The following is a 111519-nucleotide window of genomic DNA, read 5'->3' on the forward strand; positions in this document are numbered from 1 at the left end:
AGGGTCCCCATCTGCAACGTGGTCATAATGACAGTGCCTGCTGCAGTGTGGGTTATTACCAGGGTAGAGTCTTCACAGGAGAGTGCTTTGAACAGCGCCCAGCACAGGGTCAGCCCTGGATCAGTGTCGGCTATTAGAATAACAATAACGTTAGGGAACAAAACAAAACGGTTTTTTTTTAAAGTGTGGAAACTTGCACTCTGCGCCAAAGAGTCCTCACAAATGCTCTTACCTTTTGACCCACTGATTGCGCTCTTGGGAACTTGCCTGAAGGAAACGGCCGGAAATTGGAGAAAAAAGCATAAAGCAGAGGCAGGCCCGTCAGAGCCCCGTGTAGAATGGAAGGAAGCGTGGTAATGGCTGTGGGGGGAGGTGGGGTGGCCACTAACCCCAGGGTCGGAAGCATGTGTAATAACCGGGATGTGTTTATGTTCTGCTATTTTGTGGAATAAAGCAAACAGGATCTGCCCCCATCCACGCAGGAGTTCGTTGAACTAACTCCATGCCCAGAGTCTCCTGGGTGGGGGATTCCAGAGGATTCTTTTCTTTTGTGTTGCTTTGTCCAGCTTTTCCAAACTTTTTAAAAGAGAGGACTTCAAGGATGGGGGCGGGTAAAGCTCAGTGGTAGAGCACATGCTTGATGTGCATGAGGTCCTGGGTTCAAGTCCCAGTACCTCCGTTAAAAAATTTTTTTTTTTAATTAAAAAAAGGAATTCAAACTGTGGACAAAGATTCCTTGATGTACGTAGAGATGTCTGCCATTGTGCTGTTGAGAAGGGTAAACGCAGAAACAGTCCAAGTGTAGAACAATAGGAAGCGAGTTTTTTTACAAGTGGGATATTTCACCACCATTTAAGGAAAAAACAGCTTTTGGAAGAACTTTCAATGATCAGGGAAAATATAGTCTCTCTCAGAGAACTGTTACACGGGGAAAGGACACAGCAGGATCTGAACTATTTTTAAAATGTATATAAACATGGGCAGAGAAAGGCACGTGGGAGGATGGTCACCAGGGTTTCCAGGGACTACACGTGGACAGTGAATGATGGTGGACTTTGACCTTCCTCCTTAAATCTGTTTCTCCGCCTCTTCTCCACTTACTCCCGTGATCTTCACTGTGACGGACCCACCACGGTGGATTTGAGATTCCACCCAGGTCACTGTGGGCTCTGCTGACCTCCACCCTCCTCATAGCAGAGGCTGCAGGCAGAAACTGCGATTCCCAGACACCCTTGCAGCTGGATTCTGGGTGTAGAACCGGTTCCAGCAATTAGAGTCCCTCCAGAGTCGTAGATGGCAGAAGTGACCGCAGGGTCATGGCCAGGACTCTGCGTTCTTGAATCCAGTGGTTCCCTGGTGGTGGGTGGGTTCTGTGCTGTCGTCCTGGGCATCATCCCTAAAAGCCTGGCTTAGAGCCCGCTGCACTAGCCTCCCTCAGTTTTGTAAGCACCCAGTTACCCATATTAAATCCCTTCCTGTTTAAAACACCTGGAGTGGTTTCTAGTTAGGTTCTGATCCCTAGCCAAGATGGTCAGGCGTCGCTTTTAAACACAGGAAAATAATTTTTTAAAAAATTCAGAGAGTTTTCCAAGGTCTGCAAGAAATTAAACCACTGTAAAAAACTGTCATTTTTGCTGTGTTCATTTGCCAGTAAAAGAGATGGTGGCCCAGACAGGACAAGGGGCTTAGCCAAAGCCACACAATTGCTGAGAGTCAGGGGCCAGGCAGGACTTTCTCCATTTCACTTAGAGAGCCCAGCCTTCCGTGAACAAGGCAGGAGCACAGACAGACAGACGGTGGAGGACACCTCCACCCCTTCGTGCCCACCTTCCCAGCGTGCTCATAGTGGGGAGGAGGCGGGAATTGACCTCTGGTCTAAAATCCTCCTGTGACCCTAACTCTGAAGTGACATGTAAGTCTCCCCGGCCAGAAACCTGGCAATGTCAAGGATCCCTCCTTTTCCTTTAATGATGTCATTTAAGCAATTAATAGAAAGCTGTCCCTGTCCCAGTTCCTTGTTCCGGTCCCAGTGTGACAGGTGCTATTGTGACCCCCCCCCTTTTTTTTAACCACTGAAGAATTTAAAGCATAGACGAGGGAAGTGATACCCTAGATTTGAGATTCCACCCGGGTCATGTCCACTCTCCCTTTGAAATAGCCCTTCCATTTGTCCCCACCCCCACTCACCTACCCAGGTATTAACTCCAATACCAAATCCTCTCCTTGTAATTGACATTTGAGCAGAGATTGGAATAAAATGAAGGAGGCAGCCATGTGGATATCACAGATATCACAGGAAAAAGCTTTCCAGGTAGAGAATAGTCAGTGCCAAGGCTCGGGTTGAAAACCTCAGGAAGGGCTGTGTGTGCCTGCAGCCAGTGTGAACCAAAGAGAGAATGTGGGAGGTGCGACTCATGATGCAACCTGGGGCCACATCATACAGGGCCATTCAGACCACGTGAGGAGAGGGAGTCCCTCTGGCTGTGGCTGGGGGACAGACTGTCAGGGGCAAGAGATGTAGTGAGAAAGCTGCAATCGTCCAGGTGGGAGATAATGGTGCTGGACCAGGGTGGAGTCTGGAGGGAGGAAGTGGTCAGATGCTGGATCAATTTTGAAGGTGGAATGTGCAGACTGGCTAAGAAGTTGCATGTGGGTGTGAGAGGGCGAGAGAGAGACCAAGAAGGACAGTGAGAATATTCTAGGTGGAACATTTGGAGGGAGGGAAATGCTCTATGCAGAGATGGGGACATAGATGGTTTGGGGAACACCAGTTCCAGGAAGTAAAGCTCTAACGCTTTCCTGGCTTGGGGGTGGTGGGGGGTTTGGGGGGAGATGCAGCGGAAAGCAGAGAATTAATGAAAAATTGTATGGATGGATGGATGGAAGGGGAATGAGTTCAAAACAGGTTAACTGGGATGGGGACAACTCAAATAAAAGTGGGTTTGGGGCAGAGAAATTCAGGTTGGGTTCTGGTCAGATTAAGCCTGAGTTGCCCATTAGGCTTATAAAAGGTGCAGTGGCAGAAGTGACTGGACACAGGAGTTGGTGCTCAGAGGACTGGTCAGGGAGAGGCTGAGGCGGTCAGCATGGGGATATGGTGGCATTGGACGCAGTGGGAGCTGAGTGGGGAGGAGAGGAGAGAGGGAGGTGGGAGAAGGAAGATTTAGGGAAGATGTGAGGAGAGGAAGGGGGCGGGAACCAGAAAAAGGGACATAGCAGAAGCGGCCAGAGAGGTGGGAGGGAATCAGGACCGCAGCTGGACCACTCGGCAAGGCTGGAAGTACCCCTAGCAGGGAGGAGGGGTGATGGGGGGGGGGGAGTCGGGGGAGGTCGGGTCAAGGATGGATTGCTAAGAACTGCCGCGGGGGATCCAGGAGCGGGGACGCCCTTGCTGGCCACGCCTGGAACGGTCTCGTGGCGCCGCCTGCGCTCCTGCGTGAACATCAACGTCCCGGTCTCTCTGAGTGTCCGGTGTGGACCGTCAAATGCAGGATTTCCCAAGTTCAAGGGGAAGCGAGTAGAGATGCTGGAGAGACAGTGGCCGCCAGGGGGCGCCGAGAGCCCACACCCGGAACCAGTCGGCTTGGGAGGTTTTCGCACGACCGTAACTCCCCCGTCACCCTTACTCAGGACCCCTCAAAAGGCCACATTGCAGCAGGCGGGACAAAAGCTAGACTACTCCCCTCCCCGGGAGTGGGGTGGGGGCAACGCGGTAGCTGCTGCTTTCTAAATAGGTGGGAGCATATCCGAGATATCTTTCTACCCAGAGGGGCTTTTGGGGCCTGGGGGCTGTGGTTTGGGTCTTGAAAGTCCTGGTCAGTCGATGACCCTTGATTAATATATCTACACTGGTTACACACCCCGTCCACTCGGGCCTGGACTTGTGCCAGAGGGGTAGACAGAGGTCCGGGACATGGGGGTGGGGTTTGAGGGTAGAGGGCCAGAGGGAGGATAGGACAGACAGGGATCCCTGCCCACGAAGGACATGTGTAGATCCCGGTGGGGGTGAGGGCAGAAGGTGTGGAGACAATTGCTGTACAGGTCCTTGTCACTTTGCTCTGGACAAAGATGTCAGGCCTCACCGGAGAACTTACCAAGAACCCCTAGGGACTGCCAGGCATCATTCCATGTCATCCGTGTCATCCATCCATCCATCCATCCATCCATCCATCCTCAATCCGTCCATCTCCATCCACTTATCTACCCACTGATCCTTCCATCATCCATCCATTTATCCATGCATCCCAACATAAAGAGTGCATGCTGTATGATTTTGTTTATATGAAGTCCTAGAGTAAGCCAAACTCATGTATATGATATAGGATAGTGGTGACCCTGTGGGGGAATTGACAAGGAAGATGCGTGAGAAAACTTCCTGGGGAACCGGAAATGATCTCTATCTTGATACGGGAGGTGGTTAAATGGTGTTATGCACTTGAAAATGTCACTAAGCTGCATGTTTAATATTTGTGTGTTAAAAAAGGATAATTAAAAAAAAAAGGTGATGGTCAGGGAAGGCTCACTGAGGAAGTGACATTTGAGTAAATGTCCATGTTACCAGCACCAATGAATCTTCCCAAGATCCTGCAGGTACTGTATTCCTCAGTGTATCCCACACCAGATTACTTTAGCTCCTTCGGGTATCATATTCATCAGAATAGGTTACTTGAAATTCCTGCCGCCTACCGTTTGCAATTGTGTCGGTGGCTCAGTATGCGTATGCCCGTGTAAATGAAAGCAGCCTGATGGGAACTTACTGAGACCTTAGACAAAGCGGCCTCCAGTAGAAGAGCCTATAAGCCCTACTTGAAAACATTTAAAATCGGAAATATGCCCTTTCCTTTTAAGGATGCAAAGTGGCCTCTTATCAGCCAAGGGCCAGTCTGCAAGGAAATGAACCACTTTCCGCCCTCACCACTCCCCCCACTCACCCCCTTCCAACTTGCCTGAATTCCTAGCGCCTGCTCCTTCCCTAGAAAGAGACAAGAATTATCACAGGGAGAGGCAGTTAAGAATTTTCCTGGTGTTAACAAATGACTTAGTTTGCTTTCCTGTTTCACATACATTTTTTTTTTTTACACGATTCAATTGTCTCCAATGTTTGAGCATGGATATTCCAATAAACATGTTGTTTTAAAGATGGTTTTTGTGAAAAGTAAAGATGTTCACAATTGTAGCTGTTGATATAAGCGACTCACTAATAAACTTACTAAATATTTTCTTAAAGGTGCATTTATCTAACAAGAATTTACTGAGTGCTTGCCATGTACCACTCACCACTTACGATGCTAGGCACATACCATGAAGGAGGAAGAAACAGAAAAACACGGAGTGCACATTCTAGTGAGGGGAGATGGCTAACAGCATACAAAATATAAAGTAAGATATGTTGAATGTTAAAGGTGTAAGCACCATGAGAAAAGGGGGATACAGAGAGCTGGAGGACGGGGTTGCAATTTTAAACAGGTGTCAGGGGAGAAGTGACATTTGAGTAAAGGTCTGAAGGAAGTAGGGAGAAAGCCCTGCGATTGTCTGAAGGAAAAGTGTTCCAGGTGGAAGGAACAGTAAATGCAAAATCTCTGAGGTGGATACATGCTACAAAGTGGATGAACCCTGAAAACGTTATGCTAAGTCAGACACACAAAAAATGACTTATTGCATCTCTCTATTTACTCCAAATGTCCCAAACAGGCAAATTCATAGGGACAGAAGGTAAATTGGGGCTGGAGGGTGTCTGAAGGAGGGAAGGGCGGTGACTGCTTACTGGGTAAGGCCTCCTTTTTGGGTGATGAAAATGCCTTGGAACTAGGTAGAGGTGCAAGCTGCACAACATTGTGACTGTACCAAATGCCTCTCATGGTAAATGTTCACTTATGCGACCGATTAACACAAACTCCTTCCCCATCGCCATTGTTTCCTGTAAGAAATGATGACGTAGGACTATTCCTCAGAAATAGGTAGAATGTACTTTGTGAATGTGCTAAATACCACGGAATTGTACACTCTGAGAGGGTGTTAGGTGATGTTAATTTAACCTCAATTTTTAAAAACGGCCAAAAAAAAAATGCTGAAGAGGTAGGGTGTCAGCTATATTCCGGGAAGAGCGAGGAGGCGGGTGTAGCTGGGGCACAGTGAGGAGGGCGTAAGATCAGAGGGCTAAGGGAGGGACCCGAATATGCCGGCCCTGGGGTCCATGGTGATGACTTTGGGACGCGGAGTGACCGGGAGCCCGGAGTGAGCGGCCGCAGGTGGGGACGGGCGCCCCCTGGCGGCCGTGTGGGGACCAGACTGTGGGGGAAGCAGGGCAGGGCAGGAGCCCAGGGAGTCCTGGCGGGAGGTGGCCGCGGTCCACCAGCGCTAGTAGGTGGAGGTACATCCAGGATACATCCAGGATTTACATAAAAGTAAATCCACCATAAGTGGCTGATGTTCAAGGAAAAAGAAAAAGCCAATGGTCTCCCAATTTTTTTTTTTTTTTTTGGTCTCGTCTGGAGTTGCCATTTCGAGATCAGAAACCGAGGTTGCGGTGCCCCTGTTGGACGCCTGCCTGGTTGTAGGTGTCAAGTAGGCGGTTGGATGTAAAAATCTGGCATTCAGGGGCTGAAAATCTGCTTTGGAATTTGCATTCATTAGATCCCAAACCCGTGAAAAATGCCCATTCTCTTCCCAGCTGGTGCAGGAGAATTTTTATTTCGTAAAAGCGATTCCCCTCCCCTCAAGCCCACACACAATGGAACAGTGAACAGCGTGGCGTGATTTGTGTTTTAGACTTTTTCTCCCACGTCCTCCCCTCTGACCAGGGCTACCAGTTGTGTCAGGGTCTCCAAACCATCCATGTGATCGGAGATTTACTAGAAGGTCCCACGGGAGTCAGTATATAGCTGAAACCACCCAGGTGGTGTAGACAGTGAAAGTGTGATGGGATCGTCTTGGTCACTTCTCCACCCGAGATTGGACATTGAGCCTAGGGCAGCATCTTCCCTGGGGCCAGGATGAGGCAGAGGCCAGACTTCCTGTCTTCTCGGACGTCCAGGCTTCTTTCACCCCCTTGGAGCTTTCAGGGTCCCTGACAACTCCCCTACCGCACCCTACGTGCTCCGACTCTTCTGCATCTTGCCCACTGACAGGTGGTTCAGACTGCAGGCTCTGCAGCCAGACAGTGGGGTCAAATCCAACCTCTGTGCTTGGTGAGATCTCAGATGAATGCCTCTGTAGAATGGGATAATCTCAGCTTCTAGGGCCTGAAGTAGGCTCTTCTTGCATCATTGTGTATTTAAGTGCCAGCTGCTCTTATTGTTAACAGAGCTGCCTTCCCTGATCTATTTACAAAACTCCCTGCCATCCTTCCTGGCTTTATTTTTCTTCCCAGCACTCACTGTGCCCTCGAGGAATCCCTGTTTATTTATGTTTTCCTGTGTCGGTCTCCCCAACCATAACGTGAGCCCCAGGAGGCGGGGACCATGTCCGTTTACTGCCTGTATGTGTTTCCGGCTGGGTGTGTCCCTGTGGTGGGTGTGTCTGTGCGGGTGCGGCTGTGCCCTGGTGTTCACCTCCAGGGTGTATCCAAGTGAGAGTCCATCGGGCAATGTGGCTGGGTTATTGTGTTAGTTAACCTTGTGGCATGTGTGTGTGTGTGTTGTGTAGCTGGGCAGTTGTGTGCCAGTGTCTGCCTCCAAGTATAGCAATGCGGTTGTATAGTCTCACTGTGTGTCTTGTCCCCGGCATGACGGTGTGGGCTACTGCGTTACTGAATTGTTGTGTGGCTTTGTCTCTTGGGGGGCGGGTGGAGTTGTGTGTTGCTGTGTGTGTCAGTGGGCATTAATGATCAGGTCTGTGTGTGCAGCTGTGCTGTTGTGTATCACCATGTGTGACTGAGTTGAGTTCAGCAGTGTGTGCTTTGTATGTAATTTTGGGACCCAGTGAACAGGATCTTGGGGTGAGCTGCCGTGTCTCTGGCCGGATACATGTGTGTTGTGTTATTGTGTGTCTTGGGGGCAGTTGCATGTTCCACTGTGTGGCCAGGCAGAGGTGGCTGCCATTGTGCGTTGTGAGGTTGGAGGAGTGTTGTGACCCTGGCTGGGTGTGGGCAGGGGTGTTGTATCTCAAGAGCCCAGTGTGCGTTGGTGTCATTGTGTGGCAGAACAGAGGTGTGTGCTGTTGCATTGTTGTGTCTCCGGCTGGGTTGTGGTTTGTCTGGATGTGCAGTAGTGTAGCCGGGTAAGGGTGAGTGCTGTGTGTTACCAATGGTGTGTGTGTGTGTGTGTGAGAGCAAGGGGTGAATTCCCAGCCCCAGAACCATCACTAATGTCTCCAGCCTCCCCCACCTCTGGGCAACAGAGACCTCTTTGTTCTCAGTGGCAGGAGCCAGTGTCTCTCCCTCCTGAAGCCCCCGGCAAATTCTCAGCCCTAAGCCTGGTCAACAAAACAGCCTCTGAGCATCTGCCTTGTGCCCGGCCACTTGCTGGGTGTACTGGGAACATCAGTGGGGGCACCAGACGTGGGGACAACAGAGCGGTTGGGGATGTGATGGGGGCGGCAATGGGACCCTGACCATCTGGAGGGGCTTGGGTGGCCTTCCTTGAGGATAGAACTGTTAGAAGATAATTTTGGGGAAAAAAGGGGAAATCATGACTCATATAGGTCTTAAAGTGATCATGTGTTAAAAGATTCAACTTATCACTGGGAGGTGTTACAACCAGTTCGAAGGAGAATCAAAGAACAGACATTTTATAGATCAGGAATATTGAAACAAAATAAAAAAAAAAAGGCAAAACATTTGGGGAGTCTTATGGTCTGAATTTTTGTGTTCCCTCCAAACTCATATGTTGAAATCCTGACACCCCCCCCCCCCCCGCCAAAGACAATGGTATTAGGAGGTGGGGCCTTTGGGAGGTGCTTAGGTCATGAGGGTGGAGCCCTGGTGAATGGGATTAGTGCCCTTACAAAAGGGGCTCCAGAGACATCCCCAGCCCCTTCCACCAAGGTGAGGACGCAGCAAGAAGTTGCCAGCTATGAACCAGGAAGAGGACCCTCACCTGATCATGCTGGCACCTTGATCTTCCCAGCTGCCAATACATTTCTGTTGTTTATAAGCTATGGTGGGGGGTATAGCTCAAGGCGTAGTGTGCATGCTTAGCATGCACAAGGTCCTGGGTTTAATGCGCAGTACCTCCCCTAAAAAAATAATAAATAAATAAATAAACCTAATTACCACTCCCCCCCTCCAGCTACTCAGTCTGTGGTATTGTTATAGGAACCCAAAGGTCAGGGTCACAGCGGATGAGAACCATGGAGGCAAAGACAGAAGCTGAGGCATGAGGACTTCGGCAGAGCTAATCTCTATCGACCTGTCCCCATGTACCAGACGCTGTTCTAGTTCTTTCCACATATATGAACTCGTTGAACGCTCCCATCAACCCCTGGAGAGAAGTTCTTTATCTTGCTTCACATCTCTTATCTCCACATCTCATCACTCCCATGAGGGCAGGGGCTTTATTTTTTTCACTGCTGTGTCTTCGGAATCCATGACTGCAGGTTAGGTACCCAGTATGGATTTGTAAATGGGTAAGCATTCCTTGAATGCGATTATGCCCATCTTCCAGACGAGAAAACCGAGGCTCTCAGATACCCATCCACGCCATAAACCCGTAATTCAGCTGCCAGCTTCCCTTCTGGCACTCTTCATGAACCACTCGCTTGGAAGGGCTGTAAGGCCCAAAAGAGGGGGCTGCAATGCTGATCAGGCGGCCCCTGGTCCGGCTGCCGGGCCTTAATAAGGAAACCTCAGCTTCAAGGGGCCGCCCCTGCGAACCCTGAATCGTTTCGGACTCGGCCCCCTCTCCCTCTCCCGCCGCCGCCTGCATGCCCTGTAGGGAAACGACCTCCGTCTCTTGCAATTCCCTCTCCAGCCAGTAGCGGTTGGCCCTGAAGCCCCGCCCCGCGGGGCCATACCATTCCGGCTCGGAGAGGGGGGAGCCGGGGCGCGGCGCGCAGAGGCTTCTCCCGGGAACTCCCTCTGTCGGGACGCTTCCTGGCCCCGCAGGAGGAGAGGGGGGAGACTTGTGTGTGGGGCTCAGGGAGGCAAGCCGCAGGGACCCCCGTGTCCTCCCTGTGGGGCCTTTCTGCCCGTTCCCCCCTCGCCTGCGTTGGTCCGCGCCGTGGAACGCCGAGTACCTGGCCGCAGTGCGCACGCTCGGGCGCGGGGCGCAGACCTCTCGCGGCCGCGCTGGGATCCGGTCCTGTGTCCGCGCTGTCGCGGATGCTGCGGTCCGGAGTCATGGCTCTCTCCGTCCGAGTCGTTTACTGGTGAGCACGAGGGCCAGAGGTCCCCTCCCCGCCCCCTGCCCGGGCTCCGTCCTCCGTCCCGGCGGAGTGAGGCGCTGGGGGCCTCGGGGGGCAGGACCCACGGGGATCCTTCCACGAGAAAAGGGATTCCCGTGTGGGTGGGAAATAGAGGACGTTGGCCCCCTTCGTCCCCAGTTGGTGACATTCTAGGCATCGTAGGTCGTAAAAGGTAGAACTAAGACACATGTGTGCCCGTGTTAGCCCCCACTCCCCTCCGGGGTCAGCTTGGGAGCAGGTGGGTGTCAGTTTGTAAAGGGAGAGGAGCCTCTGTCAGCGTCTAGGTTTCCCCTCCCCAGTACCAGGAACAGTCATGGGGTGGGGCCGGCCAGAGTCCAGAAGGTTCGAGAATGTTCCGGCTTGTGTTTGGAAAGGACAACGGATGCCTTTCGCTACTAACCCTACTCTTTTTCTGCTCTCAGTTTCCCCATCTGGAGAGGGGGAGAGAGCGAGCAAGATCTTAAAGTTACCGCAGAGGACGCAGCGCTCGACTGTGGTGCTAAACACGTTTGATTTAATTCCTCCGTTAGAGTGAAAAGGCCCCGGGTTGGCAGGGAATGTTGTCTCCTGTAGACCAATTTATCGCCTTGGCACCGAGGGCTGCGCTGGCTTGCACAGGCATGCTGGCGTGTAGGCGCTTAATACATGCACCGTCAGTGAATTTCCTCTCCCAGAAACGCCGTGAGGGGGGAATTTTAGCTCCATTTTACAGGTGAGGAAACGGGCTGGGAGTGGGGCGGGGCCAGGTCGGGAGCTCGAGGTTTGGACTGCAGATCACAGGGATAACTCCAATCTGAGTTGGCTGGGAGGCAGAGGGTGGTGTGACATTTTGAGGCCCCCAGGAGGCCTGTGCACTAGACTCCTGTCCCGAAATAGCCGTGGGGGTTGGGCAGGCGTTTGGATTTCATCCTCAGGCCTGGAAGGGCCTTGGGACTCCAGGAATAGAGTTTCCCTTAGACTGTTCCACGCGCTGCGGGTGGGGATGCGCTGCGGGTGGGGCGTGCTCTCAGCAGTTCTAACCCACGTCTCTCCATTGCTTCCCTTCTCCTCCCTCTCATGCTTGTGGTCTCGCCTTATCATCCGCCGCTCTGTGCTTGTCTCCCTTGCTCTGTGTCCGGTTTCCTGGTCTGGGTGGCCCCTCCTTCCGGTGCCCCTGCCTCCCTATCTCGGTGCGGCTCCCCTTTGTGTCTTTCCTCTCCTTGAGGCTGTCTGTCCCCTCCTTGGTCTTGTCATCTGTGTCTCTCTCTATCTCTTCCTGGTCCCCTCCTGTCTCCCTCCGTCTCTGCTGCCTGCCTGCCTGCCTCTCCCGTCCTCTCCCTGGATCCTGCTGTCTCCCTCTCTCTCCACCAGTGGTGCTTGAGGCTACAAGTCCAAGGTAAGCAGAGTGGCCCCAAGGGGCATCCCTGGAAGATAGGGGAGAGGGGCTGGCTGGTGTGGCCCCTGTGGACCCCTGTTGTGACCTCCGCCCCCTTTTCCAGTATCTTCAGCTGAAGAAGAAGTTAGAAGATGAGTTCCCTGGGCGCCTGGACATTGTGAGTCTCAGGGGTGGGGGAGGAGTCCCACATGGGCCGTGTTTGTCCCTCAGCACTGGATGGCAGCCCCACCCTTCACCCCTGTTCTTCATTCCCTGGGAAGGGGTGGGTGTCCCCAAGGGGGCATCTGAGCCCCAACATCTCTCCCTCTCCCCAGTGCGGCGAGGGGACTCCCCAAGTCACCGGGTTCTTTGAAGTGCTGGTAGCAGGGAAGTTGGTTCACTCCAAGAAGGTATGTCTGTCTGTCCATCCCGCCTCATTTTGGGGCTAGTGAGAGGCTGGGATTGGGGTTGTTGTCTTCGTTCCGGCTCACCCTTTCCTTCCTCCTCTCTTCCCCAGGGAGGTGATGGCTATGTGGACACGGAGAGCAAGTTTCTGAAGCTGGTGGCCGCCATCAAAGCCGCTTTGGCTCAGGGCTGATGTGTCCTGAAGGCAGAGGTGAGGGGGCCCAGCTCCTAGACAGCAGAATTGACTCCTGGCTCCTAGTGCGCTCTCAGCCTCAGTGCTAGCTTCCAGCCCAGGGCGGTCCAGAACGAGTAGTGATTTCTGTACTATTCTCTGGATTACAGAACTGTTTTTCAGTACTTTCTGAGTCTGATTTTCATTTTTCAAGCCAGTGTGTCATAAATGAGCCCCAAACCCACCCTGTTCTAGAACTGGACCCTGTTTGCTAGCCTAGTCCATGACCGAGCTCCGGCTCCTGGCGTTCCAGAGCCTACAGGCACTTTCCCTCCCCTCTCAGCTTGAATGTTGGTGCCCACCACACAGCGCGCTGGAACTCAGCGTCCTGTCCCAGTGTACCGTGGACCCCCAAGTACCTGCTCCCAGCTGGCTTCACACGAGAACCTGGTTCTCAAATGGTGTAAACTCAAGTTCCATCTCTTACCATTCCTGCTAGAGCAGAGTGAGGTTGCTTTCCATGTGAATTTGGACCCGCAAATTTGAATTACTGCAGTTCAGAAATGCAAATGTCTTGCCTCATGTGCAGGTCTGAGCTGACGTGAGTTTCCCCAAATCAAAAAAAGAAAATTAAGAATTGTGTAATTCCAAAGCTGCATGAGCTGGCTTCTTGGGGATTGTTGCTGTAAGGATTTGGAATCTTCCAGACTAAAGTGGAGCACGTCCCTTGCGTAAACCCACCATTTGCCACTTGCAGACTGTCGGCAACTCACAGGCTTTTACTTAAAACAGCACGAGGTTTGTTTGGATTACAGAGAGGTCCATCAGTGGATAATCTCACTCAAAATAATCAAAAGTGGGATTTGTGTAAGAGGAAAGAGAGGGGAAGAGTGATTCTTTGCATGTTTTTTGAGTGTGATTTCTGGAGTCCCGAGACCACCCTTAGGCTCAGCGATTTGCTTGAAGGACTCACCCGACTCAGCAAAGCTTTTATACTCACAGTTTATTACAGCGAAGGCTTAGAGATGAAAGTCAGTGAAGGGACAGACTTTAATCTGGCCTCTTTCCCTGCAATCTGACCCCTGCTTCTCTCTGCACAGTCCAGCGACCTTGGCCCAGCCCCTCTCGGCAGACGCTTCATGACAGGAAGGACTGAAATGTCTCATGGACGCCTGGTCCTTCCCTGATGTTCCCACGGCTGCCGGGTGGGGCATGTGGACACCCCTGGTCTTTGCCTGTGTGTGTGTGTGTGTGTGTGTGTGTGTGTCTGTGTCCCAGGAGTCTGACTTTGCACACTGGCCCTGCTCCTTCCTTCCTCCCTCTCCCCCCGCTCCCGCCCCCCCCCCCCCCCCCCCCCCGTTTCCCCTCATTCCCCATGTCTCCCTTCTACCATCTGGTGTTTGGGCTGGTCCTGCCCCAGGCTTCCTTCTCCCGGGAGCCAGGTGGGGATCAGGGTGAATGAGTGTCAGATTTCGGCAGTGTTTGCAACGGTTCACAGTTCTCTCAATAAACGCTGATGAGGAGAACAAAACGTGCCTGTGTCTCCGTGTGTCCGTTTTACCTTGGGACCCTCCTCCCCCTGCTCTGCAATCCAGGAAATGAGTGACTCGGTGTGGAGTCTCCGGAGCCAGGCTCCTGGCTAATAAAGAAGCGCTTTCTAGAAGCAGTGCTGAGTTTATGCAGATGAGGAAACTGGCTGCCACCAGCGGTGTTAATTGCAGCAAAACCCAGACTCCCAGATCTTTTGTTGAAAGAAATCTTTCCGTGGCTCCAGTTCACTGGCCCTTGTGTCAGTTGTCTGCGAGGGCTGCCGGAACGCCAGGCTGGGTGCCTCAGACAATAGTAAGTGTTTTCTTTGGAGGCTGGACGTCTGGGATCCAGGATCTCAGCAGGTTTGGTTTCTCCTGAGGCCTCTGCTTGGCTGGCAGATGGCCGCCTCCTCACCGGGTATCCCCCAGGTCTGCACGTGCACCCCTGGTGACCTGTGTGAGTCCCAGTTTTATAAGACGCCAGTCAGACTGGATTAGGGCCCCCTTTAAATGCCTCGTTTTAACTTAACATCCTCTTTGAAGGCCTAGTCTCCAAATCCAGTTACATTCTGAGTTCCTGGCAGTGAGGGCCCCCTTTAAATGCCTCGTTTTAACTTAACATCCTCTTTGAAGGCCTAGTCTCCAAATCCAGTTACATTCTGAGTTCCTGGCAGTGAGGGCTTTGATGTGAACTTGAGGCGGGCACTTAACTTGGTCTGTAATGACACTTTTTCCCTGGAGAGCTGGGTCTTAGGCCCTTGCCTGTGCATCCAGGTGGGCCAGGGCTTCCACCAGCAATGCGGCAGAGCGGCGCCCTGAGACGCGCAAGGCTGGAGGCAGGACAGGCCCGCAGTGCCTGTTCCCGGGACCACCGGGCCCGGCGGAGACCCATGCAGTTATGGTGACGAAAGCACAATAGGGCGCCTCTCGGGCCTTTCTGTGCATCACTCCTAATATCCCATCAGCTATTAAAGCTGGTCTCTGGCTGAACCCAAAACCAAGGGGTGGTGAGATGGATCGACGTGCCCCCTGTCATGGGTGGGAGGTATCGCAAACCCATGGCAAAGGGTGTGGCGACAGGGAGGGGTGCCAATCAGCTCTTGGCAGTCTGCCCCAGTTTAGAGAGGTCCTGGCCAGATCTCCGTGTTGGGGGCAAATCGTGACCCCATTAGGGGCAAACAGGTGACATCAGAGGAAGAACTTCTCATGGACAAACAGGCAGATCAAGTCCAGCCCTGGTGAAGATCTTGAATTTCTCTGGTTACTTCATTTGTAAGAGATCTGGAAGGTTATTTTGGAAGGTCATTCCGCTGGCTCTATGCTATATTATTAACAATATTGACGTCTAGTGGTCAGCCAAGCCGAGGTCAAGGGGATCCCTGGACAGCACCTGGAGTTTCCTGTAGCCAACACTGGCCTGGTCCTCCCAAGTGAAGTGGGTCCCTGGTTCCTGTGTTTAGGAGAAAAACAAGCTAATTGGAAAAAGGTGCTGGGTGGGTGTGTGGTAGATTGCATTTTCAGCCCCCATGTATCACAGCCCTCCTTTCTATGCCTCCTTGTGATGCTGGGTTTGAGCATGTGACCTGTTCTGGCCAACAGGATGAGACAGAAAGTGGCTGTGTCAGGGCTGAGCTCAGCCCTCAAGAAGCCTTGTGTTCCTGCCAGCGTGAGGTTACTGGGGTGTGATTAGAAGCCTCACTGGCCCACTTCTTAATATTTCATGTGGCTAGACTGGAAACACTATGGGAGTCTGGCCCCTTTGGTCCTTCTCTACAAACCTCAGTCAATTTATTTTTTAAGACCTTCATTTTAACACAGAACCCCAGCTGATTCCGGATGCTGTAGGCCAGGAAGATGTAGGTGCAGCACTGAGGTTTTAGAAACTACCTTTATGATCCATTTTGTAAAGGGTAAGTCCTGATGGGTATTAGTAAATAAAGGTATTTTGAAACTGCAAAATTTGGAATAATTTCTTTCAGAAGTTCTTTCACTGAGGGTCATTATATCTTATATGCATCTACCTGTCCTGAAAAAGTTGATTCCAATCACTAAGGCGTATGAATAAAATTTCATCCGTATAAAACCTACTAGAATATTCCTAAAAAACCCCTGGCCCCCAACAGGAAAATGTTACTGTTTTTGTCTTGACAGCTCTCACCTTCATCCTGGGCTGATGCCTTGGGGGCCCTAAGAATCCTACTAGAAGGACTCTGGAAAAAGTTGTAGCAAATGAATCATGCCTAATTAGGCCTCAATTTACTGTCTGTTCATTTGAGCCAGGCCATTGGGTGACCTGGGCAAGGTGAGGAAATACACTAGATGTCACCAAGAAGCAAAAGTCCCAGTCCTGAGGGCTTCTAAGTGGGAGACAGCTAAGAAACAGCTGGAAGAGACCAGTCAAGAGGCAGAGATAAGAGGATTAAGTGCCTGAGAATTCGAAAAAGTCACAGCCTCAGAAATGATACTTTTTTTCTTTTCAAAATAGCTTTATTGAGATATTACATTCCATACAATTCACCCACTTAAAGTGTACAACTCAATTTTTTTTTTTACTATATTCACAAATATATGTAACCATCACTACTGTCAATTTTAGAACATTTTTGAGGGGAGGTGGTAATTAGATTTATTTATTCTTTGATAGAGCTACTGGGGATTGAACGCAGGACCGCGTGCCTGGTAGACATGTACTCTACCGCTGAGTTACCCCCTCCCCCTCTGCGGCTCAGCTCTGAATCAGGTAGATGGAGACGGATCCCAGAGAGAGACCAGCGGGCAACTAAGACTCGAGGAACTTGATCTTAACCCCGTTTGCCAGCTCAGCTCATACTGGGGTCTGCAGGCTGTTATCTTCAGCTCCCCATTTGGTTTGGCCAAGCCACCTTGTGCCAACAGCTGATAATTCAAATGACATGGGACTCTCAAGTCCTTTGTTTAGGCAAGAAATCGGGTGGGTCAGTCTAGGTTGCGTTATGCTTTAGTGGAAACAAAGAAAACCAAGCCCAGCCTCAGTGGATTAGCACAACACATGCAAACCTCCCTCCAGGGCAACTGTCCTCTCTGCATCCATTCAGTGATCTGGAGCAGCACGGTCCAACAGAATTTTCTGTGTTGATGAACTTTCTTTCTTTTTAAGTTATTTATAGTAGTATAACCAGCTTACAGTGGGTCAATTTCTGGTGTACAGCATAATGTTTCAGTCATACACATATCATACACATACATATATTCCTTTTCATATTCTTTTTCTTTATAGGTTACTACAGGGTATTGAATCTAGTTCTCTCTGCTGTACAGTAAGACCTTGTTATTTATCTATTCTGTACATAATAGTTTGTATCAGCCAATCCCAGACTTCCAATTTATCCCTCCTTCCCCACTTCCCTCCTGATAACCGTAAGTTTGTTGTCTATGTCTGTTTTGTAAATAAGTTCACTTATGTCTTTTTTTTTTTTTTTTTTAAGATTCCACATATGAGTGATATTGTATGGTATTTGTCTGTCTCTTTCTGGCTTACTTCACTTAGAATGATAATCTCCAGATCCATTCATGTGGCTGCAAATAGCATTATTTTATTCTTTTTTTATGGCTGAGTAGTCGTCCACTGTATAAATATTCCACAACTTTATCCAGTCATCTGTCGATGGGCATTTAGTTTCCTTCCATGTCTTGGCTATTGTAAATAGTGCTGCTATGAACACTGGGGTGCATGTGTCTTTGAATCAGAGTTCTCTCCAGATATATGCCCAGGAGTGGGATTGCTGGATCATACGGTGAGTTTATTTTTAGTTTTTGAGTATGTTGATGGACTTTCTATATCTGCTCTGGCCAATACCATAGCCACTGGCCACACGGTGCTACTGAGCCCTTGAAATGTGGTGGGTGGGACTGAATGTTTCATTTTACTTTATGTACGTTTACATTCCTTGCCCGTATCATGCGGCTCGGGGCTATCTTACTGGACAGTGCAGATCTAGACTGATGGAGACGCTGTTCTTCTACGGCGGAACCTGGACTCCCAGCATCTGCAGTCCGCACGTCTGGGAAAGAAAATGCACTAGCTCTGAAAGACTTCAGCCAGGAAGTGACACATATCACCTCTAGCTGCAGCCCATTGGCCAGAACCGTCACATGGCCCCACCCACCTGTAGAATCTGCCTGGGAACGGTGGTCAGGACGGGGAGGAGAGCCGGGAAAATGTTGACCACTAGGAATACCTACCATGGTCCTTTTATTTTAATTTTACCTCATGCATGGAGGATAAAGAGAAAGTGACAGGATCATATTTTGGCTTAACCAAGACAATTCACATCTTCAAGAAAAAAAAAAAAGATTTCAGCAAGACAGGAAACGGGAGACACGAGTTCTTTCCCGACAGCGACACCATGTGGTCAATTTTGAGAACTGCACCTTCCCAGATCACCTCGGACCGCCAGGAATCAATGTGAGACCATGGAATCAGTTCTGGTCATTGAGATTCGGTATAGTCAAGGAAGTCACCATTTTAGGCTTGTTAACATGACACTTTTCAAAGAGGTAAGAAAGAGGGAAAAAGACACCTCTCTTTTCAAATTCTTTCTGTGTCTGGATCCCGTCCATTTATCTATAACCCATCCCAGCTTCATTACTTGCTGACTGTGGGACCTCGGACAAGTGACCTCACCTCTCTGGGTGAAGACTTGATGGAGGGAGGAAGTAAGGGAAATGGGGCTAGGGAATCAAGGCAACAGGAGGCTGGGATTGAGCATGACTACAGTCATGTGCAAAATGAGAGATTTTGCCCTCAGTGCCTCTAGCATCCAGACATCTTCCTTTCTTGACTCAGAATTGCTTTTTATGCCTCCCCACTTCTCTCCTCCAGAGAAAAGACTGCTTCTTCCTCTCCCCTTAACCCAAACCCTCAGAATGACTCCATTTTTCAGGATAGGCAGCTCCTCCCTGCCACCCCCCAACCTTTCTTTTAAACTTCAAGACTATTTATTACGAAGATGTTGTGAGGTTGGTAGTCAGCCCAACAATGTAATCAAGGTTTCAGATTTTTTCTATCTTTTTATTGTCTCCTTCATCTTGTTGGGTTTTCATCTGCTTGGTTTTTGCCTCAGGGTGGCAAGATGGCCACTGCAGCTCCAGGCATCACATCTGTGCTCCAAGCAGGAAGAAGGAAGGCACCCTTCCAGCACACTTTCCTTTTGTGCCAGTCCTCTTTCCATTTAAAAAAAAATTGAAGTAAAATACATATAAGATAAATTTTACCATTTGAGCCATCTCAAAGTATATGTATGATTGATTCAATGACATTTAGTACATTCCCAGTGCTACGAAACTACCACCACTTTCTAGTTCTAGGACATTTCATCACTTTAAAAAGGAATTCTGAACCCAGTAAGCAATCACTTCCCATTGTCTTGTTTCCCCAGCCTCTTGCAACCACGAATCCACTATCTTTGTCTCTATACATTTGCCTACTCTGTTTCATAGCAATGGAATCATGCAATATGTGGTCTTTTGTGTCTAGCTTCTTTCACTCACCACAATGTTTCCAAGGTTCACCCATGTTGTAGCCTGTGTCAGTGCTCCATTTTTTTTTAATGGTGGAATATTCCCTTGTACAAACGTACCACATTTTGTTTATCCACTCATCAGTTGATGGGCACCTGGGATGTTTCCATCTTTTGGCTATTGTGACTAATGCTGCCATGAACATTAAGTTTTTGTTTGAACACCTATTTTCCATTCTTTTGGCTTAACTTTTATTTTTACGTGACTACAAGGTTATCATTGCATCTAACAAAATTAGCAATAACTCCTGAATATCATATAGTCCCTGGTCCATTTTTGAATTTACCCAGTTATCACAAAGATGCCTTTTTATAGTTGGTTTGATTGAATATGATCCCCAAATAAGATCAACATATTGCATTTGCTCTAAATGTTTCTTGAATGTTTTTTTCACTTCAAATCTGTCCTCTGTTTCTTGTTTTATTCTATTATTAAAATACCTGTCTTAGAAGATTGTTTCCCTCCCTCAGTTTTGAAGCTCTCCATTAGCCCGTTACCTAAGTGCGCTGGTTCCTACCCTTGGCTGCTCACTGGAATCACCTGGGGAAAGATTTGAACACTCAAGTCTCAGGCTGCACCCATGTTAATTAATTCAGAACCATCAGGTATGGGGTCAGCACCCCTATTTTTTACTTTAAACAGGATTTTTTTTTAAAGAGCATTTTTAGATTAATAGTAAACTTGAGCTGAAGGTCCAGAGATTTCTCGTACACCCCCTGCCCCAACACACACACAGCCTCCCCCACTATAGACATCCCTACCAGATTTGTTACAACTGATGGAGTTACATTGACACCTCATTACCACCCAAAGTCCATAATTTACGTTAGAGCTCACGCTTGGTACTGACATCCTAGGGGTTTTGACAAGTATATAGTGATGGGTATTCACCACTAGAGTACCACAGAGTAGTTTCCCTGCCCTAAAAGTCCCCTGGGCTCTACCTAGCTGTTCCCCCCTCCCCTCTAGCCCTTGGCATCTAGGGATCTTTGTACCGTCTCTGGTTTTGCCATTTCCAGAATGTCATGTTGTTAGACTCACACGGTGTGAAGCCTTTTCTGATTGGCTCTTTTCGCTTAGTAATATGCATTTGTTTCCTCCATGTCATTTCATGGCTTGGGAGCTCATTTCTTTATAATACTGAATAAAAATTCCATTGTCTGGGTGGACCACAGTTTATTTATCCATTCCCTTACCAAAGGACATCTTTTTTTAAGAAAATTAACCATTTGATTACTTAATTAGTTTATTTTTAGTGGAGGTACTGGGGATTGAACCTAGAACCTCCCGTGTGCTAACCATGAGCTCTGTCACTGAGCTATACCCTCCCCCCCACCTCAAAAACATCTTGGTTGCTTCCAAGTTTCCAAGTCCCTCCCCTCACCCTTGGCCTTTATTCCAATGTGTATCAATCACACTCCAGGTGCCCAATAGCCAGTTGTGGCCAGTGGCTACTGGATTGGACAGCACAGATATAGAATATTTCCATCATTCCAGAAAGTTCTACTAGGCAGCACTGGCCTAAAACCCCTTATTTCACAGGCAATGCAAAAAGAGATTTCCTAATTCCATCATCTCTTCTTTACTTACTGACTGTAAATCTCCCCAAAGGAAAAAAACCTCTCTTTAGTTATTTGTTTACACCGAATTACACTGTCCACAGGAAAGACAGGAGAAACACGATTTTTCTTAATTTAGCAATGTTTAGAAAAGTAAATCAGATCTTCAACAACTTTCCTCATTTTTTTTTTTTTGATTCTTTCTTTTTTGAGGACCATTGTGAACCCGCGGGTTTTTACGTATTTGACGCCTTTCTTTCTTTCTTTCTTTCTTTCTTTCTTTCTTTCTTTCTTTCTTTCTTTCTTTCTTTCTTTCTTTCTTTCTTTCTTTCTTTCTTTCTTTCTTTCTTTCTTTCTTTCTTTCTTTCTTTCTTTCTTTCTTTCTTTCTTTCTTTCTTTCTTTCTTTCTTTCTTTCTTTCTTTCTTTCTTTCTTCACATTTATTGCAGCATTTGACGTCTTTCAATCCGCTGCTGAGAGTCTTCCTTTGAAGTTCACATGATTCCACCTTTGGTTTCTTCAAGTTGGCCCCCGAGTCTTTGGACGGAACCCCAGTAATCTCTGAGCTCTTCCTATTTTTGGTGTGACAAGATGTTCCAGGCTGGCCCTGATGGATTTTTTTCCTGCCTTAGACCTGGAGCCAGCCTTTACGCCAAAAAACTTCAGTTACCCCCAGAAGGAGATGATGTTTAGAGACAATCATCTGGGCTTCTAGAAGTCTAGATGAGCGGTAACAAAATCTCCAGGCTCTCAGGGCTCAAGGCGCTCAACACTGCCCACCCATCTATGAGCAGTGGGAGAGGCACGTTCTAATTGCTTCAGTGCCTCTGCGTCCCTGCCCCTCGCCCCCCACCCTCCCCGCAGGCCCGCTCCTGTTTCCTCAGTGTGCTTCTCTGTCCATCCCTAACAGGGTCTGTTAGATTAGCAGGCAGCGCTTGGGTTATATCCTGGTAGCCCCCCGGGCTGTCCACCCTGTTAGGTCTGTCCACTCCCTCACCTCCGTAACCGGTCACATGACCCCCTTCCCTCCCTCCAATCTGATCTAATTCTCTCTCTGCTCTCCTGAAGCCCGCCTGGTTTAAGAGGATTGGAGCATTTGCTAAATTGTACCAGAACAGGGTGAGAGGACTGACTGTGGGGAGACTCAGGGACCAGAGAGGCCACAGGGAGGCGGTAGAGGACGAGGGAGACAAGGAGATGGAGGGGCAGGTGGGAGCATCACCTGAGTGGAGGAGAAACAGAAGGAGGAGGAAGATATTGAAAGAGGGGACGTGCTTCCTGGCTGGGATGATTAGCCATATTTACCTAGTCACTGGATGCATATTTAAAAAATAAAATAAGAGAAACTATAAACGAAGAGGGTATAAGAGAGGGATGGAGGAACTGAGAGACAGAAGAAAAATTGTCCTAAAATTTTTTTTTGCTTACTCCAAGAAATAGAAAATATTCTTCTATGGATGCTTCTAGAAGCTTACTCATTCTAGTTTTTCCTCTGGAGTGAGGTGGGTGTCAAGGTTCATTTTCTTCCCACATAAAAATGTCTTGTTGTTTCAGTACCATTTGTTATTTCTTCCCCCTCACCCCCAATTTCCAAATTGACTTGATGTTTTGTTCAAAACAAGTTGATTGCATCTGAAGATTTATTTCTAGATATTCTTTTTTATTCCATTGATCTATTTGTTGACCCTTATGCCCATCACATGCTTCCCCGACTGCTGTAGTTTTATAATAAATCTTGAAATTAGGTAGCATAATACAGTTCTCCATTTTTTGGAGATTGTTTTGGCTATTCTAGATCTTCTGCATTTCCATCTAATTTTAGGATCATCTTGTCATTTTCTTCAAAAAAATCTTGCTCAGGGGGAGGGATAAACTAGGAGTTTGGGATTAACAGATACATACTACTATACATAAAACAGATAAACAACAAAGACGTACTAGTCTATAGTACAGGAAACCATTTTCAACATCTTGCAATAACCTATAATGGAAATGAATATGAAAAAGAATATATATATGATATACGTATAACTGAATTACTTTGCTCTACACTTGAAACTAACACAACATTGTTAGTAAATATAGTAGAGTATATCAACTATACTTCAATTGAAAAAGACCTTGCTGAGATTTTTACTGAGATTGCATTGCATAGGTAGATTTGGGGAGAATATCCATGAACATGGGATGTCTTTCTATTTGTGTAGGTCTTCTTTAATTTCTCTCAGCAATATGTTGAGTATTGTAGATGTCTTGCACAACTTTTATTAGATTTCTTTCAATGTATTTTATGTTCTTAAGTGCTATTGTGAATAGTATTATTAAAAGATATCCTTGTCCAGTTTTTTTTATTGCTATTGTATAGAAATACAATTAAGTTTTGTTTATTGATTTTGCACCCTGTGATCTTGATTTATTTATTTATTAGATTTATTTTCTAGTTCCAGTAATGTGTGTGTATTCCAATAGAATTTTTCCTGCGTCAGTAAGCATGACAGTTTTGCCTTATCCAAGATACAGTTTTCTAAACATTAAAAAAAAAAAACAACACATCTCTACAAGAAATTCTAAATACGCAAGAGGGAATGAGTACAACACAAAACATAAAATTCCAGTTCATCTCTCTTCGTAGAGAAGGGATCTTTGTGTGGAGCTGAGAGCAGCCAAAGAGAACCAAAAACCGAGGGTGTATGTATTTTTCTGAAAGTAAAACACTTTAAGGAAAAGGCAACTTGGGGGGAAAGACCCTAATAAATAACTCAGTGCAGTTAGCTTAAGCACGTTAAAGCCAATGTCTGTGATCAGCAATGAAAACAGTAATATAAAATGCTTCACCACAAATGAGTCAAATTCAGGCTAGCTGTTGGATGGCATGCTTTAAAAAAAAAAAAAACACTATATTGATGTATGATGAACACACAAAAGCTGTATATATTTAATATATACAAGTTAAGGAGCTTGGAGATAAATGTACTCCATTAACTTTTTTTTCTTGTTTGTTTTGTTTTTTTTGGGGGGGAGGTAATTAGGCTTCTTTATTTATTTTTTTTGGTTGTTTTTTTTTTTTTTTTTGTGGGTGGAGATAATTATGTATGTATGAATTTATTTATTTTTTAACAGAGGTACTGGGGATTAAACCCAGGACCTCATGCTTGCTAAGCATGGACTTTACCACTGAACTATACCCTCCCCACAAGTGTACTTAAATTTTGATTACAAATGCAAATGCATCCAAGCATGTGTGTGAACATCTACAGCATGTTACGTCCACTGCCCAAGTCACTGCGAATGTCAGGGAGGATTCCACAGCTTCACCTTCTCTTCCTCAGAGCATCTCCTGGGGACTTATGTTGGGGAGGGGATCCCAGGGACTGCGACAGCACCAACTGCTGAAACCAAAGTCTCATGGCCACCAAGGAAGCATGAGAAGACATGAGCGGGGGCTTGAGAAAGGTTTTGGCATCACCTGCCAAATATGTCTCATGACCCCTTCAGCTGTCTTCTGACCTAGCTGTGATTCTGCAGACACCGGCCTGCCTGGGCCTAAGAGCTTGGGGCATGTGGTGAGTCAGACAAGGTCAAGGCCAAGGAAACCTGCTGGGGAGAAGCCCAGGGACTGAGGGGGAGGGAGAGAGACCAGAGAGGAGAGGGAAGGGGAAGCATGGGTCTCCATGGCACAGAGAGGTGGGAGATGGGCAAATCAGAGGAGGGACGAGGTGGGGAGTGGGGGGTTGTCTAAACAACAGAATAGTAAGACATTTACTCAGTGTTTCCTGTAAATCAGCCTCCGTGCTGAGTGTGTAAATGGCACACTCCGTGTAATTCACACCCACAGGCATGTGGTTGTTACCCAAAGTCTCACGGCTGTCCGGCTGTCCACAGGTCTTTCTGTGAAGAGTCCACAGAGCAGATGGGCTCCGCCCAACCTGCTGGAGTGGAGGAGTTAAGGGCCGTGCTCTCCTGGTTCAGGCTCAGCTCGGATGCTTGCTGTCTTCTCAGAAAGGCACTTGAATGCTCTTATGTTTGGTAGGAACTCCTGTAGGCAAGGGATTAGGCTGCTGGCCTTCAAAGACCTCTTGCGAGGTTATTAAGGCATATAGAGCAGCTGCTGTCACATGGGAAATGACACATGCTGGGGGAACCTTGCCGATTCTGGTTTTGAGAGCAAGAGTCTGGCGCCTCAATTTCCCCTTCTTCCTGCAGCTCCCCACCTTCTACCTATCTTGCCCCTCTCTGTCCCTGTATCTCCCCTTCTCTGTGTCCCCTCTTCCTGCCCCTGGTCTCTTTCTTTCTCTGCCCCTCAGTTTCCTTGTGGGGTCTGTGTATTTTTCTGTCTCCATTCCTACCAGGGTCTGTCTGACAATCGTAAGGAGTCTCGTTATATTCTAGCAGTTGCCTCCCTGCCCCCAAACCATAGCCTGTCACATGAACCTCTAAATCCCTGCTAATTCTCACTATATTTTGCTGAGGTCAGCCTGGTCTAAGAGGATTGGAGCATTTGCTAAATGGGACCAGGACAGGACCAGAAAACTGGCTGTGGGGAGATGCAGGGGTCAGGATGGCCACAGAGGGCAGCAGAGAAACTGATGACAGAAGGAACACATCATTGGTGCAGGGACATAGAGCCCAGGGATGCCAAATGTAGACTCTGTAGATACAGATCCATCTATGAATGGATGCTTGATCTGTGACAAATTAACCATTCTTTCTGTAAACTGACAATTGGAATTCCATGATGAGAAAACAAGAAATCCTTAGTTCACACCATATAATCAATTCTAGATGTTTTAAGACCTAAATATGGGAGTTAAAACTAAAGATTTTAGAGACAAAAATAATATCTTTATAACCATGTGATAATGAGACATTTCTTAAACAAGGAAGACAAAAGAAAAGGCGTTAATTTTAGAGGGAAAAAGCAAACAAACAAACAAAAAAACAAATCCATCCCCCTAAAAAAAAAAAACCAGACGGCCCTTCCCCCACTAAAAAGCAAACCCTGTTGTATCAAAAGCAGCAGACTGAGGACTTCAGACTGATGCCAGCTGTAAATAGCTTTCAGTTTGTGACAAGGCAAGTAAGCAGACCTTGAATGTCAGCTTTTGTAAACTTTTTCTTTTAATGGAGGTACTGGGGATTGAACACATGACCTCAGGCATGTGCTGTACCACTGAGCTATACTCACCCGCTTCCTTATAAATTTTTATGTCAAGTTGAAAATGGGGCTTATCTTATGAAAGTTACTTTAAATTTTTATTAAGAAATTAATTTTGTTTACAGCGATCAGCATACCACTGATGGAAAAGAAAAAAGGACACTGGGTCATCACAATAGATAATGAAAGGCACTTAAATGGACAACATTAAAATCAAGAGATTCTACTTATAAAAAAAGCACAAATGGGAAAAATGTTCCCAACACTTCGGTTACCAAAAGGGACATCCATTTAAATTGAAATAAATTAAGAAAAGTGGGTTGAAAAAAGACAATTTAGAAGTATTCCTAATGCCTGAATAACACACAAGAAATGCTTAACTTCTCCATCACTGGAGAAATCAATATTAAAGCTACAAGAAGTCACAAGACAGCAGGTTGGCCAACATTAAAAAGTCTCAAATTCTAAACTGTCCGACAGGCTGGGCAGGACCGCTGGGCGAATGAGGCCGGTCAAGGTCGCCTAGGAAGCTCTCGGGCAGCGTCCACAAAACCCGGAACACACTATGCGCAGCAAATCCACCGCTGACTCATTAATTGACAGAAATGCCCGTGTCCACCCCAAATAACGGGGTGGGGATATTCAGAGCTGTGCCACCTTTGATGGCCGCACAGTGAAGACAAAAATACCCACCTCCCCAGGCTGGGTGGTTGGAGGTGCAGGAACGCCATGGAGGGTAATCAGCTGTGAAGACAGAGCTGCCACACATTCCTGCATCCTTGCCTGGGTGCCATGCACAGGTCCACGAAACTAGTCCCCTCTCGTCCCGCGGGGTCTGCAGGACTTTGTGGGGACATATGACTCTATAAATTCAGTAGCTGCCTGGGGCCTAAGTCGTTCTCATCTTCAGAGTCATCATCCTTTTGGTACCCAGACATCAAGGGAGAGGGAGGTCCCCGGGAGGGATCTCGGTAGGAGAACACCCCTGCAAAATCTGGAGTTGAAAGAGGCTCTGGATAGAAGTTCAGGGCAGAGGGGTCCTGAGGCCAGACGGGTGCTGGAGCTGGGACTGAGGCTGGGGCTGGAACGGGGGCTGAAGCAGCCGGGACTTCCGCCTGGGCGCCCCGAGCCGGGGCCCACCTGGCCGGGCCCTGGCCGAAGGCGCCGGGATCCGGTGCCGCGAGCATCCCCGCGGGGCTGGGCGGAGCGGGGCTGCGGAAACCCGGCTCCTCTGGGAATGTGGGGCCGGGGGCGCCGGGGGCGTCGCAGGCTCTCTGGTCTCCGCCCTTGGACAGTCGCTCCAGCCTAGAGCGTTTGGCCCGGCGGTTTTTGAACCACACCTGGGGAGACAGAGGGGCCCGGGACGAGGCGTCAGAGAGCAGGGGCCGCGCGCGTCCACCTCTGCCCGGGCTGCGGGGCTGCTGCGGGGCGAGGGCCGCCGGCCTCGCCTCTGCCTCCGCCCCCGCCTCTGCCTCCGCCCCCAGCCCCAGTTAGAGGCCCCTGCGGGTCAGGAGGCCGCCGGGGGGGGCGGCGCCGAGGGCAGGAGGGGCAGGGCTGGGGCACCCGCGAGCCCAGGAATCAGGAAGGGGTCTGCCCGAGAGGGTCCGCAGGTTCAGAGGCCCTGAGGTCTGGGCACAGGGAGGCTTCGTGGGGCGTCAGTCCTGGCCAGACGGGGTTGGCGGGTTTGTGCCGCACAGGGTTGAAGTGGACTCGGGATCCAGTCGTGCGCCCACACCGGGGAGATCCCTGGCTTGCCGTGTGACCCAGGGCCGCACTGGGCCCCTCTGGCCTGACTGCTCCCCACCTGCTGCGCGGGAAGGGCAGGGAAGGTGGTCCAGGGGCGGGGCACTTGGTAAGTGGCCAAGTGGGAGCAGGTCTGGGGGACCGGGGGCGGGGAGGGGGTCAGACCTGCACTTTGTGCTCCTCTAGGTTGAGCTTGGCCGCCAGGCCCAGGCGTTCCTGGTAGCCCGGATAGTCGTTCTTCTTAAAGTGCTCTTCCAGCATCTCTAGCTGCTCTTTGGTGTACACCGTGCGCTCCTGTCGCTGCCTCTTTAGGGGTCCTGAGCAGCGGGCGGGGTCTGGCCAAGGAAACAGGGTCAGATGAGCCCCACCACCAATTCCCAGCCGATCTGGCACCCTTCTCCTCCTAGGCCAGGCCCCTCCTGTGAGCAGGTGGGAGAGGGGCTCAGGCCTGATGGCAGCAGGAGGCAGTGCCTGGATGAGGGTGTGGCATCTGGACCAGATGTTCTTGGTCAGACCCTGGCTCCCCACCTTCGAGCCCCAGCGCCTGCCCCTCTCTGGGCCTCAGTGTCCACATCTTTGAAATGGGCTTGATCACAGCTTCTGGAATATTACAGGGTCCCCAGCTGGGAAGGCAGGCAAGGGTGGAAGCGACGCTGACTTTTGTGGGGGGCCACTGTGTGCCAGCTCTCTGATCATCCACCCCAAATAATGTAACTCCACGCCCCCAAATCTGCTAATTCCTCCCCGCAGCACAGCGCAGGAAGCCCTTCCAGACAGCTGGGCCTTCTCTGGATGTCCAGGCGGCCTCCCAGTCTTGGCCACAGGATCCTACCCACACAGCCCCACCACCAGCCCAGGCCCCTCCTGGTGGTCCAGACTCACCCATGAGAGATCTGAGTTCTTCCTTCCTCACTACTGCTCTGTTCTCTGCGCTTCGTACTCTGCTCATGGGTCTGGGGCTTATATCCCAGCTTCCTGCTGCACCCACCTAGGCACACCCTAAATGTCCTGGGACCCACCCTCTCATGCCCCACCTTCAACCCTACCCCCTTGCAGGAGACACTCTAATTTATTAATCCTTTTATTATTGAGTGACTACTGCTCACTGGGAGCCTCCAGGAACCCCCCATGGTGAGACCGCCTGGGTCCTGCCCTTTTTCCTGGTGAATGAATGAACTGGGTCTGGTTTGGGTGTTCAACGCAGGAGCTTGGGTCCCAAGAACCACCTCCTCCAGCTGCATAGATCTGGGTATAAGCATCAGCATGAACTCCTGGCTTGTGCCGGGGTCTCCCGGGGACACTGTCTTCTGGGGATGAGCACTGTAACTTATGTTCTCGAGAAGTTTTATTATCATCAATGTCAAATGAAAATTAAACGAGTGATCACAGACAACATGAAACAAAGCACAGAGATCTTGTTATCCAATTTGCCTCACTCTCTGAATTGCCACTCCCCGGGGCAGTCTACCAGAAGGAGACCTTTCTGGCAACATTCTGCCATGACTGGACATCTTTTGTGCTTCTTGGGTGGCTGGGAACATGCTGGTCACCAAGACAGTCAGTGGTGCTGCTGTCAACAGGGGAGGATCTAGTAATTTCCTTGGTCTATAAGATGTGACTAGAGGCCACCTTCTCCCTCCTTTTTAAAGAAAATGAAATGGAACATCTTGATGGTTAGATGGGCAGAGTTTGAGAAGAGGCTCCATGCCTGGGGTTGGTTGGTGAGAGGATGCGGAAGGTAGCTTTCTCATGTTTTTGGAGTCTTACTTGGTGCTGAGACAGACTTGGTGATAACTGCCAATACTCTCAGCCAGAGGCCATTGGGAAGGCACTAGAGGTGCGTCTGTTCTGTCTAGATACCTCAATGGGTGATTCTGTTCCCTTTTGTCAGGACCCTTAGGGGTTCGGGGATCAAGAGTCAGGGGAGAGCATGGCTGAAAAGGCTCACAGTCCAGGGTGCTGGTAACACAGGGAGATCAGAATCAAAATTAAGTAAAACATATAGATATTGTTATGGGTGCAGCTCATCGTTTTGGACACTACTCAGTGCGGGACACAGGAAAGTTCCAAAATCTATCAACTTTTCCCTATCCAACGTGCTGTCAAGCCTCATAAACATGCTGGAAAAGCCAGAGTGACCAGGAAAGCAATGTCCCTGCCCGCAACAATTTTTGCAGTGTAGCAATTTATTTGACCAATAAAAGATAAATAGATGGAGAAGCTCACTGATACTCTTTTATGAAAATGTATAATTCAAATATGGCAAAGTTCATGGCTGTATGTTACTATTCGCTGAGCCAAAAGGGGAAAATTAAACAGAAGTGTCCCTCCATTGATGAAGGGGTAAACAAAATGTCATTCATTCGTCCAATGGAATATTTTTTAACCTTAAAAAGGAATAAAGTACTGATCCATACTACAACACAGATAAATCTTGAAAACATTACACTGAGTGAAAGAAATCAGACACTAAAGGTCACATAGCATATGATTCCATTCATATGAAATGTCCAGAATAGACAAATCCATGAAGACAGGAGGTGGATTAGCAGTTTCCAGGAACTTGGGAGAGGGGAAAATTGGGACTAGGGCATGGGGTTCCTATTTGGGGTGATGAAAAAGTTCTAAAATGGATTGTGGTGATGGGTGCACAATTCTGTGAATAAAGTGAAAAACATTGAATTGTATACTTTAAATGGGTAATTTTATATACGCATATCAATAAAAATATGTATATCAATAAAAATATATTAATGAATGCAATGATGGTTTTATTGCCCACTGGATCAATCAGGATAAGTGGGTCATAGGATAGTGATGTGGCTTTCTCGTGCTATAGACAGAATGAAGCTTGATAAAAAGGTTTTTGGAGATTTTAGAGACCAAATTGGTAATATCTCGTAAAGGATTAAATAGTGGTTTTTATCATAAGAGATTTATCCTGGAACAATTCTTGACCACTGTGAACAGTATAAATATATTTACTTGAACTATCAATCAGCTGAGTTAACTGAATTAATTCATGTCCTTGAATAAGAGAATGAGTATTTCTTAGCAATGTCAGACTGTGGGATATTAATTAACAACAAAAGGAATGGAGGGTAGAATGTTTAGTAACAACTGATGAGTTTCAGTGTATTATTTGCTTTGTTTGAGGGTGTATCTTTTTGTTGAAATAAATGCGTCTGGAACAGAGTTCATGTTAGGCTTTTTTTTGACGGCTGAATCTCCTAGTCTCAAATGGGAAAAACTCAAAGCTGAAAGCTAATGATGTGTTCAGTGATTGAATAAGTGGGTAGTTTTTGACACGGAGTAATATCTCAGGCACATTGTTCATTCTGAGAATGTATACATTCAACGAGCACATGCAAAAGATAAATAAAGCATATATCCATAATATATTTAAATTGACAACAACATCAAAACCCCCAGCAAAAATGAATTACCCAGGGGCTACAGGGAATGCTGGATGTTCATTTCTTCCCTTTTTCCTACTGCTTAATTATTATTATTAATTTGCAAGCAGGAAAACAAGGACAATTTCTGGCTCTGGATGCTGCCTGGGCCATGTGAATGTCTTGCACCCTGTTCTTCTGACCTGACTCATCCCAGGGTTGGATGGAAACCCAGAGGGCAGAGCCCATCCGGGGACAGCTAGGGGAGCATTAGTTCCTGAAAGTTCCTCCCTGGGCTTCTCAGACTGCCATCCAATTCCCAGATTCTCATGGATGGGGAGTTGGTAGAAATATGTGCTAAGAGGAAATAATTGGTCCGTTCATTTTTGATCCAATCAGAGCAGAAACAATGGCTCTCTCCCCATCCATCAATTCCTTGATCTCTGCAGCCCCCTGCTAGTTCTAATTCTGGTCCTCCCTGTATGGTTGACTGAAGTCTGGCTCCTGCCCCCAGATGCTCACAGATAGCGAGATCTCTCCATGTTCTCTCTGCAAAGAGAGGCATCACTCTGCGTAGGGGACAAATAAAGAGCAACCTGGGCTTTGTAGACAATGCTGGGGAGATGGAGAGAAGATGGGGATGGGGGATTTGATCTCTGCCTTCTAGAGCCTTCTGATCTGTCTTCCTGTCATTGGGGTTCTTTCCTGTGTCTCCAGTGTGCTCTGCCTCCTCTCGAATTCTTGAAATACAGTCGAGATCCCTGCTATTTGCAGATTCCTTATTTGCCAATTTGCCTACTCTGGAAATTTCTTTGCAACACAAGGAAGCAGAGCTGTGAAAAATACAATCGTGGGTTCCCAGATGACCTGGAACATGACGACCCTTCGCTTTCTTTTCTACTCTCTCTCTCTCTCTTTTATTGTAGGGGGAGAGAATCAGGTTTACTTATTATTATTATTATTAATTATTTAATATGGGCTTTTTTTAAGGTTTTTTTGGGGGAAGGAGGTAATTAGGTTTATTTATTTATTTGCTTTTTTAAAGAGGAGGTACTGGGGATTGAACCCGGGACCTCGTACATGCTAAGCATGCACCCTACCACTTTGAGCTATACCTTCCCCACCTACTTATTATTATTTTTAATGGAGGTACTGGGGATTGGACCCAGGACCTACTGCATGCTAAGTATGTGCTCTACCACTGAGCTCTACCCTCCCCTGCTTTCTTACTTCAGTTCTTATACTGTAAACAAGTGTCCTTTCTGAGGTCTATTTAGGATTGCATTTTGGGGGTATTTTTGTGCTTTTTAAAATGGTGGTAAGATTTTATAACTTAATATTTATCGTTTTAACCATTCCTAAGTATACATTCGGCGGCAGTAAAATACATTCAGGACATTGTGTAACCATCGCCCCTCTCTGCTTAAAACGTCTGCACCGTCCCCAACAGGAACTCTGTAGCCGTTAAACACAAACTTGCCCTCCCGCCCTCGCCCCAGCTCCTGGCAGCCTTTGCACTACTTTGCATCTCTATGATTTCGACCACTCTAATTACCCCGTATTAGTGGAATCATACAATATTTTTCCTTCTGTGTCTGGCATAATGTCTTCAAGGTTTAGCTGTGTTGAAGCATGTGACAGAATTTCATTCCTTTTTATGGCTGGAGAATATATACATATGTAATGGAATACACACACACACACACACACACACACACACACACACACACACACACACACAGAGGCACACCACATTGTTTCTCCATTCATCTGTTGATGGTCCCTTGGGTTGTTTCCACCTTTTGGCTTTTGTGGATAGAGCTGCAACAAACAATGATGTACCAGTATTGGTTCCGGTCCCTGCTTTCAGTTCTTTCGGGTGTACACCTGGAAGAGGAATTGCTGGGTCATATGGTATTTTTGTGCTTTTTGCTAGTGAATTCATTGTTTAAAACGTCCCCAAGCCTAGTGCTAAAGTGCTGTCTACGGTTCCTTCTAAAAAGGCAGTGATGTATCTGATGGAGGAAATCTGTGTGTGAGATACGCTTCCTTCAGGCACGAGTTACAGTGCTGTTGGCCATGCGTTCATTGTGAAAGAATCAATGATATATAATAAATAAAGGGTCTTTAAACAGAAAGACACATAAAACAAGGTGACACAGTGATCAGCTGATAACTCTGCAACCAGAGGCTCACAGAAACGTTGGAGCAGGAAAGTCGAGAATTCTGTGTTTGAGGTGACTTTATAGAGCATTAACTACTCAAAGAATCACAGCAAAGGATGTCAGAAGCCAGCTCAGAGCTTGGAAGGGAGGGGCTGCGCAGGACCTGGAATCTCACTTTGGAAGGGAGGAGTTGCGAAAATTCTCAGCAAAGGGCCAAGTTCATGGGAAGGGTTGAACATTAATACTGGCTCCCTGACCACACAGCTTTCTTGCCTCCAGAAGTTCCTCTTGGGGTCTTACCCCTTGCCCTATTTCAGAAGGTTCTGGAAAGAGTGTGGTACTTGGCGTTTGTGAGTTCCGGAGGCTCTCTGCAGACAGGCAGTCTTGGAGGGAGGCCCAGAGCGTTCATCAGATGCTAAGGGAAAAACTAATTGCCCCCAGGGGCTGCCTGATGCTCTGGAAACCCTTCCCTATCTAACCAATGTCTGTTTTGCTGGAACATGAAGGAGGGTGGGAGGTGGGGGGACAGGGCGGAGTGAAGGTGGGGTGGGATTGGGGTGGGTGGTTGGGGGGTGCTCCTTGGGGCAGCCCAAGGGCTGCCAACATCTGTGCCATAAAAACACACATGGGAGGGAGAAAATCAGGTCCCTTGAGAGAGGAGTGATGGCCTGAAAATGCAGGCAGAAGTCCTAGGCTCTTCAGTAACCATAGAGATAGGAGCCAAAGGTGGGAAAACACTTTTGGAGCACGGGCAGTAAGGCAGCTCAGCTTCCGGGCATCTCTGTGCCCCTCGGTCCCCCTCCCCACCGCTGCATCTCCTCCTGAGGTCTCAGTATGTGAGAAGCCTTGAGACCTCCTCGTGGGGTTTCAAATAAGCAGGTGTTTTCATTCTGTCCCAATGGTCTGCCCGCTCTCCTCCCCCACAGCCTGTCACATGAGGGTCCCCCTCCCAAATCTGATCTAATTCTCTCTCTGCTCTGCTGAGGCCGGTCTGGCCTAAGAGGATTGGAACAATTGCTAAATGGGACCACGACAGGGTCAGAGGACTGGCTGTGGGGAGACCCAGGGGCCAAGGTGGCTGCAGGAGGGCGTCAGAGGAGGTGAGGAGATGGAGGAGCAGAGAGAAGGGGGAGAGTTCGGAGGGGGCCAACGTTGTTGGCTTAAAACATTTATCATGAACCCACATCCAGATTTCCTACCTACTCTCCCTTCCCTGTCCATTTGGGAGTAACAAGGGGCTCTGGAGATGGGAAAAAAGGGTACAGATGTGGCAATTTGTGGGTCTCTGATGCAGAGAAGGCTCTGATCTGCCAGCGATCTTACGCAGAGCCCTGAGGTCTACCTCTGACATGATGCATCTTGCAGCTTTGAGGTCATCAGGTAAAGCGTTCCATTTTTTTTTTAAATACAGAATTTGAAATACACCTTTAATAAATATAAAAAAATTTAATATTTAAAAAATTTCTCAGTTTAAACTCTGAATACAGTAAATAGCAGAGTCTCAACCAACTTCTCTGGGTCCTAGGTGACTTTCTGGAGCTGGAGAGGTCCTGCGGTGTGTCTGTCCCAGTGAAAAGTCAGTCCCATTCAGACTCTGGACCATGTGTAGCAGGGTTGTCAAGGGCATGGTTTTGATGGGAAAAGAAGCCTTGGCTGGAGTATTGTTTCTATGAACCATCAGCTGTGTGTCTCTGGGTGAGGTGCTCCTTTGTCCGCGTCTTGATTTTTCTCCTCTGAAGACCTGAGCTGATCATCCTCACCTCTGGAGCTGACAGTCTGTCCACTATACACACCAGTATAGAGGTTCCAGTTATTTTATCGAAATAAGCTCCTGAGTTGGGTCCATATCCCCTCTCCGAGATAGCGGAGCAACCGTCTGCATTTGCCTGAGTTCAGGGGTTCTTAGGATGCGAGACTTTCCATGCTAAACTGGAACAGTCCCCAAAAAACTGGGTTGGTTGGGACCTTATCCCTGTGCCCCTCCAGGGTCCCATCTTATGGGAACCCTGTGTGTCCTATGGTCCAGTCACTAAAGGGTTAATGTCCCTAGGACCTGGTCCAGTACCCCAGGCTCTGCTATCACTGGTGGGCCCAAAGAATATTATATATATATATTTATACATACACATATACATACATGTACATATCACGTACATGCATATATACATATGTTATATATATAACATGCCATATGATCTATAATATAATATAAAATAAATAAATAAATATATGTAATACAACCCACATGTATGTTTGTCTAGCTAACCCATGGTATTAGTAGCCTTTCAATTTATCCGTCCTGGTGGGACATTGAGTCATCGCTGTGAGGTTTCAATTTCCACTTCCCCAACAACTGATAAAGCTGTGTCCCATGTCTTGAGTTGATGGCCATTTCTTATCTTCACTTTTGAAATGCCTAAGCTGTCTGCAACCTGGGTGAATTTCAAGGCAGTGCTGTTTCATAATCCCAAACAGTGGAGCCAAGGAGGTGGCCATCCCCGCCCTGGGGGCCACCCAGTGGGGCCAGATGGAGCCTGGTGCTCGGGGCCCTTGGGGCTCAGCAGTGCGGGGTACAGGCTGCCGCCTGAGCGCAGGAACTCTGACAGTGAGGCTGAAGGCTCGCATCACCTTGGGGGTGGTCCCTGGAGATAATCTGCAGTTGGAGAAACCAAGCCTGAGGGGAGGAAGTCACCTGCTCCAGGTCAGGAAGGAGGTCCTCCAACCATCAGGACCTCCACTTAGAATCCCCAAGTGCTCAGACAGCCCTCAGGGCCTTGGGAACAAGCTCTCGAGGAACAATAATCTAGTGGATCCTTCCCACCAGGTAGATCCTGTGCCATCACTATTCCACAGAGGAGGAAACAGGCTCAGAAAAGCAGAGTCCAGGTCCCATCACACACGTCTGCGGCAGAGCCAGGACTGAGCCAGCACCTGCCCCCCCAGGCCCACACCCTCCTGATCACCAAGCTACACAGCCTCCTAGGATGCCCACCGCTGCCCCACGGAGCTCAGATGTCCATTTCTCAGATGAGGAAACTGAGGCTGAGAGACATTCTGTCAATTCTTGAGGACACGCAGGGGTGAGTGGCACAGCCAGGAATAGAAGCCAGGTATTTCAAGCCCCAGAGCCCTGCCCTTGACTCCCCAAATCTGCCTGGGATCCCCCAAAGCAGGATGAGGCCAGCCCCTTCCCCTGCACTCACTATACCCTTACTATGCCTATCAAAATACAGAACATTTGCATCACCCGAGAAGTTACCTCAGGTAGTCAATACCCCTTCTCCGCTCCACGCAATTGCTTTTTCTGATTTAAAAAAAAAAATTTGCGATTGAATTCACATATCATAAAATTTACCATTTAAACTATGCAACTCAGTGGTGTTTAGTATATTCCCAAGATTGTGCAACCATCACCATGCTCTAATTCCAGAACATCTTCATCATCCCTAAAAGAAATCTTGTCTGTCTCCAATAACCAGTCACTGAACATTCTCTATCCATCCACCTCCTCTCTCACCAAGTCCCTGGCAACCGTTTCCTAATTAAAATTTTTTTTTTATTCTTGAACTTTGGAATCATATAGTTCGGTATGTGTTTTCCAACACCACCAAGCACACTATCTACCATGCTATCCACCTGGAGATAGTGTCGGGTTCAAGTTAAGTGCTCAGCCTCATGTGACTGCCCTTCTCTCCCCCTTCAGACACCAATCTCAAGTCCAAGTTGTCACCTGTGCTCCTGACCGACCAGCCATAAATTGGAGGTTCTTGTGATCCCCTCCTTGGGTTCCATTAATTTGCTAGAGTGAGCTCACAGACTCAGGAAAACATTTACTCACCAGATTATCATTTTATTATAAAGGGATTTTTTTTTTCAGTCTTAAAATTTTTTTTCATTTTGAGGGGAGGTAATTAGGTTTCTGTTTTTCCTAATGGAGCTAGTGGGGATTGAACCCAGGACCTCATGCATGCTAAGCAAGCGCTCTACGACTGAACTGTACCCTCCCAGCTTTATAAAGGGATTTTAACAGCCAGATGAAGAGATGCATATGATGAAATCTTAAAGGATCCCCAACACAGGAGCTTCTGTACCTGTGGAGTTTGGGGTGTGCCACCCTCTCCGCACAGAGACGTGCTCTAGTTCACCAACCTCGAAGCTCTTGGAATTCCATCCTCTTGGGTTTTTAATGGAGGTTTTATTACATAGGCATGATTGGTTAAATCCTTGGCTGTTAGCATTTGAACTCAATTTCCAGCTCCTCTCACATCCCAGGAGCGAGAAGGAGGATGGGGAGTGGGAGTGGGAGTGAGTTGGAGGCACAGAAAATTAAATCCTCTAATCCCTTGGTCAGTTTTTCTGGCGATCAGCCCATCCTTAAGTCACCTAGGGCTTTCCAAAGGTTGCCTCTTTAACATAACAAAAGACACCTTTATCTCTCTCATCACAGGAAATTCTAAAGGTTTTAAGTGTTCTGCGCCAGAAGTGAGACCAAAACCAAAGATCTATTTCTTATTATAAAAGTCACCATATCACATGCAGTATGCATTCTTTGTGTCTGGTTTCTTTCAGTCACCATAAGGTTTTGTGAATCACCCATGATGTTATACATGTAGTAGTTTTTTCCTTTTCCATCGCTGAGAAGTATTCCATTTTATGGCTGTGTGACATTCTGTTCTTTTACAGCTCAGCAGACATTTGAGTTGTTTTCCATTAGGGACTGATATGAAAAAAAAAAAAACTGTGAACTTTTCTGTACAAGTCATATAGTGGACCTGTTTTCATTTCTCTTGGGTAAATACCTAGAAATGGATCCACTTATAAGGTTAAAATAATCCATCTTTATAGAAAACCACCAAGCAATTCTCCAATGGGATCGTACCACTCCATTCCCACCAGAAGGTATGAGAGTTCTAGTTGCTACACAACCTCACCAACATTTGTGATGTCAGTCTTTTTCATTTTAATCATTTGGTGTCATGTGTAGTATCTTGTGGTTTTTTTATTTCCCTAATGACAAATAACATTGATCATCTTTTTGTGCACTTAAGGACCATTTGTTTATCTTTTGTGAAGTGTCTCTTCCACCTATTTTATTATCTAGCTGAAGAAATCTTTCTTATGGATTTCGGATATAAGGTCTTTGCCAGCTGTTTTGCAAATACTTTCTAACTGACTGTGGCTAGGATTTCCTTTAACTTAATGTTTTTTTTTTTTTTTGAAAAAAGGGCAGAATTTTCCCATTTTGATTAGACCAATTTATCAATTTTCTATTTCATAGTTACTGCTTTCTGTGTCCTGTGAAACCTTTGCTTGCTCCCAGGTCAAGAAAATATTTCTTTTTTCCTAGGAGTTTTATACTTTTGCTTTCACATTTAATGATCTCAAATTAATGTTTGTGTATTGTGTGAGGGAGAGAATGAGGTTCTTTTTTTTTTTTTTTTTTTTTTTTTTAACGTGGATACTCAGTTGTTCAAGCAGAATTTATTGAAAAGAATTCCCCGTTGACTTGCTTTGGCACTTTTGTCAAAAAATCAATTAACCACACACTCTCTAACTTCAGACTATCCTGCAAAGCTACAGTTATCAAAACAATATGGTACTGGCACCAAAATGGACACATAGCTCAATGGAACAGAATAGAGAGCTCAGAAGTAAACCCATGCACTATGGTCAATTAATTTACAACAAAGGAGGCAAGAATATACAATGGAGGAAAGACAGTTTCTTCAACAAGTGGTGCTGGGACAACTGGACAGCCACATGTAAAGGAATGAAATTAGAACATTTTCTCACAGCATGGACAAAAATAAACTCAAAATGGATTAAAGACCTCAGTGTAAGATCAGAAACCATAAAATTCCCAGAAAAGAACGGGCAGAACACTCTTTGACATAAATTGTGTATGTGTGTGTGTGTGTGTGTGTGTGTGTGTATATATATTTATTTAGTTTTTACCCATCTCCTAAGGTAAAGGAAATAAAAGCAAAAATAAACACATGGGACCTAGTTAAACTTAAAAACTTTTTCACAGCAAAAGAAACCATTGGCAGAACAAAAGACAACCTACTGAATGGGAGAAAATATTTGCAAATGATATGACTGATAAGGGGTTAATATCCAAAACATATAAACAGCTTATATAACTCAATATCAAAAAACCAAACAACCCGATTAAAAAATGAGCAGAAGAGCCAGAGACATTTTTCCAAAGACGACATACAGTTGGCCAACAGGAACATGAAAAGATACTCAACATCTCTAAACAACAATGAGACATCACCTCATACCTGTCAAAATGGGTATCATCAAAAAGACCACAAATAACAAATGCTGGTGAGGATGTGGAGAAAAGGGAACCCGTGTACATTGTTGGTGGGAACAACCAACAATGGATAACAGTGTGGAGGTTCCTCAAAAAACTGAAAATAGAACCACCGTATGATCCAGCAATTCCACTCCTGGGTACACAAATAACAGGAAAACAAAACCACTAATTCAAAAAGACACATGCACCCCAATGTTCATAGCAGACTTATTTACAATAGCCAAGATGTGGAAGCAACCCAAGTGTCCATCAACAGGTGAGTGGATAAGAAAGGTGTGATTGATATATATATATATATATACAACTCAGCCATAAAAAAGAAAGGAATTTTGCCACGTGCAACAACATGGGTTGGACTTGGAGGTGACTATGCTTAGTGAACTAAGTCAGACGGAGAAAGAAAAATGCTGTATGATATCACTTATATGTGGAATCCAAAAAATAAAACGAACTAGTGAATATAACAAAAAAGAAACAGACTCATAGATTTTGAGAACAAAATCGTGGTTACCAGTGGGGAGAGGAAAGGGGAGGAGCAAGCTAAGGGTAAAGGATTACGAGGTACAAACTACCAGGTACCAGATACATAAGCTACCAGGATACATTGTACAGCACAGGGAATGTAGCCAACATTTTACAATCACTTTGAGTGGAGTATAATCTATGAAATTTTTGAATCACTATGGTGTACACCTGCAACTCATATAATATTGTAAATCAACTATACCTCAATAAAAAAGTAGTCATTATATTATTATCACACCTTTAAAAAAAAAAATCAATTGACCAAAAAGGTTTGGTCAATTTTTGACCTGTCTCTTCTGTCTTACTGATCTATTTGTTTATCCTTATGTAAATCACACTGTCTATATTCTTGTAGCATGACAATAAGGTTTGAAGTTAGGTAGTAGCAGTCCTCAACTTCTTTTTTTTCTCCAAAATTGTTTTGTCTATTCCAGATTCTTGGAATTTTCATATTGATTTTTGAATCAGCTTGTCAGTTTCTACAAAAACAGCCTTCCGAGATTTTGATTGGGATTGCAGTGAGTCTAGAGATGAGTTTGAGAAGAACTGACATCTTAACAACAGCGAGTCTTCCAATCTATGAACATGGTATAGTTGTCCTCCCGTATCCAAGGGAGATTGGTTCCCGGACTCCCTCACCCAACCCTAGATACCAAAATTTGAAGATGCTCAGATCCCTTATATAAAATGGTGCAGTGTTTGCATGTAACCTCATGTGTACTTTACATCATCTCTAGATTACTTACAATATCTATACAATGTAAATGCTATGTAAATAGTTGTAAATACAGTGTAAAGGCTATGTAAATAGTTGCTGGCACATGGCAAATTCAGGTTTTGCTTTCTGGAGCTTTTTTCTCCCCAAAGTTTTTGATCCTGAGTTGGTTGAGTCTGTGGATTCGGAACCCATTGATCCAGAGGGACGATTGATATGTCACTCCGGACTTGAGACTTCTCTGATTTCTCCCAGAAGTGTTTTGTAGTTTTCAGCTGGACCATTACCTGAAAGAAGAGATGACAGGATTTACAGATCAGTTGGATGTTGGGGGAGGTGAGGAAAAAGGAGAACGCAAGGCTGATTGCCAAGGTTGCCTCCTGAGTCACCCACTGCCTGTAGATGAGAAAAGAAAGCAAGTTGCCTCAGGGGCGGAGGAGCCTAGATTTCGACTCAGCTGAATTGACCCCAGGGCCGCGTGCTGACCTGACACTCACCTCTTCCCAGCCTCCCAAACCTGGTGGGCTTCTGAGCCCAGAGCCAGCGGGTGGGAAAATTCAGAGGTGGTGACGTGGACAGCTGACACCTTCTCCTGAGGGGCCTTCGAGGATCTGTTTTCTCTTCCTCCCCCCACCATGGCCAACTTTCCTTCCCTGCTCTGGTGGGCCAGGAGGGTCGGCTATGGGACTGGATTCCCCCATGAGTAGTCTTTTGACTGGTCACTGAGGGTCAGGCGGCCCTTCCCTCTCTCCCTGTCATCCTTGGCTCTTCAAGCTAATGAGACCGGCCCTGATTCCCCAGCCCTGCTGCTGGCCTTAATCTCTCCTAGCAGGGGGTTGGGGGGGTGGTTGAAGGAAGAAAGGGCCCCTTATGGTGAGACACAATGACCCAGCCACAAGGCGGGATTACCGCGGTCTCAGGCACGTAGCTGTGTGCGCCTGCGTGTTCGGGTATATGGCGATGGAGAACAGACCCATGTGGGGCCGGGAGCTCAGGGAGGTGTTAATATCCAGAGACACACACCCCCCCACAGAGGGACAGAGACAAGAAAACACAGAGGGAGACAGTCAGAAGTACAGAGCAAGAGCGGCTCCCAGATAGGGAGAAGGGAAGGAAGGCGAACGAAGCTAGAGGGAAAGAAAGCAAGGATCAGAGGGAGAGGCAGGGAGAGAGAGAGAGAAACAGGAAAAGAGATTGGAGCTTAAGAGGTTGCAAAAAGGACAGAGGTACTGAGAGGGGGATGCTGAAGTTGCAGGGAGAGGTGGACAGACAGGGAGACCAGGACAGTGACACACAGAGGCCAAAACCAAAATAGAGTCACAGAGAGAGAGAGAGGATGAGAGACAGACGAGAGACCAAGACAGAAAGACGCATACATCAATAAAGACCAGGACAGAGGGACCCAGAGAAGGAGGAGGAGAGAGGGGCACGCTGGCAGACCAGCGGAAGTGGCAGAGTCTGAGGCTCAAAGAAAAAAGAAACGGAGGCACAAAGACCCCCAACAAAGACCAAGGGCGTGGAGGGAGGGAGAGCTGGAGGTGAGATGACAGAGGGAGAGAGAGTGGGGGGAGAGAGCTGGAGTAGAGGAAGTGGGGGAAGTTGTTGGAAACAAGAGTGATAGAACCAGAAATTGACACATTGTAACTGACTGTACTTCAATTAAAAAAAAAAAGAAAAGAAACAAGAGTGATAGAAGCTGAGGCAAAGAAAGAGGAAAAAAGGAAACTGAGGGAGAGACAAGAGAGGGGGACCCAGGAGAGGGAGCCAGAAGCCCTGTGCCCCTTGTCTTTTGAGAGATCTCTTAGGAACACCCAACATTTTTCCTTCCTCTTTGATGGAGCGATAGCCAAAGCTAGAGGGACATGGGTTAGACCTAAGGAAGGACTTCCCCGAGGAGTGGGTGCTCGTGGTCACAGGCAGAAGCTGGGCCTCCCTTCCCCATCAGCTCTAATTGCTAAGATGTCCTGGGGTGGGGGAAGAGAAAGGGATTAGGCAGACGGGGCCCCCTCCCCCCTCCCTGCCAATGTCACCTCCTGGCGCCCAGTCGAGTCCCCCACCCGCGGCCAGGATTACCCTCCCAGATCCAGGCCACGGCAAATGACATCACTCCCAGCCGGGGTTTAAAATCTCCCCATGTGAGGGGACCCATTTCCTTCAGCCTGTGCTCTCTGACCACTCTGTCCAGGACCCGGGTGCCAGGAGAGCCCCGTCCCTAGTTTCTGAAGGTGAGCATCTGTGGGAGCAGCGGAGGGGACGGAGGAAGGGGAAATGAGAGAGGGGACACGACAGGTCGGTGGCAGGTTTATTTTATTCATGGCTGTGTTTTCAGTGTCTGGCACCGGGGCTGGTGAGGAGTGTATGATGTCTGCTGAATAATCACACACGGACCAGAGTGTCCATCCTGATGTTTGGGGAAACAGGGCAGGCTGTGCTTGCAGCAGGGGGCAGTGGGGCGGGGGGGTGGGGGGCGGACAGGGGAGCTGGCCCATGGCCTGGGGGCACTGGAGGATTCAGGGGCAGCTGGATGGGGAGGTGACAGGACCAAGCTCTCCAGCTTCCGGGGCTAGTGCATCTCACACCTTGAAGGCAACTTCCTAGCACATCTCTCTGTTGTATTTGCTTTAAAATTGACCGCAGCCTGAAACTTTCTCTTCATCTGCGCACTTCTCCACTCACTGCTGGTCTCTCCCACTGAACCTGGATTTCCTCCCAGTGCCTGGCATGTGGTTGGAGAGCTTACATATTAGTTGAATAGATGGATGGATGGATGACAGAAATAGAATTGAAGAGACACACGGGAGGGAGGAAGGGTAGCCTCTGAGATGCCCGAGGGGGCTGGGAATGCCTGATTTGGGGGTTGCAATGCTGGCGAATTGGTTACTTGGCGACCTCGCCGCCCCCAGAGGCTCTGGCTCTCCCCATGTCCTGTCTCGGGGAGTGAGCCCAACACACAGCTCCTTGTCTCCTGGATGGCAGAGCCAACAGGGGCCATGGAGCTCTGACAAATGAGGGCCTTGGACGTGGATGAGCTGAGGGAATCTTGCCAGGGCTGATGTGGAGCCACATGGGTCTCTGTGAGGTCATTGTGGGCCTCGGTTTCCTCATCTGCAGAGTGGAGACAATGACAAGTTGCCCCAGTGATCCAGTCAGATGAGCCACGGGAAGCCCATGTCACAGGCTTGGCCTGCAGTGAGTGCAGGGGAGGGAGCTGGCCTCATCCTGCTTTGGGGGATCCCAGGCAGATTTGGGGAGTTAAGGGCAGGGCTCTGGAGCTTGAAATACCTGGCTTCTATTCCTGGTTGTGCCACTCACCCTTGTGTGTCCTCGAAAATTGACGGAATGTCTCTCAGCCTGTTTCCTCATCTGAGAAATGGACATCTGAGCTCCATGGGGCAGCAGTGAGCATCCTAGGAGGCCATATAGCTTGGTGACCAGGAGGGTGTGGGCCTGGGGGGGCAGGTGCTGGCTCAGCCCTGGCTCTGCTGCCGACGTGTGTGATGGGACCTGGACTCTGCTTCTCTGAGCCTCAGTTTCCTCCTCTATAGACACCAGCCTCCGTCTGGCCCCACTGGTTGGTCCCCAAGGCCGGGGTGGTGACCTTCCTGGCTCCACCATTTGGGATTATGAAACATCAGTGCCTTGAAATTCACCTGGCAGGATGATGAAGGGTTGCTGTCATGCTCACTGTAAACTCTCAGTGAAAAGTAGACATTGTAGTCGTTGTCTGTGCTCCTGGAGATCAGACACACAGAGCCTGTGCAGGGGGGAGAGGTTCTGGAAGCCCTGATACCATCAGCTGCCTCATCTTGTTGCCAAGTCCAAGACAGACTTTTGATGGGTGTCCGATGCCATTTTTGTTCTCATTCTTTGCTGACATCTTGTCCACCAAGTGCTTTATTGGATGTCTGAGGAGCAGGCAATCACTCAGTCTTGGAGGTCAATATCACTGTCTTAGTCAAGCACCTTCCTCCCCTCTGAGGCTCAGATTCCCTGCCTGTAGGATGGAATCATCCCAGTGAGAGAATTCTAGGCTTTCCTGGAAGACCAGCCCTTATCTTGATGCGGATTCATGGTGAAGACAATAGAAGAGAGGGCTCTTGTTCTAAGCCCTGCAAATTGTCCTAGCCGGGCAAGTTCACAAGCTTCCCTATTTCCTCTCTCTGGAAGTCCTGATGAAACATCCTCACTCCTTGGAGAAGAGGGAGAGGACAGAGGGAACCCAGGCTGGGGGCTGGGAGGACAGGGCTTCGAGGAGTGCTGTTGGGATCCTGGGTCCCCATTCACAGCCTGTGAGTGACCCTGGGTAGGTCACAGTGCCTGAGCCTGAAGATGCTCTCATCTGTAAAACATAACAGGAGTACAGTCTCTATCTCCCAAGGCTGTGCTGAGGACCCAATGCCATCCTGCATTGAGAAGGCTTGTGTATTGGTTACCTGTGGCTGTGTAACAAGTGGTCCCCAAACTTAGCAGCTGAAAACAATAAATATGTATGGATTTCGTGGTTTCTGAGGTCCCAGGAATCCAGGAACAGTGTCACTGGATGATTCTAGCTCTGGGTCTCTTAAGCTTTTGTCTTCAGATGTCAACTGGGGGCTGCTGCCACTTGAAATCTTGGGTGAAGGTGGAGAATCTGTTTCCCTGGTGGTTCATTCCCATGGCTGTTGGCAGGAGGCCTCAGTTCTTGCCACACAGACTGCTCCATAGGACTGCTCAAGCATCCTTACAGCAGGCCGGCTGCTTTCCTAGAAAGAGGGCCAGCCTCAGGAGTCATGGTCATTTTCACAATATCCTATTGGTTGCACACGCAGCCCTACTCAGTGGGAGGGACCACTCAAGGATGTGAATAGACCACTTGATTTTTAGGATGTCTGTTGTTTTTATTTTTATGATTATTATCAGCACTGAGCCTCCCCATGCCCTTCCTATTGGGTCCTACATAAACTTGGTCCATTTTCCACCTTGAGCACTCTGCTCCAGTCACACTCGGCATCTTGTTTCTCCTCCTGAGACAAAATGATTCCAGCCTCCAGATATTTGTGCTGCTGTTCCTCCTGCCTGGAGACCTCTACCCCGAGATCTTCCTGTGGCTGATATGAAATCTCTCACTTTGCAGCTCCCAAGTCACCTCCTTAGAGAAAGAGAGGTCTTCCCTGATCATTCACCTCAATTAGATGCCATACCGTCAACCCAAGCCCTGTCACTATCCTATCACCCCATTTAATTTTCCTCAGAGTTCTTGAAACTCTCTGAAAGCATTTCGATGTTCTAAAAAATCTATTTCCTTGTTCACTGTCCATTTCTCTGACCGGAGCCTGGAATTTCAACCCCACGAGAAGAGAAATGCTGTGTGTCTTATTTCTTACTGTTAATCCCTAGTTCCTAGAGTATGGTAGGTGCTCAAAAAATATTTGCTGAATGGACCATAGAAGTTCAATTTATGGTCAAAGGCGCTCTCCCTACCAAGTGAGGTTTTTTTAAAAAAATTATTTTTTAATTGAAGTGTAGTCGATTTACAATGTTAGTTTCAGGTGTACAGCAAAGTGATTTTTACATATATATATACACACACACACACATACACACACATGTATATACACACACACATATATATATTCTTTTCCATTACAGCCCAAGTGAGGGTTGAGAAGGACACAGCAGTGAGAGAAGGGGCAGGAGCTAAAATAAGTGTCATCTATTTTTAAAGCTTTTATTTGTTTTTTAAATATTTATTGGGTGTGCTGGGGCCACCTTAGGGGCTGAAACATTCTTAGCCTCTGTTCTCAGGTAGCTGACAGAACTGGGGGAGAGAGACAGGTAAACAAACTCATAAATATGTCATATTTAGTATGTGTGATGTCCTGAAAAACAAAAGAAAGAAAATGTGTGTGTGTGTGTGTGAGAGACAGAGAGAGATTGAGGTCCTGTTTAGGGTGCGAGATGCCTTTCCCGGTAAGTCATGTTTGAGCTGTGACCTGGAGAAGGAGAAGGGGCTAGTTAGCTGGTGAGAGGGGCTCTGGCTGGGGGAGCGGCATTCCTGGCTCGGAATAGCTTACTGCAAGTGTCCCGAGAGGCTGAGAGTTCTCCTGAGTCTGTCTTAACTAGGGCGATAGGGAGCCCTGGGGAGGTTCTCTCTTTCTTTCTCTAATAGACCGCATTGTAATTTTTGTTGTTGACAAGGTAACGTACACACTTATGGTTAAAAAGTAATCCGGTACAGCACAGGGAACTATGTTCAGTATCTTGTAATAACCTTTAATGAAAAAGAATATGAAAGCGAATATATGTATGTATATGCATGGCTGGGACATTGTGCTGTGCACCAGAAATTGATGCACTGTAACTGACGGTACTTCAGAAAAGTTAAAAAAAAAAAAGTAATTCAAACTATAAAAACAAGGGGTGGATATAGCATAGCTCCCTAGAGGCAGCCACTTTTACTATGTTGTGACTTTCCTGGGAATTTTCTATGCATATACAGATACATATTTGTATAAATATGTAAATAAATAAATAGGTAAATAAATATCACTGCCTTGTTTTAAAAATCACAATTGGTAGCATACCTTGCACACTGTTCAGTGTATCTATGGAATGTATATTTCTTTGAATATCATATATATGTACATATAGTTTGGTAATATATAATAGCTGATACACATACACACACACCCTTATTGTCAAAGGCTAATAAAAAAATTAAAAGCCTGACTCTCAGGCACATGGATTATTCCACAGGTTAAAGATTTATTTATGAATGAGGGAACCAGCTGTTTCAAATAAATTGAGGAACAGGGGTTAATAGCATTATCCAGGAAAGGCATGCTGGTAAAAGTTGGTCAGGTTAGATATGAAACTAGATCAAATCCTACAAGGGAGCAAAATAGTAACCTTTAGATTATCTTTTCTACCAGAGAGAAATCATTTGCAACTGTTACGATTTACCTTGTCAGAGTCTGGACGGGAATTGATAGAGAGTTGATAGAGAAACTGAACAAAGGTATAGCCTTCTAGAAAAGGAAACAATGCTTGCCTGCCAGACAAGTCTCCAGGATGACCTGGATGTCATCCTTTTGTCTCATTACTAAGTTTAGGATAATCTTTGTTAACTATATACTAAAGATCTTTTGAAATCCGTTCATAGAAAGCAGCCTTATGCTAAAAAAAATTTTTTTTATCCTTATGCTTTTTAACGACTTTGTAGTATTCCCTTGCATAGATGTACCGTAATCTTAACATAACTTAACTTGATTTACATAATTTACTTACTGTGTCCCCTTTGGTGGACATATAGGCTGCTTCCACATTTTGGCGATTACAAATACACTGCATTAAAAATCGTAGTGTAAAGTCTGTGCAAGCATCTGTTTGCAAATAATCACGATCACCCACAGTTTTGTAGCACTTACTGTGTGTCGAGGTGCTATTTTAAGCACCTGATGCACATTAATGCATTTAACCCTCACATCAGCCTAAAGGTGTAAGTGTTATTTTCAATTCCATTTTCTGATGAGGTGACTGAGACACACATTGAAGGCCAACTGCTGGGACCAAGGAAAGATGGCAGTTTTCTTTGGTAAACGTTTCCAATTTACTCCATCCACATTGCCACTGACCTGACACAGGCAGCGCCTGTTTCTCCACTCTGAAGCCAGCCCTGGAGTTCTCAAGCTTCTTCGATCTTTGCCAACCTCATAAGTCAATGACGGTTGTGGAAGATCATCACTTGCTGTTGTTTTAATGTGATTCTCCCTTGGGGTGACCCACGATCTCGATTTGTCAGGGATTCTTCCATATTTGGCACTAAAATCCCCCATCTCTAGAAATCCCTCCCTCCCAGGCAGACTGGGACAGCTGGTCACCCTACTGTCCGTGATTCTGCGTAAGGCTGAAATTCTTTTTTGAGGTCATAAGAAAAAGAAAAAGATCTTGGAGAGGGGAGTGACAGAGTAAGTTATTTTATTTTTTGCTTTTTTTTTGGGTAAGGGGATGTAATTAGGTTTATTTATTTATTTTTAATGGAAGCTCTGGGGATTGAACCCAGGACCTCATGCATGCTAGGCATCCACTCTACCACTGAGCTATATATACCCTTCCCCTAAATAAGATTTTTTAAAGGATGGAGTAGGAATAAGAGTTTCCATTTAGGATGCTCCTTACAGATTCCACTCTTTGCTTTACAAAGTGTCAATGAAGCTTTGATGATCTTAAGCAGAGAGCCATTTTCTAGGTGGGGAAACTGAAGCACAGAGAGGAGAGATAAAATACCTAAGGTCACATACCCAAGAAGAGACAGAGGCAGGGTTTGAACCAGATGGTGATAAACTGGGGAGTGTTTGAGTACCCCCTCCTTCTCTTGCAGGCCCACCAGCCTGGGCCCCAGCATCCCCGAAGATCATGATGGCGTATATGAACCCGGGGCCCCACTATTCCGTCAACGCCTTGGCCCTGAGTGGCCCCAGTGTGGATCTGATGCACCAAGCTGTGTCCTACCCAAGTGAGTACGGTCCTTCTCCTTGCCACCCCAGGCTGACCCCCCATCTTCTGGGGACCTCTGGGGTCCTTTGCCCTTAGGAAGAAGATGGGCACTTATAGGGGTGACTTCAGGGTCATACACCAGTCAAATGTGTTCGTCTGCAAATACAAAACACTATTCCATGTTTCCTAGGGATATAGGCAAGCATATGGCCATTCACAGAAACTTAGGGTAGTGGTTCCCTCTGGGGTGTGGGAGGGGAAGCAATCTGGAAGTGGAATTAGGATTCCTATCTATTAGCAATGCTTTATTTTCCAGAGAGGTGAGCGCTCTGTTTTTGGTGGCGTTATTCTTCAACTGATTTTTGTTTTTTAAATTTTATTAAGTTGACCGTTATGGACCTGCCTCTTTTGTAGGCTGGCTATCCATAAATGATTGGCTATCCAAAATGTCCTGTTTCAACTGAATATGTCTTAGTGCATAAGAAATTTCAGAAAAGAAATAAAAACCAAACTTACATAGCTAAAGCTAGTTCTCCTCGGGGTGAGGCATGAGCTCCAAAATGACAGGCCAAGGAGAACCCCATTTCCCAGGGGCACAGGGTGAGTTCAGGGAATGGGCACCCCCGTCGTTTGGGCAAATGAACCCAGAAGGGATATCTCGGCATCCCACGCACCTTTAGGACCTCACACCGGCAGAGGAAGGGAATGGGCCCAGGTCACCTGAAGGTCTCATTTTCCTGTCCCCGCCCCAGGCGCCCCGAGGAAGCAGCGGCGCGAACGGACCACCTTCACCCGGAGCCAGCTGGAGGAGCTGGAGGCTCTGTTCGCTAAGACTCAGTACCCGGATGTGTATGCCCGCGAGGAGGTGGCTCTGAAGATCAACCTGCCGGAGTCCAGGGTTCAGGTGGGATGTTCTGGTCCTGGACCTCCCCTGGCCCTTCCTGGGACCCAGAGTGGAGGAAGGAGGGAGAGGTCACAGAGTAACAGCCAAAGTCAGAAAGGCCTCTCATAATCCCTTGCCCCCAGTGTTTCGCTAGCTTCCTCTCTTACGCTCCGACGCAGTCTTATTCCGCTCTGCCCGCTCTGTCCCCGGTTCTTCCTCTGACACGCCCACCAAGCACACTCCTGCCTCAGGACCTTTGCACTCCCTCTTCCCTCTACCTGGAAGGTATATTCCCCATCACCTCGTTCAAGTCTGTGTTTACCAACCAATCAGATCACCTTGCCAGTCAATGAGCCCTTAACATTCAAAGCTGCAACCTTTCCCCGCCTCCCCTTATCCTGCTCAGTGGGTTCTTCTATAGTATTTATCATCTAAAAATACCATGTGATTACTTACTGTGTATTTGTAATCTGTCTGTCTCAACTAGAATGGCAGCCTCACTGGTATGTCCCCAAAGTAGCAGAAGACTGTTCGTCATGATTATTAGCTGGTGGATGGATAAATGTATGTATGTGTGATTGCATGATTGTGTGTATGTACATATGATTAGATGGATGAATATATATATGTCTGATTGTACGTGTGTGAATGATTAGATGAACTGATGAATGAATATAAATATATATATGTTTGTATCTTGTATGATAGTACGTGCGTACATATGGTTGGATGGATGAATGTGTGTATGTATGTATGACTAGGTATGCATGATTGTACATAGGTGCATCTGATTGTGTGTGTGTGTGTGTGTGTGTGTGTGTGTACAGTTGTATGGATGTGTGACTGTATGTAGGTGCATCTGATTGTGGGTATATGTATGTACAACTGCATGGATTTTTGACTGTAGATACATCTGGTTGTATGCATGTGTGTGTATGCACGGATGTATGACGGGTGGATGAATAGTGTCCCATAACCGATCGCAGGGTGCAGAGGTCTGGCTCTGGCATGTCTCACCAGTCGGCACCCTCGTTCGTGGGCACCGCGGAGGCTCTCCTGGGCCTCCTCCTCACCCCGCCCCCGCCCCGATCTGCCCTCGCACCCCCAGGTCTGGTTCAAGAACCGCAGGGCTAAGTGCCGGCAGCAGCGGCAGCAGCAGAAGCAGCAGCAGCAGCCGCCGGGGGCGCAAGCCAAGGCCCGTCCTGCCAAGAGGAAGGCAGGCACGTCTCCAAGGTCCTCCACGGACGTCTGTCCAGACCCCCTGGGCATCTCAGATTCCTACAGCCCCCCTCTCCCCGGCCCGGCGGGCTCCCCCACCGCGGCAGTGGCGACCGTATCCATCTGGAGTCCGGCCTCGGAGTCCCCCTTGCCCGAGGCGCAGCGGGCCGGGCTGGTGGCCTCGGGCCCTTCCCTGACCTCAGCGCCCTACGCCATGACCTACGCCCCCGCCCCTGCTTTCTGCTCTTCCCCCTCAGCCTACGGGTCGCCCAGCTCCTACTTCAGTGGCCTGGACCCCTACCTTTCTCCCATGGTGCCCCAGCTGGGGGGCCCGGCTCTCAGTCCCCTTTCTGGCCCCTCCATGGGGCCCTCCCTGACCCAGTCCCCCACCTCCCTGTCGGGCCAGAGCTATGGCACCTACAGCCCCGTGGACAGCTTAGAATTCAAGGACCCCACAGGCACCTGGAAGTTCACCTACAACCCCATGGACCCCCTGGACTACAAGGATCAGAGTGCCTGGAAGTTTCAGATCTTGTAGAAGATACCTTCTCCATCTCTCTCCACCTCTCGTCCAAACTGCCTCCCTGCACATTGTCTCCACCTGCCCTGGGGCGGCATCCCTGATTAAGCAGCAGGAGCTGGCCACCCTTCCAAAGGCCGTGGCCTCTTTGCCTCCAGTACCGCTCAGCCCAGCACAGTCCACCCGTTTCCTTCCGGGGACAGAGGCCCCTCCGTCTCCCGGGTCGCTCCATAGGTCTTAGTCATTCTCTCCACACCCAACACCGTTTCGTATGGATTTCAAACCCCGAGCCCCAGACTCCAGAACCTGGTGCTGAGAATTTGCCCCAAGACAATATTAAACCACACTTGCGGTTGACTGGGGGGGTAATGTTAAGGTCAGAATCACGGTGCCCTTGAAACAACAGGTCGGGGGGCTCAATTCCTTAACTTTCCATTTGGGACACTTCTTTAGCATATGGGTAGAGATCCTTCTAGAAATTCCAAAGACAGACTTTACAAAGCCCCGTGATGGAACCTTAGGCCAATTATACAGTTAAGTTCAGAAATTCACTTGGCAATTTTACAGATCTCACAAATGTCAGGTTTACATGGTAGGTTTAGGGGGCTCTTTGATACTTATCTATATACATATATATATATTTTTTTCTTTTTCTTCTTAGTTTCTTCTTAAAGACAATTCGTTATTCATTCATTCATTCATTCATTCATTCATTCATTCATTCATTCAGACATTGGGAAGGGGAATATTTGGTAGGAGAATGAAAGGCAACTAGTCTGTTTCATGTCTCCTTTTTTCTTTCTTTTGTTTTAGCATTTTCTAAAGATGAACTTCACCCAGACATTGGGGAATTGGGGTTGCTGTGTGGGGAGCACCAGCTATAGTTGTGGGAATGGCAAATAGAAGAGGAGGTGGCCATCTGTAAATACACAAGAGGCAGGGGTGTGCTGAGAGAAATGATTTGGGGGCAGCCCCACATCCCAAACGCACATCCTCTCTTGTAGATATTTTTTGTTTCCTGTTTCAATGGTGGGATCGGACAATAAATAGAGCTTGGCCTGAGGAAGTTCTCCTGGGGCAGTACCGTATGTCTTTCACTACCATCTGACCCACAGCCACAGAGACAAGCACTGCGGGCATTTCAAGAAGGATTCAGGCATTTTGACACTCTTGGAAGTTTGGTGCTTTGGCCCCTGCCTCCTCAGGGTCTGGGTTCTCCAAGGAAGAGGAAACCCTGGTTCGTAGTGTTTGCCTATTCCCGTGGTGTAAATACTCCCACTGTGGCTAAGACTTCAAGGCGGCCAAGCTGAGGTCCCTGAACTTGGAGTTGGGAAGAGACACTTGCAATCTGTGCTCACAAGCCAAGACCGGCTGGCTCCGGGCCCCAGTGTGGGAAGGGAGGTCAGGAGGGAGGCACCGTGTGAAGGGAGCCTGGGAGGCATCAGAGGGTTTTTCTGGGTCCAGGCCAGGAGAGGTCCATGCAGCCTAGACCCCGAAGGGCACACTGTGATCATTAGAGCCCACCAAGATGGTTTACTCAACACATCGCTTGATCATCTCTCATGGGTCTGAGCCATGCTGGGACATGAGACTCAGAGTTCAGTGTGGGATGCAACGTATGCACAGAAGGATGGCATGTGATGGGGTATGTGATGGGGGGGATCTGGGCAGAATTCACAGGGGAGGGACAGGCAGGGATGACGCTCTGCCCTGGATCTGCGCACAAGCCGGGACCAGGATGCAGTGTCTGTTATTTTATTTCACAGAGACCCCCACGCTGTGCTGGAGGCTGGGGTCTCGGGTGTAAACGAGTCTCCCCCTGCCCCCACGGAGATCCCCATTCACAGAGGAGGGTGTGTCTTGTGCAAACAATTCAAAGTCAGCTTAATAAGGAGGTCCGGCAGGGCGTGAAGGATGGACATGATGTTCTGGAGGAGGGCGGACAGTAATAGAGGCTGAGGGACAGTCACAGGCCAAGGGAAGGGTAAGTCTTCAAGAGACCCCCATCTTGGGGTCTTCCAAGACTCCTCTAGGAGCTGGACAGAGGGAGGAGTGAATCTGTTTGGGAGATTCCAGGTTCCTTGTCCTGGGCCAGCCTCCTGGACGCTGGTTCTTCAGCTGTCCCTTGGGGGTGTCAAAGGTTCTACTTCCTAAAGCCAGGAAGAGCGACAAGGAAAGTGGGACGGAACAAGAGGCCAGAGGCCTCCCTCACTCTGCATCAGGCCCTCTGTCCTCCCCTTTCCCATGTACTGGAACTCCAGGTCTTCCTTTGCTGGCCACCTGCGGAGTGACAAATGATTAAAATGTTGAGCCTTGCTTAAAGTCTGCGTGATGTTTTTTGTTTCCATGGAAAAGCAGACTAGGGGAGGTAAAAACAGGGATTGTCTGTCCCCCGCCCATCTCTCCCCACCTTCTGTCTCTGGGGGGCATGAGTGTGTCCACATGCTTTCTCTGTCTGGTCACCGTCTTTTCCATGATGTCTCTTGAAAGCCAATTAAGCAGGGATGTGGGCTCCAGATGGCCAGCTTCCACCCGCTGTGACGTCCCTGGGCCTCCCCATTGCTGCAGAGGGGCGATGACCATGCTTCCTGCCTCAGTGGTCCCTGTAAGGATTAAAGCCCTCCCCACTAGCTTCCAGTCCCCTGCAGCTTCCTCTTACACCTGTCCCTTTCTCCTTGCGCCCTTGGCGCCTTCCAGCTCTTCTCCCTGGTCACTTTCAGTTCCCCACCATTTCTCTTCTGTTCTCTTTTTCCTTCCTTTTTTTTCTTTTTTCTTCCTTATTGTCGAGTCTCAGACTCCAGGTCCCCATTTCTTTCTGCCAGATTATTGTCTTTTTCTTTCTTTCACCTTCTTCTCTTTTCTTTGCCTTTGACTTTCTGTCTTGCCAGCTCCAAGCCATCAATCTCTGCTTCTGTCCCCCTCAGTCACTGAGTCCCAGGTTAAAATGTGTGTGTGTGTGTGTGTGTGTGTGTTTGTGTGTGTGTGTGTGTGTGTCTAGCACAAGATTGATGGATCAGACAGACTTACTGTTTGAACCTGGCTCAGTCACTTCTGGTCATACGACCTTGGGCAATTCATTTCTCCCAGCTTCAGCTTCCCCACCTGTAACGTGAGGCATTGTGAAGACCTACCTTGAGAGAATTAAATGAGATCGTTATATTAAGCCCTTTGTCCTGAAGTCTGGTCCACGGTAAGAGCCCAATAAACATTTATCTATTTTTGTGGTAAGATACATATTACATAGAATTGACCACTATTATCATTTTAAAGTGTGCAACTCAGTGGTAATAAATACATTCACAGGAAAAAAAGACACAAGAGGTCACATACTGTATGATTCCATTTATATGAAATGTCCAGGATAGGCAAATCCACGGAGATGGAAAACAGATTCGTGGTTGCCAGGGGCTGGGGGGAGGGGAGGTGGGTAGTGATAGCTTAAGGGGTATGAGGTATCTATTTGGGGTGAGGAGAAAGTTCTGGAACTAGATAGTGACCCAGCAATTCCACTCCTAAGTATAAACCCCAAAGAAAGGTGTTCAAACAAAAACTTATGCACTCATGTTCAGAGCAGCACTGTTTACAATAACCAAAAATGTGGAAACACTCTTAAATGTCTACCTTGAAGACATTATGATAAGAGTCTATCTTAACCCCAAATTTTCCCCTGAAATTGTTCTTGTGCCCCCCATAGCAGCTTTGTTCATCACGGCCTCAAACAGGAAACTATCCAAATGTCCATCAGTGGGTGAATGGATAGACGAACTGGTGCATCCAGACAATGGAATAAAAAAGGATCGCCTCCTGGTATACATAGCAACATGGATGAACAGCACAATAATGAGTGAGAGAAACCAGGCTACAAGCAGTACAAAGGGTATAATTCCACTTACCTGAAATTCTAGAAAAGGTAAAATCATAGTGGCAGAAAGTGAATAGTGGTTGGCAGGAGCTGGGGATGGGTGGATGGGGTTCACCGCAAAGGGACGAAAGGGACTCTTTTTGAGGTGCTAGACAGCTTCTGTATCTTGACTCTGGTGGTGGTTCCATGACTGTATCTGAATGCCTATCGAACTCTATGGTTAAACACATCAAACTCTATGGTTAAGATGGATGGAATTGATAGTATATCAATTATAAAACTGCAATAAATTGGAAAGGAAAGAAAGAAAAAGTTACTGAGCAGCTACTATTTGCTAGGCACTGGAGAAAGCCAATCCTAATTCTTTAAATTCTCAAAACAGTCCAACAGAGAGATGCTATGATAGACAGATGTTATGATTATCCCCATTTCACAGATGAGCAAACTGAGGCAGAAGGAGGTCAGATGATCCGCCCAAGTTCCCGCAACTAGGAAGAGGTAAAACTGGGATTTACAGTCATCGTGTTAGGATGCAGACACTCCAGAATCTCCTGGCATTCTCCCTCCCTCCCCATTTTTTGGTCTTGTCTTTCACTCTTGCTTCTCTCTTGTTTGTTTCTTCCTTCTTTGGCCTCAAGCTCAAGTGTATTTCCCTCTTCTCTTTTCCTCTCCCCATCTCTCTCCTCACCCCCATATGTCTCTGTCCTCCCTCCTGTCCCTCCTGATCTCTGAGCCCCTCCCTGGCTGTTTCCTCTGTCCCCGAACAGGACTAATTTAGCAAATGCTCCAATCCTCTTATGATGGTCCAGCCTCAGCAGAATGGCAGGGGAATTAGCGGGGATTAGGTTCAGACGCATGACCCATGGGGGAGGGGACCTCGTGGAGACAACTGAGTTTTAACTAAGAGATGGTCTCCTCCACCCTTACCACCTCCATGTGAAATCATGCCTGGGACACACAGTAATAATGAAATCATAGGTATACTCTTTATGGAGCCCTTAGGATTTGTCAAGTACTTCCTTATATTTCTCCCTTACGGAATCTTCATTACAACCTCATAAGGTTGGGGCCACCCCCCACCTCCTCTATTTTATGGATCAGGAGGGGTTAAGTAACTTTCGCCCAAGGCGATCAAGAGCCTGTCCCAGTCATCCTGGTGCTTTTCAGGTTAAAGATGAAGAAACCGAGGCTGGGAGATGAGAACAGATCAGCCCTGGGGTCACAAAGCGTGCAAATGCAACCCCTGTTTGGCAACTTGAAAGATGATGCTCTTGGCCCCTCAGAGTATGAAGGAGATAAGAGAGAGGGAGTGAAATCAAGAAAGGGTAGGAACGGAGAGGAAAATAGGTTCCAAGGAGGAGGAGCAGAAAGCAGAGCAGAGGAGGAGATTAGGTAGGGAAAGAAAACACAAGACCGACATCAGGAGGGGAGTTCGTGCAAGATATTATTTCTCTTTAAGAATGTGACAGAATTCACCAGTGAAGCATATGGGCCTGGAGTTTTCTAGAGGAAGGTTAATTATGTATTTTGTTTATTTAACAAATATGTAATTGTTCATGTCTTAAATTTTCTTCTTGTGTCAGTTTCATGAACTTGTATTTCTCCAGGAGTTTGTATATTTCCTCTAAGTTGCCAAATTTATTGGCGTACCCTTGTTTGTGATCTAATTTTCATTTAAGTTATCTATGGCATTAAATGCCATATATCAGATATCAGATAAGAAGAAAGACTAAAATCAACCATCTTTGACATCATCTCAAGAAGTTAGAAATGAGGGGAAGAAATAAAAAGATGAGAGCAGAAATTAATAAAATAAATAATGTACAATAGAAAAAAGCAACAAAGGCATAAGTTTTGTTAAAGACTAATAAAATCAATAGCTCCTGAAAACACACAGAGAGAAAGAGAGAAATTACCAAAATAAAGATGGAAAAGGGGACATTACTAAAGATCCAACATTAAAGACATTAATGATCATAAGAGGATATTATAAACAACTTTATGGTAAGAAATTTGAAAATTTAGATGACAAATTCTTAGCAGAACACAACTTATCAAGGTAAGAACACACAAAAAGAGAAAATCTTAATAGTGCTATTAAAGAAGAGTAATCCATAATTTAAAATTTTCATACAAAAACATTTCATACCTGTCTGTCTTCACCAGCAAATTCCGCATCACAACCGAGAAAGAAATTACATTGATCTTTTGCAAACTTCCAGAGAACTGAAAGAGAGAGAACATTTTTCATTTTATTTCATGACACCTGCATAACCCTGATATCAAAAACTTGGCAAGAACATTAAAATAAAGGAAAATTATAGATCATGAGCTTAGATATGAGTCTTAGACAAGATATTGTCAAATAGAATCCAGCATATGTAACAGAGGAGGGATAATATATCTTGACCAAGCTGAGTTTATTCTAGGAATGCAAGGATGGTTTAATATTCAAAAACCAAGGATGGGAATTTGCCACATTAACATAATAAAGGGAAGATCATATCATCTCAGTATATGCAGGGGAGGCATTTGATAAAACTCAAAATCTATTTTTGATTAAAAATAACAAACTCTTTGAAATGAGGAAGAGAAGCAAATCCCGTCATTTGATAAAGAATCCTACAGAAAACATTATGTTTAATTGAAATGTTGAGAGCTCTTTTTCTATTACTGGGAATGTGGCAGGAACACCTAGTCCTCACCATTTCTCTTCAACACTGTACTGAAGGCCCATGCAATTAGGAAATAAAGATTCAATAAAGAAAGAAAGGGAGATAAAAGGCATAATTGCTTAGAAAGGAATGAAACTATCATTTACATTATATTACTATTATTATTTGGGAAACCAAAAGAATCTATAGGTAATCGCTTAGAATTAACATGAGGATTTCACAAGGTCACTGAATGCAAGTCCATATAGCAAAAACTGATCATTTTATATATTCCAGTCACAAACAATTAGGTAATATTTTTTAAAAAACTGATACAATTTACGCTAACATCAAACACTTAGAGAAAAATACCTAACAAAATCTGTGTGTAATCTCTACACAGAAAATTCTACAATATAACAAAAAGTATTAAAGTAGACCATAAAAGGTGTTCAACTTCACTGGCCATCCAGAAAATAAAAAATAAAGCCAGAGTGATTTTACTCTATAAACCTACAAGCATGGCTAAAATTAAAAAAGAGACAATGCTAACTTTCAGTGAGGATATGGAGTAACTGGAAGTACAAACTGGTAAAATTACTTCAGAAATCTGTTAGGCATTATCTACTAAATTCGAGCAAATTCTTCCTCTATGGCCCAGAAACTCCAGTCCTAGGAATGTACCAACAGAAATGTATATGTTTGTGAGTCAGAAGACATGCTCAAGAATGTTCATTGGTATCAGTATTTGTAAAAACAACAACAACAACAAAAACTTCAAAACTCGAAAAAACCCGAATGCACACCAATGAGAGAATAAATGAATTAATAGTGCTAAACCATGTAATGGAAAACTACACAGACATCAGAATGCACAGGCAGATCATTGCTACTGACAATAGGGGGGCAGATAATTGCTACCTATGCTAGATATTTGGTGGAAGTGGACTTGTGCAATATCTGTCCTTTTTTAATCTGACTTATTTCATGTAGTATAATATTTTCTAGATTCATCCTTGTTGCAGCATGTATCAGAAATTCCTTTTTATGGGTGAATAATATTCCATTGTATGTACAGCACATTTTACTTCATTCATTGAATAGATGTTAGTATTGTTCTCACTTTTTGTCTATTGTAAATAATGCTGCTAGGAACATGGGTGCACAAGTATCTGCTTGAGTCCCTGATTTCAATTCTTTTGGGCATAAAAGTCACTTATTTGGGGAAACTTCCCCCAAGTTACCTAACAAGCTCAAATACTGTGTAGGTCCTTTCAAACACCAACTTACTGAGATGCCCCTAGGATTCCCATGGTGTGTGTTCCCCTTCATTGTAATGAGACAATAAATTTACTTAACAACTATGCTTTCCTGATGGTCTCTGGCTGAGGATATTGTCAATTATCTCCAAGTCTGTCTCAAACAAGCAGCAGCACTCCAAAAGCATTAGAAAGCCAGCTTCCGCATCCTCTCACCGACCAATCCCAGGCATGGAGACTCTTCTCAACTTTGCCTATTTAATTATCAAGATGTTCCATTTCATTTCTTTTAAAAAGGAGGGAGAAGGTGTCCTCTAGTCACATCTTATAGACCAAGGAAATTACTACATCCTCCCCTGTTGACAGCAGCACCACTGACTGTCTTGGTGACCAGCATGTTCCCAGCCACCCAAGAAGCACAAAAGATGTCCAGTCATGGCAGAATGTTGCCAGAAAGGTCTCCTTCTGGTAGACTGCCCCGGGGAGTGGCAATTCAGAGAGTGAGGCAAATTGGATAACAAGATCTCTGTGCTTTGTTTCATGTTGTCTGTGATCACTCGTTTAATTTTCATTTGACATTGATGATAATAAAACCCCCTTAGGGATGAGCATTGTAAATTGTGTTCTCCCCTGACCCCATCCCCTGGAGACCCCGGCGCAGCCAGGAGTTCAGGTCTATGCAGCTGGGGGAGGTGGGAAGTTGGGTTCCTGGGACCCAAGCTCCTGAGTCGAACACCCAAACCAGACCCAGTTCATTCATTCACCAGGGAAAAGGGCAGGACCCAGGCGGTCTTACCATGGGGGTTTCCTGGCAGCGCCCAGTGAACAGTAGTTACTCCATAATAAAAGGATTAAAAAATCATCGTGTCTCCTGCAAGGGGGTGGGGTTAAGGGTGGGGCAAGAGAGAGTGGGTCCCAGGACTCTTAGGGTGTGCCTAGGTGGGTGCAGCAGGAAGCTGGGATACATGCCCAAGGCCCCATGGCCAGAGACTCGTGCAGAGAACAGAGCAGCAGTGGGGAAGAAAGAACCCAGATCTCTCATGGGTGAGTCTGGACCACCAGGAGGGGCCTGGGCTGGTGGTGGGGCTGTGTGGGTGGCATCCTGTGGCTGAGGCTAGGAGGCCTCCTGGGCATCCAGAGAAGGCCCAGCTGTCTGGGAGGGCTTCCTGCTCTGCGCTGTGGGGAGGAATTAGCAGATTTGGGGGAGTGGAATTACATTATTGGGGCTGGGTGAGCAGAGAGCTGGCACATAGTAGTCCTCTGCAAATGTCAGGGTGGCTTCAGTCCTTGGATGGGGGCTGGGTGGTGGGGGTGCTGAAGAGCCTCCCTGCCTGCCTTGCTGGCTGGGGGCCTTGTAATACTCCAGGAGCTGTGATCAAGCCCATTTCAAAGATGTGGACACTGAGGCCCAGAGAGGGGCAGGCGCTGGGGCTCGAAGGTGGGGAGCCAGGGTCTGACCAAGAACATCTGGTCCAGATGCCACACCCTCATCCAGGCACTGCCTCCTGCTGCCGTCAGGCCTGAGCCCCTCTCCCACCTGCTCACAGGAGGGGCCTGGCCTAGGAGGAGAAGGGTGCCAGATCGGCTGGGAATTGGTGGTGGGGCTCATCTGACCCTGTTTCCTTGGCCAGACCCCGCCCGCTGCTCAGGACCCCTAAAGAGGCAGCGACAGGAGCGCACGGTGTACACCAAAGAGCAGCTAGAGATGCTGGAAGAGCACTTTAAGAAGAACGACTATCCGGGCTACCAGGAACGCCTGGGCCTGGCGGCCAAGCTCAACCTAGAGGAGCACAAAGTGCAGGTCTGACCCCCTCCCCGCCCCCGGTCCCCCAGACCTGCTCCCACTTGGCCACTTACCAAGTGCCCCGCCCCTGGACCACCTTCCCTGCCCTTCCCGCGCAGCAGGTGGGGAGCAGTCAGGCCAGAGGGGCCCAGTGCGGCCCTGGGTCACACGGCAAGCCAGGGATCTCCCCGGTGTGGGCGCACGACTGGATCCCGAGTCCACTTCAACCCTGTGCGGCACAAACCCGCCAACCCCGTCTGGCCAGGACTGACGCCCCACGAAGCCTCCCTGTGCCCAGACCTCAGGGCCTCTGAACCTGCGGACCCTCTCGGGCAGACCCCTTCCTGATTCCTGGGCTCGCGGGTGCCCCAGCCCTGCCCCTCCTGCCCTCGGCGCCGCCCCCCCCGGCGGCCTCCTGACCCGCAGGGGCCTCTAACTGGGGCTGGGGGCGGAGGCAGAGGCGGGGGCGGAGGCAGAGGCGAGGCCGGCGGCCCTCGCCCCGCAGCAGCCCCGCAGCCCGGGCAGAGGTGGACGCGCGCGGCCCCTGCTCTCTGACGCCTCGTCCCGGGCCCCTCTGTCTCCCCAGGTGTGGTTCAAAAACCGCCGGGCCAAACGCTCTAGGCTGGAGCGACTGTCCAAGGGCGGAGACCAGAGAGCCTGCGACGCCCCCGGCGCCCCCGGCCCCACATTCCCAGAGGAGCCGGGTTTCCGCAGCCCCGCTCCGCCCAGCCCCGCGGGGATGCTCGCGGCACCGGATCCCGGCGCCTTCGGCCAGGGCCCGGCCAGGTGGGCCCCGGCTCGGGGCGCCCAGGCGGAAGTCCCGGCTGCTTCAGCCCCCGTTCCAGCCCCAGCCTCAGTCCCAGCTCCAGCACCCGTCTGGCCTCAGGACCCCTCTGCCGCCAACTTCTGTCCTGGGCCTCTTTCAATTCCAGATTTTGCAAATATATTCTCCTACCGAGATCCCTCCCGGGGACCTCCCTCTCCCTTGATGTCTGGGTACCAAAAGGATGATGATTCTGAAGATGAGAACGACTTAGGCCCCGGGCGGTTACTGAGTTTATAGGTCATATGTCCCCACAAAGTCTTGCAGACCCCACGGGGCCAGAGGTGCTAGAGGGTCGTGGGCCTCCGCGTGGCGCCCAGGCGAGGATGCAGGAAACTGTGGCATCTCGGTCTTAACAGCTGTTTACCCTCCATGTCGTGACGGCACCTCCAACCATCCAGCCTGGGGAGGAGGGTATTTTTGTGTTCACCGTGAGGTGTATTTTGCTTTCGTGGATGCTCCCAAGAACTGTCTATGAGACCTTGTAGGGAATTTGATTAAAATTGCATTAAGTCTTTATCTTCTCTTGATGGCTAGACATTTTTGTTTTTGCTTCTCTCTACCTCTACCTATTTATTTGTAGTTTCAAATAAAAGTTTGTGAATTAAAAAAAATGCATTAAATCTATTAATGGTTTGGGACTCAATTGACATTTTTGCAATACCGAGCTTTCCGATATAGGTAGATTACTTATTTATTCATTCCTTTGGTTATTTACAAAGACTCTCCAAGTGCTATTATTTAACCAGGGAAGTCTTATGTACATTTTTCTGTAGGTTTTTCTTCCCTAGTCCTTCGTCTTTGTTATTGCCTGACGTTTTAGATGGTATTTAAAATTTTATTTTAAAATCTGTGTCCCGTATATAGGATTCAATAGATATATTTATTGTGTATCCAGGGATCTGGCTCAATTTAAAAAAAATCAGATAACTTATCTGGACCTCGTATGGGGCTTGATAATTTGAAAATTTAAAAAGTTCATGGTCATCTTGTGAGCACTGTTTCCTGCAGAGCCAGGAAGTGGTAGCCTCTCCTTTGGTTCTACCAAAGCCTGTAGGAATACCTCTCTTCTCTAGGCACCTCTATCTCCGGGTCAGACTCTTCCTCTACTGCCTCCTTGTGTCCGCCCTGGTCCCTGCGTCTCCCCACAGCCAGTCCTCTGACCCTGTCCTGGTCCCATTTAGCAAATGCCCCAATCCTCTTAGGCCAGGCGGGCCTCAGCAGAGCAGAGAAGGAATTAGATCAGATTTGGGAGGGGGTTGCTCACGTGACAGGCTCTGGAGGGGAGTGCTGGGGGGCGGGGGAGACAGACTGCCAGGATATAATAAAAGCCCCTCCTGCTTATCTGACAGGCCCTGGTTGCATGGACACACACACAAACCACTGAAACCTCATTCCATTCAGACCCTCGCCTCATAGAGGAGGACAGGGAGGAATGTAATTTTCCATCCATTCCAGGAGAGGGAGCCGAGGTAGGGGAAGTCCCTGTTAGGCATCCTGGGGGCGGAGAGGAGGGAAATAAGATTCAGACTCGCCCTAGGCAGGGGGCAGAGAGGGTGGTGCCCTGGGGGATCTCCAGCCACCCAAGGATCATCAGTGAATGGAAAATGGATTAATTTTTTAATGCCTGGAGACAGTTTGCATTTACTCTGACAGGTTGACTAGAGAGTGCCTGGACTCTGGCGTAGGATTCCTCCTTTCCCCATAGTCTCAATTCTGTATCACATTTTTACCCAAGGAGTCCCCTACCCACTTCTGATTCCAGGAATCTTTGCCATCTCCTAGGAGGCTCTCCCGGGCTCAGTCCTACCTCCCCTCACAATTTCAGGCTGTGTCCTGACCATCCTCAATGGAAGCATCTGGACATCTCACTTAGCTCAGGAAGGAGACAGGTGGTGACTTTCTGAAGGCAGGTCTTGGAACTTTCCCATATCTGTGTCCCCCAGGGTAGTTCCAGAGCAAGAATTTCCCTGTTTCCTTACCTGTAGCAAATATATATATTTGCACCATCAATCATATGACTATGGTCAACACTGTTAATCTATTGGGACCCATGGTGAGACAGGATCCATAATGACCCGTCTTTGGTGGTTTTCATTGTGGTCAATGTAGGTCCATTGGTATCCATGGTATCAGTGGTAAAGATAAGAATCTATTGTGTGTTTTACTCTGGAGAAGGTGAAGATTTTAGACTCAGCCACAGTGTCTGTAGGAAAAGCACTCAGGGTATACATGAAAAGAGTTCATGGTTTGTACCTTCAACAAATGGGTAAAATTCAAGCTTTATTCCATTCTGGGTGCTCTGGGGTAGAGCTGGAGTGCCTTTGCCTTGTGAAGACTGAAGAGAGGTAAGAAAGAAGTCAAACAGAAATCCAGAGAGACTGGAAATGAGAGGGACATTTGCCAGAAGGGACATCCGGAGTCTCTGAATCAACAGGTGAAAAGGAAACTCATTTTGAGATATCTAGGGGACAGTGTGGGATATATGCAGACCCAGAGACACAGGATGTCCTATTGTCCAGGAATAACAAAGTGTGGAAAAGATACAAAGAACAGAACCATTGTCCAGGGGTCTGGAGGAATAGCCAGGCAGATGAGCAGAATTTCTACTTTTAGTTTCTCCGGAGCTCCATTTCTAGAATAAAAGGATGGGAAGCAGAGAAAATAGGAGAGGTGACCCCAAAGTAGCAGCGACAGACTGAGTCTCTGAGTGGTGCAGAGGACGGAGCCGTGGGGCAGAGGAGCTTTTGAGTCAAACAGAATCACCTTTGGGATAATTTGAGAAGGATAGGTGTTAACTCTTCTCTAAATTTTTGGGAGCACTCACCTGTGAAGCCACGAGGTCCTGCACTTTTGTTTGTTGGGAGTCTTTTCAATTACTAGTTCAATTTAATTACTGGTAATTTTTCTGCTCACATGTTCTATTTCTTCCTGATTCAGTCTTGGCAGATTGTACATTTCTAGGAATTTGTCCATTTCTTCTAAGTTGTCCATTTTGTTGGCCAACCTTGTAGTAAGTCTCTTAGGATCCTTTGTATTTCTGTGGTGTCAGCTGAAATTTCTCCTTTTTCATATCTGATTTTATTGATTTAGGCCCTCTTTTTTTCCTGATGACTCTGGCTAAAGGTTTACCAATTTTGTTAATCTTTTCAAAGAACCAGTTCTAAGCTTCATTGATCTTTTCTATAGTTTTAGATTTTTAAAAAATTTTATTATTATTATTTACTTTCTATTTTTTTTTAAATTGAAGTATAGCTGATTAACACTGTTGTATTGGTCCCTGGTGTGCAGCAAAATAATTCAGTTATACATGTATGTATATATATTCTTTTTCACTACAGGTTACTACAAGCCATTGAATCTGACTCCCTGTGTTGTACAGTAGGACCTTGTTTATCTATTCTGTGCATAGTAGTTTGTATCAGCCAATTCCAAACTTTCAATTTATCCCTCTCCCCTTCATTTTTTCAGATTTGACATATGAGTGATATATGATATTTGTCTTTCTCTGACTGACTTCACTTAGTATGATAATCTCTAGGTCCATCCATGTTGCTGCAAATGACATTATTTCATTCCTTTTTATGGCTGAGTAATATTTCATCTTTATCCATTCATCTGTTGATGGACATTTAGGTTCCATGTCTTGGCTACTGTAAAAACTGCTGCTATGAATATTGGGGTGCATGTGTCTTTTAAAATTAGAGTTTTTTTCTGGATATATGCCCAAGAGTGGGATTGCTAGATCATACTGTAACTTTATTTTTAGTTTTTTAAGGAACCTCCATTCTGTTACATTCCCACCAACAGTGTAGGAGGATTCCTTTTTCTCCACACCCTCTCCAGAGTTTATTATTTGTAGACTTTTTGATGTTGGCCATTCTGACCGGTGTGAGGTGATACCTCATTGTAGTTTTGATTTACATTTCTCAAATAATTAGTGATGTTGAGCATATTTTCATGTGCCTGTTGGCCATCTGTGTGTATTCTTTGGAGAAATGTCTGTTTAGATCTTCTGCCCATTTTTTGATTGGTTTTTTTTTTTTTTGAGTTGTGTGAGTTGCTTGTATATTTTAGAAATTCATCCATTGTCGGTCTCATCATTTGCAAATATTTTCTCCCATGCTGTAGGCTGTCTTTTCGTTTTGTTTATGGTTTCCTTTGCTGTGCAAAAGTTTTAAGTTTAGTTAGATCCAATTTGTTTATTTTTGGTTTTATTCCCCTTACTCTAGGAGACGGATCTAAAAATATATTGCTGCCATTTATGTCAAAGAGCGTTCTGCCTGTGTTTTCCTCTAGGAGTTTTATAGTACTCCACCACTCTTACATGTAGGTCTTTAATCTATTTTGAGTTTATTTCTGTATATGGTGTTGGAGAATTCAACTATATCTCAAAAAAAATTAATTTATAAAGAGTACAAAACTTTATAACAAAATGCTTCTTTTCTAGAGCGAGTTAGGAGTCTACACTTCCACCAGTATCTGAATGTTTGTGTCTCTTCCAAATTCCTGTTTTGAAAACCTAATGCCCAAAATGATGGTATTAGGAGGTGGGGCCTTTGGGAGGTTATTAGGCCATGAAGGCGGGGCAGAGCCCTCGTGAATGGGATTAGTGCCCTGGACAAGAGACTCCAAGGAGCTAGTTCCCGCTTCCGCTTGTTTGGATGCTCCCAGATGTCTGACACCTGCAAGAGGGCCATAACCTGGCCACGCTGGCACCCTGACCTCGGACTTCCAGCCTCCAGAACTGTGAGAAATAAATTCCTGTGGTTTATAAGCCACTCCGTCTATGGTGTTTTGTTGTAGAAGCATGGATGGACCAAGACAGCCAGCACACGAGATTCAGTTGCTTCTCTCCTTGTCTGCACTATGGAATGTTAGCATTTTTTTCTTTTAGCCATTCTAATAAATCTGTGCTGGTGACTTCTTGTGCTTTTTAATGCTTATTTCCCTGAGGGCTAATGATGCTAAACATCTTCTCATGTGCTTATTGCTATCCTTATATCCTCTTTGGTGAAGTATCTGTTCAACTCTTGTTCATTGGAAAAAAAAAGACGGGTTGTTTTCTTACTGCTGAGTTCTGACAGTTCTTTATGTAGTCCGGAACAAGTCCTTTGCCAGATGTATTATTTCAAATATTTCTCCCATCTGCAGTTTGTCTTCTTATTCTCTCTCTCTTTTTAAAATTTTTTTGGTCGGGAGGGAGGAGAGGTAATTAGGTTTATTTATTTCATTTCTTAATGGAGATACAGGGATTTAAACCCAGGACCTTGTGCAGGCTAAGCATGTGCTCTGCCACTGAGCTATACCCTGCCTCCTGTCTTCTCGTTCTCTTAACAGGGTCTTTCTCAGAGCAACCCACTCCCCACTCCAAATTTTATAAAGTCTGATTTATCACTTTTATTTTATGGGTCATACTCTTGATGTCATGCCTACGAACTCTTTGCCTAATCCTGGGACATGAAGATTTTTCTCCTGTATTTTCTTCTACAAGTTTTTATAGTTGTATGTTTTATGTTTACATCTATGATCCATTTTGAATTAATATTTGTATAAGGTGTGATGTTTAGGTCCAAGTTCATTTGTAACAACGCCATTTATTGAAAGGAATATCCTTTCTCCATTTAATTAGTTTTGTACCTTTGTCCAAGATCAATTGATCACATTTGTGCGGGACTGTATCTGGGTTCTCTATTCTGTTCTGTCCATCTTTGAGTCACACTGAATTGATTACCACAGATACACAGTAATTCTTAGGATCAAGGAGCATAATTCCTCCAAAGTTTATTCTTCTTTTTCAAAGTTGTTTGAACTATTTCACTTCCCTTGCATTACCATACAAGTTTTTTTTTCAAGAGAGTTCCTATTTTTAAAAATTAAAAAGTTTTTTTTTTTTTTATTTTGGGGGAGGTAAGTAAGTAAGTTTATTTATTTATTCTTAAAGGAGGTCCTGGGGATTGAACCCAGGACCTCATACATGCCAAGCATGTGCTCTACCATTTGAGCTATACCCTCCCCCAACTATTTTTCCTCCAATTTTCAGGAATTTATTAGCAGATTGAAAAAGTTTGGTTCCTTATTGGATATAATTTTTAAGAAATAAATTTTATAGTAAGCTAAATTAAATGATAGCAGGGTTACAGTGAAGTAATGGTATTTATTTATTTTGATGGGCAAATGTCATGAAAAAACTTTTTAAAAAATGATAATTCTTTTTATTTTTATTTTTTTAAATTTGCAATGTTCTATTAGTTTCCGATCATAAAGGTTTTGGGGTTAGCTTGTCCAAAAAGTACTGTTGGGATTTTGATTGTAATTGGATTAAATCTTCAGCTGAATTTGGGGGACAATTGATATATTCACAACATTGAGACTTCTAGGACATATACATAGTATATTTCCATATATTTAGATCTTCTTTGATTTTTTTCATCCGCATTTTGTTGTTTTCAGCCTACAGATCTTGTCTATATTTTATTTATGTGTAAGTTTTCTTTTTATGAGGAATTATTATACACAATATTTAAAAATTTCAGTTTCCAATTGTATTTCGCTACCATATTTAAATACAAGTAATTTTTGTGTGTTGATCTTACATACTACAGTTTAGCTCTAGGAGTTTTATTGTTGTTTGTTTTTAGATTCTACGACGTCTGCATGTAGGGATAGGTTTATTTCTGTTTTTCCAAGCTGTGTGACTTTTCATTCCTTTTCTTGCCTTTTTTTGTGATGACCGAGACTTCCAGTGTGTTGGTGAAAAGAAGTAGTGCCTTGTTTCCAGTCTTAGAGAGAAAGCATCGCCCTAGTATTAAGTATAATGTTAGTCCTAGGTATTTGTAGATGCCCTCATTAGCTATGGGAAGTTCCTTTTATTCTTAGTTTACTGAAAGTTTTTTTTTTTATCAAGAATGTATGTTAAATTTTGTTAAAGGATTCTTCTGCATCAGTGGATATGCTTATGTGGTTTTCCTACATCAGTTTGTTGGTATGGTGAATGATGTTGACTGAGATTTGAATACTGAAGCAGCCTTGCATTCTTAGGATATATCCCACCTAGTAAGGACTTGCTATTCTTTGTATGTATTGCTGGATCCAATTTTCTAATACTTCGTTGAGAATTTCTGCATCTGTATTTATAAACAATATTGGTCTGTAGTTTTCTTTCTTTGTAGTGTCTTCTGTTGTTAGCGTAATGCTGGTCTCATAAAATGAGTTGAGACATGTTTATTCCTCTTTTATATTCTGGAAGGGAATGTGTAAAATTGGTATGTTTTTTTTAAGTGCTTGGTAGAATTCAATGATAAAATGATCTAGGCCTGAAGATTTCTTTTTCAGAAAGAATTATACAATGAATCCAATTTCTTTATTAGTTATAGGACAATTCAAATTATCTGTTTCATCTTGGGTGAATTTTGGTAAGTTATGTTTTTTAAGGAGTTGGTCCACTTAATATAAATTGTTGAATTTATGTAACTAGTTGTTCATAGCACTCCCTTACCATCTTTAAATGTCTGTGGGGTTTAGTCATATTTCTTTCTACATTGCTGAGGTCAGTAACTGTGTTGTTACTCTCTCAATGTCTTTTTTGTTAATATTTTTCAAATATTTAATATTTATTTATTATTATATTGCTTAATTATATATTTTTTTATTTTGGGGGGGAGGTAATTAGGTTTAATTTATTTTTAGAGGAGGTACTGGGGATTGAACCCATGACCTCATGCATGCTAAGCATGTCCTCTACCACTTGAGCTATACCCTCCACCAGGTCTTGATAGAGTTTTATCAAGTTTATTATTTTTTCAAAGCACCAGCTTTTGTTTTATTTATTTTCTCTATTGACTTTCTGTTTCTGATTTTATTGATTTCTGCTCTCATCTTTATTATTTCTTTCCTTCTACTTGCTTTGGGTTTATTTTGCCCCTTCTTCTTCTAGCTTCCTGAGGTGGAAGCTTAGACCATTGATTTGAGACTTTTCTTCATTTCTTTTTTTTCTTCTTTTTCTCAATAGGAAATATTTATTTGTTTTAAGTTAATTAGTGGATTTTTTTTTATTGTGGTAAGAACACTTAACATGAGCCCTTCCATCTTAAAATTTTTTTAACTTTTTTTTTATTGAGTTATAGTCATTTTACAAAGTTGTGTCAAATTCCAGTGTAGAGCACAATTTTTCAGTTACACATGAACATAAGTATATTCATTGTCACACTTTTTTTTTTTTGCTGTGAGCTACCATAAGATCTTGTGTATATCCTGTGCTATACAGTATAATCTTGTTTATGTATTTTACATTTTGAAATCCCAGTTTGTTCCTTCCCACCACCCACCCTCTTGGCAATCACAAGTTTGTATTCTATGTCTATGAGTCTGTTTCTGTTTTGTATTTATGTTTTTTTTTTTTTTTTTTTAGATTCCACATATGAGATATCTCATATGGTATTTTTCTTTCTCTTTCTGGCTTACTTCACTTAGAATGACATTCTCCAGCGACATCCATGTTGCTGCAAATGGTGTTATGTTGTCCGTTTTTATGGCTGAATAGTATTCCATTGTATAAATATACCACATCTTCCTTATCCAGTCATCTGTTGATGGACATTTAGGCTGTTTCTATGTCTTGGCTATTGTAAATAGTGCTGCTATGAACATTGGGGTGCAGGTGTCATTTTGAAGTAGGGTTCCTTCTGGATATATGCCCAGGAGTGGGATTCCTGGGTCATATGGTAAGTCTATTCCTAGTCTTTTGAGGAATCTCCATACTGTTTTCCACAGTGGCTGCATCAAACTGCATTCCCACCATCAGAGTTCCCTTTTCTCCACAGCCTCTCCAGCATTTGTCATTTGTGGACTTTTGAATGATGGCCATTCTGACTGGTGTGAGATGATACCTCATTTGAGTTTTGATTTGCATTTCTCTGATAATTAGTGATATTGAGCATTTTTTCATGTGCCTATTGATCATTTGTATTTCTTCCTTGGAGAATTGATTGTTTAGGTCTTTTGCCCATTTTTGGATTGGGTTGTTTGTTTATTTCTTATTAAGTCCTATGAGCTGCTTATATATTCTGGAGATCAAGCCTTTGTCAGTTTCACTTGCAAAAATTTTCTCCCATTCCATAGGTTGTCATTTTGTTTACTTATGGTTTCTTTTGCTGTGCAGAAGCTTGTAAGTTTAATTAGGTCCCATTTGTTTATTCTTGCTTTTATTTCTATTGCTTGGGTAGACTGTCCTAGGAGAACATTTTTGAGATGTATGTCAGATAATGTTTTGCCTTTATTTTCTTCTAGGAGGTTTATTGTATCTTGTCTTATGTTTAAGTCTGATCCATTTTGAGTTTATTTTTGTGTATGGTGTAAGGGAGTGTTCTATCTTCATTGCTTTACATGCTGCTGTCCAGTTTTCCCAACACCATTTGCTGACAAGACTGTCTTTATTCCATTGTATATTCTTGCCTCCTTTGTTGAAGATTAGTTGACCAAAAGTTTGTGGGTTCATTTCTGGGCTCTCTCTATTCTGTTCCATTGGTCTATATGTCTGTTTTTGTACCAATACCATGCTGTCTTGATGACTGTAGCTCTACAGTATTGTCTGAAGTCTGGGAGAGTTATACCTCCGGCCTCTTTCTTTTTCTTCAGTAATGCTGTGGCAATTCTAGGTCTTTTGTAGTTCCATATAAATTTTATTATGATTTGTTTTAGTTCTGTGAACTATGTTCTGGGTAATTTGATAGAGATTGCATTAAATCTGTAGATTGCCTTGGGCAGTGTGACCATTTTAACAATATTGATTCTTCCAATCCAGAAGCATGGGATAGCTTTCCATATTGTAAAGTCTTCTTTAATTTCCTTCATCAATGGTTTATAGTTTTCTGTGTATAATTCTTTCACCTCCTTGGTTAGATTTATTCCTAGGTATTTTATTACTTTGGGTGCTATTTTAAAGGGGATTGTTTCTTTACTTTCTTTTTCTGTTGATTCATCGTTAGTGTAAAGAAATGCAACTGATTTTTGAACGTTAATCTTGTACCCTGCTATCTTGCTGAATTCTTCAATCAGCTCTAGTAGTTTTTGTGTGGACCTCTTAGGGTTTTCTATAGTAACATGTCATGGCATATAGTGACACTTTCACCTCTTCTTTTCCAGTTTGGATCCCTTTTATTTCTCTCTCTTGCCTGACTGCTGTGGCTAGGACTTCCAAGACTATGTTGAATAGAAGTGGTGATAGTGGGCATCCTTGTCTTGTCCCAGATTTTAGTGGGAAGCTTTTGAGTTTTTCACTGTTGAGTACTACGCTGGCTGTAGGTTTGTCATATATAGCTTTTACTATGTTGAGATATGTTCCCTCTATACCCACTTTGGTGAAAGTTTTTATCATAAATGAGTGTTGAATTTTATCAAATGCTTTTTCTGCATCTATTGAGATGATCATTTGGTTTTTGTCCTTTCTCTTGTTGATATGATGTATTACATTGATTGATTTGCGTATGTTGAACCACCTTTGTGTCCCTGGGATGAACCCCACTTGGTCAAGATGTATAATCTTTTTTATGTTTTGTTGGATTCTATTTGCTAATATTTTGGTGAGGATTTTGGCATCTATGGTCATCAGTGATATTGACCTATAATTCTCTTTTTTGGTAGTGTCTTTGCCTGGTTTTGGTATCAGGGTGATGGTGGCTTCATAGAATGAGTTTGGGAGTATTCCCTCCTTTTCAATCTTCTGGAAGAGTTTGAGAAGGACTGGTATGAGTTCTTCTTTGTATGTTTGGTAGAATTCCCCAGTGAAGCTGTCCAGTCCTGGATTTTTATTTGTAGGGAAGTTTTTTATTGCTAATTAGATTTCATTTCTAGTGATCAGTTTGTTCAAGTGGTCAGTTTCTTCTTGCTTCAGTCTTGGTGGACTGTATGTTTCCAGAAACTTGTCCATCTCCTCTAGGTTATCCATTTTAGTTCCATATAGTTTTTCATAGTATTCTCATATGATATTCTGTATTTCTATGTTATTTGTTGTAATTTCTCCATTTTCCTTTCTTATTTTGCTTATTTGTGCTCTCTCTTTTTTCTTCTTTGTGAGTTTGGCCAGAGGTTTGTTGATTTTATTTACTTTTTCAAAAAACCAGCTTTTGGTTTGATTGATTTTTTTCTGTTTTTTAAATCTCTGTTTTATTTATTTCCTCCCGATCTTTATTATTTCCTTCCTTCTGCTGCCTTTTAGGGTTTTTTGCTGTTCTTTTTCTAATTCTTTTAGCTGGTGGGTTAGATTGTTTATTTGAGATTGTTCTTTTTTGAGGAAGGCCTGTATCGCTATAAACTTTCCTCTTAGTACTGCCTTTGCTGTGTCCTATAAATTTTGTGTGGTTGTGTTTTCATTTTCATTTGTCTCAAGGTATTTTTTTAACTTCAGCTTTGATTTCATCGTTGACCCATTGGTTTTTTAATAGCATGTTGTTTAATCTCCATGTTCCTTTTTTCTCCTTTGTTTCTCTGTAGTTGATTTCTAGTTTCATGGCATTGTAGTCAGTAAAGATGCTTGAGATGATTTCTATCTTCTGAAAATTGTTGAGGTTTCTTTTGTGCCCAAGTACATGATCAATCCTAGAAAATGTTCCATGTGTACTTTAAAAGAATGTATATCCTATTTTTGGAGGGTGTAATGCCCTGAAAATATCCACCAAATCTAATTTTTCTATTGTATTATTTAATTTCTCTGTTGCCTTGTTTATTTTCTGTCTGGAAGATATGTCTAGTGATGTTAATGTGATGTTAAAATCTCCAAAAATGATTGTATTCCCATCAATTTCCCCCTTTATCTCTGTTAGTAATTGTTTTATGTACTTAGGTGCTCCTATATTGAGTGCATATATATTAACGAGTGTAATATCCTCATCTTGTATCACTCCTTTAATCATTATAAAATGTCCTTCTTTATCTTTCTTTGTGGCCTTTGTTTTAAAGTCTATTTTGTCTGAAATGAGTACTGCTACTCCTGCTCTCTTGGCATTTCCATTTGCATGGAATATCCTTTTCCATCCTTTCACTCTCAAACTATATGTGTCTTTCTCCCTAAAGTGGGTCTCTTGTATGCAGCATATTGAAGGTTCTTGCTTTATTATCCAGTCTGCTACTCTATGTCTTTTGTTTGGAGCATTTAGTCCATTAATATTTATAGTAATTAATGATAGATGTGTGTTTATTGCCATTTTGAACTTATTTTTGCAGTTGATTTGGTATTTCCTCTTTGTTCCTTTCTTCTTCCTTTTGTGGTTTGATAATTTTCCTTTGTATTATCTTGGCTTTTATTTAGTTTTTGTGACTCACTTATAAGTTCTTGGCTTGTGGTTACCTTTTTTTTGGTAAGTCTATTAGCCCATTACTGTAATGGCTTTTATTAAACAGATAGTAATATAATCTCAAACCTATCCTACTGAGAACAAAAAATTTTAAAAAGAAAAAAAAATACTGTATGTTTTCTTGCTTCCCTCTCCCACTCTTAATGATTTAGATGTCTTCTTTTACAATTTTGTGTTTATTCTATTTGTAATTCATGGTTGTTATCACCTTTCCAGTTATGAGTTTCTCATTTCTGTAGCATCCTGCTTCTTTTCTATTTAGACCTTTCAATATTTCTTTTAGCATGGATTTAGTGTTGCTAAACTCTTTTAGTTTTTGCTTGTCTGTGAAATTCTTTATCTCTCTTTCTATTTTAAAGGATAGCCTTGCTGGATAAAGTATCCTAGGATGCATCTTCTTTTCATTTAGAACTTTGTATGTATCTTGCCACTCCCTTCTGGCCTGTAGTGTTTGTGTAGAGAAATCAGCTGGAAGCCTTATGAGGGTTCCCTTGTAACTCACTCTTTGCTTTTCTCTTGCTTCCTTTAGGATCATTTCTTTATCCTTGACTCTGGCCATCTTGATTATGATATGTCTTCGTGTGGGTCTATTTGGGTTCTTCCTGTTTGGGACCCTCTGAGCTTCCTATATTTGGATATCTGATTCCTTCTTTACGTTTGGAAAGTTTTCAGTCATGATTCCTTCAAATACCTTTTCAACCCCCTTTGTTCGTTCTTCCCCTTCTGGAACCCCTATTATGCATAGATTGGCATGCTTTATATTATCCCATAGGTCCCTTATGTTGTTTTCATTTGTTTTTCTCTCAGCTGTTCTGATTGGGTGGTTTCTGTTGTCCTGTCTTCTAGGTCACTTATTCGTTCCTCTGCATTATCTAGTCTGCCTTGTACTGCCTTTAAATCAGCTTTCATCTCAGCAAATGAGTTTACCAATTCTACTTGGCTCTTCTTTATAGCTTCAATTTCATTTTTGACATATTTTATATCTCTAAACACTAACTCTTTTAGTACCTTCAGTACTTTGATAACTCCTTTTTTGAAATCTTGACCTAGTAGACCATCAATGTCTATATCATTGATCGTTCTTTCAGGGGATTTATCTTGCTCTTTTAATTGGGAGTGGTTCCTCTGCTTCTTCATGTTGCTGATATCCCTCTGGCACTGTGGCTTATGGATTATCAGTATCTATTGTGGCCCTTAAGGGGTTTATTTATTTATCTCTCTAACACCTATGCAGGTATAAAAGTTAGAAAAAAAAAGACCAGAAAGAATTTTAAAAGAAGGAAGAAAAAAAAGGGTTTGAAAACAGTGTATAATGAATAATAGAAAAGCAATTTGAATCAGACTAGCAATCGAGTTGAGACGTCTTTTTAAAAACCTTAAAAAAAGGAAAAGGGAGCAAAAAACAATATTTGAAACCTGTGTATAATCAATAACAGGAGATCAAAACCAAGAAAAATGAAAATGAAGTCAGGTGGATTTTTTAAATAATAATAATAATAAAAATATTTTAAAAGAAAAGTTTAAAAGGGGTTAAAACTGGAAGCATATATAATTGTTTAAAAAGTAAAAATTAAAAATGTAATAGATAATAGAACAGATATTAAAAAGATTTAAAAAAGGGGGAGGTGTGCTTGTGGAGACTGTACACTCTTAATGATTTTATTGAGAAGTCTTTCTGTCTTCGCCCTGTTTTGTAAACTCAGCTTGCTATTTCCAGAAGCCCTCTGTTGGGGCCCCTCATCTGTGCTGCTCCCAGTGCCTGCTGGCAAGCAGATCGTGCCCCCTGCCAACACTGCGGTCAGGTGCTGCTCTCCTTCACGGTGGGCAGGCAGGTCACTCCCCCTCCCGATGCCACAGTCAGAAGCTGCACTCGGCGTGGTAGGAGGGCGGATTGCTGCCCCCTCCCAGCACTGTGGTTAGGTGCTGCACTCCTGCCAGGAAGGTGGGGTGGCCACTACGGGTCCACACTCCGTAGGTGGGCTGGGGAAGACCGCAGAACAGCCCCGCCCCTGCTCCATGCCAAAACTCAGCTCCTTGTTTGTCTTGGCAGCTCGAGTTCTCTGAAGTACCAGGGCAGAATGATCCTATACGCCTCGGGCTGGAAACAAGTCTCCTCCTGGCCTTTGAGGTTGCTAAGCCCTTAGGTACGGGTTCAGGTTTCAACCCTGCCCCCACCTGGTGCTAAGCGCCGGAGGATATGGCGGCTGTGCCTGAGCCCCGCCCCTCTTTGCCCAAAAACCTTCCACGGGTTTTCAGAGATGGGGATATGGCATCCTTCTCCACCAAGGCACATCAGCTGTGTTGTTTTATGGAGGTCCCAGGTTTTCTGACCTTGTATCCCCTCATCTATGGTGCACAGCACCTTGCAGTCCCCCAAGGCTGCCTCAGTGCAGCCGCCCCAGTCCTCCACCCGGCTCGGGCAACATGTTCCGGCCCCCAGCTGCTGGCTCGCATCTCAGGCTGGGTGTCACAGGGACCCTTTGTGCCCATTTAACTTAGTTCTGTCAGTCAAGGGGTGCTCTGTACAGATCTGAGCCTCGGAGGCTCCCCCTCCATCCCACTGGGCTCTCCGTTGGAGAAGGGTAGACCCAGCAAACAAGCATTAGTCCTCCTTTGCTGCACCCTCCCCGTGGGACCGGTCCCGCACTGTTTTGCCTTTTCTTCTTTCTTTTTTCCTCTTCTTCTACCAGATTTTTGGTGTCTGTCTTTTGAAGAGGGCGATGTTCTGTCGGAGTTCCGCAGGTGCTCTGGTTGGCTGAGTGGGTCCATGGATGTGAGTTTTGGTGTATTTGTGGGAGAAGGTGAGCTACGAGCGTCCTTCTACTCTGCCATTTTGGCCTCCTTCCGTCTTAAATTTTTAAATGCACAACACAGTATTATTAACTATAGGCACAACATTGCACAGTAAATATCTAGGAATTATTCATCTTGTATTACTGAAACTTTGTACCTGTTAAAAGGCAACTCCCCATTTCCCCTTTCCCCAGCCCTTGACAACCATCATTCTACATTCTCTTTCTTCTACGAGTTGGACTATTTTAGATTCCTCATGTAAGTGGAGTCATGTGCTATTTGTCCTTCGATCTGGCTTTTTAAATAAACAACAACAAGCAAATTATTTATTTGCAACACAACCCAGTCCCCATTACTTCAATACAGCATAGGCATAGAAAAAAAGTCACACTGCAATCGTTTTGTCCAAGACAGAACTCTATGCTTCCCAACACAGCAAGCCCATCTTTCCAAGAGACCAATGCCCAGAGCCAAATGGAATACACAAACATGGGCAGTTCTCATGTTGCTTCCTCTGGGAGGATCTCCTGGACCAAAAAGAGGTCTTGTCTTTGCATCAAAAGAAACAGAAACAGCAGGTGAGACAAAGCAGCATGCCCCTCCTGCTGTCCAGGGCTGGGAACAAGATTGGACTTATCTGGAGGCTGAGGTAGCTTAAAAAGAGAAGTCCATCCCAGGACCTGCTCCCTTACCTTATCCAGGAGGATGAAAAGAAGCAGTCCAATCTGGCTTATTTTACTTAGCTTAATATCTTCCAGGTTCATCCACGTTGTTACAAATGGCAGAATTTCTTTCTTCTTTAAGACTCAGTAATACCCCAATGTTTGTATATACCACGTTTTCTTGATCCACTTATCTGTTAAACATGCTCTAGGATAGACCATCTGTTAGGCTGAAGCAGTGTTTTAAACAGGGAAAATTGGTGGGGAAGATCTCCAAATTCATCTGCAGAAGAATGGGTAACTAAATTATAAATCTCAATACTAAATAATGAACTAGTTTTATAATCAACATGCAGTGACACCCAAATATAAAACACCGAGTGGAAATGTAAGTTGATGAATGCATTATACAGTAGACCATTTTTCTAAGTTTTAAAAGCTTCCATAAATACAGTATGTTGTTTACAGTCAGATGCCACACAGTAAGAGAATAATGCTTGATTGGGAATTATATACTCTATAATAATAATACTCATTATAATAATGTCATACAGATACAGGTAATGGAAAGAGAAGCCGCCTCCACTGCTCCATAATTTTATTTCTCATTTTAATAAAAATATTGACATAATTTTTGGCAATACTTATGTTATTTCTGTATCATTCTGTATATATGAAACATAAACATTTAAAAAAATCTGGGATGCCACAAAGTGAATTAGGGGTACCCTGGTAATTTTTTTTAGGGGTATCCTATTAACTTTTAACAGTCAAGTCATCAAGGATGCAGAGATTTGATAATTCAAGGCTCCAGGATGAAATAACAAGTTTTATGCAATTATCCCCACTCATTCACATGTACATGGACAGGAGAACAAAGATCAATATGCATGTAAGATCCAGAAGCTTTTGAACGTTATTTCCATGGGAACAGCTCTGGAGGAAGATCTCCCAATTTCTCCTGGAATGCTTTATCAAAGGCTTCAGCTTGGGCCACTGTGAAGTAATTTTTCCAGTCCCCAGAAATGCCTACCAAACATAAAATAGAGACTCAGGTCAGATCTAGGGATAGGTCCCAAGACCCCAACACATATCTTCCTAGATCTATTTCTTATGTCTACTTGACTTGGAGATCAGAGCTAATATAGCAGAATGACCATTGGTTCTTTTGGGGCGATGTGGTTCATCCTATAATGCTCTGCCTTCTGGACACCCCATCCCACACCATTCCTATCCTTCTCACATGCGAAAATACATTCACCCCATCCCAACTGGCCAGAAGTCAACCCATTCTAACATCAACTCTTAAATCCAAAAATCTCATCTGTATGTCCTGTAAATGAGGCATGGGTGAGACTCAAGGCATGATCCACACTGAGGCAAGATTCCTCTCCAGCTGTGAACCTGTGAAGCCAAACAAGTTGTCTGCTTCCAAAATAAAACGGTAGGAAAGGCACAGGATAGATATTCCCATTCCAAAAGGGAGCGATCAGAAAGAAGAAAGGGATCATGGATCTCAAGCAAATCCAAAACTTAGCAGGGCAAATTCCATTAGATTTTAAGGATTCAGAAGACGCCTCTTTGTCTTCATGCTCTGACCTCCTGGCCCACTGGGATGGTGCCCCCCTCTGCCCTGGGTGGCAGCCCCCACCTGTTTGAGGCCTTTTGAATCATTTAGTTTCTTCCTTCCATGGGTTAGCATCCTGGACATATTTGAACTATTGGGTTCCAGGGAAATGGGCTCCTCCCACTCCATGCAATAGATACTGTTCATTCATCTGGGGCCCAAGGATTTGGAAATGATTAACCTTTCATCACAGGGGGCTTTACAATGTCTGATAGCAAGATAGACTCTCAGCTAAGTGAAAAGTCTCTCCATGTTCCTTTTTCCAGTTGAATTATTCTTTATACATTTTTTTTTGTTCACGATATTTCTCTATGCTAAATCACCAGCGGAGTAGCACCAGCATGACCTCTCCCAATCCTGTCCTTATTTTTCAGGCCAATCACAACTGGCAAATTGGCAAAAGTAGTGAATTAATCTGGTTACTGTTTGTGGAATGTGTATCTCCACGTCATGTTCTGAGGAGAGACTGAATGACCTCGCATAAGTCAGATGACCATGCCAGGCCTAATAAACTTTCTCCAAGTGCCTACAGACCACATCAGTACTATAAAAAGAGACCCCCTGATAAAGACTCATATGAGAAGTTCTCAAGTGATGAACAATTAAAGTCGATACATTCAAACAGTCCGTAGTCCCAACGGTGAGTACCCTCTTGCAAGCACAAGAATGTCCTCTGCATATTCTGATACATTCTGAAGGCAGACCATTTTCTTTTACCTTTTCTCAAAAGACTTGCATTCTCTGTTAAATGCGAACCCCTCAGGAGGGAAAAATTGGACATTTTGTTCTCCTTCATGGCCTGGAAGGAGCTGTTCTTGAGGACGGAGTCTAGTTCTTCCGGCTCTAGTTTCTTGCCCAGGAATTGGCAGATCTTCTCCACAGTGCTTCTCGTGTCCTAGAAGAAATAAGAAAAATAAGAGTGTATGAAAGAGAAAGAACATAGCAAAGGAGATGAGAAGGCAGAAACAGCAGGACGAGGAGGAAGAGGGGAAGAGGAAAAGGGAAAAAAATGCACAGAGATGAGAAGGAATTGAGTTGGACGTGACCGGGAGGACGAAAGGGGGAAAGTAAAGAAGGAAGATGCAGTGTGTAAAAGATGGGAGATCACCACGGATTTCCCAGTATTGCTGAGTTCAGGGCACCTTAACAGTAAAACGTAGGACCTGGGTTTTCTAAACTGGCTTTGGAAGGGCCTCTTAGACAATTATGATCAGGATTGAGCAAGGAGATGTTCAGGGAGAACTTGGCAACGATTTAAGGGGTTGATTTCAAATCCTAGCCATGTACTTGAATAGTATTGTTTTCCACAACTAACATTTGAATAACACAATAGAGTTTTACTATATCTCCTCAGATATTGTATTAATAATTCGTACTTGGCACCTGATCCTGGGAGATTATTATAAGAAGATGGATTCTTAAAACTAGAAAAGTTTCATTTTGAATCATAGATTTTCCTCTTAGAGATATAATTCTTTAATTTTTTTCTTTATTCCATGAGCCTTCAATATGATCTAACAAAAAAACCCCATACAACTGTAGAGATTACTATAATAAAAGTTCATTTTGTGACTTGAAGCATGATTATAGGAAGGTATGAGAGCATGTACCTGAGGTACATGAGCTAAACTTGTTACAAAAATCTCTCTGGTAAAAATGAAATTCATGAGAAGACCATAGAGCATTGGACAGAAGTAGCCAGAAGAAGATGACAGGAAATAATGTTTCTCAGATAGAAGCAAAAGCCTGTGTTTATGTTGTTTTCTCTTTTCTCCAAGATACCACTAATAGGTAAAGTTCTTCTTCCTATGGCTTAATCATTTTTATTGATTTTTTTGTGGGGGTGGGTAATTAGGTTTATTTATTTATTTATAGAGGAGGTACTGGGGATTGAACCCAAGACCTCGTGCACGCCAAGCACGTGCTCTACCACTTGAGCTATATCCTCCCCCACCTTTACTGATTTTGAGCATCGTCTGACAGCTTTTCCTGCCCATCACTGGTGTATCCAGTATTTGGCCTCTCAGCAGAATCACCCAGATTGATTTCATGACTTCCTTTTTCTTCTATCAGTCAATCTGGGATGTCAGACGTATCTCTGGAACCAAACTTGCTTCTCCCCATTCCCATCTTGTTTCTCAGACCCCTCCCACCACTAGGGTATCAGCAGCAGCATGTGACCTACCTCTAAAAATGACAGGACCAGTTGCCAGTGTGAGCATAAGCCAGTGCTTGAAGGAAGTCCTTAAGATGTTGTAAGACGAAACAAAGAAGAACACAATGAAGAGAGAGAGCATGGAGCTCGGAAAGTGTCAACCAGAAGTAGGGCAATGAAGACCCAGGTCGTTATTCTCCCTCCTAATGACCATTCACAAGGCTAACCTTTGACTGAGAAGGTGGAGTAGAGACACAGAGAAACGGAGGGAAGTTAGAGGGTGTGAAGATGGTGAGAGAGAGCGTGTGCTAACTGTAAGAACAATAGTTACCCGTTTCATCTCTTCGTAACTCAGTATCAGGAAGTTCTCCTTCTCTCTCATGGACATCCAGCCACGAATGTGGTCAAACCATGATCCGTATATCACTGCGTGCGGGCGGGGGGAGGTAGAGAGAGTGAGTAGATTACAAACTCTATGAAAGCAGGGACTCATGGATTAGCTTCACTCCTGTGGGCACAACTGCTAGCACAACATAGGGCACATTTAGGCCTGTTATAACTATTTACTGAATAAATTAGTGCTATTCAACATTATGTATTTACACTCTAATAAGCCTAGTTCATCTGGAGCAGGTTTTGCACCCGGGTTTCAAGGGTCTCTAAGGGAGATCCTCTCCAGAGACCCATATGTCCTGAGGACTGGTATTCTTGTTGCCCCTAGTCTGTTCAGCATTTAGAATTTTTGGTTGATAGGTACATTCCAACAGCCTTTGCTTTTTTTTTTTTTTTTTTTCCATTCTCCTTGTGTGGGAGTAACAGGGCACACATAGGCAAGATATTGGGAGAGTGGTGAGGTTTACAAGATACGTCTTCATCACCCACCACTACGGACTGGACTTTCCTGGATTTTTGGTGACAGCTGAAGCACAATCCAGACTATTTTATACACCAAATGGCAAGATCAGCTCCAGCACTGGGCAGTTGTTCTTTTCATGTCTAGGTTTCTGCCGTATGTTTCACTGTTGCTCTTTTTCTGAAGGAGTAACCCGAAGCAAAGCAGGAGCCAGGGCTCAAGAGTTCACCCAGGATCAGCTCGATAAGAACTACGACCTGCAAGCTTTGAAGATTGGACTTTGATGCTGACAGAAAAAAATCGGGGAATATGAACTGTTCAATGTGTAACAGATGGTTACAACATAGCCTAGAGGGGCCGGAGGACACACAGCTGAGGACATCAATAACGAGCCTGTGATGTTACTGAAGGTGAGAAGTAGCAGCGGATCTGGTTAACAGAGCCCGGATGGAAGGAGTGGCAAATGAACATTCATTCTTCAGCCAAGGCGTGTTAGCTGCTTACTATGTAGTACGCACCACTCTAGAGCCTGGACTCAACAAGGAACAACCCAAAGAGCCTACATTTTAGTGGGGAGACACGTGGAACAAACAAATAAACAGAATCCATACTCATTGGTGATGAACCCTAAGGTGGGGAAAAAAAGATAAAACTGCAGCCATGGGGAGAGGTGCTATTTTATATAGAGAGAGTTGAGAAGGATGACTTCCTAAATAGAGAGACCAGAACGAAGATATTAATCAAGGTTGTGAGACTTGGACTAGATAAAGGAATGTGGCTAGGGGCACGAGGAAATGGGGTGGGAAAGAGATGACACTTGTGAAATGTCAGAGTCATGCTAGCCTTTGGGTGAGGGGTGGTTCTATTTATTGAATAAATTAAACCTGCAGTAGAAGTTTGAGATTTGGGAGGAAATGTGTTCAATTTTTTTTTAATTTTAATTTTGATCTAGACTAACCCTTTAATTCTACAAATCCAGAAACTATGTCCAGTGATTCGGAGTCGCTAAAGGTCATACGGTGAGCTAGTTACAGCGTCAGGACTCTCGACTGTTGCTACATCCCCGGGACCATCACCAAACCCTCCACTCACCCAGAAGGAAGTTCTGCTGGACATGCTCCCCGCCCCCCAGCTAGGAGCCCTCTTTAGTAAATAGTCTTGGGCCCCAGTCAAAGGGCAAGGTCCACACGCCCGTGACCCGATGGTTGCCTATGAGTAAGAGGGTGTGTGTAGGTAACTGGAGGGAAGATGTTTCCGGGTCCAGGGCAGGAAATGCGTCTCTGGGCTCTCCTTGGTGACTCTTCCTCCAGAGACACTAGGTGGGTATAATGCTCTCTACCTTGCTATCCTCTGGTGGGTGAGGGTTCAGGGGTGGTCTGGTTACAGCACATAATCGGCCCTCCCCATCCCAAAACAGAGATCAACTCTCCCCAGTGGCAACTGATAGGACAGTCCTGCCTCCTCCCCCTCAATTTTGAACATCCTGAATTAGAGTTATCTATGGTTCTCTCCAGCGAAGATGTCCATGAGCTGTTAGAGAAACAGGTCTGAAGCCAGGGAGACATATCACAGCAGAGATATCCAGCTGGTCACATAGTTTTGAGAAAAACTGCAAATTTTCAAATATCTGAGCAAGCCTAGAAATTCTGCATAATTAAAAATACAGAGATCCTACAGGTAATGCATGCAGTTTTGAGACAGATAGAACAAGAGTATTAAGGGAGTTTCAGAAAGATACATCTAAGAAATGATCAAAAGTTAAGATTGTGCTGTCCAGGAAGGCAATGAAAACTTTCAGAAAGCCACAGATTAGGAGAGTAGAGAAGAACGTGAGCGCTCTGTGTTAGTACTAGGTCCTGGAGACTCAGAAATTAGCTAGGATAGTTTATGATGGGGCAAGCTGAAAGGATGGCTGAGGTTCCGCTGCTTTGCAAGAAAGTATTAGACAATTTGGGTTCCAGTGGTGATGGAGCCTTGTACCCATGCATTGGTAAGATGCAGAGGCATCAGGCTGAGTGGAAAAAAAAAAAAAAAAAAAGAGGTCTCATAAGGGACTCTGGCAATCCCCCAGGTTCCATATTTTACATTCACTCACCATTTCCTTGCATGAACCATTCAAAATATTGTTCCAGTGACTTTGGCTTCTTAACAAATGTTGTAGTACGCCAGAAAAAGTAACCAGACACCAAAGTATCTTTGGGATTCCTGATGAGATAAATCAACTTAAAGAGAAAAAAAACGATAATAAAAAAAAATCAATACAGTTGTTTTCCAACTTTCTCGATCATCATAAAAATAGAGAAAAAGCCAGTTCCTAGAAAATGCCCATTAAATATCAGTGGATCCTTTTAATAAATTAGTTATTGCATTCATTAATCAAATATTTATTTTAAAGTTCCTACGAACCAGTCACTGGGATAATACTAAGAATAAAACAATGGAAGAGCAAAGTATCATCCTTTCCCTTTGGGATAATATTATTCTACACACAATGGGAAGCACTGGAAGATTTTAAAAGTTGTGTGATATTATATTTGTGTACTATAGTTTAAAGATTACTAGCAGAATAGATTGACAAATTACGCTATCCTCGTAGATACACGACAATACACATACACACACAACACCATGAATAAATCTGAGACATTATTGTTGGGGGAAGTCCTGGAGAGGACATGACTGCCAGTTGACCTGTGAGCTGGACCCGGGCAACTGGAGGCACCTCACCCCTTTCTGTGTCCTTGGAATGTGTGTTCCATTTGCCTTTCTTGCCCTGGAAGCCCCCCCAAGGACCCAGTCTTGAGATGGTAATGTGGTGTTGAGACCATCTGGAGTGTGTACCTGACTGAACTCAACCAAAGCCTCTATGTAAACTTTTAAGATTGGGTGGGCAGGTGCAGAAAGCTAATGGCCTTGCAGCTGCCCAAGACAACCCTCCTGGCGAGTAAGTTCCCTTGCTAATTAAACCTGCCACCTCCCAGTCTGGAGTGGTCTGCCTCTTCCTGCCCTCTGCATATGGGGTCCAGTTTCAGATTATGCCTGGCAAGCTCCTAAGGAGCTTGCAAATCAACAATTAGGTTGAGTGAAAGAAGCCAGATATTCATGTGGTCTGAGTCTATGGATACGAGGTTCCAGAACAAGCAAAACTAATCTATAGAGTTAGAAGCCTAGGGAGTGGTTACCTCTGTGGGTTGGCATTGATGGGAGGGTGCAGGAGGAAAGTTACTGGGGAAGTGGAAATCTTCTAAATCTGGATCTGCAAGGTAGTTGCCTAGTTTGTATATGTGTGAAGATTCAACAAGCTCATATTTAAGACTAGTGCCCACATACGCACACACATGCGAGAACAATTGGCATTTGAACATCTGAGTTATACTCTGCATTCTGCACCAGCTTTGAGACATTATTCTAGGCCTCAACTCTCTCTGGGCCTCAGTTTCCCTACATAGGGATTTAACAAAATCAGTAAGTCATATGTAGCTAGGTGGATTAGAAATAATCCTGGAAAGTGATGGGTTTAAAAAAAAAAAAAACCTTTATTGTGCTGCAACACATTGTGAAATTTCCAAGAGAACTGAATAATATTCTAAGCTTCACAATCTACTTTTTAAATTGAAGTATAGTTGATTTACAATATTCTATTGCTTTCAGGTGTACAACATAGTGATTCAATAGTTTTATAGATTATACTTCATCAAACTTATTACAAAATAGTGGCTGTATTTCTCTGTGCTATCCAATATATCTTTGTTGCTTCACAATCTAATTTAAGCATAAAACATTAAAAAAAATTACAAACCAATTAACCCTTTCTAGGAAATTATGTTTCTAAAAAAAAATCTGAGATATGCTAGATCCTGGATACCCATGGCCCCTTCTGGGCACCATCTGTCAGCCCCACCAGAGAGTCAGGTAGCTGCTTAAGCTCAATAGACAGCTATTTATAGTAGTATATACTGGTTAGAGGGGAGAAGGGTATAGCTCAATGGTAGAGCACATGCTTAGCATGCATGAGGTCCTGGGTTCAATCCCCAGTACATCCATTAAAAAAAAAAAAAATCTAATCCTCCTCACCAAAAAAAAAAAAAAAAAGAAAGAAAGAAAAGAAATACATGGTGGTTACAAAACCCAGCCAGGACCGGTAGTTGCCCTGAAGTTAGGCATTGACTTATGAATATGCTGCCTCTCCTATCGGTAACTCCAGTGCTTCGACCTAAACGACAGGAGGCATTTATTGACGAATTATTTTTTAGAGCAACACAAGGGGGTTATCTGGTATATAACACAGTTATAAAGTCTGATTGGGTTTAAAAGGAGGTTTTCTAAGATTTGACATTATTGTTTCACTTTGTCTCTGGTTTATATCTGGCTAGTATAACCTGTAGAATGATTTTACACCCTTGTGTTCAAGTCTGCACGGTGGCACCACCAGATACAGTATCTCAGGCCCCGCCCCATACCTACTGAATACAACTACATTTCAACCAGATCTCCAGGTGATTCCCACCCAGGCAAATTAAAATGTGACAAGCATTCATCAAACACATCTTGACTATTGTGCACTGACCTTGGCCTTGGAACTGAAGAAAGACTTGGGGAAGAGTTGGATGGGGAGATGGGAACTGATGAGTTGTGGGCCTTCCTTATCCTTTATTACATCATATCCAGTGACATTCTCTACCCAGGGTGAGCGTTCCCATATGGGCACAGATTGGATCCACTTGGTATCCCCTTTGGTGTGAATCAGGCAGACTGTTTCAATCAACCAGTTCGTTCCTGGATTAAGAAACAAAAATTATGGTCAATCATTTTCATCTGACTTAAAAAAATTGTGATAAAATATACCTATCATAAAATGTACCACCCTAACCATTTTCAAGTGTATAAAGTTCAGTAGTGTTAAGTATACTTACACTGTTGCACAACCAATCTCCAGAACTTTTTCATCTTGTAAAACTGAAACTCTGTACCCATTAACAATAACTTTCTACTCCCCTCCCACCTCCAGTCCCTGCCAGTCCCTGGTAACTACCATTCTACTTTCTTTTTTAGTGAGTCTGGTTACTCTAGATGCCTCATTTAAGTAGAATCATACAGTGACTGGTTTATTTCACTTAATATAATGTCTTCACAGTTCATCCACGTAGCATGTGTCAGAACTTCATTCTTTTTTAAGGCTGAATAATATTCCATTATATGTATACACTACATTTTGTTTATCCATTCACCTGTCAGTGGACACTTGGGTTGCTTCTACCTTTTGGCTATTTGCTTAACTCCTTTGAATATATTTCCATGGCCCTTGGTTTTTCACTGTCACACCACTTTCAATGTCTTCAGCCTTAGTCCTTGCCCAGTTGCAGCCCCTCTACTACCCCTCCATCCATAGAAACATGATCCACCCCCTTTCAGTCCCTTGGATTTGCCAGGATCTCTTCTAATCCCTGACCATTATCCATGCTGATACCTTTAACTGAAAATATTCCTTTTCACAAAATAGTTTCACATTCATTCTTTTCATCTCAATTTAGATGCTACTTCTTCCACTTTTTTTTGACTGTGATAGTTGTGTTTTATTCCCTGCCCCACTCCCCCTGTTTTATTGATATAACTAAGAAATAAAAATGTATATATTTAAGGTGTACAACACATTGATTTGATATATGTATACATTGTGAAATGATGACCACAATCAAGCTAATTAACACATATATCATCTCATGTAATTACCTTCCATCCCCATTTCCTCTGTAGACCTCACTGATCATCCTCCTCCACTCCTCTGCACAAACACCTGAATCTGCCTCAAGATTCACTCCTATGGGTCCCCTAATACCTTTAGATTACCCACTCTGAGCACTCATCTGACTGTGTAACTGCCTGGCTAAATCCTTTTCTCTGAACGTAAGTGGTCTTAGGGCACAGTTCTATTCCTCCCAATGCACTGTCAACATATAGAAAGCATTCCATTTGTCTACTGAATAAATGAGCCTGTCTCAGTATCTGATTCCACTTCCTTACCTGATTTGGGGTAAGTCAGCAATATGACGTCTTCATCTTTAAACACAAAATTCTCCCACACGTCTCTCAAGAGTTCAGGTGTGTAACCTGTGAATGGGAAAGGTATCCCTTCAAACCACACATAGTCGTCTGTCATCACGAAGAGCTCTTTGTAGCTCGTGTAAGAGTTTCAACTGTAGTCACTGTTGGCAGTTGCAGGAGCTGCTGGGAGATTAGTTTTATAATAAAGGTAAAGCAATCATTAATCTTTCCTAGTTTATTGAGGAGTGTGCCTGCTGATAAAAGTAGATGATCACAAGATTGAGGGTATTGAGCAACTGTGAAGTCATTCAGAGAACATTCAGGGGTAATTTGGGTTTGAACTCATGGGAGAAAACTGGGAATTTAGTAACAAGCTCAAGGATGGAGAAATGTGGTGAATTAAAAAAATTTATTTAAATAAGCTTTATTTACATTTTTTTGTTTTTTCTTTTCTTTTTTAAAATAAGCTTTATTTTTTACAGCAGTTTTACATGTATAGAGAAATTGCAAAGACAATACAAAGAGTTCCCACTGTCCGTAAGTTATGCAGATTTCCATAATTTTTATCTAATGTCCTTTTTCTGTTCCAAGACCCCATCCCAGACACCACATTAAATTGAGTTTTTATGCCTCTTTAAGTCTCTTTTGGCTGTGACAGTTTTTCAGAGTTTTCTTGTTTTTGCTGACCTTGACAGTTTTGAGGAGTACTGGTCAGGTATTTTGGAGAAGTCCCTCTGTTGGGGTTTGCCCAATGTTTTCTCAAGATTAGGCTGGGTTTATGGGTTTGGGAGTGGAAGAGCACAGAGGTAAAATGATATGTCAGTCTGACATATCACTGCTGAAGTTGACTTTGACCACTTGGCCGAGGCAATGTTTGTTACATTTCTCCCCTGCAAATTTACCTTCTCCCCTCCTTCCTTTCTATGTGGCATATTTAAAACATGAACTCTAGACCTGAATGCATTAGTGAGAACACATTCTATAAAATGTAATTGAGCGGGCAGAGGGTATAGCTCAAGGGGTAGTATGCGTTCTTAGCACGCATGAAGTTCTGGGTTCAATCCCCAGAACCTCCTTTAAAATAAGTAAGGAAATAAATAAACCTAATTACCTCCCCCACCAAAATAAGAAAAATAATACAATTTAAAAACATTTAATTGAGTCCTATTTTTGCAAAATAATTGTCTGGTACCATTCAAATTGTCAAATTGTTAATGAAAAAGAAAAGAAAAGAAAAGAAAAGCTGAGGATATGCTCCAGGTTAAAGAAGAATGTAATCTAAATCCTGGGTTGGCTCCTAGGCCACAAAATACGCTATTATTTTATTATTGGGACAGTTGGCCACATTTGAATACACAATGTGAATTAGAAGATAATGTTGTGGCAATACTAAATCCCCCAGCTTCTATCATTTTTGTGTGGTTATAAAAGAAACATCTCTGTTCTTAGAAAATATACACCGAAGTTTTGAGGGATAAAAGGGAATAAGAGCTGTAACTTACTCTCAAATGGCTAAGAAAAAAAATTAATATTATATGTGAGGAAAAGAGAGAAAATGTTGCAAAATGTTACCACTAGTAAATCTGTGTTAATTGTATACAAGAATTCTTTGTGCATTTCTTCTAAGATTTCTTTAAATTTGAAGATAAATTTTAAAAAGTTGAAACTAAATAAATAGATATAATGATGATAAAATGCTGGAAGGAAATTGAGAAATCACGGATTGATATCTCTCTTTTTGAGCACAAGTCAATAACTTCCTTTAGACTCCCTGATGTGAGGTTGAGTTTATATTAAACCATAACTCGAATATAGGAGCCAGTTCTCCTTTGCCATTTAATCATTAACACACTGAGAATTTACCAACTGCTTCCAGGCTTTGGGGACTGAGCTAGGAGAGTTCTCGTATCTGCCACAATGAAAATCCACAATAACAATTGTTTTTTATTGCTTCCCCCCAGTGGAGGGCTCTAAGGGCCAATGGCTTCCCATGTTCACATGACAAGCAGAAGGGGGAGTGCCCACTGAATATATGGAATATTGACTCTAGGAGCACTGAAAGAAACATCCAAATAATAAAATAATGCCATTTGCAGCAACATGGATGGACCTGGTGATTGTCATTCTAAGTGAAGTAAGCCAGAAAGAGAAAGACAAATATCATATGATATTGCTTATATGTGGAATTTAAAAACAAAACAAAACAAACAAAACAAACGTACTTACAAGATAGAAACAGACTCCTAGACACACAAAACAGACTTATGGTTACCAGAGGGGGAAGGGGGTGGGGAGGGATAAATTGGGAGTTCAAGATTTGCAGATTCTAACTACTGTATATAAAATAGATAAACAACAGGTTTCTACTGTATAGCACAGGGAACTATATTCAATGTCTTATAGTAACTTATGGTGAAAAAGAATATGGAAACGAATATATGTATGTTCCTATGTGACTGAAGTATGGTGCTGTACACCAGAAATTGACACAGCATTGTAAACTGACTAAACTTCAATAAAAATATATTTAAAAAAAGAAAGAAAAGAAACATCTAGGTTTCTACCACTTCCCTGTGAGTTTCAGTCAGCCAAAATTATGACCATCTAGTGAATGATCCAAAACCCAAATTTAAAAAAATTTCTTGAAATATTTATTGACTTGTCAGAGGCTGTTAAGAAAATAATTTTTAGGTTTTGATTAAGTATTTGAAGTCAGAACGGGTGCTTTTTGAAAAAATTTGTGATCGAATACGTGTAACAAAGTTGACCACGGAGGACATTCAGCTCCTTCACAATTTGGACAACACTGTTGTCCTAAAACTACTTCGTGGGTCTGGGAGGCATTCCCACTGAATGAAGAAAGCGCACATGTGACTTGTTTATTTCCCCGAGAATGTTCTCACTTGAGTCGAAGTCAGGAGTGTTGCTCTTGCGTTTCTGATGCTGTTGGACAACAGTATTAAAGCTCTCGTAGTCCGTTTCTTTTGTTCTTACCGTTGTCATTCGGGGGCAGGGATTCTGAGTGACGTTTGACAGCACAGCCGCCCTCCCCGTACAGCCTCAGATCCGCCGGGCTCAGTCCCTGCCCGGGCCTGCGGGCCTCTGCGCGTGGCCCTGCCGGGTCTGGTAACCCTCGGCGCTGCTCTTCCAGCTGTGGAAGGCCTCGGCAGGCCGCAGGGTGTCTGTCGGTCACCCAGCACCACGGGGGAGCCGACGCCTGGGAGAGCCACCCAGACGGCATGATGCGAGCGGCCAGCTGCTTCCGCCTCTTTCCCCGAGGCCGATTTTCCGCCGTTGTTTGTTTGGCTGGCTGTTTGTCTCTGTGTTGGACGATCCGCGGTGTGGGGTGTGCTCGCCGTTTATTGTTCTTTTCAAGATTATGTAAATGAGGAAGAACTGAGATGGGGTGGGGGCGGTGCCAAAACCGTGCAAAGCTCCAGGCACCAGGAACACATCGAGTAAGAGCCCTTCTCAACCTCTGGGTGAAAACAATGTTCTGAAGGGTGACGAGAAGACAGGGAAATCCGCCTCTCTGATGAGCCCATGTGATGCCTTCCTGTGTTGGCGTTGCTTTTGTTTTGTCTCGTGGCCTGATATTTACACAGTAGATGGACGTAAGACCTGACCTGCGTACCTGTCTATGTGCGTCTGTACATAGTGCACAGTAACTTAAAAATTCCCAGTAAAATTGATTTTTCTGCTTGTAATTCTAGAGTCTCCATTTCCACATTGTGGTTTCTATCCAGGAGCGCAGCTCCCTAAGCCCTTCTGCCTGCTAATGGGAGGTCTCTGATATGTGAGGTGTCCTTAAATGAATGCTTGAAACCTTCAACACCCCCTCCTTAGTTTTTATTATTCAGTTATAATTTTATTATAAAACCCAAATTTTAAGGCAATAGCGTTTAAATTAGAATATTTTATAGTCAAGAGAACGATCAGCATCTTTTTTTCCCTGCTGTTTATTCCTGAGCTAGATCAATAGACTGAGCACCTATGTGTCACACAAGGTGCTTAGAATCCACAGATTTAAGTCTGACTCAGCTGTTGACCTTTTTGTGCTTTTGAGGAAGAAAGAGAAGAAACCAAACCATGTCTAACAGTGTAATAAGTGCCATGAAGGTGAAAATGAAGGAACCTATGAAAAGACAGAGGAGGGGAAACTCACTAAAGTTTAGGGGACAGGTGAAGTTATGAAAGGAGGTGATATTTAAACTGTTATCTCAATTGAGTGGAACTTAAGAAGCGGGTATAGCTCAGTGATAGAGTGTATGCTTAGCATGCATGAGGTCCTGGGTTCAATCCCCAGTGCCTTCATTAAAAAAATTTTTTTTTGAGTGAAACTTAGCCAAGAAAAGAGGCGGAAGTAACTATGCGTTTAGGCAGAAAGAATAATCTATATATAAAGATCAAATGTTACATTTTAACCAAGTAGTTAAATATTTCAATATTTTTTCATTCCTTATAGTTGCCAAATAATTCTAGATAGTGATAGTAATCAAAATGATACTGTGAATAGCCAATAATTAGAGAGCTTACATGTCAGTAATATCCTGATCACCTGATACAGTGTCCAGTATCCTGGTGCTACACCCTTTTTATCACAACATGATTATACAAATTACATGCAGAAGTTATTTTCTTCTATATTCTTCTCCCACTCCATACCTCATAGGCACTAATAAACTGGATAAAGTTGTTAATCTTACTGGAATTATATAGCTAACGAGTGGTTGGGTGAGACTTACACCCAGCTGCTTGGACTCTGGAGTCCAAGTCCTATGATCTGTACTGGATTACAGTTACCTACATGTGACACCTGAGTTCACACTCTGTACTGTACTAGAGTTGTCACTGAGTGATACCCAAACTGCAAATTATTTATAAAGAATTAAAGCAGCTGTTTTAAGGAAACTCAGTGAGCTACAAGAAAACAAAGAAAAATTTAAAAATCAGGAAATCAATACATGAATAAGATGAAAAGTTTAACAAAGAGATAGAAATCATAAAAAAAGAACCAAACAGAAATTCTTCAGCTGAAGAATACAGTGGATGAAATGAAAAAAATGCAATAGAGAGAACTAACATCAGAATGGATCAAGCAGAAGAAAGAATCCATGAGTTAGAAAACAGGAAGTTTGAAATTATCCAGTTCAGAGGAGAAAAAGATAAAAAGAATGAAAAAAGAGTATGGGACATCATAAAAAGAAATCTGCAAATTATTGAAGTCCCAGAAGGAGGAGAGAGAGAGAAGGGAGTAGAATCTTGTAGAAATAATGGCTGAGAACTTCCCGAATCTGGGGAGAGATTTATATATCCAAGTTCGTGAAGCTCATAGACCCCTAAAAAACTAAACTCAAACAGATCCTCTCCAAAACACTATAATAAAACTGTAAAAGATTGGGGGTGAGGGCATAGCTCAGTGCTAGAGCACATGCTTAACAACTTAGCATGCAAAAAGACCTGAATTCAATCCCTGGTACCTCCATTAAAAAAGGAATATTAAAGAAAAAGTAATTATTAAAAAAAACTGTCAGAAATTAAACATGAAGAGAATATCTTAAGCAGTAATGGAAAAGAAGTTTGTAACTTACAAGGGAACCTGCATTAAGATTACCAGTGGCTATCTCAGCAGAAATATTACAAAGAGGGAGAGGAATGATATATTCAAAGTGCCCAAGAGAAAACCCTGCCAACCAAGAATACCCCATGCAGCAAAGTTATCCTTCAGAAGTGAAGGAGAGTTAAAGACTCTCCCAGGCAAAGAAAAGCTGAAGGAGTTTATCGTCACTAAACTTGCCTTGCAAAAAATGCTGAAAGGAGTTCTTCAAGCTGAAACAGAAGAATGCTAATTAAGTAACCCATTGGTAAAGGTGAGTACATAGATTTAGAATACTCTAACACTGTAACATGACGGTAGAAAGGTTGAAGGACGTAAGTGTTTTCTTCTTTTTCAATTGAAATATAATCAGTTATGGCATGTCAATTTCTGGTATACAGCATAGTGTTTCAGTCATGCATATACATACATATATTCCTTTTCATATTCTTTTTCATTATAAGTTACTACAAGATATTGAATATAGTTCCCTGTGTCATTTTAACTTGATTACCTCTGAAAAGACCTTATTTGGAAATAGGTCTGTCACCTATTAACAGAGGCAATCAAGTTAAAATAAAAATAAAATAATAGAAAGATAAATAAAATAAAATTTCCAAATAAGATCACATTCTCAGGTACTGGGGGCTAGGACTTCACCATATTTCTTTTGGAGGACAAGCTTCAACTGAAGAGTGACAGCCATCAAACTTTAGATCTCTTGGATTTAAAAGCAGAATTAGGCAAGTAACTTTGAGTTGGCAGACAAAACAAAAGAAAGGAAATATCTCTCTGCCTTTTGAACTATATACTCCGTTGCAACATCAAAGTAAGCTCTGTTTACCAAAGGATAACACAGTGCTTTGCATAAAGAAGACACCTGAGGTATATTTAATCAGCAAACAGGAAGCTCAGCCATACCCTTTCTCAGTAACTGAACAACTCAACCAATTTGAGTAGTGTTGTTGACGACATCTTATCTGCCACCAGAATTCATCTCTAATAAATCTCAGGTTGGCCATATTATGACCAAGGCGAGTGGGAGGCACACCTCCAAACCAGAGAGAGCCATGGAATTTTCCGTGGTGCTGAATTTGGTTTTACTGTTCCAACCCCAGAGGCAATTAGATCTGTCTTCTGGTGCTGGGGGACCAACAGCCTTAAAGAGGAGAGAGACACTGGGACAGAGCAATCAGTATCTTTGCCATCCTTTCCTGAGTTTTTTTGGCTTATTCCAGAAGTACAAACGAGGAGTGGAATACAGGAGAGGACTTTGACTCCTACTTTGATCTGTTTCTAAGCACAAAATGCTTCTGACACCAAATGTGTAGGGTTTTTCCTCATACTAAAAACCGCTTCATTAACTCTCCAGATACCAGATGGGTGTCTTACAACTTAGTTCATTCTGAAATTAACTACCTGGAGCTAGCATCAGACCCCACAGGTTAAGGGCTCAGTCCCACGAGACTGACCCCACTTAAGAGGCCAGTCCCAAGTCCTGATACTTCTGACTGGCTGGGTATAAATCAGGGGTTTCCACAAACCCCTCCTCAGGTTCAATAATGTGCTAGAAGGAGTCACAGAACTCAGGAAGGCCCTTTACTTACTATTAATGTTTTTTTTTTTATACAGGATTACAATTCAGGAACAGCCAAGTGGAAGAGATGCATAGGGAGAGATATGGGGGAAGAGGGGTGGAGCTTCCATGCCCTCTCTGAGCATGTCACCCCCCACTGCACCTTGATGCATTCACTACCAGAAGCTCTCCAAACCCCATAGGTCAGGTTTTTTTTAAAATAGAGGTTTTATTACCTAGCTTTATTGGCACATGGTTGACAAATAAAAAGTGTATATATTTAAGTTGTGCAAGGTGATGATTTGATATATGCATACATTGTGAAATGGTTACTACAACCAAGCTAATTAACATATCCATCACCTGACATAGTTACTCTTTTCTTTCTGAGGTGAGAACATTTACAATCTTAGCAAATTTCCAGTCTGTAATACCGTATTGTTAACTATCATCTCTATGCTGTACATCAGATCCTCAGAACTTATCCATGCTGCGTAACGGAAACTTTGTACCCTTTGATTAACGTCTCTCCATTTCCCCTACCCCCAGCCCCTGGTAACCACCCTTCTACTCTCTGTTTATATAAGTTTGACTTTTTTAGATCTTCTATAGACAGAGTATTACGACTCCAGTGCATTTGTAAGGATTATTCAGATTTCAGTTATCTGCCTGTAAGATTCAACGAATTTGGCCAGGATCCACGTTTATCTCCATCCCGTAACCCCTTACCCTCAGTGAATGAAAAAATGTGACATGAGATCCATGTGTGCAACAGTCTTTTTTGAGTTAGAGTTTTACTGATCAATAGGCTGGCCGCTTGCTGCATGGAAATTTAAATTAAACAAAATTTAAAATTTATTTCCTCAGCTGCTGGCCATGTAGCTATCTAAATTGAAAGTAATTAAAGCCAAATAAAATTGGACACCCAATTCCTCACCCATATGAACAACATCATGAATGCTCAACAGCCACATAGAGCTAGTGGCTACTCTACTGGTCCCCAGAGATACGGAAAGTTTCCATAATTACGGAGAGCTCTGTAAATAAAGAACGTTGCCTGCGATTCCAGTTCCACAGTGATAAAGCCCTTAGCCACTGCAGCTGCTCACCAATGGTACACCCTTAGGATATAGGCTGGAGAAAAACAGGAAGCAGTCTTTGCTTTGGATACCGGCCCTAGATAGTTAAAATACATATCTAAGGAATAATTTCAGTGATCCCAGATTCTTGCATCTTCCCATATACAGACAAGCACTAAAATCATAACTTGAGACATCTGCTATTTTGTGATCAGCAGCAATCTCTTAATGTCCAACTACATGTTTTTTTTTTTTTTTTTCCCAGCAAAAAAACCTTGTATATACCCTGGCTCCTTTCTTACCTTCTCAGAGCTACTTGAAAGGCTCTCTCCCAGCTATAGTCTTCAGTAAGATCCATGAATAAAACTCAACTTGTAACTTTTAGGTTGTGTGGTTTTCTTCAATTGACAGCTTTGGCAGCCACGAAGGCACTCAGGGCAGACTTCTCTCCTCTGCTTGAACTCTACAACAATTAGCGCTTTGGTACCATCTGAGGCCACTTGCGTCTGTCTGTCTCATTTGTAAGTCCAGATGATTGGACAAATCTCTCCTGGATCTTGGATCACCTGTTAGTGGCTGACCATCCTAAGTTTTATTGGGTGGTGGATAAACTCTGCTCCATGAGGAGTAGGTTTTCCTTGGACGTAGTTTCAAGAAGAGGTACCTGGGTTACCCCAGTTGACAAACACTGGGAAGATTTTGCTCAGTTGAAAGACACTGAGTGTGGTTTGGACTGAGTGAGTAGGTAGGAGATTAGCCTGTTGTTTGTCCTTGAATTGCCTACTTTAATGGGGTTTGTTGGAATAAAAGTGAAAATATCACATGAGAGCTTTCAGCTCTGAAGAAGAGAAGAGCTGGCGATGGCTTTCTTTGGCAACTGGGAAACTTGTGGGGGTGGTAAGTCCTCAGAACGTGTAATAGTCCCATAGGGAAACCACTCATTTAATTTATTTTTTATTTTATTTTTTAAAATTTTATTTTATTGAGGTATAGTCAGTTTACAATGTTGTGTCAATTTCCAGTGTAGAGCACACTTTTTCAGTTATACATGAACATACATATATTCATTGTCACATTTTCTTTTTGCTCTGAGCTACCACCAGATCTTGTATATATTTCCCTGCGCTATACAGTATAATCTTGTTTATCTATTCACTCACTTAATTTAAAAAACTTGCTCATCTGGGGGCCACATATGAGAGCTAGCCACTCACTGATTTGCGTACCCATGGTGGTTTCAGGTGGCCGGAGGGAGATACTGACATCTAAGAGAGATGAAGTTAGAGGAGTTAAGCTCACAAACATCACACTGGCCCACTACACAATCATCATTGGCAGTTTTATCCTGACAAACCCACCCCAGAATGTCATTCCTTTTTCTTTTGTGTTGAAAAAGGAATGACAAATTGCCAGACCTCCAACAAATACCCTAGTCAGGTTCACGTACAATATGTATGGAACTTATACTTGTAAATTCTTAATTGGGGAAACCATATTAAAGGAGATCTCAACCTAAAATGGCCAAATTGGGGTTCTTTTGATACCCCCAGATTATTTTTTGTGTATGTACACAAATTATTTTTTTCAAGAAAGCTGACCATCAGATCAAGCAGACTGAGTTGAATGCTTCTTTCGACTGGTTTTTAGAATCTTCTAAAAGAGGAAATGATAAGAATAACTTCTTTGCAGGAAACCAGTGAAAAATTGCTTGAAACGATACTGGAAGAAAAAAAAAAGCCACTAGCATTACCACTGCCTCTTTCTTCTGTTCCTCCTTCATATCTTTTTTTATCTGGACCGCATGACCCAGATTCCATCTTTTTCTCTCTTCGGTCACCTCTACCTCCTGCTGCTTTCTCTCCCCCAGCAAAGGAAAAACTTACATTTCTTTCTTGTTCCTTCAAGATGTGAATGTTCTTGTTTATGTAAATGTAAATCTGCTCTTATTAGGCATTGGTTCTGTTTTGAAGCTTAGTCTCTGCCATCCAGATTGTACACACGCAGTGTACACTCGGCAGCCCGCTGAATGGAGATTCTGAGCCGTCCTTTCGTCTGGCAGTGCCAGCTCAGACCTCAGGCTGAGCACTGTTGATTTGGGGGACTGGATCGCTCTCTGTTTGGGGGGCTGTCCTGTGCACTGTAGCGTGTGTAGCAATATTCCTAGTTTCTACCCACTAGATGGCAGTAGCACCCCTTCCCCCGGTTGTGACAACCAACAATATTCAGCAGGGCCAGATTTGGTTCACAGACTGTAGTTTGCTGACCCCTGGCTTGAAACGCAATCTCGTGGTTCTAGGGGTTCACTCGGCTCGGCTGAGCGGTTCTCATTTGGGGTCTGACATCCTACCGGATGACACCTGGGGCTGGAGCATCGGAAGGCTTCTTCATCAGCATGCCTCGCCCCTGGGCTCGCCTGTAGCTGGTTGAGCATCTCTCTCTCAAAGCTGCCTCTCCACACGGCTAGCTTGGGCTTCCTCACAGCGTGGCCGTCCTGCAGACGGACCTGTTAGTGACAGCTTTACCCAGGGAGAACATTCCAAGAGACTCAGGTGGAGCTTTCAACGTCTCTTATAATCCAACCTTGGGAATCCCAAGCATCTCTTCAGCTTATTCTACTGCTTAAAACTTAGTCATGGACCCAGCACAGACGCACACAGGGAACACACAAGGGATAAACGCTGCGTTGCATGGGTGTTTGGGTGCATTTTTGGTAATCAGCCAGCAGGTTGCTTTCTAGATAATTTGCCGACTTCCAGGTGCTAAGATAGCTGTGGTCCAACAAATGTCACCCAAACTCAAATTTATCATGGCCAGGACAGACATATATGCCTTTATGTGATCATTGTTCATAGCAGAAGGTTTTATACCTTCCTGTAGGCAGCTAGTTTACTCCAGAAATCTGAGTAGGATGTTACTGATAACAATTCACTTGGTTGTGAGGGTAGTAGTTGATATTTTTCTGGATGCTTAATAATGAATTCCGCATGGACTAAAGAGTTGATAACTATGTAGGGACAGAGACTTTTATTCTGGATAACATGTGCGCATTGCGGGAGGGTGTGCCAAGCCCTAGCCAGGCCTGCTCGTGGGCCAGCCTCAGGCCCCGGCGCGTGGATCCGCACCTGCTGCTTCCGTCTGCACTCTACCCTAGGGCAGTGGTCCCTGACATTTTTGGTCCAAACTCCACGTATAGGCATGTTCCCTTTCCAGCAGGGAGTTGCAGTTTGGGATTCTGCTGACTATGCTTACTTCTACTTTCTACAAACTGGTAAGAAACGGTTACCAGGACGTTTCGTTATCTAGTTCTCCTCCTCTGTGCCTCTTTTTCTTTCTGCGCCCACAAATAGCGCATCTGGGCAGGGCACACGGACTTGACTCTAGAACCCAAGCCTGGACAAGGTTCTCTCTCCTTCTTCTTCTCTTTCTCCTTCTTCTCTCTCTCCTGCTCCAGACACTCGATTTGGATTTGCAGGAGGAGAGAACAGAAGTTTCACATAGATTCCAGGTCCAAGCCTTGAGCTCTGGCTTCATTTGCCAGAGGAGTTCTGTAGTTGCGAGATTTTCAGTAACGGTCCTGGTATCAATGAAAGTGGTGCATTTTTCATTTCCCCCCTGATCCTTGGGCGCATATCTCCACTGTAGAAGACAACAGATCCAGCGGGAGGAGTTAAGAACTGGCATCACCCAGGACCTGGCAGTAACGAGGAGCTGCTTTTATCGATGGCTCCTAGTTTAGTCTCCCGCCTCCAGGAAGCACACCCCCTCCAACTGCCTGGGTGGCTCCTACCCTTCCCTAAAGAGAGGGGACTGTCTGCCCTGTTTCAATCCAGGCTTCCAAATGTATAGGGTTTCTTGCAAGAAGCCATACAAGCGGAGACCAGATGAGACAAACAGAACAACTATGGCTAGTTTGCCTGACTCTGAGCAGTTAGCAGGTGAAGCCAAAGGTCAGGGATGCCCGGAACTTACTTCTCCATCCCCCCAGTGTCTAGTCAGCCTTAAGTGTTCTTTCTGAACTATTAACTTAAATCCTTTCATTTCTGCCAGTTGACCCTGACAGTGTCTGTGATGGTTAGTCTTCTGTGTCAGCTTGGCTTGGCGATAATATCCAGTTATTTAATCAAATACTAGTTTAAGTGTTGCTGCAAAGGTGTTTTGTGTGATTAACATCTATAATTGACTTACTTTCAGTAAAGGAGATGACACTTGATAATCTAGGTGGCTTGATCTAATCATCCAGGGGACTTAAGGGCAAGAGCAGTTTTCTTGGTGAAACCTCACGACTCAGGACTGCAGCATCAAATCCTGCCTGAGTGTCCAAGCTCCTGACCTGCCTTATAGATTTTGGATTTGCTAGTCAAATTGCCCGAATCAATTCCTTAACATCAATCAATCAACCTCTTATTACACAAGCCAATTTCTTAAATTGCATGAGCCAATTTCTTACACTCAATCAATCAGTCAATCTCGTATCGGTTCTGCTTCTCCAGAGAACCCTGACACATGGCCCTTCACCTTATGCCATAGGTTATTCCTCTGATCCTTTCATTTATCTGACAGTCAATGAATGAATACTTACCGTGTGCTGGGTCTTATTTGGTCCAATGCTTTCCCATCACCATTTAGGCTTAGACTCAACTCAAGACGTGCCCCCATGTCCGGGTCTCCCTGATGCATATCCAGGAGTCCAGGCTATTGATGGTGCCAAGGAAGGAGTTCAATAATCAACAAATTCTCACCACAGAATTCAGAACTTCTCTCCAGTTCTGAATAATCTTTTAAGCATAAATATGAGCACTTTCTGAGACAATGTACTTTTGAGAATAAGTACTCAGCCGATGAGCTCTCTTAATAGTATCATGATCTCTAATCTTAATCTCGTAATGCTTTCATTGCTAGATTCTTTTCTTTTAAATAGAGGTACCGGGGAATTGAACCCAGGACCTCATGCATACTAAGCATGCGCTCCACCACTGAGCTATACCCACCCGCCTCCCCAGCCATTCTTAACAGGAATCCTTTCCTCAACCAGAGCCCTGAGCCTGTCTCTGAACTTTAGTTCATCCCTAACTCAGTCTCTCTTATACTTTAGCAAACCTCAGGAAAGGAAACCCTCGTGCATCATTGGAGGAACGAAAATTAGTACAGACATTATGGAAAACGATATGGAGATTCTTCAAAAAATTAAAAATTGAACCATCATATGATCCAGCAACTCCACTTCTGGGTATTCATGCGAAGGAAATGAAACTGGGATCTCAAAGAGATTCACACCTGCATGTTCTCTGCAGCATTATTCATGGAAGCCAAGGCATGGAACTAACCCTGGTGGGCTCGTTGAAACACAGGATGCTGGGCTCTAGCTCCAGAGTTTCTGAGTCAGTACTGAATCAGGCCCCGGAGTTTGCATGTCCATCAAATGCCCACTGTGAGGCTGCTGCTGCTGGTCCGGACCCACTAGCTTTTCTTTCTAATTGAGGTATAGTTGATTTACAATGTTGTGTTGGTTTCACAGCATATGTTGTGTACAGCATAGTGATTCAGTTATACACGCATATTCTTTATCATCATAAGTTATTACAAGATATTGAATATAGTTCCCTGTGCTGAATAGTAAGGCCTTACTCTTTTTCTACAGACCCACTAGCTTTTTTTTTCTTTTGCAATTATTAAAATGGTATTTATTTAGAATTTTTTTTTAGTTGAATATAGTCAGTTTACAATGATTGTGTCAATTTCTGGAGTTCAGAGTGGTTAACAGTTTTACCAAGTCATGTAGCTGCTAAGTGGCAGAGCTGAGATTGGAACACTGGCAGTTGTGATCTGTGCTGAAGTGGGGTGAATGGTGGTCCCCCAAAAGATACATCTGTGTCCTAACCTCTGGAACCTATGAATATGACCTTATTTGGAAAAAGATTCTTTGCAGTTGTAATAAAGTTAAAGATCTCAAGATGACATCATCCTAAATCCAATGACAAGTGTCTTTATAAAAGACAGAAGAGAAGATAGAGACATACGGAGAAGGCCACATGAAGATGGAGGCAGAGATGGGAGTGATGTGGCCGCAAGCCAAGGACCGCCAGGAGCCACCAGAAGCTGGAAGAGGCAAGGAAGGCTCCTCCCCCAAGGGACTTGGGAAAGAGCACGTTCCTGCTGACACCTTGAGTTTGGACTTCTGGCCTCCAGAACTGTGAGAGAATATCTTTCTGTTGTTTCAAGCCACCAAGTTTGTGGTAGTTTGTATGACAGCCCCAGAAGACTAATACAGTGCTCTTTGATTCTGTGCTATACTGCTCCTTCCAGAGCTATGTACATCTTCCCTGTAGCATGATGTCCATCAGTTCCCTTGTGCAAAACTGAGGCCAACACCGCTCAGAATCTCGCCCGACTTGGGTGGAGGTCTAGGGTTCCAGGCTACTTACAATGTCAGGAAAGGAGGACAGACTCCAGAAACGGTAAATTCTCAACACAAAACTGCAATGAGATATCACCTTATTGAATATATATATGTTCATGTATAACTGAAAAATTGTGCTCTACACCGGAATTTGACACAACATTGTAAAATGATTATAAATCAATAAGCAATGTTAAAAAAAAAAAAGAACTTCTCTCCTCTTCCAGATGATCCTTTAACCACATAGACACTGTACAAATGTTAACACAAGATACTGTTACATTTGAAAGAAATCCAGAGATTTGTTTTTTTTTTTTTAGCTTTGCACGCCAAGAGCTTTGCCCCAGAATCTGCAGAATATGCAGATAGTCCTACCAGAGAAGTTGAGGTGGGTACAAACATTTGAGCAGGGAGTGGGTGGGATGGAGAAAAGGCCTGAGGCCATCCTTTACCCCCAGGGCACCACTGATGGCCATTTAATGGTCCTTGCAGATATAGTCCCATCCTTACTTTGAACAGAATGTTCAGGCATCTTAGACAGAACAAAGTATCAAGCTCCTCTGTCCACCTCATTAACCTTTACGACGTTCATACAGCTCTCATCGACACAGAGAGTGCTATAGATTTTTGAGACCCGAAAGGATATTTTGTTACTGTTTTACTAGATTTATGGAGATCCCACCTGCAGCTCTGGGTAACAGCTATGTGAACCATGCAGTGATTGAAGTCCCCTGCTTTCTCACAAGGATTTTCCTACAATCCTCTTGTGCTTGCACAACCCCATCCTGTGCCCACATCCCATCCCTGCTCCTTGTCAGTATGCCTCCTGCACTATATAATGCACTTTTGTTCCTTTGAGATAGTTTTATTATTTTTTTTTATTTCAGACATTTAACTTATTTTGATTTACTGTTATCACAAACACGTTTAATTTGACAGCCTTTCAGCTATTTTCTGTTTCCTTATTCCTCCTGTTTTGTTTTCTTTTTGCTTTGTTATTTGTTTGAGGTTATTTTTCTTTGTTTCTTTTTCCCTCATTAAAAAAAAAAGATATTTGTGCTGCTTTAATCCTAGTGTTTCTAAGGAAGGTGTAATTGTTGTGTTTCTAAGGAGTCTCTCTCTTTCTCTGTAATGATGAATTAAATCCCACTTCTATAAGTCCTGGTTTATTGGACTTTTTTGTTTTTTTGCTGCTCAAAACCAATCCTCTTCTTTGAATAGCAGAAGAGCCAGCATATAAAGAAAGCATGTTTCTCCCAAAAGCTATGAACTTATTTGACGTTTAATAAGCCAACTTGCTTAATCTATAATTCTTTTTTTAAAGTTTCCTTCCTAGCTTTACTGAGATATAATTGAATAATATTGTTAAGTTTAAGGTGTGCAGTGTGATGACTTAATACATATTTATTGTGAAATGATTATCAAATGGGGTTAGTTCATGCCTCCATCGCCTTGCTTAATTACCTTTTTTTTGGTTTGGTGAGAACATTTAAGATCTATGTTCTTAGTAACTTTCACATCTGCAATACAATATTGTTAACTATAGTCACCACGCTGTACATTTAGATCCCCAGGCTTGTTCATCTTATAACTGGAAGTTTGTACCCTAAGACCAAAATCTGTTTCTCGCACCCGCCGGCACCATGGCAACTACTGTAATACCCTCTGTTTCTTTGAGTTTGGCTTTTTGAGATTTCTCATGTAAGTGAGATTGTATGGTATTTGTCCATCTCTACCTGACCTCTTTCACTTAGCGTAACACCTTCAAGACCCCTCAGGATCCCTCCGTGTTATCACAAATGGTAGCACTTTCCTCCTTTTCATGGCTGAATAATATTCTAAGCCTGACAACGGGCTAGCCTGTGTATTTCAGGCTTTAGGCAACATTCGTTTACAAAAGTGCAGAGCCAGCATGACTCAGCACAGGTAACAGAGCCCAAAGTTTAGAACTAAAAGAACAGATTCAATATGAAGTCAGGTTTGTTCTTCTCTGTTGCATTAGTATAAAAATTCCCCACAGACATGTACTGGAATGTTGGTAGTAGTGCTGCCCGTAATGTTCCTGGATGAAGACCACCTTAGTGATTATCAAGAGTAAGAGTGATGAATGAATTGTGGTGCATTCACATGGTGGAAGATTACACATCAGTGAGAAAGAAGGGTCTACATCCACACATCACAGCGTGGATGAATCTCACACATGTAATATTCAGAGACGGAAGCCAGACACAAAGGTATGATTCAATTTTTATGAAATACAAAAAGAGACAAAACGAATCTCTGCTGTCAAAAGTCAGGCTGGTGGTTACCCTTGGTGGGTCGTGCCTGGAAAGGGGTATGAAGCAGGGCTGGAAATGATCCATTTCGTCATATGGTCATCAGTTACATGGAGCGTTTAGTTTGTGAACATTCACCTAGCTCTACACGCATGACATACGCACTTCACAAAATCTACATATTAATGGATACACAAAATGTGGTATATCCACACAATGAACTATAACACAGCCATAGAAAGAAATTAAGTATTGACACCTGCTACAACGTGGGTGAACCTCAACAACATTACACTAAGTTAAAGAAGTCTGACACAGAAGGTCACATATTGTATGATTTCACTTATATGAAATGTCCAGAAGAGGCTAATTCCATAAGGACAGAAAGATTCGTGGTTGCCAGGAGCTGGGAGGTTGAAGGGCTGGGGAGAGACTGCTTAATGGGTACAGGTTGATGAAAATGTTTTGGAACTAGATAGAGGTAATGGTTGCACAACTTTGTGACTGCTAAATGCCACTGAATTGTTCACTTTACTATGGTTAATTGCGTGTTATACACTTTATCTCGAAAAATTAAAAGTGTATAGTAATTAAAATTTTTAAAAATTGTATAAGGGGAAGCTTGAGTTTCTCTGAGAATTTGGTTAACTTGCCCAAAATGACACTGTTAGCAATTCATCAGGATCTTTATTTGAATGCAGGTTCTTTCCCACAAATGCCTTACTGGTTCCCCATCCCACCGCAGCTGGCACTGCACTGATGCCCACTGAGCTCTGGCTGTGTCTTTTTTCAAGAAAAGAAGTCATTCCCATGGAAGAGAGAGCAAATCTTTATTGGTCAGAATGATCAGGGAAAGGATGTATTTTGAGAGGCAGCTGATAAATCCTGTAACTTCTGTCTCTTCAAGAACATCAAGACTTCGCTAAACACTGTGGAAGAAAGAAGGGATCAGGGTCAGTGTCACAGTCTGTCACCCTTCAAGACAGGCTAATCGGGGCTCCTCCCTGATGGGAGATCCAGTCTACCTCTAAGAATTAAACTAGCACGGAAGAAGGGCAACAGGAGGCCAGAGGAACGTCAGCTATCCGCGGCTAAGGAAGGCGTCAGTGTTTCTCACTCTCAAATCCAATATTTTAATTTACTGATTAATTTAACATGAATGATGCAGTCCATAATTTGAAAAAATGTATTAAATTGATAATTTTCAATGTTAAAGAAGTTATTAAAAATGAGCAGTCTCGTAAGGTTGGCTGAAGATAATTCGGAACAACTTAAAATTTAACACACACACACACTTAACGTGTACATATTCTTTGATCCAATGATTTCACTTAGCTATTAAATAATAATAATAATAATTTAAAAAATAATAAATAATTATTACTAATTAAATAACCATTAAAAAAAACTTACACACTTACTAAAAAACCAATGTAGAAGGTACCCATTTGGTCACGGTAATATCAAACTATTAGAAACAATCAAATTGTACTTTGATAGGAAATCTGTGAAATTTGACTCACAGCAGGAAGAAAGGTGAGGTAGGTTTATGCATTCACATGGAAAGAATCTCCATACTGTAGATATTTAAATGAAGATCACGTTACAGGACAAAGGGCAGAGTATAATTCCTTTGTGTTTAAAAAGACCTTAATAGTTTATGTCTGTGTAAATGCATAGAATTCACCTGGAAGAAGACATCTTGGTTGTCAGGTGCGTATTTTCTGCCATGAAAGAGCAGGAAGGGGAGAAGGAGTGTAAGACAGAAGAGTAACACCTCACTCCCTTTATTCAAGTGTTGCTCCAATGTTTCAATGTGCATTTATTCACATATTGCTTGTGTAAATCAAAATTAATATTTAAAAAACCCCCAAAGTGATGCATACCTATAATTACAAAGATTAGACAGCGTGGAAAGATATGCTGAGAATGAGGAGCTTGCCAACAATCCAGTACAAACGTGACCATTGTTCACATTTCTTCATACTTATCTGTCTGGGGACTTTTTTCTATATTTATAATAAAATACTTGTGAGTATTTTCAAATTGCTGTGTTTCTTAAGGTTGTCATCTAACATAACATTGTATCTTGAACGCTTTTCATGTCATTAAATACCAACCGAGATATCTATTTTCAATATTCTATTTTACCTTCTTCTCCTCACTCAATTGTAACTGATGGGTATCTTAACTGGTTTTGGTCACCATGATGACCGTTGCCTTCCATATACATTTGTGCGGTTGTCCAATGTTTCTGTTAGGATATATCCATAGAATGACAATTGCTGGCTCCAAGGGCATGGTTACATATGGACAAGGAGAGTTCAAGGTCGCCCAAAGCTGGCTCACCTGTAGCAGGAATGACGGCTCTGTGTTCTCTCTTATTCAGTTCCATTCCACATCCCATGCATCCATCCTTATTTTTAACCCACTTCTAATTATTGTTCTCTTTTATTTTATATGGCTAGGCACTCCACCTTAAATCTCTTTGTATCAAGAAAAATTGGGGTGGAAGAGGAAAAAGGAAGAAGGAAGGAAAAGGGAAATGAGGGGAAAAGGCAAACACACAATACCACACTTACTCTGTGTTAGGCCCATCTTCATAACCATTACAAATGGTTATGAATGGTTGTCTATAAAATACCCACTTTATACATAAGGAAGCAGGCTCCCAGAGGTGAAGTAAGTGATGGATTAGTAATTAGCCACTGCCGAGTATGGCCTTTCAAAGCAGAAGGGTAGCAGTAGTGTAGGAAGATGGGATGGAGGAGAGTCATTTGCATGCATAAAATTGAACATCTCTTATGAAGGGGGATGATAAGCCCCTCTGAAGGCCTTTCCTTGAAAGTAGGTTTTCAGTATTAAGGATAATGTGATTAATGGAACTAAGCATATATTCCTATTTACTTGGCTGCTAGGAAGCTCACCTCCAATTGCACAGTCTCATCATACAGCCTGTACAATGATTTTACCTCTTGCTCTATTACTCTGACTTGCCCTTGATTATGTCTAGTAACTCAATTTATTATTGTAAGGCTGATTATTTTTTACTAGCTGTCTCAAACTTTCTAGATAAAGGCAGTTAAACAAAAGAAAGGAAGGAGGGAGGAAAGAAGAGAGAGAGAGAACATCTGTTTCTGAGGACCCCATCTGTGAGAGTACTGGGAGTGGTCTAGGAAAGAAAGCATATGATGTGGATTTGAGGGGGAGAGTACAGCTCAGTGGTAGGGTGTGTGCTTAGCATGCCTGAGATCCTGGGTTCAATCCCCAGTACCTCCATTTAAAAAAAATGAGGATTTGGATCTGGGTCACTCCCAACCCGTGATGGCAAGGAGGAGCCCATTACTGGTGGCAGGTGAAGAACACACAGCCCCTGGTGCAAGGTGGTGGTCCAATTGGTCAAAGTCTCCCTGGAGTTGAACTGGGATGGTATCTTGTGGAGAGGCATACACTAGCTGGTTCAGTGTTTCAGGAACTTGAGAAGTCCCAGGAAACTGTCTCCATACAAACTATGGAATTGGATGGCTGTAGCTAAGCACCATGGATACCCTATTGTAAGATAATAAAAAGCTGCAGGTGAGGGACAGCCAATTGAAAGTCACGAGTGGAAGCCACAGAACCTTCCAGGCATCTTACAAAGAAGTAAATTTGCAGACTGGTCTAGGAATTAATAACTACTGTCCAAGTTCCAGAGCAGCTTCAAGAATCAACAAAGTTAGTTGGGGGAGAAAGCGGGACCCTTTGCACATATAAAACAACACAGTTGCTATGTCTGGGTCCCCACATGGGGCTTTGACTTTTCTGGGAGCCTGACCAGAAAGGTTGAATGAGACACTCTTGTGCACCCCACAAAATCTTGACTATAATTCGAGCATAGAAGTAGGTGAACTCTTCAATGCCTGTCGACCACACTTTTCTCCTTCCCCTGTCTTCTTTTCAATGGAAACTAATCTTGTTTCTTTATTCAAATGAGGTCAGGGACAAATCATCCAAGCCAGGGCCAGCCAACCAGAGCCTGGAGGCCAAATCCAACCCACCATTTGTTTTTGGATGGTCTGTGAACTAATGATTTTCTTATTATTTTAATGGTTGACGACAATGGTTGCACTTACCATTAATGAAAAGTTAATATTATAATAGAGAAGCAGATATAATACGCAAATAAAAAAAATGGTTGACAAAAAAGCAAAAAACAAAAAGTGACTGATATTTTGTGACAGCTGAAAATTACACGAGATTCAGATTTCAGGGTCTATAAATGAAGTTTTATTGGAACACATCCATGTTTTATTATTGTTATTTTTATTGCCTGTGGCTGCTTTTGTGCTATGAGGTAGAGTTGAGTATGGCTTGTACAGCCTAAAATACTTACTAATAGACCCTATGTAGGGAAATGTTTGCTGACCTCTGATCTAAGCCATCACTAGACAATTTAGACTCCAAACTTCCCTTTCCATTAATCCAGAGGGTTCCCCACTTTAAGAGATTTATAAGACCCCCCACTCCATCCTTCCCCAGTCAACTTACTTGTAAGGAGAGCATTGTTTCCATTTCTTGTCTCGGTTGTAATCTTTTGTCAATGAGCACCAACTACGACTCAAGGCATAGCCTTCTCTGGTACATCGATTAATGAGTTTTTTTCCAAACAGGAAAGGGAAAGTACATTTCGGGGGATCTGCAGAGAAAGAGAGGAGCAGAAGGAGACATATGAACACAGAAAGTCTTAGGGTTAAACATTGCCAAACCAACACATGCTTTTTCTACCACACAGAACTGTCTCCAAAGTGGTTAAAACATGTAGAAAAGTCAGGCTTTGGATCCAGGTTAACCTGACACCAAAAATCAGATAGCTAGCTGCTGTCAATTGCTCCTTAGATCCGAGGCATCTAAGACAGACCGTCGCAGGGATCCTCACCTGCCCCGGTGCAGTACCGCCACCTGCCTTGGAACGTCTCATCAAGAGAACACCAGGCAAAGTCACTGTGGACCGAGGTGCAGCCATAGTGTGTTACTTCGCCATACACAAATGGAAAGACACAGGAATGGTTAAAAAACACTGGAAAAGAGAAAACAGGCAGAATGTGGGGGCAAGCTTACAAAGGGAATTGATTTTCTAGCATCCATCGCAGTTGTTGGCACCAACCACTCCCACATCCACATGTGGCTGGTCTCTCTGCCTTCTCTGGGTGTGGCTCAAAATATAAGTGATGATCAAGGGGAGCCTATTTCAGCCTGGAGCTGGAAACAGACCGGAGTTGCTGGCTTCCTTTTCCTTTAGGTCCTCTAGGGGCTGGGCATCCGATCTCCTAAGCTGAAATTCTAGTCTTTCTTCGAGTCTCTTTTCTCCTTCTCTCCTAGAAAAATTAACTCTTAGCCTGTCAAAGTTAGTTCCTAAGTGTCTCTCAAAGCTGTCCTCTGTTAGCATCATGCTTTGCCTTGACTACTCAATAACTCATTTCTGGATGCTTCCAACCTATTTGCCCTATCCGATTTTCACACTGCAGGGAGAGTGTTCCTTCTTAAATAGCAACTTGACCTTGCCATGAATCTATTAATATTCCATTGCTCTTAGGATAAGAAATAACATTGAAATGGCTTATGATACCTTACTTGATCTGGTTCCCAGATACACCTCCAGCCTCACCTTGGACCTCCCCCTCCCTTCCTTGTGCTCCCTCTGCTCAAGCTTTGTAAG

At 44.3% G+C, this 111519-nt stretch overlaps 3 protein-coding genes, 1 long non-coding RNA gene, 1 other non-coding gene and 1 pseudogene across 5 annotated transcripts; 4 read left to right on the plus strand and 2 right to left on the minus strand.

The window, feature by feature from the left end:
* The first annotated feature begins 606 nt into the window (after positions 1 to 606).
* Positions 607 to 679, plus strand: TRNAI-GAU (transfer RNA isoleucine (anticodon GAU)). Its single transcript has one exon. It is a non-coding gene; the product is annotated as a tRNA-Ile (tRNA).
* A 9491-nt stretch (positions 680 to 10170) lies between these two features.
* On the plus strand, positions 10171 to 13803 carry LOC105098925 (uncharacterized). Its single transcript, XR_004139009.2, has 6 exons — positions 10171 to 10305; positions 11692 to 11716; positions 11820 to 11873; positions 12031 to 12105; positions 12213 to 12311; positions 13373 to 13803. It is a non-coding gene; the product is annotated as an uncharacterized LOC105098925 (long non-coding RNA).
* Positions 13804 to 26936: 13133 nt separating this feature from the next.
* LOC135322193 (tetrapeptide repeat homeobox protein 2-like) lies at positions 26937 to 28702 on the minus strand (annotated as a pseudogene).
* A 14440-nt stretch (positions 28703 to 43142) lies between these two features.
* CRX (cone-rod homeobox) lies at positions 43143 to 52062 on the plus strand. Its single transcript, XM_010991688.2, has 4 exons — positions 43143 to 43166; positions 49301 to 49435; positions 50169 to 50320; positions 51408 to 52062. The coding sequence occupies exons 2-4, from the start codon at positions 49336 to 49338 to the stop codon at positions 52053 to 52055; spliced, it is 900 nt and encodes a 299-aa protein (XP_010989990.1). The 5' UTR covers positions 43143 to 43166; positions 49301 to 49335; the 3' UTR covers positions 52056 to 52062.
* An 8790-nt stretch (positions 52063 to 60852) lies between these two features.
* TPRX2 (tetrapeptide repeat homeobox 2) lies at positions 60853 to 62658 on the plus strand. Its single transcript, XM_064490017.1, has 3 exons — positions 60853 to 60856; positions 61444 to 61613; positions 62182 to 62658. Exons 1-3 carry the CDS (start codon positions 60853 to 60855, stop codon positions 62656 to 62658), a joined length of 651 nt encoding a protein of 216 aa, XP_064346087.1.
* A 16129-nt stretch (positions 62659 to 78787) lies between these two features.
* SULT2A1 (sulfotransferase family 2A member 1) lies at positions 78788 to 89080 on the minus strand. Its single transcript, XM_010991689.3, has 6 exons — positions 88880 to 89080; positions 87426 to 87634; positions 84954 to 85080; positions 82337 to 82431; positions 80568 to 80745; positions 78788 to 79252 (listed from the first exon to the last, which is right to left on the minus strand). Exons 1-6 carry the CDS (start codon positions 89013 to 89015, stop codon positions 79140 to 79142), a joined length of 858 nt encoding a protein of 285 aa, XP_010989991.1. The 5' UTR covers positions 89016 to 89080; the 3' UTR covers positions 78788 to 79139.
* Between the last annotated feature and the right edge of the window lie 22439 nt (positions 89081 to 111519).

The sequence above is a fragment of the Camelus dromedarius genome, chromosome 9 (genome assembly GCF_036321535.1).
Source record: "Camelus dromedarius isolate mCamDro1 chromosome 9, mCamDro1.pat, whole genome shotgun sequence".
In the NCBI taxonomy this organism is placed as follows: Eukaryota; Metazoa; Chordata; class Mammalia; order Artiodactyla; family Camelidae; genus Camelus; species Camelus dromedarius.

Bases quoted from the DNA above. Each gene is read 5' to 3' on its own strand.
- CRX (XM_010991688.2), top strand. From the start codon at position 49,336: ATGATGGCGTATATGAACCCGGGGCCCCACTATTCCGTCAACGCCTTG. The intron at 49,436-50,168 runs GTGAGTACGGTC...TCCCCGCCCCAG, and splicing joins CCAAGCTGTGTCCTACCCAA to GCGCCCCGAGGAAGCAGCGG. The intron at 50,321-51,407 runs GTGGGATGTTCT...TCGCACCCCCAG, and splicing joins TGCCGGAGTCCAGGGTTCAG to GTCTGGTTCAAGAACCGCAG.
- TPRX2 (XM_064490017.1), top strand. The intron at 61,614-62,181 runs GTCTGACCCCCT...CTGTCTCCCCAG, and splicing joins TAGAGGAGCACAAAGTGCAG to GTGTGGTTCAAAAACCGCCG.
- SULT2A1 (XM_010991689.3), bottom strand. From the start codon at position 89,015: ATGACAGACGACTATGTGTGGTTTGAAGGGATACCTTTCCCATTCACA. The intron at 87,635-88,879 runs GTAAGGAAGTGG...TTCTTAATCCAG, and splicing joins GCTGACTTACCCCAAATCAG to GAACGAACTGGTTGATTGAA. The intron at 85,081-87,425 runs GTCAGTGCACAA...TTTCTCTTTAAG, and splicing joins TCTTCAGTTCCAAGGCCAAG to TTGATTTATCTCATCAGGAA.